The 144179-nt window shown below is 43.5% G+C and overlaps 2 protein-coding genes and 1 non-coding gene across 25 annotated transcripts; 1 reads left to right on the top strand and 2 right to left on the bottom strand.

Annotated features, from left to right (window-relative positions):
• The first annotated feature begins 36116 nt into the window (after positions 1–36116).
• AHCY (adenosylhomocysteinase) lies at positions 36117–51797 on the top strand. Its single transcript, XM_004014506.4, has 10 exons — positions 36117–36244; positions 41594–41784; positions 42904–42979; positions 44653–44802; positions 45550–45662; positions 46085–46292; positions 46383–46470; positions 46577–46694; positions 47724–47918; positions 50925–51797. The coding sequence occupies exons 1-10, from the start codon at positions 36217–36219 to the stop codon at positions 51054–51056; spliced, it is 1299 nt and encodes a 432-aa protein (XP_004014555.1). The 5' UTR covers positions 36117–36216; the 3' UTR covers positions 51057–51797.
• Positions 51798–66540: 14743 nt separating this feature from the next.
• On the bottom strand, positions 66541–143262 carry ASIP (agouti signaling protein). Of its 23 annotated transcripts, none has more exons than XM_042229584.1 (9): positions 143186–143262; positions 139192–139269; positions 131934–131987; positions 128181–128270; positions 127170–127306; positions 72222–72309; positions 71755–71923; positions 70380–70444; positions 66541–66898 (listed from the first exon to the last, which is right to left on the bottom strand). In XM_042229584.1, the coding sequence occupies exons 7-9, from the start codon at positions 71912–71914 to the stop codon at positions 66722–66724; spliced, it is 402 nt and encodes a 133-aa protein (XP_042085518.1). In that variant the 5' UTR covers positions 71915–71923; positions 72222–72309; positions 127170–127306; positions 128181–128270; positions 131934–131987; positions 139192–139269; positions 143186–143262; the 3' UTR covers positions 66541–66721. The 23 variants fall into 23 exon arrangements, with proteins under 23 accessions (XP_042085518.1, XP_060252808.1, XP_042085512.1 ...); XM_060396825.1 differs by lacking the exons at positions 127170–127306; positions 128181–128270; positions 131934–131987 and adding exons at positions 112879–113102; positions 113727–113859; positions 120711–120764; XM_042229578.2 differs by lacking the exons at positions 127170–127306; positions 128181–128270 and adding an exon at positions 139516–139559 and having other exon boundaries at positions 143107–143262.
• LOC114117712 (small nucleolar RNA SNORA73 family) lies at positions 79331–79530 on the bottom strand. Its single transcript, XR_003591367.1, has one exon. It is a non-coding gene; the product is annotated as a small nucleolar RNA SNORA73 family (small nucleolar RNA).
• Positions 143263–144179: the final 917 nt, after the last annotated feature.

The raw sequence follows: 144179 nt of genomic DNA, 5'->3' as shown, positions 1-144179 counted from the left end.
TCTCTAGAGTATCTCCTGCCTCCTGAGTCATCCCTTTCTTTTATTTTTCTTCATGGAAGTCACCCCCACTTGATAATATACTTGTGCATATGTGTTTACACATACGTATACATGTGTTTACATGTATAATGTCCTCCCAGTAGTACATAGACCCTCTTGAACAAGGGCTTTCTTCACTGCTCTATCCCCAGCCTCTAGCACATGTGCCTGGCCCACAGAAGGTACGCAATAAATATCTGTTGTGGGACTTGCCCAGTGGTCCAGTGGTTAAGACTCTGCCTCCTACCCTTGTGACGGGTGCAGGTTCAATCCACAGTTAGGGAACTAAGATCCTACATGCCACTGGGGTGTGGCGAAAAAAAGAAAAAAGTTCCTGTGCTTTCAAAGCAGAGGGCTGGGTCTGCATCCCATGGTCGGGAAACTAGATCCCACATGCCACAACTAAAGAATTCTCATGCTACAGTCGAAAGATCCTGCATGTTGCAACTAAGACCCGGTGTGGCCAATAAGTAAATAAACAAACAAACAAATGTCTGTTGACTGAATGAACAAATTATCTACTAGCAGCAATGGGGATAAGGAAGAGGCAGGCCCAGATAGGTAACTGTCTGCCAAGTGGCTTCCCTGGTGGCTCAGACAGTAAAGCATCTGCCTACAATGTGGGAGAGCCGGGTTCAATCCCTGGGTTGGGAAGATCCCCTGGAGAAGGAAATGGCAATCCACTCCAGTACTATTGCCTGGAAAATCCCATGGACCAAGAAGCCTGGTAGGCTACAGTCCACGGGCCGCAAAGAGTCGGACATGACTGAGCAACTTCACTTTCACTTTCACTGCCAAGCTGAAGAGCCAATTGTGTGCAGGAAGCAGCCTTAACAGCATCTCTGGCTCCCAGCCCGACTGTGGTTAGGAACCTCAGAAAAGCCTTTCTCCACCCGCCTCTACCCAGCTCTACTCATCTTTCCAGCTGGTATAGTCCCCAGGGGTTCATTTCATTCAAACATACCTGGAAAGTTCTAAAAGCTTTCCTTAGTTCTACATTTTCTCATTTTTTGCAAGTATCAATAATGGACAGACACTTTCTGCAATGCACTCTCATGCACACATATCCACATGATCTAACACATATACTTGGCCATATCTCACAGGGACCTATCTTACACACCTTCTTGACTCAACGAACCCACCCCCAGGACTAATTACACACACCTGCAGATACACACACAGACATTTGGCCTCGGTTGTTCTCACTCCCCTGTCCCACGCATTCCTGCAGTCATGGTCCTGTACAGGCAGACCTCCACCCAGGTTCTACCTATAAACGTACTTAACCGACACACACACTCACTCATTCAGTGCCTATGGGCTTTGCACACGAACCCACTTCCATAAACATCTTTTTCTTGTTATTAATTTATTTTTAACACCCAAAACATTTTGTATGGGGTATGGACTGCAAAGAGATCAAACCAGTCAATCCTAAAGGAAATCAATCCTGAATACTTATTGAAAGGACTGTTGCTGAAGCTGAAGCTCCAATACTTTGGCCACCTGATGTGAAGAGCCAGCTCACTGGAAAAGCACCCTGATCCTGGGAAAGACTGAGGGCAGGAGAAGGGGGAGACAGATGATAAAATGGTTGGATGGCATCACTGACTCAATGGACATGAGTCTGAGCAAACTCCAGGAGATGGTAAAGAACAGGGAAGCCTGGCATGCTGCAGTCCATGGGGTCGAAAAGATTTGGACACAGCTGAACAATAAATAGCTGTTTAACAATGCCACCCACCTTTGAACACACTTTCAGACTTCTTCAGTTCAGTTCAGTTGCTCAGTCGTGTCTGACTCTTTGCGACCCCATGAATCGCAGCACGCCAGGCCTCCCTGTCTATCACCAACTCCCGGAGTCCACCCAAACCCATGTCCATTGAGTCGGTGATGCCATCCAGCCATCTCATTCTCTGTTGTCCTCTTCTCCTCCTGCCCCCAATCCCTCCCAGCATCAGAGCCTTTTCCAATGAGTCAACTCTTTGCATGAGGTGGCCAAAGTACTGGAGTTTCAGCTTTAGCATCTTTCCTTCCAAAGAAATCCCAGAGTTGATCTCCTTCAGAATGGACTGGTTGGATCTCCTTGCAGTCCAAGGAGAGTCTTCTCCAACACCACAGTTCAAAAGCATCGATTCTTCGGCGCTCAGACTTCTTCACAGTCCAACTCTCACATCCACACATGACCACAGGAAAAACCATAGCCTTGACTAGACAGACCTGTGCTGGCAAAGTAATATCTCTGCTTTTGAATATACTATCTAGGTTAGTCATAACTTTCCTTCCAAGGAGTAAGCATCTTTTAATTTCATGGCTGCAATCACCATCTGCAGTGATTTTGGAGCCCAGAAAAATAAAGTCTGACACTGTTTCTACTGTTTCCCCATCTATTTCCCATAAAGTGATGGGACCGGATGCCATGATCTTCATTTTCAGAATGTTGAGCTTTAAGCCAACTTTTTCACTCTCGTCTTTCACTTTCATCAAGAGGCTTTTTAGTTCCTCTCTACTTTCCGCTATAAGGGTGGTGTCATCTGCATATCTGAGGTTATTGATATTTCTTCTGGCAGTCTTGATTCCAGCTTGTGCTTTTTCCAGCCCAGCATTTCTCATGATGTACTCTGCATATAAGTTAAAAAAGCAGGGTGACAATATACAGCCTTGATGTACTCCTTTTCCTATTTGGAACCAGTCTGTTGTTACATGTCCAGTTCTAACTGTTGCTTCCTGACCCGCATATAAGTTTCTCAAGAGGCAGGTCAGGTGGTCTGGTATTCCCATCTCTTTCATAATTTTCCACAGTTTATTGTGATCCACACAGTCAAAGGCTTTGGCATAGTCAATAAAGCAGAAATAGATGTTTTTCTGGAACTCTCTTGCTTTTTTGATGATCCAGCGAATGTTGGCAATTTGATCTCTGGTTCCTCTGCCTTTTCTAAAACCTTCTTCACATATATGCAAACAATGGCCTAGGGGTATAAACTAGCTTGGTCAGAGTTTAGACAGAGGAGTTGTCCCAGAAATAGTGATATTCAGTGAGCACTGGCCACATGCCAGGTGCCCTGCTCTTTGGGTGCTTACCTCATTCAATTCTCCCAACAGTCTTGTGAAATAGGTGCTCTTATTAGCTCATTTATAGATCAGAAAACTGAGACTCAAAACCATAAATAATAGTTAAGATTTCTAATCCAGGCATCTGATGATATTTCCCATCCCTCCTGCTGTTTTAGAATCTTGCCATTCTCCAATCAAGAGGGAGAATCTGTGGCCCCTACCCTTGATCCTGGGTGGGTCTTTGTGACTACCTCAACTAACAGTGTGGTGGAAATAATGCCATATGAATTCCAAAGCTAGATCATAAAAGGTGCTACATACAACATCCAAGGCAAGGAAACAACCTAAGGGCCCACTAATGAATGAATGAATTAAAAATATGATATACATATATAAATGTATTATGTATGCTATATATTATACCTGTGTGCATGTATGCTAAGTCAATTCAATCATTCCAACTCTTTGCGACCCCATGGACTGTAGCCTTCCAGGGTCCTCTGTCCATGGGATTCTCCAGGCAAGAATACTGGAGTGGGTTGCCATTTCCTTCTCCAGGAAATCTTCCCAACCCAGGGATCAAACATGTGTCTTCTCCATTGGCAAGCGGGTTCTTTACCACTAGCACCACCTGGGAAGCCCATATATTATATATAAGTATATATGTATATATTCAGCCATAAAAAAGAAGGAAATACTGCCATTAGGGACAACATGGATGAATCTTAAGGGCATTATGCTAAGTGAAATAAGTTCGAGAAAGACAAACACTATATGGTCTCACTTGAATCTAAAAATGTGAATCTAAAATGTGAATCTAAAAATGTCAAATTCATAGAAACAGGGTAGAATGGTGGTTGCCTTTCTGGAAGGCTGGGGTTGGGGAGAATGGGGAGATGTTGGTCAGAGAGTATAAACTTCCTGTTATAAGATGAAAATAAGTTCTGGGGATCTAGTCTTATATACTTGAAAGTTGCTAACAGAATAGATCTTAAATGTTCCCACCACCACCATCACCACAACCTCCCAAACGATCACTAATTATGTGAGGTGAATGATGTATTAACAAACCTTATTGTGGTAATCATTCCCCAAGATGTCCTGTATCAAATCATCACATTTTACACCCTAAACTTAGACAATGTTATATGTCAACTATATCTCAGTAAAGCTGGATAAAAATTTTTTTTTAAGAATGGTGTTTTGGGAGTCCTTCACTGGTCCAGTGGTTAAGCATCCAGTTCTCAATGCAGGGGATTTGGGTTCGATCCCTGGTATGGAAATGAAGATCCCACGTGCCATGGGACAGCTAAGATCATGCACCACAGCTAGAGAGCCCATGTGCTGCAACCAGAGAAGACTGCTGCCACAACGAAGACCCAGCAAAGCCAAAAGGAAAAAGGAAGAAAAGAACAGCTTCAAGGGGTGAGAGAGAAGTTTGGAGGTTGGGATGACATATACACACTAATATATATAAAATTAATAACTAATAAGGACCTGTTGTTCAGCACAGGGAACTCTACTCAATACTCTGTAATGACCGATATGGAAAAAGATCCTAAGAGAGTGGATATATGTTTACGTGTAATAGATTCACATTGCTGTACATCTAAAACTTACACAATATTGTAAATCAACTATAGTCCAATAAAATTAATTTTAAAAATTAAAACTAAAAATTAAAAAAGTGCAATAAAAATAAGAAGTTGTTTTTTTTTTTTTTAAAGTGATACAACTTTTGCCTGACTCTCTCTTGGCATGCTCAATCTTGCAACCCAGCTCCCGGACTATTAGGAAACCCAAGCCACATGTAGAGACGATATGCGAGTTTCCTGCTGGCAGCCCACCCAGATCCCAATTGACAGTCTGCATCAACTGGCAATCATGAGAATGAAGAGGACTTCAAGTGACACCAACCAAACCATGGTCTCTTGCAACCACAGAAGAGACCCTGAAAAAGAACTGCCCAGTAAAGCAATTATCCTCCAATAATATATACATATATATATATTTCTACTTCCCCCACCGAAAAAAAGAGAGAGAAAATGAACTACCTAGCTGAGCCAAATCAAATCCCTAATCTAAAAAATAATGTGAAAAATGATTGTTGTTATTTTATGCCACTGAACATGGTTGGTTTGTTACACAGCAATAGACAGCTAGATGCCAGGGCAGAAAATTACCCACAATTAGCCTCAGACCACCATGGATGAGATGCTAAGCTCTTTGTCCTCCTTCCGGATGCTCGTCTTCCACCCCCAAGATCAAGGATATCAGAGTACAGCCCTCATCATCTGATCCTCACATCACAAGACCACTGGCTCATCAGTCTCTTTATCTGGATGTGAGCCCTTCAGTTCCAGGCTTGCTCTCATCCACTGCAGTCTCTGTGATGGTTTAGGCAAGTGCAATCCCTTGAGTTTCCTCTTCTGTAATATGTGTAGGATCTCAGCTCTACTGACCTGACAGGGAGATTGTGAGGACCCATCCCAGAAGCTTGAGTTTAAGGGATTATTATTAATGCTTGAATTTTTAGGATCCAGGTTGGCAGCCAGAAGATAGGTAAACTGTAACTAATACATGAATTCAGCAAGTTGTGTAATGTGGGGACACCTGGCATAGGGACAAACCACTCAGTGGATGCTCTGCAGATAAGAATGACGTCCCATGTTCATTAGGATGATCCTGGACCATTGAGAAAACTTCAAGTCAGAGATCAGACTGGCAGGACAATTGAAGTGGGCCAGGGGTGGAGATATATATATTGGCCTGGAGGGCTTATACGCCATCTAAAGAGAACAACAAACATATAGCTCCTCTAGAACTGCTAATGTATAATGACGTAGTCTCAGTTGCCAGATCTGATAATTTTTATATATTTACTTATTTTAAAAATATCTATTTACCTGTGCTGGGTACAGCACAAAGAATCCTCAGTTGTGGCACTCAATCTCTTCACTTCACCGTGTAAGATCTAGTTCCCTGCCCAGGGTTCAAACCCAGGCTGCCTGCTTTGGGAGCTCAGAGTCTTAGCCATTGGATAACTAGGGAAGTCCCAGATCTGATCATTTTTAAAAGAGAAGGTAGAAACATAGACTGACAGGTGTGTTAGTCGCTCAGTTGCGTCCAGCTCTTTGCAACCCCATGGACTGTAGTCTGCCAGGCTCCTCTGTCTATGGAATTCTCCAGCAAGAATACTGGAGTGGGTAGCCTTTCCCTTCTCCAGGGGATCTTCCCGACCCAGGGATCGAACCCATCTCTTCCGAATTACAGGTAGATTCTTTATTGTCTGAGCCACCAGGGATGCCATGTGAATTCCCTCAATTGAAAAAAAAAAAAAAAAGTCAGTAAGTAACTAATTCAAAACATTAGAAAACAACAGTTTAGGAGGCAAACATCCTGAAGACTACCACATTCTAATCTCTGATCACATTTTTGTATCATCCATTCCAGTCCACAAACTTTAACCAGGTAGCTGCCCTAGGCCAGATCTGGAGCTGGACTCTGGGATGCACAGATGCCCAATATTGGGTGGCTGCCTTGGAGGAGTTTACAGCCTCCTGAGCTTTCCATTGTTTGTGGGAAATTGGGAAGTACATATAATACATTTTGGACTTCCCTTGTGGCTCAGTGGTAAAGAATCCGCCTCCCAAGCAGATTTGACCCCTGGATTGGAAAGATCCCCTGGAGTAGGAAATGGCAACCCACTCCAGTATTTCTTGCCTAGGAAATTTCATGGACAAAGGAGCATAGCTGGCCACAGTGCATGGGGTTGCAAAAGAGCTGGACATGGCTTAGCAACTAAACACACACACACAACACATTTTACAAAGCTGTGGGCCCAAAGCAAAACTGTGCAGTCCCTAAGGGGACACTGGAAGTTCTTCCTGTACAGTGGTTAGGACTTCGCCTTTTCAATGCTGAGGGTGTAGGTTCAGTCCCTGATTGGGGCACTGGAATCGCCGCAAGCTGTGTGGTATGGCCAAAAAAACCCCATACAGCTGACAATGATTTTTATCTCATAGGGCTGTTGAGGCGGTCAAACAAGGTTATCTGCAATGAGGGTTTGAAACAGTTCATGATGTAATCTGCTATCCCCCCCGCCCCAAGGCTAATGAGTTATCTTCTCAGTCCACTCTGGATGCTCTGCTCAGACCTGCCTTGGCGTGGATGATGTGTGTGGAAGTGGCTGGTGAGTCTTACTGCCCAACAGGAAGGAAGTTCCTTGAAGGCAGAGGCCAGGTCTGAGTCATCTGTGTTTCCCAGTAGCCTGCCCTTGAGACTATGGAATGAATGCAAGGGAAGAGGAAGGGAGGAACTTCATAAACAGCTCACAGATCACTGCCTCAACCCACAGGTCAAGGGCTCATCCTTGTTTAACACCCAACAGAGTGTAGGCAAGTGTCCGGACATGTGAGTGAGTATGTGAGAGTGTGAATGTGTATGAGTGAATGTGCGTATGTGTATTTGTACGTGATAGTGGGGAAGGAATTCAGGTGAGAATGGACGTGTGTGAGGGTTTGTACTGTGTTCATGCATAAACACACACGTGTTCACTAAGATGGCACTTCCAGGGGGTCAGGGTCTTCCCTTGTTCCTTCTCTTGTCCTAGCACTCTCAAAGGGTGGTGGGGTATAGGAGTGAGCACGCTGGGATAGCAGAGCAGCTCACGGCTTATCAGCAGAGGTTCTTGATCAGACATCATTGGTCTTCCTAACTCTGGGGAGATCAACCACCATAAGCCTCAGTTAAAAAAATGGGTATCACTGCAGCACCTATGTATAGGGTGGAGCATAGGAAATGTTGACTAATATCATTATGCAGGGTGTCACTATCAACATCCAGAGCAGATGCTTCCATGGTTAGTTGAAGGCACTCAAAACAAATCAAAAGGCTGCTCACTAACCATGTCCATCAAACTGTGAGTCTTAGTTCCTTTTGTGAGAGGAACTAAGGGCATAAAGTCCATTTTGCCTGTCTCCCAGGGTGACTGGAAGGTGTACGTGAGATCACAGGACTGCGGCAGGCTAAGCCAAAGCTAGAAGCAGGGTGCCCTCTCCTGGCACTATGGGGTAAAGGTTGGCTCCGGCCGGAGAGAAGCGGACCGCAGAGTGGGGATGCTGTCAAGACTCCCAGCCAAATGAGCACAGGGGAGGACAGCAGGCTGGGGGCCGCCTCCTCCCGCTTTGCCGCCCTCTGCCTGCCTCAGATCTCCCTTCAGGACTTCCTCCCTGACCTTAGACCAGACTGAGCCTGGCTGCTCTCAGAAGCATCCTGCATTCAGTTGGAGTCAGTATTCCTTTATGGGAGGCCTTAGGCAATGTCTATCTCTCCTCGAGGGAAAGGATCAGTCTGAGAAAGAAAAAGGAGTGGCAGCATCCCAAACTGTTGAATTCCTGGGATCCCCGGACTATGCTCCCAACGAATGTTAGAATAAAAGCATTGTAGAAGCCAGGCTGGAGTGGGAATTGACCCAAGAGGACACCCCGCCCCCTTGGTGAAGGCTTCACCCTCTATCAGGGACATGAAAGACCCGGATTCGGGGAGCTCCTGTCCCCCACCCCAAGGACAGCCAGGTCTATGGGCTGAAGAGACACCACAAGGTGGGCCCCTAGGCAGACATCTGGGAGCATTAATTCTTTTCACAAATACTGGGTGCCTTCTGTGCGACAGGCCTGGAGCGGGGCTTTGGGAATATAGCAGTGGGCAAAGCCATACATGTTCGTGTCGCTTCTGCAGGTGGTGAGACAATCAGACACACAATCAGACAATTTCAAGTTCATTATGTATAGTCGTACCTTCTTCTCATCCCAATTTTATAGATGGGAAGATTGAGACTCGGGGCACTCTGCTAGTGAGGAACATTCTCTTGTATTCTTTGAATCTGGAGGGCTCTTCCAAGGGGAGAAGTGAGTTGGTGGCTGGGCACAGCTGGTTCCCGGGACTCTCATTGGCTCCCTCACCATCCAGAACAGTCTGGGATGAGAAGGACTGAGGAGCAGGGTGGCAGAGGGGCTGTTTCAATCTCTCTAAGAAATCCCCCCATTTCTGTACTCTGCTGCCCAGCAGTGACATCCAGACCCCAGGAACATTTACAAACCTGAGAGGGCCTGGAGTTGGGGGCATGGAAGGAGCTGGGGAGCAGGGGAAACACCACAGGGGCCAAGCAGTGGTGAGGTCTTATTCTATCTCATCCTCATCAGTGGGGGTCCTCAGCATTCAGAATCCAACCCCCTGCCCCCATCTCACAGCTTCCCAATTAGTCCAGAGTCTGAGCAAGGCAGGCTAGAGGACCCTTTGGCCAATGGGCAGGCTTCCTTCCATTTCCGCCCCTCTCCACCCTCCAAACTGGGGACCTAATTGTCTGCAAAGCAAACACCCAAAGGACAGGTTCAAAGTTCGGGCAAAGAGGCCACAGGGCCAGCCCCGTCTTTACCTACTCTTTCTGGTACCCCTCGACCTCCTCAGAACCCAAGGACGGTGCCTGACCTGGGAGAAGGGGATCTGACAGTTACCTGTCCACTGCGGCTTTCAGCAGAATGGGTGGGGACAAGCCCCCTCACCCCACCAACCACTGGCAGCAGTTGTTTGTGTAACCAACCAGATAGCTTTCTATCTCTCTCTACATTCATATAAAGGCAAAAACCTATTTGTGTGTCCTTTTTTTTTCCCATTTACACAATAACACACTAGACACACTGGTCTGCTTTTCTTCACTTAACATTTCATCTTGACAATCGGTCGTTCCATATTATATAGGGAAACATCTTTTGTAAAAAGTGTTGCCAAAGTACTCCACCACATGGACTGGACTGTACCATTCTTTATTTCACAAGTATCCTACTGAAGGATGTTTAGAGTATTTCCAGTCTTTTTTTTTTTTTCCCAGTCTTTTGCTCTTAACATCATTTCGCCAACAAGTGCTTACCTCTTTGGGAAAATTTTCTGGAAGTGAAACTATTTGGTCAAAGAGTATGTGAATTTGTAATCTTGTTAGCTATTATCAGACTGTTGCCCATGAAAGCTGGACCAATGTACAACACAAAAAGCAATGTATAAGGTAGGCTGCTTCCCCATAGCCTCACCAAGAGACAACTAATAATTATCACACTTTTAAATTTTTATCAGTCTGATAAGTGAACTTAGAAAATGAATCACCCCCCGCCCCCCCCGCCCCCCCCCCAAACCAGCAGGGGAACCTGGATTCCAATCCCTTTGGCCCTAATAAGGAATCTTTTTCCCTCCCTGATTTTGTTTGTTTGTTTGTTTTTCATTACATAATAATAGAAGGGTCAGTCCACCAAGAAGACAAAGCAATCCTAAATGCATATGCAGGAAATAGAAGAGTTGCAAAATATGTGAAGCAAAATTGATAGAACAGAAAAGAGAAATAGACAAATCTAAAATTATAGTTGGAGACTTCAACACACTTCTCAACAACAGAGTAACTAGACAGATAAACAGAAGGATAGAGAAGACCTAAATAGCATCATCAGCCAAAGTAGCTAAATGATACATTAGAATAATCCACCCAACAACATCAGAACACACATTTATTTCAGGTGCCCGAAGAACATATACTGTGACTGACCACATCCAGGGTCATGGGTCTTAAGACAAGTCTTCACAAATTTAAAAGAACTGAAATCATACAGAGTGCGTCCTCTGAACACAATGGAATCAAACTTAGAAATCAAGTACAGAAGAATAGCAGGAAAATAATCAAACACTTGAAAACTAAACAACACATTTCTTAAACATAGGTTTCCCCTACAGTCTGAAAGTAGAGCCTTCCTATGAAACCTTTTCTAAGCCAGAATCGTGTAAAGCAAAAAAGCAATTACCTTAGGACACATTTTGCTAGTTCAGTTCAGTTCAGTTGCTCCGTCATGTCTGACTCCCTGCGACCTTTTGCTAGCAGATGCACAAAATAAGTACAGATAAAGCACAGATGCGCATAGACACAGGCCAAAGCTGTGGTGGCTTGATGCTGAGATGGTAAGTATAGTTCCTGGGGAAGGAGCTTGGCAGTGTCATCTTCACTGCTTCGTGTGCGTGCTGCATCTGTAATAGTTCTCTGCAAAACAAAGGCTGAATGCTATCTTTGCTGTTTTCCTTTTGTTTGTAAAAGTGAAAATACTTTTTGGGATTTCTTTAATTAGCAAAAATAGGTACCAGTAGGTCTTTCATAAAAGTGAAGCGGTGGTGGTGGTTTAGTCACTAAATCATATCCGACTCTTGCGACCCTGTGGACTGTAGCCTGCCAGACTCCTCTGTTGATGGGATTCTCCAGGCAAGAATACTGGAGTGTGTTGCCATTTCCTTCTCCAGGGGATCTTCCCAATCCAGGGTTCAAACCCAGGTCTCCTGCATTGCAGGCAGAGCTTCCCTCATAGCTCAGTTGGTAAAGTGAAGTAGCATATAGTAAATTTTCAAAAAACGGAGGATATCTGTAGTCCCTAGGTCAAAGAGGAAGTCACAAGGGAAATTTAAAAAATACATTGAGTTGAATGAAAATAAAAGTATAACATATTAACATTTGCATGGAAGCACTGCCAAGAAGGAAATTTACAACACTAGATGCATACATTAGAAAAGTCTCAAATCAATAATCTAAGCTCCCATCTCAAGAACATAGAAAAAGTAGAGCAAAATAAACCTAAAACAAGCAGAAGGAAGGAAATAATAAAGATAAGAGCAGAGACTTCCTAGTGGTCCAGTGGCTAAGAATTTGCACTCCCAATGCAGGGGTCCCAGGTTGATCCTTGGTCGGGTAAATAGATCCCACACACTCTGACTAAGAGTTCAAAAGCTACCACTAAAGATTCCACATGGTGCAACTAAGAGATCCTGCCTGCTACAATAAAGATTGAAGATCCTTCGTGCCACAGCTAAGACCCCACACAGTTGAATAAATAAACATTAAAAGTAATCACAAATGGAGAAACATACTGTGTTCATGGATTGGAAGAATCAATATCCTTTGACACCTATTGACACCAGTTTAATATAATTCCTACCAAAATCCCTGCAAGATGTTTTTGGTAGATACAGACAAGATCATTCTAAATTTAAATTGAAAGGCAAAGGAACTGTGTGTGTGTCAGTCACTCAGCTGTGTCTGCCTCTTTGAGACTCCATGGACTGTAGCCTACCAGGCCCCTCTGTCCATGGGATTCTCCAGGCAAGAATACTGGAGTGGGTTGCCATGCCCTTCTCCAGGGGATCTTCCCGACTCAGGGATCGAACCTGGGTCTCCTTCATTGCAAGCAGATTCTTTACCATCTGAGGCACCAGGAAAGACAAAGGAACTAGAATAGCTAAAACAATTTTGAAAAAGAAGAACAACATGGGAAAAATCAGTTTACCAGCTTTCCAGACATTATATGGCCATAATAATCAAGACTGGAGGGACAGACATATAGATCAATGGAATCGAATAGAGAACTCAGAAATAGATGGAAATAAATGTGCCCAGCTGATTTTTCATGAAAGTGCAAAAACAACTCAGTGGAGGAAAGATAGCCAACAAATGGTGCTGGAACAATTGAACATTCATGGGCAAAACAAGCAAATGAACAAACAAAAGACAGCAATGACCAAAATCCCTCAAACTAAACCCCATGCCTTACACCAAAATTAACCCCAACCGAATCACGGACTAAAACGTAAAATTATAAAACTTGTAGAAAACATCACAGGAAAAAAATCTGGGGTCCAGAGCTAGACAAAGGATTCTTAGACTTAAGAACAAAAGCATGGATCCTCTCCGAGGTTTCTTGGACACCCACCCTACTCCTCAGAGACGATGGTGGGCCAGAACAGTGCCAGTGCCGCCAGTGTGTGGAGGGGTCCTTTCCGATGGTATATGTGGGATCCCTCCCACCCAGTGTGACTCCAGCTTCAAGAATAGGCTGCAAGAATGAAGAGACAAAATTTGCCAAAGAGAGAGCTGGACTTTCCAAGTTACTTGACCGCAAAGACTCTGAAACTGTTCAGAAATTCTTTCTTGAAGAAATACAGCTTGGTTAAGAGTTCCTAGCTCAAGGTGAATAGGAGGAGGGTTTGGACCATCTGACAAATCCATTGCTGTGGGTGGACAGCCACAGCAGTTACTGCAAGTGCTGCAGCAAACTTCCATCATGTGTTCCAGGCGCTGCTAACAATTAATCAGAGAATTGTAAGTGCTCAGAGTATAGCTGAAGATGATGTGGAATAAGAAACAAATGTCAACATAATAATCTCAATTTAAAAATATTTGAAAAATCTTAACTCAGAAAACAATCAGTTTGGGGGAAGTAAGGGCGAATACGCTTGTTATGGACTATCTTCTACACTGAAATCTAACAAAGTTAATTTTTACTTTGTTCAGATCCATTTGTCTGTTTTATATATTTTTCCCAGTGAAAAGTGTATTTCGATAGAGAACTTTTCATTTTGTAAATACACTATGAATTACCAGGGGAAAAAAAAGCATAATCCATAAAATGAAAAATTAATAATTGGATTGTATCAAAATTGAAAGCTTTTGTTTTGCAAAGTTCCTGTTAAGAGAATAAAAGGGGAACTTCCCCAGTGGTGCAGTGGCTAAGAGTCCACCTTCGAATGCATGGAATGCAAGGTTCGATTCCTGGTCAGGGAATTAAGATCCTACGTGTCTCCAGGCAGCTGAGCCCCAGGGCCTCTGCCAGAGAGCCAGCATGTTCTGGAGCACATGCACCACAACTAGAGGGAAGCCCATGAGCTGAAACTAAGACCCGATGCAGCCATGAAAAATTTTTTTAAAAAGAATAAAAGGGAATTCCTTGGCAGTCAGTGGTTAGGACTTGGTGATTTCACTGCCATGGGCCTGGGTTCAATCCCTGGTTAGGAAATTAAGATCCTGAAATCTGTCTGTGAAACACAAAAATAAATAAAAGTGGAGGGGGAGAGAGAGAATAAAAAGACAAGCTACAAAATAGAAGAAAATATTTGCAAACTATACATACAGCAAGGGGCTAATATCTAGAATACATTTAAAAACTTGGAAAATTCAATGATAAACAAACTCCAAACAATCTAGTTAGAAGATGGGCAAAAGACATGAAAGATATTTCACCACAGAGGATATAAAAATGGCAAATATACATATGAAAAAATATTCGACATCATTAGCCAACGTTTGTTGCTGTTTAGACTCTTAAGCTGTGTCCGACTCTTTGCGTCACTATGGACAGTAGCCCGCCAGGCTCCTCTGTCCATAGGACTCTCCAGGCAAGAATACTGCTGTGGGTTGCCCTTTCCTTCTCCAGGGGATCTTCCCAACCCAGGGATAGATCATCTGTCTCCTGCATTGCAGGTGGATTCTTCATTGCTGAGCCAGCAGGGAACCAGTCATCAGTCAGTAGGGGAATGCAAATTAAAACCACATGAAGTATTACTATACATCTATCAGAATGGATGGCTAAAACAAAAAATAGGGACACCATCAAATGGTGGCAAGGATGTGGGGAAACTGAACCACTCCTTCATTGGTAGTGGGCAAATAAAGTGGTACAGCCTCTCTGGAAAACAGTTTGGCAATTTATTCTCATCAAATTAAAAGTTATCATGCTGCTGCTGCTGCTAAGTCGCTTCAGTCATGTTCGAATCTGTGCAACCCCATAGATGGCAGCCCACCATGCTCCCCCGTCCCTGGGATTCTCCAGGCAAGAACACTGGAGTGGGTTGCCATTTCCCTCTCCAATGCATGAAAGTGAAAAGTGAAAGTGAAGTCGCTTGGTCGTGTCCAATTCTTCGCGACCTGAGGGACTGGAGCCTACCAGGCTCCTCTGTCCATGGGATTTTCCAGGCAAAAGTACTGGAGTGGGGTGCCATTGCCTTCTCTGAAATACAACCTAATAATTGCACTTATGAGCATTTATGCCTAAAAAATGAAAACTTCTGTTTTCATGAAAACCTATACACAAATATTCACAACAGCTTTATTTGTAATAGTTAAAAACTGGAAATAACCCAGATGTCTTTCAGTAGGTGACTGATTAAACAAAGTTGTGCTTCCATATCAAGGAATACTGCTCAGGGGTAAAAAGCAATGAATTATGGACAGACGCAATAACTCGGGTGAATCTCCAGAGAACCATGCTGAGTGGGAAAGCCAATTCCAACAGGCTACATAGTATGATTCCATTTATATAACATTCTTTAAATGAAAAAATTATAGACGTGGATCTATAGACATGGATTAGTGGTTGCCAGGGGCTCAGAAGCAGGTAGGAATAAGATAGAGTGGGTGTGGCATGAAGGATTCTCATGGTGATGGAAATATTCTATATCTTGACTGTATCACTGTCAATATCCTGGTTGTGATTTCATACATTGTTTTGCAAAATGTTACCACTGTGGGAAACCAAGCAAACGGACTGTGGAATTTTTTTGTACTACTTCTTAAAGTAGTATTTACCTCAAAATGAGAAGTTTAATTTAAAAATGATATTGCTGCTTGTTGGAGAGAATATGGCAAAGTTTTTTAACCAATAAATTAGAATACATTTGGAATATATAATTATACTCAATTTTGGAGAGTATAGGGAACAGGAACCAAATTTTTGGAAGGTAATTAATTTGGCAAACTGTATCAAGACTTTGACAAATATTGGTATTTCTTAAACAAGTAATTCTATTTCTGTAAATTTATCTGAAGCCATAGTGTATCAGAGGAGGACATATTAATAGGTTATTTATTTAAATTTATTTTATATATTTGGCTATGTCAGGCGTTAGTCATGCGGGACCTTTTTCTTCATGGCACACAGACTCTAGTTATGGCTCATGAGCCCAGCAGTTGTGGCTCACAGGCTTAACTGCTCCCTGGCATGTAGAATCTTAGTTCCCTGACCAGGCATGGCACTTGCACTCCCTGCATTGGAAGGCAAATTTCCATCCGCTGGACCAACAGGGAAGTCCCAATGTGTTGTTTATAATAGTGAAACTGAAGCAAGAGGGGTTGGGTTATATCAATTGTGATACTTCCATAAATTGGAATACTCTGTAGCAAGAGAAACTGTATAAGATAAGAAGTAAGAGCAGATTCTGGAGTTCAACTGCTGCTGCTGCTGCTGCTGCTAAGTCACTTCAGTTGTGTCCGACTCTGTGTGACCCCATAGACAGCAGCCCACTAGGCTCCTCTGTCCCTGGGATTCTCCAGGCAAGAATACTGGAGTGGTTGCCATTTCCTTCTCCAATGCATGTATGCATACTAAGTCGCTTCAGTCGTGTCTGACTCTGTGTGACCCTATGGACAGCAGCCCACCAGTCTTCTCTGTCCACAGGATTCTCTAGGCAGGACTACTGGAGTGGGTTGCCATTTCCTTCTCAAGAGTTCAACTACTTGGGTTCAAATTCTAGCTCCATTACTTATTAGCTGTGTAACTATGGCCTAGTTATGTAATTTCCTGGTGCCAGTTTCCTCATTTACAGAAAACCCACTTAATATTGTTATGAGGATTAAATGAGTTACGGTTTACAAAGGACTTTGAATACAACCTGGTACACGCTGAGAGCTTTATGCTGCCAACTCATGTGATATTAAGTGGAAAAAAAGAAGTATAAGAAAGTCTCTATACAGTCGATCTCAAATATCTAAAACATGTGTACTTAATTATGGGCTTTTTGGGTGGCTCACCAGTAAAGAATCCACCTACAGTGCATGAGCCACAGGAGACATGGGTTTGATTCCTGGGTCAAGAAGATCCCCTGAAGGAGGGCATGGCAACCCACTCCAGTATTCTTGCCTGGAGCATCCCATGGACAGAGGAGCCTGGCATGGGGTTACCCAGAGTTGGACACAACTGAAGCAACTTAGCATGCATGCTACACCTAAGTGAGGCGACCAGAAGGAAATTTAACCAAAATGGGAATAGTAATGATCTCTGAATTATAGCTTTTAAAAATTTTTTTCTGTTTTCTACATTTCAAAAAGCGCATGTTTAATAGAAAAAGTTATTTAAAAGTTATTAAATTTTCAATGTGAGAAAGTGGACTAAACAGTGCTTTGTAATGATAGCACTGTACTTATGTGGGTTAAGTATTTTTTGATTAACACTAACTCTCTAAATTGATTTATTATTATGAGTTTTATGATTATTATGATTCCCATTTGCAGTCAAGAAAACTGAGGTTCAGAGAGGTGATATGCCTCCACAAGGTTCACAGCAGGAGTGTTAAAGATCAGGTAAGAGGCATGAGAGACAAAGGAGCAGGTGGCAGTCAACTCTATCAGAGAGATGTGATAGTCAGGGGGTGTGGAAATTACCTCTGAAGAAACACACATAAAGTCACATATTGTATAAAGTATCTCACATTGTAATGCACAGAATCAAATGTGCTGTCATAAACTTCCAGTTGGAGGTTCCCACTAGGTTTATTCTGGAGTGGGAAACTTTTGTTCCAATGATAAAGAAATGTACATGTAAATTATTTATCATTTTCACTTACTAAATTAGCAAAAAAGAAAACAAAGAATATAAAAAATGATAACCATGCAGTGACAAACTCAGAAACTGCAGATAACTTTTAGAAAACAACATGGCAATAAAATCAGGAGAATCTTTAAAAATGCTTCTCTCCTTTGGTCCAGTTTTTCCAAATGCTAGAATTTTTTTCCCAAGGAAATTATCCAAAAACATGGGAAGTTCTGCATGAACGAACAACTTGTTGTATTTCTAATAGTGAAAAATGGAAAAGGCCTACTACTCCATGAGAGTGCTGTGATTTATCCACTCTATGTGCGCTTTTCTTTTATTTTTTAAAAATTTTGACTGTGTTGGGTCTTTGCTGAGGTGCGAGGGCTCAGCAGTTGCGGTGTGCAGGCTTCTTTAGTTGCAGAAGGCATATGGGATCTCAGTTCCCGAATGAGGGATCAAACCTGCATCCGCTGCATTGGAAGGCAGATTCTTAACCACTGGACCATCAGGAAAGTCCCATCTATGTGCACTTTAAAAAAATTTTCCTCAAACATACTCTCTTTTCTTGCATGGGTGTATGCCTATGTCAAAATTCATCTAGATAATACTTCAGTTCTGTGCATATCACTGTATACACAATACCCCTCAACTAAAAATGAAAAAAAGGTCACATATTATATGATTGCATCTATATGACATGTCCAGAACAGGTAAACTTATTGAAATCAAAACATATTGGTTAGTGGTTGCTAGGGTTTGGTGGCAGGGAAGAATAGGAACTTTGACTGCTAGAGGGTAGATAAAGGGTTTCTTTATGTGGTGATGAAATGTTCTGGAATTAGATCATGGTGATGGTTGCACAATGTTGGTGGCTATACCAAAATGACTGTTGTACATTTTAAAATGATGAATTTTATGACATGTGAATTAAATCTCAATAAACTGAGGAGGAAAATTATCCTCATATAGCAACATAAAATTATATATTAGGTATGTGCTTAGTCGCTCAGTCATGTCTGACTCTGCGACACCCAACGGACTGCAGCCCACCAGGCTCCTCATGGGAATTCTCCAGGCAAGAATACGGAGTGGGTTGCCATCTACGGGAATTCTCCAGGCAAGAATACTGGAGTGGTTTGCCATTTCCTTCTCCAGGGGATTGTCCCAACCCAGGGATCCAACCCACGCCTCCTGTATTGCAGGTGGATGCTAATGGGTAAATAATTCCCCCCTATTCCCCTCAAATGAATGGTATAATACAGTATATTTCTGCATGAACATCATGGTCTCAAAGTCCCATGGACACACAATTCCAGTGGAGCATGATGTGTGGATTTCAGCAAGACTCAAAGAGACTATGAACCAGTACAAACCAGAACTTGATTTGAACACAGAAAAACCTTAACAACCAAGGGACCCTACCACACCTTTCTCGTGTTACCTACTCTGTATTAGCCAAACATACTGACAACGTAGAAGGAAAGATGGGGAAATCCATACTTCCTTTTCCTTTCAGTCCTTCCTTACTTACCAGTAAGCTGAGGGCAGAGTGTTGATAAAATATGCACATATCAAAAAGTAAAATGAAGTGGCATTTTTTCTTTAGTAGCATTGTACGGCTTGTAGGATTCTAGTTCCCCCACCAGCGTTGAACACAGCCAGTGTCAGCGAAAGCGTCAAGTCCTAACAGCCGGTGTCAGCGAAAGTGCCAAGTCCTAACCTTTGGATTACCAGGGAAGTCCCCAGTGAAGTGGTTTTTGTGCAGTGTTTCCTCTTTCTGGTTAGAACAAAACACATATGCATATTCGGTGGCACTTCATGGGCTCTGAAGAGCTCCAGTACGATAGCCCTTTATGTCTCAGTGCAGAAAGAACTCAGTGAGAGGCAAAGTGATTAGAATAGGAGCTTGTGAGGTTTATAGGTGGGTGGGTGAAAGAGTGGGCTACAGTTTTATAATCAAAGGAAAAGTGGGGATGGGGAGAAGATCTTCTTTGTCTTTCTTGAGTAGTAGATGTCATGCTTCCATCTTCAGCTTCTCCTCCAGGTTGGGTAGGAGAGTTTTATTGTCCCTACATGGTCCAGCTAGATCCATAAACTGTTTTTCATGTGTGCAGACAGAGTGTCCTAACTGAGCTCACTGAGCAGGAGGTGGGGCTTGGGCCACCATTGTCTTATTTTGGGAGATGATTCTGTTGCATGGTTTTCTTGCTAAACAAACTTGCTTTACTGAGTAATCACTAACTTATGAGGGTCTCCCATAAATTTTCTACTTACACTCCCTTAGTGGTATTAACTCTTTAATCACCTACTTTGTCCCTTTACTCTGTCCTTATCACATATACAAGCTATGTAACACAAACTATGATTCTACATATGAACTAAATGCTCTTTTATTTGCCTTTAAAACTGGCATTGTACAATATAAAGAATGGTAAAATTCAAAAATATTTCTTTCACTTAGGGTGACATTAATTAACAAGTGAAAACAGTCAAGACAGAGACTGTGGAAGAGAAGGGAAGCTCTGTATCTATATTTTAGTATCTTTGCTGGGCTTCCCTGGTAGCTCAGCTCGTAAAGAATCCACCTGCAACGCAGGAGACCTGGGTTCGATCCCTGGGTTTGGAAGATTCCCTGGAGAAGGGCATGGCAACCCGCTTCAGTATTCTTGCCTGGAGAAGCCCCATGGACAGAAGAGCCTGGCAGGCTATAGTCCATGGGGTCTCAAAGAGTCCCCATGGGGGACATGACTGAGCGACTAAGCACAGCACAGTACATCTTTGATGGCACTATCCCCTTCCCCCAGTGCTTAAAACAGTTTTTTATTTGACTGCTCCACAAGCCTTGGGGTATCTTAGCTCCTCAACCAGGTCCTCAGCAGCGAGACCACGGAGTCCTAGCCACTAGACCACAGTTTCCCCTCCCCGACAGAGTGCTTTTCGAACAAGGGCCTTGCATTTTCATTTTGCACTGGGCATCAAAAATTATGCAGACAGCTATGGGTAACAGAAACACACTTCATTCTGAAGGAGGAAACAGACAGAGCTGGACTCCATCTTAGGCCAGGCTGTGAACGTTAGGCTTACATGCATGGTCACCCTCCCAATGGACTCTGAACTTTGTGCCCGGTGTCTATAGAGGTAGCATACCAATGGAAAACCAGGCCCCCCGATAAAAGAGCCTCAGGACTTGTACTTGGACTCTCCATTGCCTAAAAGAATATGTTAATTATCTCTGTAATAGAACAAAGTGGTAAATTCCATTATGTTTATCGGGGTATGACCACAGTCCTATTGATAAATGTCCACAGTTCATCTAGTCTTGTGACACATGAATCATGGGTTAACTTTGATCGTATCTCTCTTTTACCTAGTTTCAAGGAATTTGGGGAGGTGGGTTTGAGTAAGTACACTTAGGGTATATAAGGTTTTCACAAAAACTGGTCGGGGTCCTTGGCTAAGAGGAGACTATGGAATAAACTGTACTCCACTATCTGCATTGTCCTTCTGAGAGAGTCTGTTTCCCGGAACGCATGGCTACAACATTTGGTGCGCTGGCCGGGAAACTCCTCACTTTGAGGAGACAAGTCCTATTTGGGACTATACTCCGAGGCCTTGTGGCTTGAATCTTCTAGATGGGGGAAGGCGCCTTGCCCTTCTGGAAGGTTTCTGCTTCTCAATGCCCAGATCTATCACGTTAGCAGATAGTGGACAGCAGCAGGGGAACTGAGCACTCAGGTAAGGAGGAATCCACCCGGCAGGGTAGAAGAGGGGGCCTGATCACCCCCCTGGGAGGGACTAGAAGGGGCATGGACCCACAGGAGCCTGGAACAGGCAGGCGGTGATTGCTTGGTACACAGGTCGACGAGTGTGCTAGGGTTTAGGAAGGAAATTTGTGAAGGTCATTTAGGAGGTGTGTCCACACCGTCTCAGGGAAAATTATTACCAAGCAATCGCTAGGGGATTTTAGGATAGGAAACTGGTCCTTGTTTGCTCATACTCTGCCCTCCCCCAGGAGGTGTCTCATCTGCTGTGAAATCCTTGACCCCCTTGGAACTGTTGGGCTAGAAGGAGGGGGATACATAAGTGAGTACGAATTGGCTTTTCCGAAGATGGCCTGGGACATAGGATATTTAACCCATCTGTGTTTTCATCTGCACCTGATCAAGCCCACCAAGGCAGAATGGACTTTAAGGGAGAAACATTCTTGGCCCACGTGGTGTTCTGGTTTGGCTGTGCTAACTGGCAGTTGAAGACACGCCGATCCCCCTTCTCCCTCTGGGATCTGGCAGGTAAGGCTCTTCTCACCCCAATTAGGAAGGAGATAGAATGGCAATTTAAGTGTCATTGAGTGGAAATATCAGAAGTACATAGAGTACAGAGAACTTCGAAGACAGAATGAAAAGGAAGAGTAGAAGAAGGTCCGAGAAGGTAAGCAAGATGGGGGAAGTGAATCTAAGGCAACTGTATTGGAGTGCATGATCAAAAATTTAAAGAAGGGATCAGGAGGAGACTATGGGGTGAAGATGAAGCCTAACCGCCTCCACATACTCTGTGAGGTTGAATTGCCCCCAATGGGAGTAGGATGGCCACCAGAGAGCACCATGAACTTAAAACTAGTGGAAGCAGTCTATACAGTAGTCACAGAAGAGCCAGGACCCCTGGATCAATATCCATATATTGACTTATGGCTAGGGTTAGCTCAAGACCCTCCTACTTGGACAAGGTTCTGTATTCAGAAGGGGAAGGGAAAAATACTAATGGCACAAAAACTGACTGATGATAAAAAAGGAAATTCTACAGGATTTGGATGGGGATGACCTGACCCCTCCCCCATACTGGATAATGACACGCCTGCCTCCCAGTGCTCCACCAGGACCGGAGGCCACCTTAATGCCCAGTCCAGGGCCAGGTGAAGTTCCTGCAGCACCCACTGCTCTTCCGCCAGCTCTCCCGGAGTTCATAGAGCCACTGTTTTTGGCAGGCTCCAATCCCAGTGACAGAAGCCTCTGGCCAACACTTCCAGGATCCGGCTCTAGCTGAACCACCCAAGCTATATATCCACCTCTCCCGGTGAGTACTGACAAGAAGGGGAGGGAGACATTGGAATTAAGCAGAGACTGCACTCTGCCACAGAGCTGGAGGGAATGAAAGAGAACAGACAAGAGATTTGCAATGCTAGCCGCTGCTCTAAGAAAGTCTATCTCGGGCCCTCCGCAAAACCTCATCTGCCCCAGGGACAGCACAGTCCTTCAACCGGTCCCAACGGAGGCCACGGCCCCATTACGGCCAAATCAGTGTGCCTGGTGCCAAGCTTTTGGCCACTGGAAGAATGAATGCCCTAAGGCAAGGAAGGAAGAGGAAGCTCCCGCAGTTGTGGGGCTTGCTGGCTTGGAAATTAAATAGGGCTGCTGGGGCTCAGAGATATCAGGTCTCCGAGAACCCACGGTAACTTTAAAAGTGGGGGACCAAAACATTGACTTCATGGTGGATACAGGAGCAGAACTGTCGGTAGTAACAAAACCTGTGGCAGCACTGTCCAAAAAGACTACCGCTGTAACTGGGGTATCAGGAGAAGAGATGATTAAACCATTTTGCCAGCCCAGAAAATGTCATATGGGGGGGGCACCAAGTGATTCATGAATTCCTCTACATTCCTGAATGCCCATTACCCCTGCTGGAAAGAGACTTGCTCTCCAAACTAGGAGCACAAGTGACTTTCTCCCCTGAGGAGAGGCCCACCTTCCAGATGGACACTATGACTTATTTGCTCTCTCTCTCTCTCAATACCACCCCAAGATGAGTGGAAGTTGCATGAGCCTCCAAAGGAACAACCAGGTAGGCCAGAAGAGCATGAGAGAGAGCTAACTCAATTATTCCCTGAGGTGTGGGTGGAACACAAACCCATCTCCCTCTCAGGCTGGCTAAACATCAAGCCCCAGTGATAATAGAACTAAAACCAGGCACCATCCTGGTTAGAAAGTGCCAGTACCCGCTACCGATAGAGGCCTGGGCAGGCATACTGCCCCACATCAACAGATTGAAACAAGCGGGCATTCTAGTAGAGTGCCAGTCGCCTTGGAATACGCCGAACCTCGAATACCAGTCAAAAAGAAACAGGACTATAGGCCTGTACAGGATCTCAGGCTAGTCAACCAGGCTACTGTGACTTTACACCCTACTGTTCCAACCCCCTATACCTTACTTAGCCTCCTCCCGCTGAGGACTAAAGTTTATACTCGCCTAGATCACAGCCCCAGAGAAGGCAATGGCACCCCACTCCAGTACTCTTGCCTGGAGAATCCCATGGATGGAGGAGCCTGGTAGGCTGCAGTCCATGGGGTCACTGAGGGTCGGACACAACTGAGGGATTTCACTTTCACTTTTCACTTCCATGCATTGGAGAAGGAAATGGCAACCCACTCCAATGTTCTTGCCTGGAGAATCCCAGGGATGGGGGAGCCTGGTGGGCTGCCATCTATGGGGTCACACAGAGTAGGACACGACTGAAGTGACTTAGCAGCAGCAGCAGCAGATCACAGCCCATCTTTGCCTTTGAATGGGAAGATCCAGTTGGGGGCACCAAACAACAGCTTATCTGGACTCCCCTACAAGAGTTTAAGAACTCCCCAGCCATCTTTGGGGAAGCCTTGGCTTCTGACCTGAACTCATTCCATCCGGAAGAGTATGGATGTTGGCTCCTACTATATGGGGATGACCTGCTGCTGGCCGCCGAGACCAAGGAAAAATGCTGGAAAGGGACAAAAGCCCTGCTCTAGCTGCTGATGGAAGCAGGTTACCGGGTGTCGAAGAAGGCACAGACCTGCAAGGAGGAGGAAAGGTATCTGGGGTTTAAAGAAGGACACAAGGTTCCAGATCCTAGTTGGGTCCTGTATACTGATGGCACTAGCCTGATAAAACAAGGACGACGGCTGTCAGGTTAGCCAAAGCGGAAGAGGCCATCAAGACTGAAAAGGGATGGTGGGAATTGCCAAGTGGCAAATTATCGGTACCAGAGGAGCTGGCACACAATCTGGTAAGCCAAACACACCAAGCGACCCACCTAGGCCATGCTGCCTGCTCACAGGTTAATGCTGCCTCTCGGGTATTCGACAAAAACCTCTGGGTATTTAGCTGAAAGGCATGCTGCGCTTTGAACACCTGGGAGTGGACTTCACTGAAATGAAACCTTACCAATACTACCGTTACCTGCTGGTCATGGTATGTACATTCTCAGGATGGGTAGAAGCTTTTCCTACCTGGACTGAAAGAGCATAAGTAGCCCAGTGCCTGCTTAGGGAAATAGTTCCCAGATTTGGACTTCCTACCAGCATTGGTTCAGACAATGACCCGGCTTTTGTAGCTGATTTAGTACAACAAGTAAGCAAAACTTTAAACATCAAATGGAAATTGCACACTGCATATAGGCCCAAAGTCCTGAGATGGTGGAATGAACCAACCGGACATTAAAGAGACTCTCCAAGTGGATCATAGAAACTGACTGCTCCTGGGAGGACTTGCTTCTGACAGCTCTGCTTAGACTCAGGATGACCCCACAGTCCCAAGGCTATTCTCCATACGAAATTGTGAACGGGAGGCCCCTCCCATAATAAAACAGGTGTCAACAAATTTGCCTCAGGTAAGGGGGGATAGGATTTCACAGCAGATGAAACTGGGTATGGTAATAAATCGGGTAACTAAGTTTGCACAAGAAAGGGTGCCGTTCTCCCCTTGGGGAACAGATTCATGAGTTTACGCTTGGTGACCAAGTATGGGTCAAAGATTGGAAACATGATTTGCTAGCCCCTTGGTGAAACGGCCCTTATGTTATTCTAACTACCCTTACTGCAGTTAAAGTTGCAGGTATTGTCCTTTGGATCCATCATACGAGGGTGAACAGAACACACCACGCAAACCCAAAATACGCTGAATGGACTGCATAGAGGGACCCCGCTGACCCTCGAGAGACTAAGACCGTCCTTAAGAAGAAGAAAAAGAAGATCCTGGACGAGCCCCTTCAGGATGAAGCGGCACAATCAACTCCTGCTGCTTGGCCTCATCGACGTGATTTTGAATTTAACTTCCGTTTCAAATCAGGATAATGTTTTCATCTCATGGGCACATTCCTACACAGACTTCCACAGCACTTCCAGCTGCCGGGTATGTGGGGCTATGCCTCTGTCAGTGATGGATGGACTTCCTTGGTGCGTGTCACCGCTCTGCCAAGGAGATTTAAACCACTCTGCTCTTTGCTGGACAAAAAGAGACTTTCCTCTCTCCTGTCAATCATAACCTCTCCTTGCTCTCTTGGTCTAAGACCTACAGTCAATAGACTCGGGTCATGGGGTTACATTTGATATAAATGCCAGTGTAACAAAAGCCTAACCTACAACAAGCCCCAGTAAACCTACTTTATTTACATGCTAGGTGGACAAGATCTGTGTTTCAATGGTATGAGTATATTGCTGCCTTATTTGTACCCTCTATAGGAATAGCAGATATCATGATTAAAGCAGAGGCCTTGACTAATTGCCCAAAACAGCCCTCCTAGATAGAACAAAAGCCATCCAAGCCTTAAATGAAGAGCAAATCCAAATGAGAAAAGCAGTAATTCATAATAGAATGGCTTTGGACATACTCACAGCTGCTCAAGGAGGGACCTGTGCTATAATTAAGGTTGAATGTTGTGTATACATTCCTGACTTATCTGGCAACGAATCAACTGCTTTAGATGACATGAAAAACCAGGTAAAAGCAATGTCAAATGAAAACATTCCTTTCTGGACTTCGGTCCCATCTTGGGTGAAGGGCGATTGGTGGAAAACTATACCACTGTTATAATTGCCTTGATAGTTCTGCTTTGTGGACCCTGAATTTTACAATGTATTACAAACTTTGTTACCCGAAGATTGATGTCATTCTCCCAAATTGGCGGTCGGAGAGCCAGGGTGCAATATATCCCTATGAATGATGCTCATAATATGAGTTAAGAGCATCAAGAGGGAGGAATGAAGAAGGCATTCATAGGGCCTGGACTCCATCTTAGGCCTGTTCATGCTGATCATTTTTTGGCCACCTTTCCAATGGACTCTGAACTCTTGTGTTTAGTGCCTATGAAAACAACAACAGAAGGATAAGACCCCCTCCAGACAGGGGAACCTTGAAGATGGTATCTAGGTTACTCATCGCCTAAGAGAAAACATACACTAATCACCCCTTCCTCCAGACAGGCTATACATTTTTCTGTATCTATTGGAGTGTAACCTCGGGTTTATTGATTATTGGCTAATTGTTTGAGCACGTGAGCATAAAGCACGTGAATGATGGGGTTATTGGGATTGTATTTTCCTTGGTTTATGTAAGTCTCAAGAAATTTGGGGTGGTGGGTTCAGACACGTACACATGGGGTATAAAAGATTTTCACAAATGCTGGTCGGGGTCCTTGGCTAAGAGGAGACGGCCTTGGGTCTGCTGGTGTAATAAACTGCACTCCACTATCTGCACTGTCCTTCTGAGTGAGTTTGTTTCCCGGAACGCGTGGCTACAACCCTCTGACTCGGGATCAAACCTGTGGCTCCTGCAGTGAAAGCATAGAGTCCTAACCACTGGACTGCCAGGGAATTCTTGAGGATGATTTCCATGGGAGCTCAAGGGACCAAAGTAAGGCTGACAACACTGTTATAATGGGAAACACAGTGTCTCAGGCTGGAAAGGACTTCAGAAGCCACTTCAGAAGCCTTGAATCACAGAAAGAGAATAATAAAGAAAGCTACACTTTGGCACACCTGATTTACAGGAAGAGCAATTGTTTGTCATGCAAAGGGTCAGGAAGAACTTTCTAAGCACAAGGAATAGCATGTGCAAAAGTCTTTGGGCAGGACAAACAAATCCTTACCTGAAACTGCTCATTTCTTTGTTATTTTCCACCTCTTGCCCACTAGAATGCAAATGCTGTGAGGGCAGGGGCTGGGTCTGTCTTTATCATATAGCTGCATTCTCAGAAGCTAACTAACTGGATCAATACTTACTGAATGACTAAATGAAGGACCTCAACTTCTGGTTTTATTTTATTTTTAAAAAACATTTATTTATTTTATATAGCAGCCAGGTCTTAGTTGCAGCACGTGGGATCTCGCTCTTCCACCAGGGATCGAACCTGGGTCTCCTGCACTGGGAGCATGGAGTACCAGCCACTGAACCACCAGGGAAGCCTCAACTTCTGGTTTTATTAACATTTATATTATTATTTTTTAAGATTAACCAGGGCTGGGACTTCCCTGGTGGTCCAGTGGTTAAGACTGTGCTTCGAATGCAGGCAGCACAGATTCTATGCCTGCGTGGGGAACTAAGATCCCACATACCTGAGCCTGAGCACTCTGGAGCCTGTGCACCACAACTAGAGAGGAGCCCATATGCTGCGACAAAGGATTTTGCATGACACAGTTAAGATTCATGCCACAACTAAGGACTCAGTTCCATCCCTGGTCGAGGAACCAGATCCCGCGAGCTGCAGCTAAGACCTGGCTGCTATATAAGATAAATACATATTTTTTTAAATAAAATAAAACCAGAAGTTGAGGTCCTTCATTTAGTCACTCACTAAGTATTGATCAAGTTAGCTAGCTTCTGAGAATGCAGCTATATAATAAAGGCAGATCCAGTCCCTGCCCTCATCCAACACAGTCAAATAAATATATATAAAAAAGCCTGTCCTAGAAATCCAGCCTGTGCTGGATCTTGGGGCTAAAAGAGAAAGAGGTCTGCCCTTCCCCTCAAAGATGGCATGAAACAATGTGGAAATGACAGAAGTAGAGATGAATGAGGGGGTTTGTGGGAGCACAGAAGAGGCGTCTATCCTGGCCTGGGGAGGGCTTTAGAGGCCAAGTGGGATTTGACAGGAAGTTTGGAATCCGGGAGCATCCAGAGACAGAGGGGAGACTATTGGGGCAGAAAAGAACATAGTGGGTATGGGAGAACCATCTGTAAGTTTTGAGTGGCTGTAGTGTGAACTGTGATGCTGTTGGGGCCAAAGAAACAAGGTGAGGTGCACAAGCAGGGGTCACACAAGGGAGGGCCTTGAAGGCCAGGCAGAGGTGCTTGGACCTTCTCCTGAGGCCAGCAGTCTCCAGAAGTTTTGTTCAAATGAACTTAATATACTACATGAGCAAATGTGTCCTTAACTGACATCTCCCAAAGCAGGTCAGACACTCAGGATGGATTTTTGTCATTAATTGACACCATTTCCCTCACCTGGTCTGTTTATCTGACCTTTGTCAAATGAGGTAGCAAAGATTTCCTGAGGAAAGGGGGTTCGCATGTTGCGGGGTGGGCAGTGGGGCTCTTAGCCCCAGTTTCAGCATTCTGCAGTATAGTCTGGGGTGTAGTGTGTGTTTCTGTCAGGCTGCGCTGTGTTTTGTAGCTCAGTTGTGTCAGACTCTTTGTGACCTCATGGACTGTAGCCCCCCAGGCCTCCTACGTCCATGGGGATTCTCCAGGCAAGAATACTGGAGTGGGTTGCCAGGGGACCTTCCCAACCCAGGGATCAAACCTAGGTCTCTTGGATTACAGGCAGATTCTTTACTATCGAGCCACCAGGGAAACCCCCTCTGTCAGGCTGCTGCTGCTGCTGCTGCTGCTGCTAAATCTCTCAGTCGTGTCCGACTCTCAGCGACCCCATGGATTCAGCCTACCAGGCTCCTACGCCCATGGGATTTTCCAGGCAAGAGTACTGGAGTGGGATGCCATTGCCTTCTCCGTCTGTCAGGCTAAGCAAACATAAATATCATGTACCTACTATAGGTTTCCTATATTAACCTAATAGGAAAAGGAGTACGTCAAGGCTGTATATTGTCACCCTGCTTATTTAACTTCTATGCAGAGTACATCATGAGAAATGCTGGACTGGAAGAAACACAAGCTGGAATCAAGATTGCCGGGAGAATTATCAATAACCTCAGATATGCAGATGACACCACCCTTATGGCAGAAAGTGAAGAGGAGCTAAAAGCCTCTTGATGAAAGTGAAAGACGAGAGTGAAAAAGTTGGCTTAAAGCTCAACATTCAGAAAATGAAGATCATGGCATCTGGTCCCATCACTTCATGGCAAATAGATGGGGAAACAGTAGAAACAGTGTCAGACTTTATTTTTGGGGGCTCCAAAATCACTGCAGATGGTGACTGCAGCCATGAAAATAAAAGACGCTTACTCCTTGGAAGAAAAGTTATGACCAACCTAGATAGTATATTCAAAAGCAGAGACATTACTTTGCCGACTAAGGTCTGTCTAGTCAAGGCTATGGTTTTTCCTGTGGTCATGTATGGATGTGAGAGTTGGACTGTGAAGAAGGCTGAGCGCCGAAGAATTGATACTTTTGAACTGTGGTGTTGGAGAAGACTCTTGAGAGTCCCTTGGACTGCAAGGAGATCCAACCAGTCCATTCTGAAGGAGATCAACCCTGGGATTTCTTTGGAAGGAATGATGCTAAAGCTGAAGCTCCAGTACTTTGGCTACCTCATGCAAAGAGTTGACTCATTGGAAAAGACTCTGATGCTGGGAGTGATTGAGGGCAGGAGGAGAAGGGGACAACAGAGGATGAGATGGCTGGATGGCATCAAGGACTCGATGGACGTGAGTCTGAGTGAACTCCGGGAGTTGGTGATGGACAGGGAGGCCTGGCGTGCTGCGATTCATGGGGTCACAAAGAGTTGGACACGACTGAGCGACTGAACTGAACTGAAATGGACAACTGGTTTCCAAATAGTGCGAGACTTCAAAATATTCCTGCAAAGAAATGACAGTTTCAGATAATATTGAAGTTACAACAGTGAACAAACAGAAAAGGCTGAAGCTGACAGCCCCTCTCGTGAACCCCTGTCCTGGTCAGTCATGTTGTAAAAAATGTAATAGAATATGAGGAAAAAAATATTGATCAAAAAGACACTTTAGAGGACATCCCTGGTGGTGCAGTGGATAAGAATCTGCCTGCCAATGCAGGAGACAGGGGTTCCATCTGTGGTCCAGGAAGATTCCACATGCCGCAGAGCAACTAAGCCCGTGTGCCACAACTACTGAGCCCACGCTCTAGAGCCTTTGCTCTGCGACAAGAGAAGCCACTATGATGACCACAACGAAGAGTAGTCCCCACTCGCTGCAACTAGAGAAAGCCCATGCAGCAACGAAGATCCAGCACAACCAAAAGTTAATTCATTCATTAAAGATACTTTAGAGACCACTCCTTTAGGCAACTGGAAGCCAATTAATAGTTCTAAGCAGAAGGAAGATACGGACATATTTATAGTTTCAAGAGATCACTCTGGGAAATTCCCTAGTGGTCCAGGGTTTAGGACTTGGTGCTTCCACTGCTGTGGACCTGGGTTTGATCCCTGGTCAGGGAAATAAGATCCACAAGCCATGTGGTATGGCCAAATATATATATAAAATATATATAATTTTATATATATTATATAAATATACAAGATAAAGACAGATAAAATTTTATACATAAAATTATATATATGTATATATATAAAATCACTCTGGCTATAGGGTAGAAGATGAATGGGACACAGCTAGGCTGGATGCTTAAGAACCAGTGATGAGGTTGGTGCACTGGTCCAGGTGGGAGGTGATGAGGGTTGGAATCAGGTTGTTGGTCATGAGATAGAGAGGGAGAAACAAATTTTACAGCCCTGTATGTGTATATGTGTATATATATGTATATATATATTTATATATTTTCCCCTCTTTTGGCTGCACGACATGGCTTATGGGATTTTAGTTCCCCAAGCAGGGATTAAACCTGAGCCTCGGCAGTGGCAGTGTGGAGTCTTTATCACTGGACTGCCAGGACATTCCCTGTAGCTTTACTGGTGATGACAAAATGGGCATTACTGGGTGGAAAGTGAAAGTGTTAGTTGCTTAGTCATGTCCAACTCTTTGTGACCTCATGGATTTCCTCATGGAGCCTGCCAGGCTCCTCTGTCCATGGGATTTCCCAGGCAAGAATACTGGAGTGGGTAGCCATTCCCTTCTCCAGAGGCTCTTCCTGACCCAGAGACTGAACCTGGGTCTCCTGTATTGCAGGTGGATTCTTTACCATTGGAGCCACGAGGGAAGTCCAAATAATTTATGGATTAACACAACTGCAGTAAAAATTCAAAAAAGTATTTTTTCCCTAAGACTTGACAAAGTAACTCTAAAATTATATAGATGTGCAAACATCCAAGACAGTGCAAGATATTCTTTCCTTTTTTGGTTGTGCTTCGCAGCTTGTGAGACCTCAGTTCCCTAACGATAGACTGAACTCAGGCCATGGCAGTGAAACCCCAAAATCCTAATCACTAAGTCACCAGGGAACTTCCACAAGATACTCTACAAAAACTGCCATTAACACTACAGAAAAGACTGACAAATTTGAATACATTAAAACTAACATTCAGTTCAGTTCAGTTCAGTCGCTCAGTCGTATCCGACTCTTTGCGATCCCATGAATCGCAGCACACCAGGCCTCCCTGTCCATCACCAACTCCTGGAGTTCACTCAGACTCACGTCCATCAAGTCCATGATGCCATCCAGCCATCTCATCCTCTGTTGTCCCCTTCTCCTCCTGCCCCCCAACCCCCCCCAGCATCAGAGTCTTTTCCAATGAGTCAACTCTTTGCATGAGGTGGCCAAAGTATTGGAGTTTCAGCTTTACCATCAGTCCTTACAAAGAACATCCCGGACTGATCTCCTTTAGAATGGACTGGTTGGATCTTCTTGCAGTCCAAGGGACTCTCAAGAGTCTTCTCCAACACCACAGTTCAAAAGCATCAATTCTTCAGCTCTCAGCCTTCTTCACAATCCAACTCTCACATCCATACATGACCACTGGAAAAACCATAGCCTTGACTAGATGGACCTTTGTTGGCAGAGTAATGTCTCTGCTTTTGAATATGCTATCTAGGTTGGTCATAACTTTTCTTCCAAGGAGTAAGCGTTTTTTATTTTCATGGCTGCAGTCACCATCTACAGTGATTTTGGAGGCCCCCAAAATAAAGACTGACACTGTTTCCCCATTTATTTCCCAAGCCAGGGTTCAGCAATATGTGAACTGTGAACTTCCAGATGTTCAAGCTGGTTTTAGAAAAGGCAGAGGAACCAGAGATCAAATTGCCAACATCCGCTAGATCATGGAAAAAGCAAGAGAGTTCTAGAAAAACATCTATTTCTTCTTTATTGACTATGCCAAAGTCTTTGACTGTGTGGATCACAATAACTGTGGAGAATTCTTCAAGAGATGGGAATACAGACCACCTGACCTGCCTCTATATGCAGGTCAGGAAGCAACAGTTAGAACTGGACATGGAGCAACAGACTGGTTCCAAATAGGAAAAGGAGTACATCAAGGCTGTATATTGTCACCCTGCTTATTTAATTTATATGCAGAGTATATCACGAGAATCACTGGACTGGAAGAAGTACAAGCTGGAATCAAGATTGCCGGGAGAAATATCAATAACCTCAGATATGCAGATGACACCACCCTTATGGCAGAAAGTGAAGAGGAACTAAAAAGCCTGTTGATAAAAGTGAAAGAGGAGAGTGAAAAAGCTGGCTTAAAGCTCAACATTCAGAAACTAATGTTAGGTAGTTAGAATAGGGAAAAGGAGTCCAAAATGGTGGTGGCTAAAAGACAAGGAAGAGAAAAGCCCGTGAAAATAGAACAGAGGAAGGTCAAAGGAAGGTCTGAGGATCAGAGTGAGAACTTCAGGTAGAACAGCACTCCTGACTAAGCCCAATTTGCATAGGGCAGGCCCAGGGGGGGAAAAAAAACATATAAAAAGAGGAGCCAAAGGGCTCCCCCCCCACCCATCCCCCCCACCCCACCGCGCTTGCTGGGGCGCTCTTCTCTATGCATCTTTGGATCGACGTGCCCTCACGCCTCGAAGATGGATTTTCCTGCTATCTTCTAAATAAAATAGAGCTGTTACACTGAGCTGTAACACTGATTTGTCTAAGAGCTATAACACACTCCGTTCAAGACCTGAGAGCTATAACACACTCTGTCCAAGATCTGAGAGCCGTGACACGCCGAGAGGGCTTTAATATCGATCACTCCAAATCTTTGTTGTGACGAGACAAAAACGGAGGAGCATACACTCCTGACACTAAGAATTTCTGGAACTTCCCTGACAGTCCAGTGGTTAAGACTCTGCACTTCCACCGCAGGTGTGTGATCCCTGGCCGGGGAACTAAGATGCCACATTCCGAGAAGCACGGCAAAACAAACTCAAAACTCTTAAGATTTTCTAGTTATCAAAAAAACAACAGAGAGAGGGTGAGAACACAAACCACAAATCTGGAGAAGATATCTGCAGCACATATAATTAGCAAAGGACTAATACCCAGAATATGTAAAGAATTTCTATTAGTTGAAAAGAAAAACAAACCACCTAGTTTTAAACAGGCAAAGACATGAACGGAACTTTTACAAAGAAAGACTCTCAGATGGGTTATAACATATGAATAGATGCTCAACCTCATTAGTCATGGTAGTCAAAGAAATGCAAATTAAAACCACAATGAGATATCACTTCATACCTGCCAAATAGGCAAAATAAAAAATAGTAGGCTGATAAGGGTATAAAACAACAGCATTTATCCACTGCTGGTGGGAGTATAGACTGATGCAACCACTTTGGGAAACAGTTTAACATTACTTTGTTAAGTTGAACCTGAGCATATTTGTTTAAGAAATTTGACTCCCAAATTATATCTATATTTATATACACACACAAGAATATTAAAGCAGTATTCTTTGCAATAGCAAAAAAACTGAAACAACCCAATATCCATCAACAATAGAATGAATAAATAAGTGGATTAAACAGAAATGAAAATAAGTGAACCAGAGCTATAATATCTACATGAATGACCCTCAAAAGCAATGTTGAAAGAGAAAGTAAGTTGCAAAAGAATACACACATTGTATGATTTCATTTATACAAAGACCAAACAGTCAAAACTAAATAATGTGTTGTTTAGGATAGTCATATAAGTTGTAAAATCCATTTTAAAAAAGCAAGAGAATAATAAAGACATTAATCACTGCGGTGGTGACTCCAGGGATGGGGAGAAAGGGCATTGATAATGGAGAAGGGTAACAGGCCACTTTTGGGGTAAGGCAGTGTTTCATTCCATGTACACTTGGATTACCTGGACACAGGTGGTCACAACAAGTTAAGTGTGGGTGAGATGGGGCTGGAAGATGGAGCCAAATAAGAGAAAAAAGGAACATTAATACTTGGAGAAAAGGAGAGGAAGTTGCTTAGACCAGAGAAGGCACCCTGCGGAAAGTGAGTGTGGAGTCAGGAAAGTGAAAGCCAAGGGCACATTGTGTGCAGCAAGGAGGTGGGTTGGGATGCAGGCTGAGGCACGTTGGTCTGGCTTCCCTACTGACCTGGCTGGAGCAGTTTCAGCAGAGACCTGGGGGTGGAGACCAGGCAACTGAGGACTGAGTGGGAGGTGAGAAAGCACAGACTCAGAATGGGTCAATTCTGAAAAAAGTATGAGAGCAGCTGGGTGGAGGTTGGGGAAGGGGGTTCCTATAAAGATGATAAAGGGTCTTCACATGGCCATTAAATCCACAAGGAGAGTTTCACAGCCCTCAATTTGATAAAAATTTTTGTCAGTCTGACAAGTGGTGACAGGGATGTGACCAGCCCTGTCAGACACTGTGGTGAGGGGATAAATTACTTTGGAAAACAGTTTGGCAAGACCCAGTTTGGAAAGTTAAAAACATGCCTTTAACTCAGAAACTTCATCCCTAAGTACATTTATGACTCAGACACCTACTCAGGTGCACTAAAAGACAATGTTTATTTTTCCATTTATGCAATAATGGCAAAATGATACACAAACTGAATGTCAGCAAATAGGAGAACAGATAAATTAATCATGGGATGTAGACAATAAAATACTATACAACAGCAAAAATGAATACATTCCAAGTCTATGCATTACTCTTACAAATATAATATCAACAGGAAAAAGCAAATTGCTGAAGGGTAAGACAGTACGTTACCATTTACATGAAGGTTTTAAACACAGGAACAATTCTAAGAAGCATTTAATGATTTCTACATATGTAGTAAAAGTATAAACACATATACAAATTTAACTAAACTCAGGATAGTGGCAGGAGGGTGGAAGGCCTACGATGTGCTAGAAATTTGACATGTTGCAGCTTTACTTATAATCTGTATGGTAGGTATCATTCTGCCCAGCTTACAGAAGAAACTGAGGTTCAGGAAAGAGAGCTGGTTGGAATTTCAAGTTTCATCCGGTTTTGAGATGGGTTTCACTGGTTGAACGAAGGAAAGAATGGAGTTTGTTCTTAGGCCTCTCTCTGAGATCCTTTTGCTACCCAGTGCGGGAGGTGGAAGGACCGCTTGGAATAAAAACTGCTCTCAGTAGGGACCGAAGTCCATTCCGGTCCCGCCCCTGTGCGTTAGACCCCGCCCCGACGGCTCAGCTCGCTCGAGACTCATGAATATGCAAGACAGGGGGAGATATTTAAAGGCGTGGGCGCCAGGCGCAGGTCCCTACCCGGCGCCGCCCAGCCCGCGCCTCTTCCCATTCCTAGGCCCGGCCCCTTTCGCCTGCGTGCATCAGTCCGTGCGGAAACGCTGCCAGCATGTCGGACAAGCTGCCTTACAAAGTCGGTGAGTTACAGGACGTGCAGCCAGCCGCATCTGCTCCGCACCTGCTGGGGACCTGTTAGGGCTGCGGCCGCGGGGCCGACCTGGGGCGCTCAGAGGACCCTCTTGAATCACTGGCACGGCGCGGTCTTGGCCCCGCGTGGTCGCCTGGGGGTTGGAGTTCTCCCGCCGCAGCTAGCGTGTCTTGGCGTGAGGCCGCGAACTACAAGTTCCGGCGTGCCCCGCGAGGCAGGGTGCAGCGGCGCGGGCTGCGGAGCGGCGGCGTGGGCTGTGGAGCGGTGGCGTGTTCCGCGCAGAGTCGCCTGGGGTAGGGGCCAGCGCGCACCTGGCCACGGCCTGGGACCAATGGCACCTGCCGGGACCAATGCTAGGGAGCCTGGATCCTGCCTCCTGGGCCTGGACCGGCTCCTTGACCAACTGGATGGCCCCGGGCAAGTGCCCACGCCTCGTTGAGCCTCCTACGGGGAAGGCGAGGGTACTGGCGCCCGAAGGGCGCGTCGGGGAGAGGCCTGGAGACTGAGCCCGAGGCCGGGCAATTCCACTCACCGGGGACCTTCGGCTTGTTATTCAACCTCGGGTCACTCACTTGCCCAGCAAGAACAGTCCTACGTAGAATCTCGAACTTTTGGGGTGGTTAGAAAAATCCTTCCTGCTGTCCTATGTATTGAAGCTGATACACTGATCCTTAACGTTTACTGGGCGTTTACTGTGGCATGGGCACCACTTCCTACCTTTCTTATAGATTAATTCATTTTATTCTAATGACTTTTTAGGGTAGGGACTGTTACTTTCTCATTTTATGGATTTACTGAGACACAGGGAAAAAAGGTAACTTGCCCACACTCTTACAACTGGGAGGTGCTGGAGTAGATGCACCCAGGCCGCTCATCTTTTCACCACTGTGTATAAGTGAACACATTTGGAGTAATCCTAATGACCTTTAAGCAGAAACCGGTTCAGGCTGGCTAGCAATTTTGAAAGTAAATCCAGCACACCATTCAACCTGGAGAAAAGCATCAACATTTATAGAGCACTTCCTATGTATCTGGGGATTTGCATTCGTTTACAGAATGATCTTTAGGGGTGGACTTTATCCCATTATACAGAGGAAGAAACTGAAGCCCTAAAAGGAAATAACTTCCAAAAACTCTCTGGAAAATAGTAACTTACCAAGAGTAGTTTATCATGTAGCAGGCCAGAGTAGGTTATTGTCCCTGTTGTGTGGATGAAACTGAAGCTCAGATTAAGCAAGGTCCAGTGGCTGAGCTGGAAAAGAGGCTTGTTATTACTATGGAGAGATGTGTGGGTTAAGGGTTGAGGGCTTTGCGTTGTGTGGGAGGAGATAAGGCTACATTTGGAAGTAGAGGAACTTGGCTAAGTAAGGTTGAAAGGAAACCTCCATCAGGGAGGGCTGTGCCAGGCATTGCCCATATGGCATCTTTAATCCTTGGGCTCAAGGAAGGTTAGGATTATTCCCACTTCACAGATGAAGAAACAGACTTAGGGTTTTGCTACTTTTCTTGGCTTGTCCTAGGACAGGTGTTTAGTCCTCAGCTCTCTGGGCACCAAAAACCCCAGAGCTTAGAGTGCCAGACCCTCCTGTGCTCCTGGAGTTGAGGGACCCATGAAAACACCAGGGCTGGCACAGCTGTATCCTGAGGGCAGGGAAAGAGTTCTTTTCGCTAGAGGGACAGGGAGTGGCAGAGGGAGTGGAGCTTAGGATAGGACAGGAACCATTGTCCACTACTGGGCCCCTCCCAGGAGCCTCTGGCTCTACCAGCCCTGCCTGGCCACCAGTCCCACCCCTACTCTTGACTGGCTGTCAAACCTGGGGCAAACACTTCTCTGAGCCTTTCCTCATTGGTAAATATTGAGAGTTGGGCTAGGTTCAGATTTTTTTTTTTTGGTGACCCGTCTACTGCCCGCCCCTTTCGTGGACCTTCTCTCATTCAGTCTTAACAAGGATGATCAGTAAACATGGCCGACCCCTACTCTGTGCCCAACCCAGCTGAGCACTAGAGATACAATCTGTTTTGTAAGTGAGGAGACCTGCCCACTTCTCTGACTCCACAACCACCACCCCAGTCCTGGGCTCCCTCCTCACAGGTCTCCATGAGCCTCTTGCATCGTAGATCTTTGCAGCAACCAAAGAAGCCTTCTCAAAAGACAAGTCTGGTCATGGGACTCCCCTTAAAACTCTACAGGAATAAAAGGCTGACTCACCATCTTACTCCCTCCACTAGTCACCCTGGCCTGCTCTCAGTTCCTCCAGCAGCGGTATACCAAGTTATTCATTCTTTCCAAAGCACCTACTGTGTGCCAGGTACTGTATCAGGTGCTGGGGAGGAGCCTTCCAGGCTGAGAGAGCTGCTTGGGTTAAAGCCCTGAGGCGGGAATATGAAGACAGTAAGGAGGTTTGCATGGTTGAGCAACTAGTGAGGGGGAGAAAAGGGTGGAGAGGTGGGCAAGAAGGGTGAGCAGACACCTGGGTACGGCACTGTGGCCATGTGAAGAGTTGGTTAGGGGAAACCATTGGAGGCTGGGATGCTTTTTCACTTTAGCAGAAGAATGGAGGTGATACATTTTAAAATTTAGATTTGTTTCTCTGACTTTTGTGGGGTATTGTTTGGTTTTTTAAAGATCTAACTCTTATTAGGTGATTCTTGAATCAGGCAGCATCCCAACTAGCCACTTGAAGAGCTCGCCTGTGGGGTGTTTTACTTTCATTTTAGGTTCAAAGGATTCATTAACAAAAAAATCCACTTGTTATACACAAACAGTTAGACAGTTGTTAAAAGCAAAGAAATAGAAACAATAGAGAGGGGTAATACCATCATCATGAAATGGGGCTGACAACCTACATCCAAACTTGAACGGTGCTGGGACATCCCGAGTACCAGCAATCTGGACTCTCAGTTGGGAAAAGGGTCCTGGGCAGTGGTTCACCCCACGGGTGAGACTTCAGATTGCAGTTTTGGGGGCTCCTGCTGGTAATCCCAGGCTGCAAGCTTCATATCGTCAGTTTGCATGCAAAAATGCAGCTCTTGTTTTCCCTTAACTTTTACAATGCTCCTTGTTACCTCTTGTGAAACAAGGGCCCCGGGGTGGGAGTCGGGGTTTGGCCAGGCCTCCAGGGGCTCAGGAAATTCCAAGACCCACTCCCTCTCTTAACCTAAGGTGTGGCTTGACTTGCTGGTAACCAAAGCAGACACATAGTCCACGCAGGGTCAGAAGTCAGTCAGAGGGCTGCTCTCCTGCTTCTGAAGCCTGAACAAGACGACCTCCATCTTCATTTCCCTAACATGGGGAGAATAGCAGGGAGACCAGTGAGGCGGCTGCTTCAGTGATCCAAGGTGGTGAGATGCTGTTGGATTGCTCATATTTGGGATGTTGAGACAACAGTGCTGATGAGTTGGAAGAGGGTGAAAGGGGAAAAGAGGAATCAAGAAATCATAAGTTTTCGGCTAGAGCAGCTGGTTGAATGGTGGTTTCACTTCCTAAAATGAGGAGGCTGGGGGTGTAACAAGTTTGGGGGTGAGAAAAAGGAGTCGTGAGGGCTCAAACTTGATACATTATCTAGATGGACAACCAAGATGCTGAGTAGGCAGTTGAATTGAGTTGAACCTGAGTCTCAGGTTCAGGGGAGAAGTTTGGGCTGGAGATGAACAGGTGGGAGACACTGCTGTAGAAAAGGTATTTCAAGCCATAAAGTGGGATGAGCTCATCTGGTAGGAAAGACGAGGGAGATGATGGAGCCATGAGGGCCTCCAAACTTTGAGAGTCTGTTACAGGAAGAGGAACCAGGAAGGTGGAAGGGAAACCACAGAAAGACAGGCCAAGCAAAAAAAGGGATTCAGAAGAAGAGCGCTGTTGGTACTGCAGGGAGAAACATAAACATAGATAATTGACCAATGGCTATGGGGCCTTACGGAGACCTTAGGGAGAGCAGTTTCAGTGGAGTAGTGAAGTCATCAAAGAGGTAAGAGGATATGGGATACTGAGTAATTTCATGGAGCATATAGGATTCCCTGGTGGCTCAGCAGTAAAGAATCCACCTGCCAATGCAGGAGATGTGGGTTCGACCCCTGGGATGGGAAGATCCTGGAGAAGGCAATGGCAACCTACTCTAGTATTCTTGCCTGGGAAATCCCATGGACAGAGGAGCCTAGTGGGCTACAGTCCATGGGGTCACAAGAGTTGGACACGACTTAGTGACTGAACCACCACCACCATGCCATTTTATATAAGGCAATTGAGCATCTGAGAATTTTGGTATCCATAGAGGTTCCCAGAACCAGTCCCCTGTAGGTATCAAGGGATAACTAAGCATCCATTGAAGCCCGAAGATATAGACTAGTGTCAAAATCCAATGATCATGCTAACAAAACCCCCAAATTGAGCAGTTAACCTGCCAGTTACAGGCAAGGTAGGTTTGGGTAGATCTCTGTGGAAGAATGTGCTCCCTGCAGGCAGGTTGTTTGTTGCTTGCTTGTGAAAGAGGGGAGACCTGGCCTGTGCATGCCCAGTTTTTCCCTTCTAAGTTTACTAATTAAACAGGTCACTCCACCTCCCATGGGGCAGACAGAGACCAAGAGCTGTTAGTTACACAGATGAGTTCCCTCCAGGTGGGAAGAAATGACAGGGGTGGAGAAACATTTCTCTGTCTTTGAGGAGATCAAAGAATGGTGCTGAGTCCAAGGTGTTAGCTTGTATCACTTAGGAGTGTTGAAGTCACCAAGAGTGGTGATTAGGAAGATGGAGAACCAGGAGCTAAAATCTTTAGGGAATGAGGAGGTTGGTAGGTGGCAAGCAGAAAGGGTAGTAAGAGGCATGTATAAGCTGACAGCTATTTATCTTTCAAGGGAGCACTTACCTGTGTTGTAATCATGTTCCTCTGTGTGTTTGTCTTAGTCACTCCGTTGTGTCTGACTCTTTGCCACGCCATGGACTGTAACCAGCCAGGCTCCTCTATCCATGGGATTCTCCAGGCAAGAATACTGGAGTGGATTGCCATTCCCTTCTCCAGGAGATCTTCCCAACCCAGGGATTGACCTGGGTCTCCTGCATTGCAGGCAGATTATTTACCATCTGAGTCACCAGAGAGGCCCTTATGTTCCTGTGGGATTCTTTAATTAAATGTGTTCTCCCACAAGGCTATAAGTAGGCTGCGGTTAGGCGGGGACCATGTCTTTCTTTTTTGACTGCCCTGGATCCAGGAAATCCTTGTGGAATCAGTGAGACTGCAGCCAGCCTAGTGTTTCGAGTCCACAGGGGATGAGTGTGGAGTGGAGGGTGCTTCATGGTTCATGGGATGAGGTAGCTCATAAATTTCCGTCCATCTTGCCCCTGCAGCTGACATCAGCCTGGCCGCTTGGGGACGCAAGGCCCTGGACCTGGCAGAGAATGAGATGCCGGGCCTGATGCACATGCGAGAAATGTACTCGGCCTCCAAGCCTCTGAAGGGCGCCCGCATTGCCGGCTGCCTGCACATGACCGTGGAGACCGCCGTCCTCATTGAGACCCTCGTTGCCCTGGGTGCTGAGGTGAGGCCTGAAGCAGTTCTTGCGGAGCCTGGAACTCGATAGTCTTGTGTCCCCTCAGGCCCAGGAGGGGCTCCAGCTCCAGCCTTGTCACGGGCGCCCCTCACTGCCATTTGTGGTGACTGTTCTGCTGATTTGCTCTCACTGGGAAGATAGCGTCTGGTTACCCTCACATTCTCCTGACTGGGGAAGCTCTAGCAGGAAAGACTCAAGCCCAGAGCCCTATTGAATCATCTAAGGGTCTGGCTCCCATAGGCCCTCATGAGGTCACGTGCCTGCCCTTGGCCAATCATGGCTGCTGGAAAGATGGTGCTCTCTGATTGGTTCAGCCTGGGTCATGTGTACCAATGATTGCAGTTCTTCCAAGTTCTCTGAAGATGTTTTACAGTGGGCGGGGTTGGTGGTGGTGCAGGGCAGCCAGAACCAACTAGTGAGTCCAACAGGGCTCAGTCCTTGGCCTACTTCTTTCTTCTCTACACTCCCTCTCTTCAGTGGTCTGATTTTATGGTTTTAAATATTGTTTATGTGGTTATGTCATAACATAAACGATATATGATATGGTACATCGTATCCAGCAACTGATGTACCATCTCCACTTGGAGATCTGATTGACATTGCAACCTCAACATGTCTAAAGAAACTCATGATTTCCTACACTTCTTGGTGTCTTCCCCATGTAAGTAATTACAGGCTTCAGCCTTAGAGATTCTCTCTGTTCAAAAACCTGGGGTCATCCCCAACTCCTCTTTTTCTCTCTTACTTCAACAAACTAATCCTCCCAACAAATCTTGTCAGCTCAGCCTTCAGAATAATATTTATCCCCTCCACTGCTACAGTTGCATATCTTGTCTTAACGCTAACAACAGCTTCTTCACTTGTCTCCTTGCTTCCTTGTGGAGCCCTTCCCCCTCCACAGGGCAGAGCCTTGTTTTCACATAAGTTAGGCCTTGTCACTGCTCTGGCTCCCATCTACTCACCAGGGTCCCCAGCCTGTGGTTGCAGAACCAGTTGGATGTAGATCCCAGGCCTCTCATCACTATATTCAGGGCCTTTTCTTACCCATCTAGTGACCCTGGTCTTCCGACCTGGCTGTGACCAGCCCTGTCTTGCTGGCTCTTTCAGGTGCGGTGGTCCAGCTGCAATATCTTCTCCACCCAGGACCATGCAGCAGCTGCCATTGCCAAGGCTGGCATTCCAGGTGAGTCCTTCTTGGAGGATACAGGAATTCAGGAAGGGGCTCTGATTTTCTCTGTTTGCTTCACTTCACTTTTACTGCTGCAGACCTCCCTACAGCATGGGAGAGGAGTCATGGCCACAGAATCCTAGCCTAGAGACCCATTGGAAAGAGTCGTTTTGTCCAGCCGTCATCTCAGATCCTATTGAAAGCACTTACTTGCCCTAGTCAAGTCAGTGATTGGGAATCACATGGTGTTGAAGAGGGGGAAGTTCCTTAAAAGGAGGATGTGGATCTGTTTCCGAAAGAATCAGGGAGGGCTACTGGGCAGAAAGAGTCCCAGAGACCCACTGCATAGTAGCTGGTAGTCTAGGGTACTGGGGAAGGACCACAGCCAAAGAGGAAGGACTCTCACAGGCTGCTGGAGAAACAGAAACAAGTCTGCTCGGGCTTGGGGAGGGGTGGTTCGGTCTGACGATGATAAAATAGGACATTCATTCACAGTTCCTTCTAACCAGCTGTGGGTGGAAGGTAAAGAATTGGGAAAGACCTGTCCAGTGACTCACCAAGGGTTGGCATGTCCCCAACTCCTCAGCCTAGTTTGGACTCCATGGCGCCTTTCTGGAAAGACCTTGTTTTCAAGACCATTATCTGCCCCAGTTTGAGGGAGGGGAAGCTGGCCTTGCTTGGCAGGTGTCCTTTGCTCACAGGAGGTTCCTGGGAGCCCCGCACCTGTGTCGCAGTTGTACCAAATGATGGGAGGAGCCTGGGCTGGCAGTCAGGAGCACTGGACTCTGTTGCTTGCTCAGCAGTGCCGTGCTGGGGCTTCTCTGGTGGCCCATTGGTTAAGACTTGGAGCTTCTAGTGCAAGGGGCATGGATTTGATTCCTGGCTGGGGAACTAGGATCCCACATGCTGTGCGGCCAAAAACAGCAATAGCGGAGTGTCATGATGAGTGACCTGGGCACATCTCAGCCCCTCTCTGGGCACATCTCAGCCGCTTCTCTGGGCATTCGTAGGTGATGATGATGGTAATGCCAGCCTCACAGGGTTTCTGTGAGGACAAATGAGATGGGGGCAAAAAGCAGTTAGAGTAATGCCTAACACAGAAAGTGCTCCATACACGGTAGCTGCTGTTAATAGATTTTGGCCAGACGTTGCCTAGGATAACGTACTACAGAGACTGTGGGCCCATCAGGTCCTTTCAGTGCAGAATGAACCCTGGATCTTGTCTCTTGAGTCCACCTAATGTGGCTCCCTCCTCCCATCACACCTCCCTCCCAGCAGTAGGCACTGTGGGAAAGATCCCCGGTCACTGTGAGCTGGGGGCCCAGACAGACGAGGGTAGGAAAAGAAAGAAAAGAGTAAGAAAGGAAAGAATTCTTTCCAGATACTTATATATAGGGGGTCTGTGTTTGGCTTTTGTCTCACTTAATCTATACTACTATCCACAATGAAAGTGAGACTCAGAGGTGAAGTGCTTTGCCAAAAGTCGCACAGCTGGTCAGTGCAGAACCAGGATTCACACTGATACCTCTGGCTCCAAGTTGTGTCCTTAGCACTGCTGAGCCCTCAGAGAGGCTGGAGGTGGCTGGGGATTGAAATTAGGAAGGAGATAGTCTTGAGTCTACCTAGGTGGGTCCCTGGAGCAGGTGCCATAGTGGAGGGCCAGCCCTGACATGCCGCTCACTCTCCAGTGTACGCCTGGAAGGGCGAAACGGACGAGGAGTACCTGTGGTGCATTGAACAGACGCTGTACTTCAAGGACGGGCCCCTCAACATGATTCTGGACGACGGTGGTGACCTCACCAACCTCATCCACACCAAGTACCCGCAGCTCCTGTCAGGTGAGTAGGGCAGGTCGGTGGGCTGGGTGCTAGTGGTCTAAATGGGGTCTTGTTTGTCCACATGAGAGCGGCAGGCCTGGCAGGACTCCTGGTGCCTCAAACAGCTGATTTTGTGGAAGATGGGATATCCGCAGGCTCCTGTAAGCATGCTGGGGCCTGTCTCCTGGGCTAGGGAAGGCTGGCTGAGATGATGGCCCGAGGGCAAGCACAAGGCCAGGGCTGAGAACAGCTGGGAAGCTTTGTTAAAAGCAGGGTGGGGAGGGAAGTAGGGAATGTTATAGTGAGTGCAGCACGGCAGCTTCCTTCACTGGAGCCTTAGTGAAGATCAGATGTGTAAAGACTATAATAAACTCAGCAAGAGAGTTGGGCTTGATGCTGAGGGCAAAGGGAAGTAATTGGGTGTATTGAAAAGACGTCTCTGAAAATATACGTGTTAAGTGTGGCTGCTGTGTAGAGGACGTGCTGTGGCAGGGATGCGGGCAGTGGGGATGGACAGTCTGTGAGTTGTTGGGAGGTAGAATCATGAGGCCTAGTGAAGGTGGCGACTCCTCCCTCGTGTTGGCCCAGGTGATTAGGTGGACTGTGGTATAGGTTCCAGAGATGGGAACCCCGAAAGAGGAGCATCTTTAGAAGGCAAAGGTGAGGCATTCAGGTGAGTTCAGCTGTGGGCTCTCTCAGGCTCTTGGAGTCCCATCCCAGAGGCCACTGCTTCCTGGCCTGAAATCTGTCCCCTCCCCTCTCGTTCAGGCATCCGAGGCATCTCTGAAGAGACCACAACGGGGGTCCACAACCTGTACAAGATGATGGCCAATGGGATCCTGAAGGTGCCAGCCATCAATGTCAACGACTCTGTCACCAAGGTGGGCCTGGGGAGCAGCTCAGGAGCAGGCCCTGAGGAAGGCCCCCGGGGAGGCTGCTGATGAGGAATTTAACCCTCACTTGCTGGGGAAAGGGGTTGTAGGCAGAGTGATGAGTGCATTAAAGAGACAAAGGATTACGCAGTGATCCTTAGAGCTGGGCATCGGGAGGTTTAAAGTGAAGCAGATGCTTTGGGCGGTCTCTCATAGTTGATCCTCAGGAAGCCTTCTGGACTGGCTGAGAAAGACTGGGGAGAAAGTCGCGGGGCCGAGCAGGGGCAAAGGGCACATGAACACACTAGCTGGTGGGGAGAAGTCCCAGGAGGTGATCAGCACAAGGCCCAGCAGGCTGAGATATTGAGAGTGGGTCTGAGGCTCCGGGGCTTTGCCCGCCCCCATCTCCGCCTTGCCCCCTCTCCTCACAGAGCAAGTTTGACAACCTCTATGGCTGCCGGGAGTCCCTCATAGATGGCATCAAGCGGGCCACAGACGTCATGATTGCGGGCAAGGTGGCGGTGGTTGCAGGCTATGGCGACGTGGGCAAGGGCTGTGCCCAGGCCTTGAGGGGATTCGGGGCCCGTGTCATCATCACGGAGATTGACCCCATCAACGCACTTCAGGCTGCCATGGAGGGTATGATAGAGCGGGGGTTGGCCGTCAGCTGCTGGGGCCAGAGGAGGGGCGTGGCCACCCGGCTGACCCGCGGGGGCTGTGTCTACACAGGCTATGAGGTGACCACCATGGATGAGGCCTGTCAGGAGGGCAACATCTTTGTCACCACCACGGGCTGTATCGACATCATCGTTGGCGAGTAGGTGCCGGTGTGGTGGTGGGGGTCCTAGGGAGTGAAGGAGGGGGCAGGCGTGGGGCTGCCCTTGGTCGCTGACCCTCTCTCACGGGCTGAGGCTCCCCCACAGGCACTTTGAACGGATGAAAGATGATGCCATCGTGTGTAACATCGGGCACTTTGACGTGGAGATCGATGTCAAGTGGCTGAACGAGAACGCTGTGGAGAAGGTGAACATCAAGCCCCAGGTGAGGAGCCCCAGCCCTGCCAGCAGGCTCAGCAGATGGAGCGCCGAGGAGGGCAGGCCCATGGGCTGGCCGCCGAGGAGGACAGATGACGAGGCTCTGGCGACCTGGGCAGTGGGATGGGAGGAAGAGGTTTCAGGCTGCTAAATTGGAATCTTGGAGGGAGGCCACGGGTCCTCCTGTTTTAAAGCTCCCTGGAGGATTCTGATGTGCAGCCGAGGCTGAGTACCACCACATCTGTCTTGCTGATTGATTTTATTTTTGGCTATTATGTACACAGGCTTCTTGTTGTGGCGGCTTCTCTTGTGGACCATGGCCTCTCGAGTGCAGGCTCAGTAGTTGTGGCATGCAGGCTTAGCTGCTCTGAGGCATGTGGGATCTTCCTGGACCAGGGATCAAACCCGTGTCCCCTGCATTGGCAGGCAGATTCTTACCTACTGGACCACCAGGGAAATTCCACATTTAGCTTTTTACTAAGTATGGTGATTGAGAGCCTGGGATCTGTCCTCAGACTGTCCAGGCTCAAATTACAGCCACTTTGTAATATCTGGCTCTGGGCAAGGAACTTAACCCTTTAAACTGCAGTTTCTGTATCTGTGAAATGGGGATAATACCAGTACTTAATTTAAAGGATTGTTAGTAGAATTAAATGTAATTTTTTATATATTGTATACACACACACATACACAGTTACGTGTGTGTTCTTAGCCCAGGGCCTGTGCCAGTAATAATATTAACAATACCATTAGCTAATATGTAGTACTTAAACTAAGTGCCTTGCACATGTGAGCTCTTTAAATTCTCACAGTAGATGTATGAGGTCTGTAGTTCAGAGTTGTTTAATAAATACTGGCTTTTATTATTAACTGTGTGTCCCAGTCCCTATGCCGGAGGTTGTATTAGGGCAGTCTAGGCCCTTTGTGGGCACTGCTGGAGGCAGGGAGGCCTGCTGGGCAGGACGATGGGATGAGGATGGGGTGGACACTGGGAGCAGCGCCTGCCAGTCCTTACCACTGCTCTGCCCGCTTGCAGGTGGACCGCTACTTGTTGAAGAACGGGCGCCGCATCATCCTGCTGGCCGAGGGCCGTCTGGTCAACCTGGGCTGTGCCATGGGCCACCCTAGCTTTGTGATGAGCAACTCCTTCACCAACCAGGTGCTGGCGCAGATCGAGCTCTGGACCCACCCGGACAAGTACCCCGTCGGGGTCCACTTCTTGCCCAAGAAGGTGTGTTCCTACCTGCACCCCTGGCCAAGGGTCACGTGACCTGGGCTCCCCAAGCTGGGCTTGCCTCCACTCTTGAGGATCTTAACAGGGTTCCCCTCAGGGCAGAAGTCATTCTCTCCATTTAACAGAGGAGGAAAGTGAGGCTCAACGCACGGAATAACTCTTGAGTAGCCAGGCTAGGTGGTGAGAAGAGCATGGGCTTTGGAGAGAGACACATCCAGGTTTGAATCTCAGCTTGTGTAACCAGGTTACTTAACTTCTGAGCCTCCATTTCCTTCTCTGTAACGTGAAGTACCTCTGTAAGGATTATGAGTACTTCCTTGAGTCACAGGTCACAAACACACATGGCCACTAAGTTTGAATGGGCTGGAGGGGACCTGAGCAAGGAACATGCGCCCAGTGGAGGGGGCTGGCTGCCTGTTATCAACCTGGGCCCTTTGGGTCAGGGCTCCTGACATTTCAGAGGAAGCCAGATACCAATATTTTTGTGTGAAATATTCAATTTTAAATATAACCAGGTGGGTTAACTGGGACTTGTTTGTAAGCCAAATGCAGCCTAGAGGCTGCACGATTGTGGCCTTGGAAGAGGGTGATGCTGCTAACACACTGAGCATGGCCCGTGACATTCTGCGAGCATGTGGTCAGGGTAACCATGACGATGAGGTCATCTGACATCAAATGCAGTGCTCATCCTAATACCCCACGCGCTGCCCTCCCTCAGGGGTCAGAATGCTGTGTCTTAGTGCTGACTCTTTAGCATCATGGGCAAACTTGGTTTTGCTACTTAGCCTGATTGGACCTCAGTGTCCCTCTCAGCTAAGTGGTGAGAGTAGTTCTTGCTTCCAACCTTTGACTACTGGTGAGGCTGTGATAGAGTCTTCATATCTCCCCTCCCACCCTTTGAGAAGCTGGTTCTGCCAACTAAGGAGAAGTAGGAAGAGGCCAGGGTGTCTGTCCCCTGAGCCAGCCAACTCCTCTCCCTCAGGTACTGTCTTGTCTGACCAGATGTTTCACCTGTGAGGGCCTCAAGGGGCTGTCCTGTCCTGTGCAGCCTGCCAGGTCCCCATGCTTGTTGTAGGGTTTAAAAAGCCTCATTTGAACCCTCATCTGATCTCAATTGGAGGAAACAGGGCTGTAGTGAGAAAAGGGGCAGGCCTCTGAGATGAGACCAGGGTTGGAAGTGAAAAGGTAAAGAGCTCACCTCCTACCCCGGCACCTGACCCCATCCTCTTCTCCTTTCTCCATCACTGTCATGGCATGGGTTGGGGACATGCTTCACACTCACGTGCAGTGTGTGGGGCAAGGGATTATATATCTTGGTTAACCATAATGACAGCATGAGCAGCCCCCTCATTTATTAAGGTGCCTGCACCATGCCCTCTTGAATATCACTGATGTTTGTAAGAACTGTGAGAGATCCAGCCTACAGATGAGGGAACTTAAGGTTCAGAGAGTGACTTGCCCCCACAACTGTAAAGTACTGGACCAAGAATAGATCAGCCCTGTCTGTCTGGGCTGTTAACCATTACGACACGCTGCCCTCCGGGTGTAGGGTGCCCTCCAGTGTGGGGTGCAGGCCAGGCCAAGCGAAGGGAGGATTCATTGTATCCTCGGGTCATTGGAGACCTTCATTCTGCCTCCAGAACTGCCATGGCCTTAGGGCTAGACTCTGCTCCTGCCTTTGCCTGCCTCTCCCCAGTTTCTTCATTTGTTGAATAGAAAAATAAACCCTGGCCTCCTTCGTAGGGATGTTTGCCTCTAATGAAACAGTGAATGTGAAACCACTTGGGAACATAAAGCTCTCTGGGCTGTGAAGTGAAAGTTGCTCAGTCGTGTCCGACTCTTTGCAACACCATGGACCCTATAGTCCACGGAATTCTCCAGGCCAGAATACTGGAGGGTAGCCATTCCCTTCTCCAGGGAAACTTCCCAACCCAGGGATCGATCCTGGGTCTCCCACATTGCAGGCGGATTCTTTACTAGCTGAGCTACCAGGGAAGCCACCATGCATCTGGGTTGTGGTTAAAGGCGATTGTGCCATTATGGGATGGTGGTGGGATGGGACTTGAGTCAAGAAGTCACCCAGGCAGGGCTGCAGTCATCTGAAGGCTTGACTGGAGCTGGAAGAGTCACTTCACATCCTCGTGGGTGGGAGGTTCCTTGCCACGTAAGTGTCTTCTCCATAGAGCTGCTTAAGTTTCCTCTTGAGATGGCAGCTGGCTTCCCCCAAATCCAGGGGGAGAGCAAAGGAGGAAGCTGAAGTACCTTTTAGCTCCCAGTTTTCAAGTCACGCATCATCATTTCTGCTTCATTCTGTTTATTAGAAATGAGCCACTTGAGGGGTGAGGACGTAGGCTCCACCTCTTGAAGGAGGAAGGTGTTTTATTAATTTATAGACATTTTAAAGGATATATTTGGAAGACGGCTGTGGTCACCACTGCTCAGGAAGTACATTAAAACAACCACAACCAGTGTAATCCAAAAAGGAATGCTATTGGTTCTGTAATGGCAGAGCGTCAGATTCAGACACTGGATCCGGGGATTCATGGGCATCAGAGCTCTGTCTTTCTCTGTTTCTTGGCTCTTCTGTTCTCCCTGCATTCACTTCACTTGTCAAATAAACTTGCTGTTGGTGAGCTGAGACCGATGGCCTCCCTGTTTAGGAATCCTGAGAGTCCCTGTCATGAAAGTATGTCCTGTTCATTGATAAATTGCAGGAAGCATTTTGGTTAGCTGCTTAGGTTGATGGAGGGTGAAGGAGGAGATGTAACTGATGGTCCCACCAGGGCTGCCTGGAGGGGAAGATGTAATTTGATTCCCCCTTGAAGAAAAGCTGAGCAGCCCAAACCCACACACATCCACTGTGAGGACAGGATGAAATAATACGCTTGACACTCAGCAGATGTCACAATAGAACCGTTCCCGCCTCTTTGGGCAGTGAGAAGATGGAGGTTAGGGGTCCCAGAGCATGGCACTGATTCCAGCTTTTCCTGTGTTTCTCCCCAGCTGGATGAAGCAGTGGCTGAAGCCCACCTGGGCAAGCTGAATGTGAAGCTGACCAAGCTGACTGAGAAGCAGGCCCAGTACCTGGGCATGCCCCGTGAAGGTCCATTCAAGCCTGATCACTACCGCTACTGAGAACCGGGCCTGCCCTTTGCCTTCCAGCTGCTGTCCTTGCCTGGGTCCCACCTCTCCTCCCCAAGAGCAAATGGCACCACCTTTGAGATTGGTCTGATAATGTCCCCCATCAACTCCCTGGGGCTCGCCACTCAGTCTTGGGCCTCTGCTGCATCCCCCAAGCTGTTCCAAGTGTGGCAGGGGAAGTTGAGAAGTCCCCCCTCTAGCCCGGGCCATAATGGAGGTGCATGGGGGTTACCCACAGGGAACCATGAGCTCAGGGGTTCAGCAACTGCTCACTCAGTCCTTCCTTAGGCTGGAAGTTGGCAGTGGTGGTCAGAAAGCCCATGCACTTTACCATCCAGGCCTTCACTTGGCCTGTGGACTTTAGACTTATGTTCTTGGTTTACAGGTTCATTGGTTCCTCAGCCCATGACAGATGAGAAGGAGCTACGTCAAAGGGTGTGGAGGAACTGTGGGAGTTTGAATGCTCCAGAGAGCCTGGCTTAGTGCTTAGCATTCTCTTAAACCTCAGAACAATGAGGTTGGTACTTTTAGTCCCTATTTTACAGGGGTTAGAATATATTGTTCAGCAAGAAAAGACAAGAGGAAAGACAGCCAGCGGTTAAGAGGGGCCAGAGAAACGTAAAAGCACATTGATGGTTCCCATCAGAGCTCTGGGTCAAAAAGAGGTTAATTTGGTTTATAATATTAAGAGAGAGCAAGAAGGTGGGTTAATAAAAATTTGGGTGCCTAAAAGAATTTTGAGCCTTTATTTTGTAGAAAATCCATTGCCAACAGTGTGTGGTGTAAGCCATGGAGTGTGATGTGCTGTAAGAGTCTGCTGTGTTGCAGTGTGGGGTAATAAGAGCTGCAGGCAAACCCTTGGGCTTGAGAGAATGGGTAAAATGAGAGAACTCTTACCTCTTAGGGTGTGTCTTTTGCAAACAGCCTGCTTTTTTTACCCAATCTAAGTCTCATGGCTCAAGAGGTTAAAGCGCCTGCCTCCAATGTGGGAGACCCAGGTTCAATCCCTGGGTCGGGAAGATCCCCTGGAGAAGGAAATGGTAACCCACTCCAGTATTCTTGCCTGGAAAATCCCATGGACAGAGAAGCCTGGTAGGCTGCAGTCCATGGGGTCGCAAAGAGTTGGACACGACTGAGCGACTTCACTTCACTTCTTCACTTAAGACTCATGTAATAGGTGAGTTTTGCCTATTTATATTTATTGTAATCTCAGTATTTATTTCTTCTACCTTATTTTTTTCTGTTCCAATTTATATTTTCTTTTTCTCCTCGTTTCCGCTTAGGATTGATCCAGTACTCCGTCGGGGACTGTTGTTTATTGAGCACCTGCCATTAGGTGTTTTGTAGTTTATTTTCACTATCCTCACAAAGAGCTTAGTAATATTATTCTAATTTTATAGATGAGAATGAAGACTTACAGGAGTTAAGTGTCTTTCCTAAAGTCCACAATTACAAGTGGCCTCCTCAGGACTCAAATCATAGGAAGGGGAGTGGGAAATTGGTCTGTCCTGTTCGCCTAAATGGTCATTTCAGTCAGTCAGTTCAGTCGCTCAGTCGTGTCCAGCTCTTTGCGACCCCATGAATCACAGCATGCCAAGCCTCCCTGTCCACCACCAACTCCCGGAGTTCACTCAGACTCACGTCCATCAAGTGATGCCATCCAGCCATCTCATCCTCGGTCGTCCCCTTCTCCTCCTGCCCCCAATCCCTCCCAGCATCAGAGTCTTCCAGTGACTCAACTCTTCGCATGAGGTGGCCAAAGTACTAGTTTCAGCTTTAGCATCATTCCTTCCAAAGAAATCCCAGGGTTGATCTCCTTCAGAATGGACTGGTTGGATCTCCTTGCAGTCCAAGGGACTCTCAAGAGTCTTCTCCAACACCACGTTCAAAAGCATCAATTCTTCGGCGCTCAGCCTTCTTCACAGTCCAACTCTCACATCCATACATGACCACTGGAAAAACCATAGCCTTGATTAGACGGACCTTAATCGGCAAAGTCATGTCTCTGCTTTTGAATATGCTATCTAGATTGGTCATAACTTTTCTTCCAAGGAGCAAGCGTCTTTTAATTTCATAGCTGCAATCACCATCTGCAATGATTTTGGAGCCCAAAAAAATATAGAGTCTGACACTGTTTCCATTGTTTCCCCATCTATTTCCCATGAAGTGATGGGACCGGATGCCATGATCTTTGTTTTCTGAATGTTGAGCTTTAAGCCAACTTTTTCACTCTCCTCTTTGACTTTCATCAAGAGGCTTTTTAGTTCCTCTTCACTTTCTGCCATAAGGGTTAGGGCCCAGAAGTCAGAGAGAAACAAGAACCCACCTGGGAAGGGTAACTAGAGCCAGGGGTCATCGACTGCATGGAAGGCTTTTGGGATATTTGAGACCTAACCCCCGCATGTGGGAATCTCCAGCTAGAAGGAGAAGGTGGGCATGCAAACAACTTTGCCATCTTTTGGGCACTTGCCTTCTACCCAGCTTTAGAGTTCAGTGCCTGGCAGCACTGAAGGGCAGGAGAGAAAAGATGATGCTTGAAATGGATTTTGAAAGAACTGAAGATTTGTTACAGGAATTGAAAGCAAGAGCATTTTGGGCAGCAGGACAACTTAAGAACGAGTTAAGGGGCAGTGGGTGTGGCTGCAAAATAGGGGCAGCTAGGAGATAGAGGGCTAGACAGGTGGCCTGGGAGACAGGGAAAACCTTGAACACTAGGATGAAACTCTGGTTTTAATCATTGAGCTGCACAGATCCCTGAAAGTGACCCCACTTGACTGAACATTCATACTTGTGACTTGTTTTTTTTCACTCTCAGCCTCTGGCTATGAAGTGGTATTAATTAGTAGAGAAATTCAAGAGGCCAAATGGCCTGACCCACGATCACACAGTAAGTAATCCTGGACTCCACGTTGGGGTGGTCTGAGTCCTGGGCCAGGCACTTGGGTGAGACAAATGGGGAGTGTTTAAGTGAAGGTTGCTCCACCCAAGGCATGACATTTTGACAGAAGGTAGTGGTTGGGGTTGGAGCTGTCTTCCTTCAGAAGTTGAGAGTTGAATACACAGGAGAACATGAGGAGATGGAGATTGAGGCCAATCCTGCCTCACAAATCAGCTTTCCCAACCATATGTACATAGCATTATGCTTGGCATGCCCTTGGCTGTATCTGGCATTGTAATTCCACCTCTTCTACTATTTGAGTGCAAATGCATCTGAGTGATAGAAAGAAAGCCTGCTGCTGCTGCTAAGTTGCTTCAGTCGTGTCCGACTCTGCGACCCCAGAGACAGCAGCCCACCAGGCATCCCTGGGATTCTCCAGGCAAGAACACTGGAGTGGGTTGCCATTTCCTTCTCCAGTGCATGAAAGTGAAAAGTGAAAGTGAAGTCATTCAGTCGTGTCCAATTCTTAGCAACCCCATGGACTGCAGCCCACCAGGCTCCTCCGTCCATAGGCTTTTCCAGGCAAGAGTACTGGAGTGGAGTGCCATTGACTTTGAGAAAGAAAGCCTAGTTTGCCCTAGTTTTTTAAAAGTATATGGTGTCAAGCAAAACCCTTGAGTCATACTCAGTGGCCTGTGGTTTGACAGACCATGCTGAAAACTAGAGGACCAATAGACCCTGCTCATGCTTACTTGAGTTTAGCTGCTCATCGAGGTGTCCTGCCCAGTTCTCACTTTTTTTTTTTTTTAAACTCCATATGTGTAGTTGACATTGCATTGTTGTTCAGTTGATAAGTTGTGTCTGACTCTGCGACCCCATGGACTGCAGCACACCAAGCTTCCCTGTCCTTCACTATCTCCAGGAGTTTGCTCAAATTCATTTGAGTCCATTCATTCATGTCCATTGAGTCAGCGATACTATCTAAGCATCTCATCTACTGCCCTCCCTCTTCTGCCTTCAGTCTTTGCTAGCATCAGGGTCTTTTCCAGTGAGTTGGCTCTTCCCATCAGGTGACCAAAGTATTGGAGCTTCAGCTTCAGCATCAGTCCTTCCAATGAATATTCAGGGTCAGTTTCCTTTAGAATTGACTGGTTTGATCTCTCCTTGCAGTCCAAGGGACTCTTAAGAGTCTTCCAGCACCACAATTCAAAAGCATCAATTCTTTGCACTCAGATTTTTTTATGGTCCAACTCTGACATCCATACATGATTAGTGGAAAAATCATAGCTTTGACTATACAGACCTTTGTTGGCAAAGTGCTTTCTCTGCTTTTTAATATGCTGTCTAGGTTTGTGATAGCTTTCCTTCCAAGGAGCAAGCGTCTTAATTTCATGACTGCAGTCACTGTCCAGTGATTTTGGAGCCCAAGAAAATAAAGTCTGTCACTGTTTCCACGTTTTTTCCTTCTATTTGCCATGAAGTGATGGGGCCGGATGCCATGGTCTTAGTTTTTTCAAACTTAGTTTTAAAAAACATTTTAAGTTTTTTTAAACGTTGCATTAGCTATGACTATTAGCATAGCTATGACTCTGCTGTAAATAATTTTAAAATTTTGGTACTTCAGCTATTAGCAACAAATGACACAGGAACCACCTCTCAAGTGATCATGACATCAATGGTCAAAACTGACCTAGAACCACTACTGCCCTCTGCCATTTCTTTTATACCTAGTTATGTACCAGCCATTGCTCTAGGTAAGCACTTATTTATTCCTCATGATAACCTTGTAGAGACTTGAATTCCCGTTTTACAGTTCAGGAAACAGGCTTTGAGAGGGTGAGCTGGCTTTTGTACTCAGTAGGACCAGAATCCAAGCTCTTAGTAGAAAAGAAAGGGCACCCCACTCCAGTCCTCTTGCCTGGAGGATCCCATGGATGGAGGAGCCTGGTAGGCTGCAGTCCATGGAGTCGCACAGAGTCGGACACGACTGAGCAACTTTCACTTTTCACTTTCTTGCATTGGAGAAGGAAATGGCAACCCACTCCAGTGTTCTTGCCTGGAGAATCCCAGGGACGGGGGAGCCTGGTGGGCTGCCATCTCTGGGGTCGCACAGAGTCGGACACGACTGAAGCGACACAGCAGCAGCAGCTGTTCATCTGACCTAGAGAGGTTCAGCACCTTAAATCTTCCACAGAGCTCCTGTCTGTGTGCAGACTGTTAGAGACCAAACGACGGGCTCTAGGACCTGAGTCATGTTTACCAGAAAGAGACAGGATATGCGCTTATCCTGCCTGGCCAATCATGTAACGCCAGCTACTCCTATAACTGAGACAAACAACTGCCTTTATATAAGCCGCCATACTCCTTTGTTCCGGGTTCTTGTCGGATTCCCTTGTGTGGGACGAGACTTGGGCCCTAGTGCGCTAGAGATAAACTCCCTTCTTGCCCTTGCATTACCGTGGTGGACTTTCTCTCTCAGTCAGTTTGGAGATACGGGCTCGGAGCATAACACAGACATGCTCCCTTCCCTAGAGCCTGTCTGAACCCAGGCTGGAGATATATTGATACCTTTCAAGATGTTCCCTCCTGTGGGATCCCATGCAGTTCCCCACATCTGGTCTCTTAGGGGTTCTGGTTTCTGTTATCCTGGCCTTTTCCTTTCCTCTTTGGAGGTGTCCCTGCCAGTTCTCAGAAACCACTTAAAAAAAAAAAAAAGAAAACCCTCTCCTTTCACATCTGGTCTCAACCCTACCTCTGATCTCAGGTCTGCTAATCTGTCACCTGTGTGAAACTGACCAGATACTCACAATGAAAGTTGATGGGTGTCTTACTGCCCCCCGCCCCCATCTCCACTCCTGAGGCTTCTTGGGGAGATGAGGAATTGGTCAAGGGTCCTATTGGAGAAGGAAATGGCACCCCACTCCAGTACTCTTGCCTGGAGAATCACAGGGATGGGGGAGCCTAGTGGGCTGCCATCTATGGGGTCGCACAGAGTCAGACACGACTGAAGCGACTTAGCAGCAGCAGCAAGGGTCCTATAGTATCTGGTCTGACCCCTGCCCTGCCACAGGAAAGTGTGAAGGGAGATTAAGACCTAGGGGAGTTTGTGCAAATTTTGAAGGGAGGAGACCTGGGTCTGCTGTTACCTTATCATGTGACTCTGGGCAGGAACAGAAATAACTATCTCAGATGGTTGTTTTGAAGGTCAAGGATAACATGTATATACAGAGTTTCTTTTTTTTGGCCAGGGCCAGGCAGCATGTGGGATCTTGGTGCCCTGACCAGGAATCAAGTACCTCTTCATGGGGAGTGTGGAGTTTTAAACACTGGACCATCAAGAAGTCCCCTAAAGAGTTTTCTGTCAAGTTTTCAGGGCTGTGTCAGGTACCAGTGAGTGAGGAAGGAGCTGTTTTGAAAGCAGGAAATTTAGACTGTTTGGAGAATTAGATACTTTAGGAAAATCATAGGATCTTAAAACAGCAGGACTTTAGGGGATCTACGGAGCCCAATCCAGCATCTGTAAATGGAGAAATGCAGGCCCCGAGGGCCTAAGTGACATCCAGCCTTCGCCTGCAGGCCTCGGTGTCCTGTTTGCCTCTCTGCCAGAGCTCTTTCCTGCATACCAAGCCCCTTACCCACATCCATGTGGCAGGTTGTGGTGGGAGGGCCTTGCTAGGCTAGAAGGGCAGGGATCCCTTTTCAAGTCCTGCTGGGGACAAGTAACGAGCTTGGAGGGCTTGAGGTAGCACAGACTAAACAACCGGAGGGGTTGTGCAGGTTGGCTTGTGCCAGGTGTAGGGAGAGCAAGTTAGCCAAGATGGCGGTGGTCAGGCACTCTTGGCCCAGGGCCTTTGCTCTCCACGTCTTGTAAAGACATAGTTACATAACAGCTGAGCCCACTTACAGCACTGCTCATGCATGTTATGATGTACCTGCTTGGCCATGAGCCACTTTTGTTCTGCAAACTTACATACAAGCTCCACCTGAACAGCCCTTGTGGCGACATTACAGCTGCGTTATGGCTTTGTCTACCACGAGAGGAGAGAATACAATGTGTCTGCTGCTATGGCTGCTGTGTCAGTAAGGAGAGAATAAACGTGTCTGTAGTTCTTAGGACTCCTTAAGTTTTCTCCAGCTTCCCTGCTTGTGCCTTGCGTACCTTGGGTTCAGCCAATAGTGAGATACAGCAAGACAACTGGTGTAGTTGGCAGGATCAGCAATACACTAGGAGAACTCTGAGGTAGCAGGCAAGGGCCAGCTCCACTTTGGGGCCCCGAGGTTTCAGGAAACCTCAGGAATCCAGATTCTAATCCCCGACACCTGCTCAGGACTACCCCAGAAGACAAAGCTAGGAGATCTGCTTGAAGTGATGGAGGCAGCCAGGTGTACTAATATAATTAGGTCTCGTCAGTCAGCTTCAGTTAAGTACCTCATCAATACACTCTCCAAATGGGCTCGGGGATAGGCACATAGCTCAAGTTGGTCCAGACTCAACCGCAGGATTTCAGGATTTTTACTGGAAATCTGGTGTGGTGCAATCCAGAAAATTGTCCAACAGTGAGTGACCCAAGGAGGTTACCCTGGGCTGCTTGGAGCCAGATTCCTTGTGGTCTGCAGGCTTCCTCCCTGGTTGGAGGAGTTACACCCTCTCAGGTGGTCCCAAAAGTCCCCAGGTGCTGGGCAGTGGGCTTTTCCTGACAACTACCGTAAATAGTTGGTACTTGAATGATTGCCCCCACCCACAGTTCTCATACTTACCCTACTACAAGGGAGGAAAACAGAGAAGTAGGTGGGAACATACCCCCACAGTGCGTCCAATGGAATGTTCTGCTTCAGCAAGTCTGTCTCTGGGGAACATGCTGGCTCTTCTACTAACTGCTGGCTTGTATGGATCCTCACTAATCCAGTAGTTTAGCGCCTCAGAACCACCTGGAGGGCTGAATAAAACACAGATTGCTGGCCCCACCTTGAGCTTCTGATTCAAGGAGATGGGGACCTATAATTTGCATTGCTAACAAGTTCCCCGGTGATGCCTATCGGCTAGTCCACAGTACCAGGCATTGTAGGATTTTCAGCCCCTCCCACCCAGTGCCTGTTGCAGAGCGGAGGCTACTGTAAAAGAGACCCACGTGTCCTGAAAATGGAGCGGAGGCGCTGTCTTCAGGAGCGCTGCCAGGCTTGGCAGGAATGCGAATCTGGAGTTGCTACTTTGCCCCTGTGAGGGGAAGCCTGCCTGAGGGTGACACCAGCACAGAATTGAGACACAGTGACACTTTCCAGAGGACATGAGTCTAGCCATGCTTGACACCGACCTGATGCACCCTCTGGACGTTTCAGTGCTGTGACAACAACAGTTTCCTTTTTTGCCTTTAGCCCATTTGAATAGGGGTGCTATCTAGCAATTCCAAGAGTCTTGCTGAGGTGGAGAAGACAGAGATGCACCAGGGGAGAAAATGGAAAAACACGTGGGGCTGAAGCTCCTGCGAGGGGCTGTCTCTAGGCAGACAGAATCTCCTGCCTGGCTTTCAACGGCCTGGTGGTTAAGGTCGTAAGCCTTGGAATGAGGTGGGCTGAGATGTTAGGTCTAGGCAGAGTACCTAGCCTCTTGGAGCCCCAGTCACCTTATTTTTTTACAATTACTTACCTCAAGGAGCAAATTAGGGACCTTGGCGATCATCCTGGCATGAAGTAGCTGCTCAGTCGATAGACTTATTAGGATGATATTATGATAGTATGACGTGTGTGTACTCAGTCATGTCCAGCTTTTTGCAACTCCATGGACTGTAACCCATCAGGCTCCTCTGCCCATGGGATTCCCCAGGCAAGAATACTGCAGTCGGTTGCCATTTCCTTCTCCACTCCATCTTCCTGATGTTATGCCCAGAGTCCAAGTCCCCAAAACTGAGAGAATAAGACGTCCACAGCAATGCAAAAGCATAAAGGGGTTTATTGCTAGCTCGAGTTAGGGCCCAGGTCTCATCCAGCACAGTGGAATCGGACAAGAGCCCCAAGCTCTGAATCACATCTACTTTTATACAGACAGTTCTTTGTTTCCGTAACAGCATAGCTGATTGGTTAAACCGTACTTGCGCGCGGAACTTTTAAACCTCGCATCCCTATCTGGATTGGCTCGGGTCTGGCGCGGGCTGGGGGCTACAGGGATTTTTCTGACTGGTCGAGCTACACTGCCTGTGGGAGTTCCCAGTGCCTCAGCGTTCCTAGAGACTAAACCTCAGGCCTAGCCTGCCGCTTAGAGCCTGTCCTGGCTCCACTTTGGTCCTAACACCTGACTCAGGATCTTATGTCTCTTACATAACACTCTGGTGGGAAGGACTACCTGGGAAGCCCCTATAATAGTTACAGATCACAATAGGAGGCCTCAGGCTATTAGTGGCAACCCTGGGTCCCTGGCAAAGGGCAGGAAGCCACCTCAGAGGCCTCCTGGAGAGGGGGAGTATCTCAGAACCCTCCAGAGGCTTTGTGTGCATCTCAGGGCCAGTGCAGGGGCTCCAGGATTCTGGTTTGGGTGAAATTGCTGAGGACTACTTGAGAAGTTCCACTACAGTTGGGCCTTCCTGGGGTGGGGGCAGGGGAGCTCCGTTAGACAAGGATCAATTAATTTCAAGATCATGTCAGACTGGGAAATCAAGACTGCTTTGGGATTTTAAAGGGAGTAACCCTTGGCTGATCACTGAAGGGTCGCCTTCCCCTTATTCTGTTCCCTCCAGGCCCTTCTCTACTTTTCTTTTGCAACATCTGGCAAGTCATACTTTATGCAGAATTCTAGATGTTGATAGACATTGGGATAAATAATGAGAGAAAAAAAGAAACCAAAAGAACTAGACTTTTTCCCAGTCATAGTGCTCTACATTTTGACTTGGGGAGGAATCAATTCTGGCTCAGACAGTAAAGAATCTGCCTGCCAATGCAGGAGATGTGGATTTGATCCCTGCATCAGGAAGATCCCTTGGAGAAGGAAAAGGCAACCCACTCCAGTATTGCCTGCAAAATTCCATGGACAGAGGAGCCTGGCGGGCTACAGTCCATGGGGTTTCATAACTTAGTGACTAAACCACCACCACCACCACCACAGCTGACTCAGTGGCTTGTAAATGTGATCTCATCAAATTAGGTAATTTAAAGAAGGTTATTGTTTTAATCATCACCATGATCATTAAATTTTCTTTAGTAGTTGTGTTTTTACTATTGCTGTGGTAGTCTGTGCAGCTGTTAGGCCCAGGAATTCTAAAGAGGAACTCTAAAGAAAAGAAAAAGGAGCTCTGAAAGATGTGAAAACCTTCAGGAGCCAAGGGAATGAAGCTGTTTGCTGGGCTCCCCAGATAACAAGAAGGCACAGTCATCATCGTTGTCATCACCATTTGGTGGTGCCACCTCCCAGACTCTACAACTCCCATAGCCAACTGGGAGAGCTGACAATAGCTACTATCTCTCTGCAAGCCATCAGTATAAAACTCCTTTCTGGAGTGAACAGAAACATAAATTTGATGATTTTACTGAGAAAATAAATGACATTCCTGCTCTATCCCTAGCCCCCCAACACACACCTGCTATGCCTATGTGCATATAGATATACTTTGTGCATGGAAGAAAAAAGAGAAGAACAAGTGTATTCTAGACTAATCTGAAATTCACTACAGATGGTTTGGCTAATTCAGTTAAAATCAAATTCTTTTCTTTACGTATCCTGTCGCCTTCACACATGGGAATTGGTTTTTAGAGTTAAATTCCTGTATAAAGTTCCTATTGTATGATGGGGTAATTTCCTGACAGTGGGTGATGATGCTGAATCTCTGGTTCTTCAAACAGGGGGAGGAACTTAGAGTAAGGATGAAAAGATTGCCAATTAGGTTGGCCTGTGGTCCACAATCCCAGAAGAGATTGAGGTCCTGAGAATTGGCTACCCCTCAGGGTAGTGGTTTTGAAGTATATTGCTTCTGTAGAACCATAAACATCAATTTCTACTTTAAAAACTTTGAAGCCATTTAAAACACCTCATGCGAAGAGTTGACTCATTGGAAAAGACCCTGAGGCTGGGAGGGATTGGGGGCAGGAGGAGAAGGGGACGACAGAGGATGAGATGGCTGGATGGCATCACCAACTCAATGGACATGGGTTTGGGTGAACTCCGGGAGTTGGTGATGGACAGGGAGGCCTGGTATGCTGCAATTTGTGGGGTCGCAAAGAGTAGGACATGACTGAGTGACTGAACTGAACTGAACTGAAAAGATATAGTAAAAATACACGTTTAAACATGCTAGGCACCAAATTTAACATGTTAGGGACCACCTGGATTAGAGTTTGAAGTTAACCTTTTGCTGTTTCTGTTTAACATAAGACTGTTTAGAGGTCACAAGGTGAGCTGTTCAAACCTTTCTGCAACAACTTCTCTGTGTGAATTAGACCTTTTTTGGGCTTACGCAACCAAAACAGAAGATGGAAGTAAACCGGTTGCAAAAGCTGATATTAGGAGGGCAACTGTTAGTCTCTAATGTCTGATTTCAAGTTTTTATAATATTAATTTATAACTTCTAATGTCTCACATAATGGGCTCCCCCTTAAGAATTCAACTGAGGAAATGGTACGCTCCTAAACAAGACAAAACATGAAAACAGTTGCTTTAGACTTTGTTGCAGCATTTCTGGCGCTGAAAGTGTCCTCAGAATAAATCCAGAGTCCAGCTCTCACAGAGGCCAGTTGTGGATTTTCCCCTTCAGTAATTTTTTTTTTTTAATGTATATGTAAGTTTATTTTATTTTATTTTTTTAGTTTTTTTATTTTTTAAATTTTAAAATCTTTGATTCTTACATGCGTTTCCAAACATGAACCCCCCTCCCACCTCCCTCCCCACAACATCTCTCTGGGTCATCCCCATGCACCAGCCCCAAGCATGCTGTATCCTGTGTCAGACATAGACTGGCACAGTAATTTTTTTTAACTGGAGAATTACCCCTCCCGTGTTCAGGACAGATCTTGTGCAACTGTCTATCAAGATGGGCCACCCTTCCCTGGGTACTGCTTCAGGTCAATCAGAGCCCCACTCATGGGAATTTGAATTTTGAGTGGTTCCATGCAAGAACTGAAGTGGTTGGAGGTGACATCCCATAGCTTTGCCCTGAAAACACTGTCCATTTGTTTCCTTGACCTGGCTCCTTTTACATCCTCAGGGCACTATCCTTTCTAAGGCTTGTTGTTTGGCTTTTCCTTTGATTCTTTGAAGAATCCAGACCTCTCCAGTAGAGTATCGCCCCACTTTGTTTCTTAGGCTAGCCAGAATCAGTTCTGTTGTTTGCAACCAAAACATTCTGACTGACTGACTCCAAATTTTGCAAAGGGAAAATGGTAGTAGCATCAAGAGGTCAGTGACTTGTTCAAGCCCACGTTGTTAGAACTTTGGGCACAAGTGTAAGGCCATGCTCTCCAGGAAGAAATGATCCTAAATCAATATTTACAACAGGAGAACAAACACATCTAGGACAGAACTCACCTTTGTACTGTGCATATGAGAGAGACAGGAAGAGAAATGTGAATAATGGCTGGGAAATAGGGGGCATGTATCCCAGATCTTCACAACTTTCAATTCTGGTCACTCAGGCAGGGTTTTGCAGAGACCCAGAACCATTCTCTCTGGACCCTAAGGCTTGAGAAGGAGTTTCTGAAAAGGTGGAAGAATCTTAGGATCTCAACTGAGGGGGAACTTGGGCAGATAAATACCTAACCAGGGATCTGAGCCAACAGAAGCAAAACTGAGGGTCTGTGGGAACAGACCACATATGCTAACAATAGTAGTGGCAGTGTTAGTCGCTCAGTCGTGTCCGACTCTTTGTGACCCCATGGACTGTGGCTTGTCAGGCTCCTCTGTCCATGGGATTCTCCAGGCAGGAATACTGGAGTGGGTTGTCATTCCCTTCTCCAATGCTAACAACAGTTCTGACTTTTAACAAGGGATGATGGTCATTGTTCACTAAACCGTAAGCTCTGTAAGAAGAGGACTGGACTTGTTCACCACAATATTCACAACACCTGGCACAAGGCCTTGTGCCTGGTAGGTGCTCAATACACATTTGCTGAAGGGCTGAATGGGTTGGGCTTCCATGTGGTTGTCTGGACCCAGCAGCCTAGTGATTTTGTCACTAATGGACTGGGTCTTTGGCTTTGCATTTCTGGCCTCACCCGGGGGGAGAATGGTGCCTGGCTGGTGAGAAATGTCTGGAAAACACAGGAGCACTGGCTGCAACGTGTTCCCAATATTCTAATTACTGATGACATTTACTCAGCAGCAGTTGTGGTACAGGGAACAAAAAGTTCTGTGGGCTTGCAGCCTAAATGACAGAACACAAAAGAGCAACTGGGAGCTTCTCTCTCTCTTGCTTTGTTAATGTATAAGAAGCAATGCTATTTCAGATTTACAATAAGAACAGCAAGAGTGACGATCTCCCATTTTATAGAGAGAAATGCAGACTTTTCCCAATGTGCAGAATCATGTCCCCAGCCTAGCCTGGAGGACCCATCATTTTCCTGCGTGTGTGTTCTCTGCCCGGATAGTTCCAGCTCTGTCCGGTCTTGGGTCTGATGTTTGCATCCTTCATTCCATGCTGGTTGTGTCACTGCAGGCGCAATGTGGGTCTTCAGTGGAGAAAGTTCCTTGGAAAGGAGTTTTGAGACATTTGAAAGACGGAAGATTGTAAGTAGACAAGCGGGTCGGGGTAGGGGGTGGCCCCACCTGTGCTGGCCCTTGAGCCCCACTGTCCTCACCTCCAAGGACAGAGAAAAATGGTGGTTATCAGGGCTAAGGAAACGGCTTCCCATTGTTTAGTCACATAACCTCTCTCTAGACTCTCTTGCGTACAACAGGCCTTGTTATTATTTTTTTTTAAATTATCTTCTTGTACCACTACTGTTTGCAGTTTCTTCTTTCTTGTTTATGGTAATTCCTTTGGGAAGAGCTCTAGTTCTGGGGGACACTGGCAGGTGAAACCTCAGCTTGTCTATCTTTTCTACTGGCAGGGATGCCCTCGGCCAAGCAGGGCAAGTAGGTGCTATCACTGAGAGCCCTTGCCTTTCAAAGTGCTGGGAGTTTTCATGTGACTGCCCCCACCCTGGCTGGTCCTTTTCACAGACCCTGTTTACACCTTTAGTGCTTCTCTCCCCAAAACAGCACCTCCCAGGGTCCTTTCAAAGATAAGATGCTTCATCTCAGTTTTCCATAGACTCAGAATCTCTAAGGATGGGGCTGTGGTGACAGTTTGGGACACTTGAGGAGACAGGCCCCTGATAACCCAGGACAAAAATTGCTGCCTAGTTACCATGCCAGGCTCACTGCCCCCTTCCTAGTTGACAGAGCTAGGGTAAGGAGTGAGGAAAAGTCCAGGTTTTCAGAATTAAAAATGGCTGGAACCACTGGTTGGAGTTCTTTTAGCCTGGGAGTGGGAGAAACATATTTTCTCTTTCTTGGGAACTTGAATTATGAATGGTCCCAAGCAAGAACTGAAGTGTCTGGAGGTAACTTGCCCTGAAAACACTGTCCATTGGTTTCTTTGACCTGGCTCCTTTCATGTCCTTCAGGGTCCTATCCTTTCTGAGGCTTGTCACATGGCTTATCCTTTGATTCTCTGAGGCCCCCAGAAATCTCTAGTAGACTGCCTTCTATCTCCCCCACTCCTTTGTTTCTGAGGCTAACCTTTTTGGTGGAGCCTCCTAAGGCTGTAGGATCCTCAGGCCAGAGCCTTCTGGCGGCTGGACCCACAGCAATGTCCAGTCACAATCAGCCACCCCAGCTTGTATTCACAGACCCAGACCCCTTAGGGCAGACAGCGCAGTGAGACTGGGTATGGAGTTGTAGTCATTTTGTTTTTGTGGAGGTGAGGGAAGATCCTTAGAAGGGGCGTAGGGTGAAAGACTGAATGTGTGCTCAGTTGTGTCCGACTCTTTGTGACCCCCATGGACTGTCGCCTGCCAGGCCCCTTTATATACCAGACAAGAATACTGGAGCGGGTTGCCATTTCCTACTCCTACTCCAGGGAATCATCTTCCTTACCAGGGATCATCAAATCGACGTCTCTTGTGCCTCCTGCATTGGCAGGGGAGCTCTTCACCACAGCGCCGCCTGGGAGGCCCAGCAGTTCCTTAACGGTTGCTTTCTCCCTCCGTGATTTTGGAGGCAGCTTCGGGTGTCCTGGGTCAGACGGTAAAGCGTCTGTCTGCGATGCAGGAGAACCGGGTTCGATTCCTGGGTTGGGAAGATCCCCTGGAGAAGGAAATGGCAGCCCACTCCAGTATTCTTGCCTGGAAAATCCCATGGATGGCGGAGCCTGGTAGGCTACTGTCCATGGGGTCACAAAGAGTCGGACACGACTGAGCGACTTCACTTCGGGTGTCCCTAGGGTTAAAGGTAGGGGGCAGCACTGTCTCTGGCGGCCAGATCCAGAAAAGCGCTTACCAGGAGTGCAGCCTCAGGGCTAAGCAACCGCGTTTCCCCAGGCCCGGGAGACAGCAGTTGCGCAGCTCGAGGAACTTGTGTGGTGCAGGGGACTAGGCGAAGGGAAAAGAATGGTTCGGGTTTCTTAAAGAAACAACCACACATTTTCGAGAAGACTACATGTATTTGGATTTTAGCCCAACCCTAGCTGAGACTTCCTGAAGCCCCGCCCCAACGTCAATAGCCGCGCCCACTCCGTTCTCGGAAGCCCCTCCGACCAGAGCTCTCCCGCGGCAGAAAGGCCCCAGGGTCCCGGGAGCCCCGCCCCGCCACCCTGAGGCGCGCTCAGCAGGTGGGGTTGAGCACGCGGCAGGAGCAGGCGCTGCGGAAGAAGCGGCACTGGCAGAAGGCGCACGGGTCGCAGCAGGCGGGCGCTGGTGGCTTGCAGCTGTCGCGGGTGGCCACGCAGGGGGTAGGCGGCGGGGGCCGGGTCCGTGCCACGTTCTTCATCGGAGCCTTTCTCTGTGGGGAAACGCCGAGGCTGCCCGAGCCATCCACGTCCGCCCCACTCGTCCTCACCCCCGCCTGGGAACTCCTCGGACTAGATGTCCCCACCTGCTGTCCACCGCCCGCTCGACTCATGTCCACAGAGCACCCTAGCTGGTCCTCGCCTGCTCCGCCATCAACACTTAACTGGCTCGGGCCTGGCCTCTTCTCTCCCTACGGGATCCCACTCAGCTGCACGGTTTTTAACTTCCGTCTCTGTTGTCTTCCCCTTCCAGTGTATCCGCAATCCCTGTTGGTTCTGCCTTCACGGTAGGTTCGGAGTCTAGCCACTTCTTCACTACCGCTGAAACCCTGGGCTTGGCCGCTGTCTGCTGCCCTTGCCCCTTACTGTCCAGTCTCCAGCGCACAAGGGACTAAGCATATCCTCCTTCCCCTTACTGGGATCCCTGACGCCCTCTGTGGTTTGGCCCGCCTACCACTCTACTGGTCTTAAACACATTGCTTCACCCGCCCGCCCTCTGAGCACCGAACACAGCAAATGAGTTCTTGTTGCAGGCGCTTTGTTTTGGGGCTTCCTTTCCTGGGGACATTCTTTGCTATGCACTCCAGTGCAGGCAGCCACCCACCATCTGTGGCTGCTGAGTACTTGAAATGTGTCTAGTGCAACTGAAGAACCGAGTTTTCAATTTTTATTTAATTTTAATTAAAATTTAAAGATGAAGTAAAATGTTTCCCATTAAAGACAACTACGTCAAGGCTGTATATTGTCACCCTGATTATTTAACTTATATGCAGAGTACATCATTGCAGATGACACCACCCTTACGGCAGAAAGTGAAGAACTAAAAAGCCTCTTGATGAAAGTGAAAGAGGAGAGTGAAAAAGTTGGCTTAAAGCTCAACATTCAGAAAACGAAGATCATGGCATCTGGTCCCATCACTTCATGGCAAATAGATGGGGAAACAGTGTCAGACTTTATTTGGGGGGGCTCCAAAATCACTGCAGATGGTGATTGCAGCCATGAAATTAAAAGACGCTTACTCCTTGGAAGGAAAGTTATGACCAATCTAGATAGCATATCCAAAAGCAGAGACATTACTTTGCCAAGAAAGGTCCGTCTAGTCAAGCCTATGGTTTTTCCTGTGGTCATGTATGGGTGTGAGAGTTGGACTGTGAAGAAAGCTGAGTGCTGAAGAATTGATGCTTTTGAACTGTGGTGTTGGAGAAGACTCTTGAGAGTCCCTGGGACTGCAAGGAGATCCAACCAGTCCATCCTAAAGGAGATCAGTCCTGGGTGTTCTTTGGAAGGACTGATGCTAAAGCTGAAAAACTCCAGTACTTTGGCCACCTCACGCGAAGAGTTGACTCATTGGAAAAGACTCTGATGCTGGGAGGGATTGGGGGCAGGAGGAGAAGGGGACGACAGAGGATGAGATGGCTGGATGGCATCACCGACTTGATGGACATGAGTTTGGGTGAACTCCGGGAGTTGGTGATGGACAAGGAGGCCTGGAGTGCTGCACTTCATGGAGTTGCAAAGAGTCGGACACAACTGAGCAACTGAACTGAACATTGTTTTGTTAGGACTATATTTCACTAGTGTTAAAAACTGGGCATTGGAATTGCGAGTGTAAAAGTAAAAGACTTAGCGCAAAAAAAGTAAAATATTAATAACTTTTTATGTTGGTTACATATTAAAATGATAATATTTGGGATCTACTGGGTTAAATAAAATATTAATATTAATTGCACCTGTTGTTTTTCTCTTAAAAATCTGGCTACTGGAATTTTAATTTATATGTGTCTCACGTTGCATTTCCATTGAACACTGCGGCTCAAGATTACAGAGTTTCTCAGTCTTTTAAGTGCTGCCTCCTCCTAGAGAACTTCCCCTGACCACTTTTCCCTTTCTTCTGTCTCACTGCCATGCTTTCATTCCTTCACAGTGTTTATCATTATCTGAACAGCACTGGTTAACGTGCTGTTCTGTTTCTCCCAGAAGAGTGTAAACTCCACGAGAGCAGTTATATATCTCTCTTGTTCACTACTATATTCCCAGAATCTAGCATGTAAATAGATTTTACAGTTCTGTCAGTCATCTGACCTGCTTGTTCACTTTACGAAGGCTCAACGAGAACAGGGAACTTTATTGTGATCACAGTGCCAGGTCATGCCTTCCAATGCTTGTACAATATTCCTGGCTCTGTTTGCAATGATCTGATCAAATGAGACACACTAAAATAGGAACACTGTGCATTTCAACAGTGCCTTAATCTAGTATTTCTCGAACCTGTATCATGGTGGTATAATTTTAGGCAGTACATGAATATTAAATGACACTGAATCGCACAGTGAGAGAGGATTCTTTTTTCAGTCTCTTTCAAATGGAAAGGCTCAGTTTGATGTCAATATATCCTTAGTGTTTCCCTAACACTTTCTAATCCTTCTTTGTTAATGCAGAGAGCAAGTCTCAGATTTAGAACTTGTGGCAAGCAACACCAACCAGCTAGAATTTGCTAACAAGGTTTTATTTTCGTTTTACTTATTTTCTTGGTTACTTCCTATATATGTCAAGTGATACTGGTTTTCTATCATGATTATATAGTTGGTTTTTTTTAATTTATTTTTGGTTTTGGCTGTTCAGAGCCCTTGTTGCTTCGAGGGCTTTTCTCTAGTTGTGGTTAGTGGGGGCTACTCTCTAGTCGCAGTGTTTGGGCCTCTCACTGCAGTGGCTTCTCTTGTTGCCTTGCATGGGCTCTAGGGTGCACAGGCTTCAGTAGTTAGTTGCAGCTCCCCGGCTCTAGAGCATAGGTTCAATAGTTGAGGCGCACAGGCCTAGTTGCTCTGAGGCATGTGGTGGTCTCTCCGACCCAAGGATCCAACCCATGTCTTCTGCATTGGCAGGAGGATTCTTTACCACACAGCCACCGGGGAAGTCCTGTTACATAGTATTTTTGTTTTTAAGTTTTAAACAAATATTAAATAAGTGGAACTCAGATGTGGTAAAAGTTGTAGAAATGGTTCTGAAATGACTGAGCTTTGGGAAACATCGCATTCATCCAAAAGAATGAATGACAGTGAAATTTCAGGCAGGGTTCGAGCTAGTTTAGAAAGTTTGAGCTAGTTATTTTAGGCAGGGTTCAAGCTAGTTTAGTTTGCTGCTGCTGCTAAGTCGCTTCAGTCATGTCCGACTCTGTGCAACCCCATAGACGGTAGCCCACCAGGCTCCTCCGTCCCTGGGATTCTCCAGGCAAGAACACTGGAGTGGGTTGCCATTTCCTTCTCCAGTTTAGTTTAGGTAAGCAATTTTACTCAGCATCCTGGACCTCAGCCCTTGGCGGTCTGCTTCAGGGCTCGAGGTCAGGAAGGTTTTGGTAGCTTTCTGTTTCTCTGGGCATGCAACCCTGAAAACCTTTCATTTAGTTTCTGGCCAGAGCTTGGATGTCCTCCCCTTTAAGTCCAGCCCCATCCCGACAATGTGAACTCCCAGGCCTACCTTGGAAGCTCTTTTCTTCTTTTCCGCTTCATTTCTGCTGATCTTTTTGGATTTCTTGTTCAGTGCTTCAAAGAGAGACAGAAGGAACAAAGCCATTTCTGAGGGTCCTTAACTGCAGTGAAGAGGGAGGAGCAGAGAGCGCTCTAGGAAGCCCCAGGGTGGGGGAGAGGATGAAGGTTTGGTTGGATAGATCATATCTTGGGACTTAGGCCAGCAGCTTCTGCAGCCTGGCCGCAGACCTGGAGCCAGAGACTGACAGCAAAGAGTCCTCTGAAGGAAAGTGAAAGGGAAAATCCAAGAAGGCCCTGGAAAATGGACTCAGTGTCTCTACAAGGATGGTCTTGTGTTTCCGGTATTCCTATTTCCTATTTCTCAGAGCTTTGGAGCCAGGCAGACCTGATTTGAATCCTGACTCTGCCACATAACAGCTTTGTGGTCTTGAACAACCTACTTAATCTCCTTTTGACTCAGTTTTCTCATATGCAAGTAGGTACTGTTATACTTACCTTGAAGAGTTGTGAGGATAAATGAGGTATGTTTATATAGTGGAAAATCTGACACAGATCAATGTTAATGTGCTCCAGGCCTTCCCATATTTCTAGAATATCCTCTTTTTGAAGTGAGAGGCAAGTCAGTAAGGAATATTAGTTCTGAGCTTAGATTCTGGAGTTAAACAGAACCTAACCCAGAACCTGGGTGTGTATTCAGTTCAGTCAGTTCAGTTCAGTCGCTCAGTCATGTCTTACTCTTTGCGACCCATGGACCATCTCTGCCAATCACAAACTGTATGTTAGTTACTTAACTTTTCTAACTTTTAATTTACTTAGCTGTGAAATAAAATAGGAATAAAAATAGTATTCACTTCAGAGTACCTATCAGAAAATAAGCATATATGTTATAATTATTGTCAGATGAATTTGAACCGGAAATTCTCCAATGCTAGGCTCTAATACCCTGATATTTTCCTCTGAGCAGTCATTTTCAATTCTCAACCCTGGCATGAAAGAACTAGTTTGTCCCAGACTTGGTTATATTCTGCAGCATTTTCTAAAAATTTTACCATTGATAGGAGTTATGTGATTTAGTAAGTTTCAGAAACACGAAGTTAAACCAAATTCACCAAGTGTCTTGACTTTATGGTTTCTCAGAGCCTCTATCATGCTAAGCTGCATACTAGATTGGTGAGAGGCAGAGCTTTCTTAACCAAACAAGTTAAGGGACACTTGATTCCTCCAGAATTGTTCTGAGGAATGAGCACAAAGGAGCTCTGACTGATAGCAATGGATCCTGATATCGGCTTGGAGAGTGTTTGACCCCTGCAGCCCCTTCTCATGGGCCAGAGCCCAGAGGCTGGGCCCCAGGCCAGGCTACTTACCCACGATAGAGACAGAAGGGAAATCCAACAGGTTCATGGAAGAATTGTTCTTCAGGTTCCTTTCATCTCTGGGCTTTTCCTCAGGTGCCAGGTGGCTGTAGGCACTGAGGAAGCACAGGCAGACCAGCAAGGTAGCCAGGAAGAGGCGGCTGACATCCATCCCAGGAGGCTTGAGAGCGACAGAGAAGGCAGTCAGGTAGGCCAGGGGTCTGGCAAATGCATGTGCCCTCCTGCTTTCTTTTGTTTCCTTGGGCTGGTGCTCTGACCCCCATCCCACAGCCCAGTGTCCCAGTGGAGCTGGAGGACCAGCAAGGCTTAGGACATGGAAGGAGAACTCATGAAGGAAAAAGAGAGGAAGGGAGAGATGGGAGAGGAAGAAAGACAAGGAAGGGAGGGAGATTGCAAAGAGAAAAAGAATGCATTGCAATTGTCTCTGCCTTCCAGAGGGTGGGGTGCTGTTTTCTTACATTTTATGTCGGTAGCTCCAGGAGATCCAAGGCCTAAGCAGAATTGTTGATAGGTCCCCAGTAATGCTTCACAGTGGCAGAGGTCTTACTAAAGTATTGAGAATAAAGCTCATGAGTTAAGACTCAAGAGAAGGTGCATGGATAAATGGCTCCTTTGGACAAATGTGTATGTCATTGCATATGCTATATTCTGACATCCAGAGGAAATGAATGCAGGTATGTTTTGTGTCAGAAGGATAGGATGGACCTGTTCACATAGGCTAGCTAGATTTATTGATTTATTGCTAGCTGGGTTTTGATGAAGAAGACAGATCCCAGAGTGGATTTCTTCCCACAAATGTCTGTCTGTCTCAATCGGGGCTCACAGTTTCAGCATCATCTTATCGTCTCCGAATGTGGGATCCCCACTCCTCACCCACCCTGTGCATGTTCTTGCTGTCATATCTGGACTTATTAGTTAGGTGGCGCTAGAGGTGAAGAATCTGCCTGCCAATGTAGGAGATGTAGGAGACTTGGGTTGGGAAGATCCCCTGAAGGAGGGCATGGCAACCCACCCCAGTATTCTTGCCTGGAGAATCCCATGGAAAGAGGAGCCTGGAGGGCTCCAGTCCATAGGGTTTCAAATAGTTAGACACAACTGAAGTGACTTAGCATGCACTCGAGCCAATATATTCCCTTTATTTTCTTAAGATTTTTTTGTGTGTGAACCATTTTTAAAGCCTTTATTTGTAAAAATATTGCTTCTGTTTTATGTTTTGGTTTTGGGCTGGGAGCATGTAAGATCTTAGCTCAAACTCACACCCCTTGCATTGGAAGGGGGACTCTCAACCACTGGACCACCAGGGAAGTCCCCCCCTTTATTGTCTTAAACTAGTATGAGTGGAGTTTTCTGTTACTCTCAACTCAGGACATTCTAAAGGATATTTTCCCTTGCAAATAGTCCTGTTGTTACATTTTCAGGTGTAACGTTAGACTCTAAGGCAAAAATCGCAGAGTACAGTTTCTCCAGCTGGCAAATGATGGAATTTTTTTTTTTACTTTCACACTGGAATAAGTAATTGGCTTGCCTCTAGGGATCATATTGTATGAAAAAAATCTTTTTCTTTGAACACCAGGATCACCATCAGCATAGAGAAATGTTCATACTATGAGAGGTGTACAGGAACTGAGACCAGCTGAGGGAAAAGCATATCCGCAGCTCCCAATTCTGGAGTGGCTGTCTCCTTATCACACAGCAGGGGCTCTCTGGAGAGGAGATTGATCAGAATCGCCTGCATATTTATTTATTTTTAAAATGCATTTATTTTGGCTGTGCTGGGTTTTCGTTGCCGCACACAGGCTTTCTCTAATTTCGTGAGCAGGGGCTATTCTTCCATGTGGTGTGCAGGCTTCTCGTTGCAATGGCTTCTCTTGTTGCAGAACACATGCTCTAGGCATGTGGGCTCAGTGGTGGCGGTGCACGGGCTTAGTGACTCCATGGCATGTAGAATCTTCCTGGACCAGGGATCAAACCCATGTCCCCTGCATTGGCAGGTGGATTCTTCTCCACTGTGCCAGAAGGGAAGTCCTCACCTCGCCTCACCTGCATATTTAAATTGATTCTCTCCCCTCTCTCACCCACTCACTAAGTACATGTGGTTGACATTGCATAAGTTAACTGCGAGCATGATCTGGCTTCACTGTGCCTCCTATCTTTGCCCAATCACCACCCTCCACAGTCAAGAATGTTGGTTTTAATTTTTGACTCTTTCTTCCCTGATCTTTACATCTGATCTCTTACCAAATTTTACTTTATGCTCTCTTTAAATAATCTCATATTTTCCACTTCCTCTTCACTCCAGCCCATCCCTTCTTCTCAGTGGAACCAGTTACACTACTCCTCCATCAGGAGGCCTTTGCTCTGGCTTCAACAACATTATCCACTCTGAGCTCCCTCAATCACATTTTATCCTTCCTTCAGGGCCCAGCTCAATGCCAGTGTTGGCACATTTCTCTCTCAGTGTTAGGTAAGCCCCAATAGTTCTCTCCTTTTTCTGAACTCTTCCAGGTCTTAAACTTAATACCATATCGCTTAGTACTTCACTGTTCTTTTAAGTGTTCGTGTGGCTCATCTCATCAGTTAGACTTGGTTCTTTGTTTCAAGAACCTCACAGTTGCCTTCCAGCTGCCATAGCTCTGCTGTCATACCCACCTATTCCAGTTTGCCTCTCTGCCTGTTGTATTTTTTTTTCTGCCTGTTTTAGATGCCACTTGAATTCTAAATTCTTGGCCAACCAAAAGGTTCTTCTAGCCCAGTTCAGTCTAACTAGAGCCGTCAGCGTTGCCTGGGATGGCTAATTGGTTAGGACTGAGGAAAACTATATTTGAACGATTTCCTCCATTCCTTCCCTCTCAACTCCTGGGCCGTCTCTTCCTCGTAGGACTCCCTTCTCTCTGATGCTGCTGCTGGGCTCTTAACTTGGAAAGCAGTTTCCTTCTCTCTTGTTCCCCACATCCAATCAATCAGTCATTTGAGTTCTAGTGATCTTCATTCCTCCCATTTCTCACAACCATTTCTCCCTCCCTTTCCATTCCTTCTGTCCCTAGTGGTCTAGTTCCTCCCACTTGGTCTTCCATAAGAGCCTCCTCATTGGCCTTGACTCTAGAACATATAACCAGATTAAGCTTCCCTATTAAATAAAGTCCCATTTCCATTCATTCATTCATTCATACATACATATTCATTCATCTCGTTGATAGGGACAGATAAAGGGACAAAAGGCTTCCCTGGTAGCTCAGCTGATAAAGAATCTGCCTACAATGCAGGAGACCCCAGTTTGATTCCTGGGTTGGGAATATCCACTAGAGAAGGGATAGTCCACCCACTCCAGTATTCTTGGGGTCCCCTGGTGGCTCAGCTGGTAAAGAATCCACCTGCAATGCAGGAGACCTGGGTTTGATCCCTGGATTGGGAAGATCTCCTGGAAAAGGGAATGTCTACCTACTCCGGTATTCTGACTTGGAGAATCCCAAGCACTGTATATATAGTCCATGGGGTCACAAAGAGTCAGACACGACTGAGCAACTTTCACAAAGGGACAAAACAGGTCATTAAATAGTTAATCCCACTAGGGGATTGTAAGTAGAAAAAATATGGGAGACCCTTGTATTACTCAGATTAAAAAAATCAATTACTCAGATTAAAAAAATCAGGTTTGCTTAACCACAAAACCAAGCAGTCTTGCTTAGCAACAAAACCATACAACAGAAGTATGAGACATGCCCACAAACAGTGAAACAATGGTGGCATGAGACATCTTGTCCAGTGAGCTCATAAGTTAATGATTCCCTAGGACATACTCTCTGCATACATAAGAAAAAATAATTTGTGGACCTAGCTTGACCATGTAGAACAAGAAAATTCTCTTATTCAACCTAGAGGAGGAGCTGATGATGGAAGGATGACGTCTATTCAAGAAAAAGACATTTCTTCTCCCCCTCTCTACTTTTACTTTGATTATAAAACTGCAACCCACTAAATTCTTGGGGTATGGCACCCTGTCACTCCCTGGCTTGTAAGCCTCACAAACTTCCTATTCAAATAAATGATTTCTTAATCTATCACTTTTCCTCTTCCTGAATTCTTTCTGCACTGAAACATAAAGGACTGTGGTACCAGAGCTCTTCAGAACCCCCCCCCCCCACCGCCAATGACCCCAAATGCTTTCATAGTGACAATTATTAGTTAAGTACCTACTATAAACCAGTGCTATGCTAGATTTTTGGGTTACAATAGTGATCAAGATACAAAATGATGCCTGTCCTTACAGAGCTTAGATTCTATCAGGGATGGCTGACAAGTTAAATAAGTTATTCTAATAAAGCTTTTGCCACAGGAAACCTCAGCTAGTGCATAGACTTGGGGAAGTTCTCAGAGCCAGCTGCATTGAAGCTGAGAACAGAGGGCTGATTTGGATTTATCCATGCTGGAGAAGAGAGTGAAGGTGGTGAGGGCAGTGTTGCAGACACTGAGAGTCGTGTACAAGCATGAAAATCTAAAAGGCAAGAGAGGATGGTGCATTTAAGGAACTAGAAAAGATCAGTAAATAAATAAATATAAATATAACAGAAGGTGGAGGCAGGGGCCAGATCATGACAGGACTTTTAAACCATGGTGAAGAATTTGGACAGTATCTTCAAGACAATGGAAAATGAATGAAGAGTTTTGAATAGGAGGAGAGACTTAATCAGATTTGCATTGTAGAAAGATTCCTTGGACTGGGGTGTAAAGATGGAGGGGACAAGACTGAGAGAAGGAAAACCAATTAAGAGGTGGCTGCTGGATTCCAGGCAATTTCATTCCTCTAGAGGGGTCACCCTGATTACCAAATGAAATAACATACTACATAGCCTCAGAAAAGGACCAGAGCCCTCCCCAAGCTACCTTCCACATTCCTTCCCAGTTTTATCTTTTCTAATAGGAAGTATATACCTTAGCCAAGCTTAGCTACCTCCTGGTCCCAATACAAAGCTCCCCCTTTACCATTTCTTATGCCTGACCACTTCTGACCTAAGCATGGTACTTAGCTTGTTACACAAGCATTTATTTACTTATCACTGAAGCTGAATCTGTGGCCTCTAGTGACTGCAGTATTCATTTGGTCTTTCCATATTTTGTGTAGCATTTGTGTGGTCTTCAAGCTAAGAATGGTTTTGACACTTGTAAAGTGTTCTATTAAAAAAGAAAAAACAACAGGGAATTCCGTGATAGTCCAGTGGTTAGGACTCTGTGATTTCACTGCTGAAGGCCAGGGTTAAGTCCCTGGTTGGGGAACTAAGATCCTGCAAGTTTTGAGGAGTGGCCAAACAACAACTAGAGACCCTGTGTGGTCCATAAAGCATAGAACATTTAGTATCTAGCCTTTCACAGAAAAAGTTTGCTAACCCTATCTAGAATGTGAGACTCACAAGGGGCTGTTAAGCAAGCATGAAAAATCTCGCATGACGCAAAGATCCCATGTGCTGCAACTAAGACCTGACACAGACAAATAAACAAATAAATATTTGAAAAATAATACTGAGAATTTCTGCACTGAAGTGAAAGGAGAGTTGGGAAATGTGAGTTAGAAAAGAAGTGACTGGAGTTTGGGGGAGATTAACTGAGACCCAATGTGCATCACTTCCTCTGAACACCTGATAATGCAGGAATTATCACCAGCACAGCAACCAGCAGTTCTAATATACTAGCCACTGCAAACAGGCAGGAAGGACTAGTCACCAGGTACCATCTCTAGACTAATTTAGGTTACAGTGAATTCCAAGGCTCAATTTTTTAAAGTTTCCTTTGTTGTATAAGCAACTCTTAAGGAATAAACAGAAAATACAGTTTCTTTTATAGCTATGGAATCTATAAAACTAGACTGAGCCTGGGAAGGGTGAAGCCTCAGTGAAATTAATCTTATTTGTGTATTGGGAGAGGGTAAGAACCAATATTTCTTAAGCCAATCCTGTAAGAGACTGTATATTCTAAATATAATATACATCCACAATACCTAGATGTATTATGATCCTTGGGGTCAGATTTTCTTTTTTTTTTTTTAATTCAGGATTTTGTGGATTTTAGAAAACAGTATCTTCTGTATACCATATTAAACCACATATATGGGGTCTAGAAGCACCCATTACAAACATATTGATGCTTCTGAAGCAGAAAGGTGTGGATATACAAAGAATAAACAAAGATTGAGAATTGATTTGCATCAGTTCAGGACAGATTTTGTTGCCAAATGAGTCAGCAAAGGGAAAAAAAAAAACAGTTTTCAGAGTTGGGGGACTTTGCCATTTCAGGTAATGGGTTGGGAACCTATACAAAGCCTTGGTGCTATTACTCCTCAGCAGGGACACACACTTCATCTGCTAATACAGGATCATAATGCTGACAGCAGCAGCTGCTGCTGCTAAGTCGTTTCAGTCGTGTCCGACCCTGTGCGACCCCAGAGATGGCAGCCCACCAGGCTCCGCCATCCCTGGGATTCTCCAGGCAAGAACACTGGAGTGGGTTGCCATTTCCTTCTCCAGCAGTGACCTGTGTAATTGCTTTTTAAGAGTAATCTGTCCTCCCACTCCGTAGTAGTGAAGAATGTTCTCTGATCGGTGGTATCACTGATGGCAATTCTTCCTCTTAAACTCATCATCTGCTTTAAGTTACTGCTTAGGACTTAAGATGAGTGTGTCTTCAGTATGTGGATATAAAGAATCCAGAAAGGGAGTGAGGTTTCACGGATATACCTGCCATTTAAGAGACTGTGTGCACCCTCAGCTCACCTGGGCCTCTGCTGTCTCATCTGTGAAATGAGAGGAGAGAACTATACAACCCGGTACACATTACAAGGCACAGAGTACGACTTGAATACAGATTTGTTTAATGGATGAAAGCATGGAAAGACCTATTTTAACATTCTATAATCCATAATTTCTGATTCCCGCTTCCTGAACTTTGGGGAGGTGAAGTAGTCGCACAAAGAAGGATTTTGTAAAGAAGGATTTTGTGTACCCTTAAGAGCTGAGGCATTTATAAATGTATTAGTGTGACTGAATCTGATTAAAGTCTGAAAAAGAGGGCATGAAAAGTCATGGCTAAATGTGAGTGGTTTATACACCTCAGGAGTGTTGATCTGTGTTTGCGCATGTGTGTGTGCACGCACTTGAGTACTAATGTGTAAGGGTTGATTGAGGGGCTACGGGAGACAGCAGTGTCCAGAGCACCTCTGTAAGGTAGAGAGATGGTGTAGCAGTATTCAGTGGGCACTGAGTGTATGCCACAGACATCCCCTTAGCTATGATACTGGGGATAAGCTGACACCTTCATCCTTTAGGTCAAGGCCTTGGTCCCCAAAGGAAAGGAAAGAATTGTAATGTCCCAGTGATGGGGGATGGCTAACCACCTATTGGGACAGAGGTACAGTGAAAGATGAGAAATGAAGAAGAGGTGAAGGCAGCAGAATCTTCTTGAAGACTGCAAACAATATTAGCTGCTGACCTAGCTAGGTGTTTATCAGCTGAAGTCCTGACAGCCTGCTCTGGGCTGTGCTGGTGGCACCTGGGAGGGGAGCCAGGATTTTTTTTTTTTTAGATGCTTCCTGCATGGTTTGTCTTCTCAGTCATTGTCCATAGGACTCTGAGAAGCTATAGGAATATGCAGGTGCAGATGCAATGGCCAGCTTCACCTCCAACATTGTGGAAAGGGATTGCACATCACGGGACAGAGCCCTGCACTCCCATACACCACTTAGAGTCTGGGGAGAGTGACCTCCTGGGGTATCCACACTGGATGTATTTGAATTTTTTACAAGCATGTTATCACTTTGTAATAGAAACACTTTGATGCTTTCACACTGCGGTGTTGGAGAAGGCTGTTGAGAGTCCTGTGGACAGCAAGGAGATCAAACCAGTTAATCCTAAATGAAATCAATCCTGAATATTCATTGGAAGGACTGATGCTGAAGCTTCAATAATTTGGCCACCTGATGCAAAGAACTGATTCACTGGAAAAGACCCTGATGTTGGGAAAGACTGAAGGCAAAAGGAGAAGGGGGTGACAGAGGATGAGATGGTTGGATGGCATCATCAACTCAATGGACATGAATTTGAGCAAACTTTGGGAGATGGTGAAGGACAGGAAGCTTGCAGTGCTGCAGCCCATGGTTGCAAAGAATTGAACACAATTGAATGACTGAACAACAACAACAAGAAGAAACAATAAAGGAGGATAGAAATAAAATATTAGAAGCTGTTTGACACACCACCAAAGGATTTTAATAAGCTGGACAGAGAATTATATTTGTTGTGTGATAGTGAGCCTGGGGAATTTTCAAGACCCTCCTCCCCTTTTGTACCTTAAATTCAGCATGCAATTTGCTCTCAGTACCTACTGCTGCTGTCAGTAAAATGTGGGGCTTTCTCATGGCATATCTTCCTATTACCTGGGGCTCTTGCTCTGCCCTGGAACGCTCTCAAAGCCTGTTACTCTTCTGGCTCATAGCCACAGTTTCTGATGTGCCAAAAGCTGGGAGAAGCAACACTTAATTTTTGTTGTGGTTTAGTTTCTCAGCCAAACTAGCTGTACCAAATACTGAGGGTCTGGACCAGAGGAGTAATATCTCTTGTTCATAGTTACCTAGATTCCTCACACCAGATGTTCAGCAGCTGCAGAAGGATCCCGCTGCCTTACACATGTCATCCACCTGGGTGGTTGGTGATATGCCTGGCTGGGCTGAGCATGGGAGGTCCCAATGGGGCTACTGACCCATTCCTTAATGTTCACCCAGGCTTATTAATGATGAAAATTTCTGGGGTAGCAGGAGAGTGACAATATGCTTTACCTACTTAGTTAACAAGAAGAACAGCCAATCAAGCAACAAATACTTTTTGAATGCCATGGGACTTGACGTGAATCCCTGTCACCTCTCTCCAGGGAAGTTTAGTGTCTCCTCCCTAGACACACTGTATTGTAATAATTTGTTTATTTTTCTGTCTCTTCTAGGCTGAAGACTCATTAAGGGCAGAGCCTTTGCCTTACTCATCTCCATGCCCATTGCCTCCCTACTACCCCTGGCCCTAATGCCTAAGCTCAGCACAAAATAAGCCCTCAATAAATGTTTCTCTCAGTTGAGTCAATTTACTATATGGTCAATATAAATGAATATGGGAATTCCCTGTCAGTTCAGTGGTTAAGACTCAGTGCTTTCACTGCCATAGGCCTGGGTTCGATCCCTGGTAAAGGGAACTAGGATCCTGAAAGCTTGCATGGTGAAGCCAAAAAAGATGAATAAAGGGTCCCTAGAAAAACAAGTCCCTGACTTTAGATGGCAAACAAACAAATAACTAACAAAAAAAGGAGGAGAGAAGTGCTAGAGTTGAGGTACAAGTGAAATAAATGCCTCAGGTAGGCAGAAAAAAGAGTGTGGTTAAACTGCTCAGGGTCTTGGGTGATTTCATGGATTATTGTTGGCCTCTGCTTTCCTCAGCCTCCTTCCAATTTGGGGCTGTAGCTCCTGGAGTGCTCAGACATTCTGTGCTGTTCTTGCCAGTTCTTCCCTCTTTCTCATGGTTCTATTTCGCAAACAGCCTCTGCTGTCCTTTCCCTTTGGCAGTCTCCTTGAATTTCCTGCCCTAGAGGGAGGCTTCCTTTTATAGCCATCAGGCCACTGGTAGCCAAATGTGCACTGCCAAAGCCAATTACTGAGATTTCCATCTTATTTTAATCAATTATTTGGCTAGAGCTTTAAAAAAAAATCCTTATTAGAGTACAGTTGCTTTACAATGTTGTGTTATTTAGGTTGGTGCAAAGTAACTACAGTTTTGCATTGTTGAACTGTGCTGTTTTAATATTGGAATACATTCTTAAATAAATGTGATTATGTTACATATCACTTTAATGTACATTTCTTGCTTTGTTTTGGCTAATGACTTATTACTTGCTGTTTATTTTTATTTTAGACTAGGGAAATGATGTCTAGATAGAAAGTAAGTTCAAGCAATGTTCTTATTCGAGTTCAAAATGGTGCATGAAGCAGCAGAGCCAACTTGCAACATCAACAGTGCTTCTGGCACAGGAACGGTTGGCGAACGTACAGTGCAGTGGTGGTTCAGGAAGTTTTGCAAAGGAGACAAGAGCCTTGAAGATGAGGAGTGCAGTGGCTGGCCATCAGAAGTTGACAACGACAAGTGAGAGCCATCATTGAAGCTGATCCTCTTACTACAGGAGAAGTTGCCAAAGAACTCAACATCAACTGTTCTACGGTCATTCAGAATTTGAAGCAAATTGGAAATGTGAAAAAGTGCGATAAGTGGGTGCCTCATGAACTGACTGAAAATTTTAAAAATCATCATTTTGAAGTGTCATCTTCTCTTATTTTATGCAACAATAATGAACCATTTATTGATTGGGTTGTGACGTGTGACAAAAAATGGATTTGACATGACAACTGGCAATGACCAGTTCAGTGGTTGGACTGAGGAGAAGCTCCAAAGCGCTTCCCAAAGCCAAGCTTGCACCAAAAAAAGGTCATGCCCACTGTTTGGAGATCTGCTGCCTGTCCGATCCACTACAGCTTTCTGAATCCCAGCAAAGTCATTACATCTGAGAAACATACTCAGCAAATCGATGAGACGTATGGAAAACTGCAATGCCTGCAGCCAGCATGGTACAGAAAGGGCCCACTTCTCCACCACAACGCCCCACCACACATTGCACAACCAATGCTTCAAAAGTTGAATGAATTTTGGCTTCTTCCAGGTTTAGGCCTAGTAGTGGGATTGCAGGGTCATATGGTGGTTTTATCCCTAGCTTTTTTAAGGAAACTCAATCCAGGTCTCTGTAACAACCTAGAGGGGTGGGATGGGGAGGAAGGTGGGAGGGAGGTTCAAAAAGGAGGGAACATATGTATACCTATGGCTGATTCATGTTAACATTTGGTAGAAACCAACACAATTCTGTAAAGCAATTATCCTTCAATTAAAAAAAAATATTTTAAAAATAAAAAACAAACAAACATTGAATACATTGGGTTACAAGTTTTGCTTCATCAGCCATATTCACCTGACCTCTTGCCAACTGACTATCACTTCCTCAAGTATCTGGACAACTTTTTGCAGGGAAAAGGCTTCTACAACCAGCAGGAAGCAGAAAATGCTTTCTAAGAGTTTGTCGAACCCCAAAAGTTAGATTTTTTATGGTACAAGAATAAACTTTCTCATTGACAAAACTGTTACTTGTAATCATCCTGATTTTGATTAATAAAGATGTGTTTGAGCCTAGTTATAATGATTTAAAATTCATGGTTCAAAACTGAAATTGCTTTCTCACCAACATAAATGGTTTCTACTGTACAGCAAATGGAAGCAGCCCTCCATATACATATATCCCCTTTTTTTTTGATTTCCTTCCTACTCAGGTCATCACAGAGCACTCAGTAGGGTTCTCTGTTATACAGTAGGTTCTCATTAGTTATCTATTTTATACATAGTCAAAATATATATCATATATATCAATCATATATACATCATATATATCAATCAATCATATACATATCATATATATCAATCATATATATATCATATATATCAATCCCAATCTCCCAATTCATCCTACTCCCCCTTCCTCCCCTTGTTGTACATGTGTTTGTTCTCCATGTCTGTGCCTCTATTTCTGTTTTGCAAATAAGATCATCTATACCATTTTTCTAGATTCCACATATATGCATTAATATGTGATGTTTGGTTTTCTCCTTTTGACTTACTTCACCCTGTATGACAGTCTCTAGGTTTATCCATGTCTCTACAAATGACCCAATTTTGTTCCTTTTTAAGGGCTGAGTAGTATTCCATTGTATATATGTCCTGCATCTACTTTATCCATTCCTCTGCTGATGGACATTTAGGTTGCTTACAGCTTTTCTTAAGAAGCCAAATCACGTAGTGAGATGATCATTAGGTCCTGCACATCCAAACTAGGTTGGTGGCCTGGGGTTGTGGGAAGTAGTCAGTGATCTGAGTCAGGAGTACAGGTGCCAAGTTTCTGATCCTCTTCCAAGGGATAGTTCTAGGTGTTTCATTACAATCTCCTAACAAAATGGGGAGACCATTTTCTTTCTCATTTCTATCTCATGAGGTGTAAGTTACCAGCATGCTGCCTAATTTGTGGAGTTCTGTGCAAAATGCAAATGTGGAACCACTTGCTAAAAAGTTAAGAATTTCAAGGAACACCTTAAACTAAGCAAGCATGAGGCCCTAAGCAACTGCTCACATGAATACTCATGAAACCATTTCTGGTTATAAGAATGAGAAAGCTGATACTAATAGTGTGACATGGTGGCTATAAAGAAGTTTCTGAGAAAAAAATAAAGTTTGTGGATTAGGGGAAACATTAAATTACACTCAATAGTTTCAGCAATAGGTTATACAAGGATAAGATTGCTTCTAGACATTCCCTGCAGCTGACTGTGCTCCAGGCATGAGACATCTTAATGGAGCAGAGGCCAAAATGGACCTAGGTTCTAGGCTCGGCCCTGCCAGGAATTCACTGTGGGACTTCTAGAAAGTTACTTTCTCTCTATGGGCACTTTTTCTTCACCTGTACAAAAAAGGATTTGAATTAGATGGTCAAGGTCTCTTCTAACTCTAACTGTAAGCATCTATGGAGGAGGCCCCTTTTGTCTTGTCACTTTAGCAAACCTATACTGTAACTAACCTTAAGCCAGGCACCACCACCACCATGCTCTACTCATCTCCTGCCCAAGCACACTTTTCACATCTTTTGATCACATAATATCTTGCCTAATATGTTGGTTCTTTCTGTAGATCAAAACACTAGAAATGAAGAATAAGTAATTAACAGATGACCAGATCTCTTCCCTAGTCTTCCCTTCAGTAATCTCACAAACAAATTATATGAACAAGATATTATCTAAAGAAAGATTACAAGTAGTCAACAAGCCTGCACACAAGGAATATGGCAATAAGTGTGGTCCCCTATCTCAATGATTAACAGATTACGTCCCCTTTTCCCTTAAAAAACTTCCATGGCCTAGCAGAATCTTCAGAGTTGGTTTTTGGGGACATGAGTCCACTTTCTCCCTAGAAAGCTGGCTTTCTGATTAAAAGCAACATTTTCTATTTCTACCAACACTTGCCTCTCAAATAATTTTTGAGCAACAAGCAACCAGACCTGAGTTCAGTAACATAACCTGCTGTGATTCCATATGAGCAGCATCCCCTTCAGAGAGGCTGCAATACACTCTGTTGAATATTCCTTTTGATGGTAAGAATTTGCCCTCTGAAAATAAATCTGATTTCAGAAAGCAGACAATGATTTATAGCCAAGTCTAGTAAGGATAGTAATATAGGGTCTAAATCAGGAGAATTTATAATTAAAAAATAATTTTCATTTTAAGCTGACACATTGGAAGGACTGATGCTGAAGCAGAAACTCCAATACTTTGGCCACCTGATGCGAAGAACTGACTCATTGGAAAAGACCCTGATGCTAGGAAAGGTTGAAGGCAGGAGAAGGGGACGACAGAGGATGAGATGGTTCGATGGCATCACTGATTTAATGGACATGAGTTCGAGGCCTGGAGTGCAGCAGTCCATGGGGTTGCAAAGAGTCAGACACAACTGAGCAACTGAACTGAAGTTGACACAACCAGAATTAAGATAGCATGTTAAGTGTTTTTACTCAAAATTGTAATTCTGAGAGGCCATAAATTCATTCTACTGCTGCAAGTTGCTTAAAATATCTTTAGAATTCTAGACATTCTAAAGGCAATTTAAAAGTTACACAAGAAAAAGCACCATATAATTTAATAATCATAACTTTTATCTTGGAATGGAAACCTGTTTCAAATAAGGACCAGATATACACCCGAAAAGTAATCAAGATCCTTAAAGAAGTTTCCTTTTAAATTGGTCTTCTATTTTGAAAAACATATTTAGAAGAGTGTATAAAATATTAAACTCACTAGGTTTTAGAATTAATGAGAAGAGGGAAATTCCCTGGTGGTCCAGTGGCTAGGACTCTGTGCTATCACTGATGAATGCAGGGGTTCAATCCCTGGTTGGGGAACTAAAATCCCACAAGCTGTGTGGCATGGTGAAAAAAGAAAAAAAAAAAAAGAATTAATGAGAAGAAAATTAAACAGGTGGGGCTTTCCAGGTGGCACTAGTGCTAAAGAACCCACCTGCCAATGCAGGAGACTCAGCAGACTTGGGTTTGATCCCTGGGTTGGGAAGATCCCCTGGAAGAAGACGTGGCAACCCACTCCAGTATTCTTGCCTGGAGAATCCCATGGACAGACAAACCTGGCAGACTGCAGTCCATAGGGTTGAAAAGAGTCAGACTCGACTGAAGTGACTTAGCATGCAGCACACGCAAAATAGTCAGAAAAGGAAAGTACAGAAGAGAAAGTGAAGTAGGGAGGAAAAGTTGAAGAAATATAAAAATTATGGGGATTGGAACAAGAGGGTAAGTGAAACTCTAACTTTTTCTGTAATTTTTTTTGGAAGGATGGAGTCCTAAACACTAGACCTCCAGGGAGTTCCCTCTGTAATTTGTTTTAAATAAAAAAGACTTGAAGCAAATATAGTAATAAATATGGATGACTCTGGGTGGAGGTTACATGAAATTCTCCATGTTTAAAAATATTCTCACAATACTGAAAAAAAAAGGAAGAGATAAATTGTACTGTGGTCTGGTCTCTCTCTGTATATGGTAGATCACAGCCCTTTGAGACACTGATTAGATTCAGAGCTCTTAGGTCTTAGACTTTCTAAAGAGTGGGGCAATTATTTATAGCCAAGCCGAGATGTTGATTTTGTTTCTCTCTGAATGGGCTGTTTCTCTTTAAAAAGAATAAACCATGGCTCATCCAACTCACAAGACCAGGGTTGTGACTTAGTGTTGCCTATCCCTAAGAGGACTCCAACTTGCCCAGGTTGGGAGAGAAGGAAAAGTTAGCACCATCAGCATCAGTGAGAATCAGTCATTGTTAGATATGGGTTTATGCTTGACCTCCAGCTTTTCTCTCTACAACCTTGGGTGAAAAATAGGGAGCAAGTTATGGGCAGAGTTGTGGACTTGTACCTTCTAATGTGAAAACAAGGGCTTCATTCCCCTTGTTTATTTTATGCTATTTCTTTCATTTTTGGCTACACCACATGGCTTGAGGGATTTTTAGTTTCCCGACCAGGGATTGAACCCAAGCCCTCGGGAGTGACAGCACAGATTCCTAACCACTGAATTGCCAGGGAATTCTCCCATTCACCTGTTTAGAATGTCATGGCCATTCATCATCTCCTCTGCAAATCCTATACTTCCCTTCGGAAGCCTGTTTAAGTCTTGCCTCCTCCAGGCCCGTTGCACTGGCCTCTTTCTGGGTTCTTGCCTTCAGCCAAGTAAGATGGCGCCCTCTACTTGGGGACTGCCTGGACTGCCCTCTCTTAAGATTTCTATGGAAAGCCAGTCCCACCCTATGTTGCTCTGAATCCCTCTACCTGCTGATCCAGGCCTCAGGGTCCACAATCAATGGTGTCTCCAGTTAATGTTTTCCTTCAAACAACCTCTGTCAGCTAGTCTGAATTCCGTGTGAAAACAGAGAGGGATAATTCACAAAACAGAATTTAAGCCACATTCTTCCTCAAAATATCTTCCCTTAACTAGTCAGGTTCCATAGCATGTCTTATGGGCTATAAGGATCAAGTGCAAATGCTCTCGGTCATGGTTAAGTTGGTAGCAATTAGTACTACTGGGTTAGTTTTCTACTTTCCTATCCAAGGGCAGACCTCTGAAGAAAGGAAAGAAGAAGCAAAGAAAGAAGGGTTCGAGAGAGTTTTGGGGCACTGTTAGGAGGGTAGATTCTGCTGAGGGTGAGCGTGAGACCCTAAAAGAGAAAAAAGAAAGTTATGAAAAGCACCTGGAGAGCCTTGGTCACAAATTTTGGCTCACTTCTCAAGATTGCTTCTTGTGAGTGAGTTTGAAGAAAGGTACTTTAGGGACTGAGCCCCACCTTCTGAGGGATCCTTTAAATCAGCCTCATCTAGACATGTGGGCAAAATATTAGAAAGACAAGGCCAACTGAGCAAGAGGAATTCACTAACTTCTGAAGTTGTTTGCTCTTGTTCTCTGTCTTTGGTTAACCGAGTTACTAAAGCTAGAGTAGCTTTAATTAGCAATTCAGCAGATTCTGAACCTCTGGGACTATTGCCTGGACAACTGTAATTAACATCCTGTCTTCATTCTTGTCCTGTTTCATCCATTTCCAAAATAATATAGAGATTTTTTTTTGAGGGGTAGGGAGAGGGGAATTAAAATCACATATCATCTCCTGCTTAAAGACTTTAATAGTTTCCCACTGCTCTTTAAATAAAACCACAAATTCTTATAAGGCCCTGTTGTTACTCACTCTGCCCTCATCTGATAGACTCTCCCACTCAATTACTAGGTTTTAGACATATTGTACTTCTTCTACTTTGGCCCTAATGTTCATTCCCTGGTCTTGAAATTGATTCTTTTAGTTCTTCACCTGGCTGGATCATTGGCAATCTTTGGATCTCTGTATAAATATTGTTTGTACAAATGGTGGCCCTCCTTTGACCACTCTATCTAAAAAGCGTCCTTCCTTGGTATTTATCTGTCTCATCATCCTATTTCTTTCATAGCACTTACCCACAATGTAACAATTAATAATTGTTAATAATAAATATTTATTTTGTATGGGCTTTCCTTTTCTTGTAGAATTTAAACTTCCTGAGGGCAGGGACCTTGCTATCATATTCGTTTTGTTGCTCCCACTACCCAGCAGTACTTGGCACAAAGCAAGCCACTCAATAAATATTTGGTAAATGAATGAAGAGAAAAGAAAACCAGCAACAGAAAATCCTCAGATTTGTTGGTCCCTTTGGGCCAACAAGACTGGAGAGATGTCAGATTTCATATTATAGCAGATTTCAGTCAGATGGTGGTTTCATATTTTTTCCCTTGGCCTTTGTTCTGTCGTACTGGGGCTTAGACAACTCTTAAACTGCAGCAGCATCCCTTATCTGAGTGCTAAGATATATTCAGGACTATGGCTTTTCTTAGGGCTCCCCTGGTGGCGCAGACAGTAAAGAATCTGCCTGCAATGCAGGAAACCTGGATTCAACCCCTGGGTTGGGAAGACCCCCTGGAGAAGGGAATGGCTACCCACTCCAGTATTCTTGCCTGGAGAATCCCATAGACAGAGGAGCCTGGCAGGCTACAGAATATAGGGTCACAAAGAGTCAGACGTGACTGAGAGACTAACGCTAACACACTATGGCTTTTCTTAGTATCTTTGATCTTGCATTTAATCAAGAAAGGTGAAAGAGGGATTTCCTGGCTGTCCGGTGGTAAAGAATCCACCTGCCAAAGCAGGGGACACTGGTTCAATCCCTGGTCTGGCATGATCCCACGTGCCGCGGAACAACTAAACCTGTGTGCCACAACAAAAGAAGCCGCTACAATAAGAAGCTGTGCACCACAACCAGAGAAAGCCCGTGCACAGCAACCAAGAGCCAGCACTGCCAAAAGTAAAATAAATAAAAAATGTAAAAAGAAAGGTAAAAGAAATAATCTAATTTGTGGATAAAAATGACTAAGTGAAAAGTGAAGTCACTCAGTCATGTCCCTGTCTCTTTGTGACCCCATGGACTATAGCCTACCAGGCTCTTCAGTCCATGGAATTTTCCAGGCAAGAGTACTAACGGGACCTGAAATGAGGTTATAAGAACCACAGAGCTTTAGCACTGGAGGAGATCTTAGGAATCATCTTGTCCAAGAAACTTAAACCTGGCTGTGCATTAGGGTTGTCAGGAGAACATTTTGCTCCTTTGCTAACAGTACTTTGTTAAGATATTATTATTTCTATACAATAAAATGCACCAATTTTATGTATCAAGGTTGATGAATTCTAACTTTATATACTTGTGTAACCACCACTCAAATCAAGGCATAGAATATTTCTTCCATTCCTAAAAGTTCCACTGTGCCTCTTTCCAGGCAATATCCATTTTCACCCATCAGGGGTAATGTCTATTCTGACTCCTACCACCATAGATTGATTTTGCTGGTTTTTATACTCACATAAATGGAATCACAGGGGGTCCTAGGTGGCTCAGTGGTAAAGAATATACCTGCCAAGCAGAAGATGGAGGTTTGATCCCTGGGTTGGGAAAATCACCTGGAAAAGGAAATGGCAACCCACACTGATATTCTTGCCTAGAGAATTCCACAGACTGAGGAGCCTGGTAGGCTACAGTCCACAGGGTCACAAAAGAGTAGGACATGATTGAATGACTGAGCACGCAAATGGAATCATACTGAATGATGATTCAGCTTTTGTATCTGACTTCTTTTGCTCAATATAATGTCTTTGAGGCTTCATTCATTTTTTTATATGTTTAAGTAGTTTGTTCTTTTTTTCAATAGCTGATTAGTATTCCACTGTAAATATACCACATTTGTTCATCCATTTTCTCGTGGAATTTTACAAAATGTAAATGCCAAAGCCTGTCCTCGGCCCACTGAATCTAAACTTCCAGGGATGGAGTTTGGGAGACATACTTTCAATAAGTTTCCAGGCAATTGTGATGTACAGCCATGTGTGAAAATACTGATTCTGTCCATTCACTCTGGTTCTACAGATAAGGAAACTGACAGCAGGAAAGAGATTTCCCAAACAGACACTTGAATCAGTTGAGTCAAGCTTAGAACATTTTCTACTGTGCTACTCTTTTCCTTGGAAGATAAGTCAAGTTGCTAATTATTGACAAGGGCAGAGACATGAGTCATAAGACCTTCCATTTATCAAGTACCTGTTATACATTAGGCTCTGCTCTAGGTACATGAGTCCAACATGAGTTTGAGTGAACTCTGGGAGTTGGTGATGGACAGGGAGGCCTGGCGTGCTGCAATTCACGGGGTTGCAAAGAGTTGGACACGACTGAGCAACTGAACTGAACTGAACTGATATTATATTATTATTAGAGAATATTCTAATAATATTCTGGTCTGGGTTTTATGTGGACAGCCTGCTTCAGGACTCTTCTTCTGAGACCAGGAACCATGTGGTAGGCTCAGGCTCTGCCCAAGAGGCTCTGCATTAGAATTTTAAGAAGGCTTCATGCTGTGCTCCTCCTCAAGAAGCAAAAGGACATAAAGCATCCTGGCAGCTGCATGTCAATGTGAAGTCTGTCTGCTGTTCTACTGAAACAGGATTCAAGAGTCCCAGTTCCCAGATACACATTCCCACAGTGTATAAGGAATGCAATGCTGGTAGGAGCTGCTAAAATGATTAATCTCCTGACATCATTCCCTTTGGCTTGATTCAGTTCTTATCACTCAACAAAGATCACTGTGGGGAGTTTACTGATTATGGTTTTACTCTCCAGAAACTACTTCTCTCTTTTCTCTGGCCCAGGAATCATACTGTCTTCTAGTGTTCTGAAGTCCTTTCGCTTGGGTATTCTTTACTTGTTGAGTGTGGCCTGAAGTTGGGTGGATGGTCTTCTACAGCTCTCAACAACTTTTCAGCAGAAGGAAGGGAAGAGGCTTTGATGTCAGAGAAATTTTCTGCAGAAAAGGATCAAGGCAGACCAAAGGGAATACAGCCGAGCAAATCTTAAGAACATGTGTGAATTAGAGAAACTTTGTGTTTAGACAAAGTAGAAAAGGTTTTGAGACAGACACCTGTGAAATTGTGTTTTAGAATGGGTCAAGATCTCTCACTCTCACAAAAGCCCCTAAAATAGCCAAAGAAAATCCAAAGTGACTCCAATGTTTCATCTCTTAAGCCTCCTGGAGCCTCTCCAATGAAAATGGCAGAACAAGGGTCCAGTGTTGCTGAAACAGAACAAATGCATCCACAATTGAAAATATTAATCCAAGCTTTCCTCAAAGGGGCATTAAAATGTGCTGAAATGGGCATCCACCCTGAAAAACCAAACACTTGGAAAGGAAAAGGGAGACTGCCAACAAATGGAAGTTTGGTTGTCTGGTTTTGCTCTAATAAACATGAAATGAACCCATTTTCACATGAAGACTGATCTGAAATCCCAAATTCTACTCTCTGAAAGACATTAGAAATCTGATACTACTGGTGACTTCCTGAAGACATTAAAGAAGCACTAAAATGTGATTCTGGCATCAGGGCTGAGATTTTAAAGTATGTCTTTCTAAGTAATTTTTTTCTTTTGCTGCTAGATAGTGGAAAAAGCAGGGTATAGAGTAATAAGAAGCTACTAGCCCACAAAAGGTAGACTGCTTTCTTTGTGCTAAACTACTCTGATCCACAAAAGTGAAAAAAATAAATCTGTTTAGCTTTCCTGAAAATGAAGAAATGAAGGATGATCCACAAAATTCTTTAAACTTTCAAAAGTAACCGTAGCTTTATCACCCACCCTTCTCCCTGAAAGCATATTTAAATTGATAATGCTTCCCCTCAAAAAGTGGAGGCCAAAGGAATCTGGTTCTCACCTTGTAACAGAGCAGGCTGGGGCTAGCTCAACCCTCATTTCAAGGACAAGAACAAGAAAACAACCCTACTGCAAAAATTATTTTAAACTTCACTCCATCTCACAGGCAGGAAGAGTCTCACTGATCCACAATGCAAAGAAAAAAATGTTTCATCATCAGAAAAGCAGCAGAAAATGGAACAGCAGAGCAGGTTTGCTTTTTTTTTTTTTACAAAAGTACAAAAAGTAAAGAGCAGTGCTTATGGCTAGAGGGGCTCTCTAGCCATTCAAAACTTAAACACAGAGGAGGAGATAGGATCTCTGTAGGCAGCAGAAGAAAAGAAAAATTTTTTTCCTACTTACAGTGTCTTTTTATCTCTAAGGGAAGCCAGAGCTGAGCGTCTTCCCTGTCCTTATGCAGCAGAGGCAAGATGTGTTGCTGTGAGATTTTTAAAAGACCCCGGGAACTCCCAGTAGCTGGCTTCCTCATTGCATTTCTGCCTTCAGCCAAGTGAAGACTGCCTTCATACTCATTCTGATGGCCGCAAGCCTTGTGGTCTGGTCTCCCTACGTTTCTCTCCAGCATTAGAATTGGTGTTGACACTGAGGGTGTAAAGGGTTGGAAAGGAAGTGGCTGCACTGAGGATACCCATGGGCAGGATTTAATGAGACTTTAATTCAGAATCAATCCCAGGAGAGAGAATGGAACTTTGCCCTAATGAGTTAACCTGGAAAAACACATCCTGCCAAAGAAGGGTTTAATTTAGCTTCTTTCAGAAATTCTGGGTGGGCTAAGGAGCACTCGGTGGAGAAGTTAAACTCTAGGTAGGCATATTGCTGAGGCCTAGCCTGCTTTATTCGGAGAAGGCAATGGCACCCCACTTCAGTACACTTGCCTGGAAAATCCCATGGTCGGAGGAGCCTGGTTGGCTGCAGTCCATGGGGTCTCGAAGAGTTGGACACAACTGAGCGACTTCACTTTCACTTTTCACTTTCATGCATTGGAGAAGGAAATGGAAACCCACTCCAGTGTTCTTGCCTGGAGAATCCCAGGGATGGGGGAGCCTGGTAGGCTGCCGTCTATGGGGTCGCACAGAGTCTGATACAACTGAAGCAACTTAACAGCAGCAGCAGCCTGCTTTATTAGTAAAATCTCTTTGGGAACTTTCAATGTTGGTCTCATAATTTTAAAAATTTCTACATAAATTTCAACAGTTGAAGGGTTGCCCTTCTGCTGACATGATAAGTGATTAGTCTGTGGTTTTCCTCTTCTTGCTCACTTGAGCTTTATTTGAACAAACTGGAATTTACAAGGTCACAACTTATGACCCCTGGGTGATGTGAAGTTTTGAAGTTCTGCAGAGAAGAGCAGCTTAATATAAGGCCATGCAGCAAGTATTATCTGTTTTGCTGGTGATGGTGGTGAAAGAATGTGATAGGCAGTGATGATCCCTAGTCCTTAATTGATTTATCCTTATTTGTAGGGACCAACTTCTTTTTCGTGGTTTATGGATACAGGGACAATTGGAAAGAGAAGTGAATACAGTCAGAAGATGTGGATTCTGTTCAGGTTTTGTTACTTTCTTTCTGCAATCTTGGGTAAGTCATAGAAACTGTCTGAACCCGCTATCTCATCTGCTCCCCACCCTGGGCCAAAAAGATCAAATGAAACCATGTAGACACCTTGAAAACTGTGGGGCACTCCACAAATGCGATGGTTTTCTAAATTTTCATTCATTGTATGACCCACCAAGTAAGCTCTTCAGATAAATCAAGAGTTCAAATACGAAATTGGGAGGAGACAACATCTTGAGTCTGCTGGCTACTAGATGATGGGACTTGAGGGCTATGGAAGATAGAGCTAAGGGAAAAAATAAGAAGAAGGAGTTAAAAGGAGAAAAGGCATAAAGGCTTGACTCTGGTGCTGATTGGGCCTTATGACTCTAAAGTAAAAGTGAAAGTAGGTCAATCATGTTCAACTCTTTGCAACCCCATGGACTATCAGTTCAGTTCAATCGCTCAGTTGTGTCCAACTCTTTGCAACCCCATGAACTGCAGCACGCCAGGCCTCCCTGTCCATCACCAATTCCCGGAGTTCACCCAAACTCATGTCCATCAAGTCGGTGATGCCATCCAGCCATCTCATCCTCTGTTGTCCCCTTCTCCTCCTGCCCCAATCCCTCCCAGCATCAGTCTATTCCAATGAGTCAACTCTTCTCATGAGGTGTCCAAAGTACTGGTGCTTCAGCTTTAGCATCATTCCTTCCAAAGAAATCCCAGGGCTGATCTCCTTTAGAATGGACTGTTTGGATCTCCTTGCAGTCCAAGGGACCCTCAAGAGTCTTCTCCAACACCACAGTTCAAACACATAAATTCTTCAGCTCTCAGCCTTCTTCACAGTCCAACTCTCACATCCATACATGACCATAGGAAAAACCATAGCCTTGACTAGCCATGAAATTCTCCAAGCCAGAATACTGGAGTGGATAGCTGTTCCCTTCTCCAGGGGATCTTCCGAACCCAGGTCTCTCATATTGCAGGCGGATTCTTCACCAGCTGAGCCACAAGGGAAGCCCTATGACTCTAAAATATAATCCTATTTGAATATGGAGCAATGGAATATAAGTGAGCAATCAAAAATTATTTCTTTAAAAGAAATTAACCAACAGGACAAATACAAGTTGTCCAGCAGGAAGAAAAAAAAAATGAAACTTTGGGGGTAAATCAGGAGGTAAAACAGAATGTAGGATGTAGGAAAGAATGGCAGGATATAGGAAAGGGTGGTGGTGAGAGTGAAAAGTGCTCTGAAGTCTAGGGACTTGTTTTCTGCCACTGACTTGCAGTAGGCCCTTGAACAGATTACTATCTGGTTGGTTTCCTAATCTATACAGACTGTTCTCAAATCCTAAATGGGAGAATGAGACTCAGTGATCTATTAAAAAAAATTCCACCTTGGGACTTACTGTATGGGCCAGTGGTTAAGAATCCGCCTTCCAGTGCAGGGAATACAGGTTAGATCCCTGGTCAGGGAACTAAGATCCCACAGCAGGGCAATGAAGCCTGCGTGCCTCAACTGGAGAGCCTGCATGCTCTAGAGTCCATGCTCCACAACAACAACAACAACATTAGCACAGCAACAAGAAGCCCGTGTGCCACAGACAGAGAAGCCCCAGTGTGCTACAGCTAGAGAAAGCCCATGGGCCACAACAAAGACCTCAGTTCAGTTCAGTTCAGTTGCTCAGTTGTGTCTGACTCTTTGTGACCCCATGAATTGCAGCACGCCAGACCTCCCTGTCCATCACCAACTCCCAGAGTTCACTCAAACTCATGTCCATCGAGTTGGTGATGCCATCCAGCCATCTCATCCTCTGTCATCCCCTTCTTCTGCCCCCAATCCCTCCCAGCATCAGAGTCTTTTCCAATGAGTCAACTCTTCGCATGAGGTGGCCAAAGTACTGGAGTTTCAGCTTTAGCATCATTCCTTCCAAAGAACACCCAGGACTGATCTCCTTTAGAATGGACTGGTTGGTCTAGTGAAGCCAAAAAAAAAAAATTGTTACTTTTATGTGACTTTGGACAAGTCACATAAACTGTTAAATTCACCCACAAGCATGCTCAGGTGCTAAGTTGTAGCCAATTCTTTGTGACCCCATGGACTGTAGACAGCCAGGTTCCTCTGTCCATGGGATTTCCCAGTCAAGAATACTGGAGTGGGTTGCCATGCCCTCCTCCAGGGAATATTCCCAATGTAGGGATCAAACAAGGATTCTTTACCACTGAGCCACCTGGGAAACCCATATTCAACCATGTGTTAACCCCCATTTGCTTCAGAGTTTTAAACAAAGAAATAGAATGTTATAATATGGCTCCCCATTAATTTCTCCTTCTTCTCCCAGAGGTAAACACAATCCAGCCTGAGTTGGTGAGTACCAGTCTCATGAATATTTTTATACTCCTAGATACACGATTTTGTAAAAAAGACAACAACAACAACAACAAAACCCACAGAAATGTTTTGAGGGTTTTAAACATTTACATAAATGGTTTCTACTATATGTATCCTACATCTTGATTTTCAGCAATATCATACTACTGAGAAGTAGTATAGCCTGATGGTCAAACACTAAGATTCCAGGGCAGATAGCCTGGGCTCCTATCATCTTTCTACCATGCTATCTCTGTGATCTTGGGTAGGTTGCTTAACCTCTCTGAACCTCAGTTTCCCATATGAAAAATAGGGATAGTAACTGTACAAACCTCATAGGCCTTCTGTGAGAATTAAATAAGTTAAAATATGTAAAGCTCTTACTATATACACAGTGCATATAGTAAGCACTATGTGTTCACTATTATTACTTGAGATTTATCTATGTAGATAATTAAATCTTTAGAAGTATAGATAATTACTATGTGTGTAATGCACTGTGTATATAGTAAGTGAAAAACTTATTAGTACATATACTAATAAATATTTAAGACCATTTGGAAATACTATGATTCTTGATTCTGACTACAAGCTATCAACATTCTTTTCAAGAGGAAACATTCTATTTTCTCTCTGTATGATTCCAACTCTTCAAAAGCAGTGGGGTATGTTGAAAGATGGGCACAATAAATGGCAGAAATGGTATGGACCTAACAGAAGCAGAAGATATTAAGAAGAGGTGGCAAGAATACACAGAAGAACTGTACGAAAGAGATCTTCATGACCCAGATAACTATAATGGTGTGATCACTCACCTAGAGCCAGACATCCTGGAATGTGAAGTCAAGTGGGCCTTAGAAAGCATCACTACGAACAAAGCTAGTTGGAGGTGATGGAATTCCAGTTGACCTATTTCAAATCCTAAAAGATGATGCTATGAAAGTGCTGCACTCAATGTGCCAGCAACTTTGGCAAACTCAGCAGTGGCTATAGGACTGGAAAAGGTCAGTTTTCATTCCAATCTCAAAGAAAGACAATGCCAAAGAATGTTCAAACTACTGCGCAATTGACTCATCTCACACACTAGTAAAGTAATGCTCAAAATTCTCCAAGCCAGGCTTCAGCAATACATGGACTGTGAACTTCCAGATGTCCAAGCTGGTTTTAGAAAAGGCAGAGGAACCAGAGATCAAATTGCCAACATCTGCTGGATCATTGAAAAAGCAAGGGAGTTCCAGAAAAACATCTATTTCTGCTTTATTGACTATACCAAAGCCTTTGACTGCCTGGATCATAATAAACTGAAAAACTCTTAAAGAGATGGGAATACAGACCACCTGACCTGCCTCTTGAGAAATCTGTATGCAGGTCAGGAAGCAACAGTTAGAACTGGACATGGAACAACAGACTGGTTCCAAATAGGAAAAGGAATACGTCAAGGGTGTATATTGTCACCCTGCTTATTTAACTTATATGCAGAGTACATCATGAGAAACGCTGGGCTGGAGGAAGCACAAGCTGGAATCAAGATTGCAAGGAAAAATATCAATAACCTCAAATATGCAGATAACACCAACCTTATGGCAGAAAGTGAAGAGGAACCAAACAGCCTCTTGATGACAGTGAAAGAGGAGAGTGAAAAAGTTGGCTTAAAGCTCAACATTCAGAAAACGAAGATCATGGCATCTGGTCCAGTCACTTCATGGGAAATAGATGGGGAAACAATGGAAACAGTAGCTGACTTTATTTTGGGGGGCTCCAAAATCACTGCAGATGGTGACTGCAGCCATGAAATTAAAAGATGCTTACTCCTTGGAAGGAAAGTTATGACCAACCTAGATAGCATATTCAAAAGCAGAGACATTACTTTGCCAACAAAGGTCCGTCTAGTCAAGGCTATGGTTTTTCCAGCAGTTATGTGTGGATGTGAGTGTTGGACTATAAAGAAGGCTGAGCACCAAAGAATTGATGCTTTTGAACTGTGGTGTTGGAGAAGACTCTTGAGAGTCCCTTGGACTGCAAGGAGATCCAAACAATCCATCCTAAAAGACATCAGTCCTGAATATTCATTGGAAAGACTGATGTTAAAGCTGAAACTCCAGTCCTTTGGCCATCTGATGCGAAGAGCTGACTCATTTGAAAAGACCCTGATGCTGGGAAAGATTGAGGGCACGAGAAGACAGGGATGACTGAGGATGAGATGGTGGGATGGCATCACTGACTCAATGGACATGAGTTTGAATAAACTCTGGGAGTTGGTGATGGACAGGGAGGCCTAGTGTGCTGCAGTCCACGGGGTCGCAAAGAGTTGGACATGACTGAGCAACTGAACTGAACTGAACTGATGTTGAAAGAAAAGAGCATATGCCAGAAAACCTGGGTTTGATATCGAGCTCTGTGATTTATTAGCTAGCTGTGTAATTTTGAACCTAAACCTCTGAATCCCTCATCTGAAAGGTCATTATCTCACAGTGTTGTTGTGAGAAATTCATTCATTTGACAAACACTTATTCAGTTCAGTTCAGTTCAGTTCAGTCTCTCAGTTGTGTTCGACTCTTTGCGACCCTGTGAATCACAGCACGCCAGGCCTCCCTGTCCCTCACCATCTCCCAGAGTTCACTCAGACTCACGTCCATTGAGTCAGTGATGCCATCCAGCCATCTCATCCTAGGTCATCCCCTTCTCCTCCTGCCCCCAATCCCTCCCAGCATCAGAGTCTTTTCCAATGAGACAACTCTTCGCATGAGGTGGCCAAAGTATTGGAGTTTCAGCTTTAGCATCAGTCCTTCCAAAGAACACCCAGGCCTAATCTCCTTTAGTATGGACTGGTTGGATCTTCTTGCAGTCCAAGGGACTCTCAAGAGTCTTCTCCAACACCACAGTTCAAAAGCATCAATTCTTCAGCACTCAGCCTTCTTCACAGTCAACTCTCACATCCATACATGACCACTGGAAAAACCATAGCCTTGACTAGACGGACCTTAGTAGGCAAAGTAATGTCTCTGCTTTTGAATATGCTATCTAGGTTGGTGATAACTTTTCTTCCAAGGAGTAAGCGTCTTTTAATTTCATGGCTGCCGTCACCATCTGCAGTGATTTTGGAGCCCCCCAAAATAAAGTCTGACACTGTTTCCACTGTTTCCCATCTATTTCCCATGAAGTGATGGGACCAGATGCCATGATCTTTGTTTTCTGAATGTTGAGCTTTAAGCCAACTTTTTCACTCTCCTCTTTCACACTTATTAAGTACCCATAAAGAGGACTTCCATGGTGGCTCAGGGTAGAGTCCGCCTGCCAATGCAGCAGACATGGGTTCAATTCTCAGGACAGGAAGATCCTCCAGAAGAGGAAATGGCAACCCACTCCAGTATTCTAGCCTGGGAAAACACATGGACAGAGGAGCCTGGCAGGTTACAGTTCATGGGGTCACAAGAGTCGGAAACAACTTAGTGACTAACCAACAACAACCCATAAACAGCTCCAAACGAAGTGCCAGGTACATAATAGCTGCTTAATGTTAACTTCCTGTTTCTCAAAGTTGGCTCAGTTCAGTTCAGTCACTCAGTTGTGTCCAACTCTTTGCGACCCCATGAATTGCAGCACACCAGGCCTCCCTGTCCATCACCAACTCCCAGAGTTTACCCAAACTCAAGTCCATCGAGTCAGTGATGCCATCCAGCCATCTCATCCTCTGTCATCCCCTTTCTCCTTCTGCCCCCAATCTCTCCCAGCATCAGGGTCTTTTCCAATGAGTCAACTCTTCGCATGAGGTGGCCAAAGTATTGGAGTTTCTGCTTCAGCATCAGTCCTTCCAATGAACACCCAGGACTGATCTCCTTTAGGATGGACTGGTTGGATCTTCTTGCAGTCCAAGGGACTCTCAGGAATCTTCTCCAACACCACAGTTCAAAACATCAATTCTTCAGCGTTCAGCCTTCTTCACAGTCCAACTCTCACATCCATACATGACCAATGGAAAACCATAGCCTTGACTAGACGGACCTTTGTTGGCAAAGTAATGTCTCTGCTTTTTAATATTTTTAAATTTAAAAATTTATTATTTTTAAAAGTTGGCTAGGTCTGATGAATAGCTTCTAATGAATTCCAAGTACAGATAATTAAGATCTCTTTCCAAGAATATTGACATTTTTGTTAGTTTTGCAGACCCACAGCGTTTTCCCACATTGGGTAAAGTTGAGTAACTGACCTCTCAAGAGCCCTTTGGCTGCTTTTCATAAAAGGGTTATAATAGAGTGAGCAGGGCTATAATATGGGCTTCTCTGGTAGCTCAGTTGGTAAAGAATTCACTTGCAATGTGGGAGGCCTGGATTCGATCCCTTGGTTGGGAAGATCCCCTGGAGAAGGGAACGGCTACCCACTCCAGTATTCTGGCCTGAAGAATACAGTCCATGGGATTGCAAAGAGTCAGACATGAGTGAGTGACTTGAGTGAGTGACTTTCACTTCACTTCACTTCCGTGCTATAATATAGGTACTTTGAAGTGTGGGATTTGGGAAGTTTTCCAAGGTCAAGGGGCATGTCAGGGGTTGTGATGATCTGATGAGAAGATGCTTGTGAACTATGTCTAAAAACTCTGTAATACTGACCTAGTACATGCTATTTCCAGGAAAGAGTCTGAATAGGCCATTGGGCTCAGGTTTCAATTTCCTGTGTGGGGTGAGCTGGGCAGGGGGGTCATGTGGTGATGGCACACTTTCTGCATCACATCTGGAACTTATTAGAATAGTTTTTCTGAGTGCAGAACTGCCTCTCAGGGCTGTACGCATCTCTGCTGATTGGAAGAAAGTGACTTTGAGGGACCTCCCTGGCAGTCCAGTGGTTAAGACTTCATCTTCCAATGCAGGATGTACGGGTTCAATCCCTGGTCAGGGAGCTAAGTTCCCACAAGCCTCTTGACCAAAAACCCCAAACATAAAACAGAAGCAGTGCTGTAACAAATTCAATAAAGACTTTAAAAATGGTCTACATAAACAAAAAGAAAAAGAAAGTGGTTTTGAGAGGTGGGGCCTGAACCACACTTTCAGAGACAAGAGCCTAACTCCCTCTGGTGTTATTTGAAAAAAATTAAACGTGCTAGTTGCTCAGTCACGTCTGGCTCTTTTCAACCCCATGGACTGATGAACCCAGAAATTAACCCACCTTAGCCCTCCTTAGAATTCCTTAGAATTCCTGTCCATGGAATTCTCCAGGCAAGAGTACTGGAGTGGGTAGCCATTCCTTTCTCCAGGGGATCTTCCTGACCCAGGGACTGAACCCAGGTCTCCCTCATTATAGGCAAATTCTTTACTGTCTGAGCCACCAGGGTGCTATCTAAGAGGCTTCAAATCCTTCTATCCAAAAATATCTTCCTTAATGAAATCTCACTTCTTCTGCACTCAGCACCACTCTTTAAGAGTCTTCCAGAGACTGGAAATTATTGCCTTGAATGTCAGCTGAATAATGCCCCTGGCTTGCTTTCATGTTTTACCACATCAGTTGTTGCTCAGTTGCTCAGTCACTCAGTCATGTCCGACTCTTTTGAGACCCCATGGACTGCAGCATGCCAAGCTTCCCTGTCCATTACCAACTTCTGGAGCTTACTCAAACTCATGTCCAATGAGTTGGTGATGCCATCCAACCATCTCATTCTCTGTCATCCCCTTCTCCTCCTGCCTTCAATCTTTCCTAGCATCAGAGTCTTTTTTTTTTTTAATATAAATTTATTTATTTTTTGGAGGTTAATTACTTTACAATATTGTATTGGTTTTGCCATACATCAACATGAATCCGCCACAGGTGTGTATGTGTTCCCCATCCTGAACCCCCCTCCCTCCTCCCTCATCAGAGTCTTTTAAAATGAGTCAGTTCTTTGCATCAGGTGGCCAAAGTATTGGAGCTGCAGCCTCAGTATCAGTCCCTCCAATGAATATTCAGATTGATTTCTTTTAGAATTGACTGGTTTGATCTCCTTGTAGTCCAAGGGACTCCCAAGAGTCTTCTCCAACACCACAGTTCAAAAGCATTAATTCTTCGGTCCTCAGCCTTTTTTATGGTCCAACTCTCACATTCATACATGACTACTAGAAAAACCATAGTTTTGACTATACGGACCTTTGTTGGCAAAGTAATGTCTCTGCTTTTTAATACACTGTCTAGGTTTAATCTCTAAACAATAAATAGTCTAATTTAGCCTGATTTTGAACTATTTTAAATAAAATAGATTCCCTAGCTTATGTAACTTGCTTCTTTTGTTTTACCTTTTAATGTGTGAAGTTGTGGTTTACTTTTCCTGCTATATGGTGTTCAATTGTGTGACTATCCCACAATTTATTTATCCATATTTTACCGGGATGATCATGTGAGTTGCTCCCAGTATGGACAATTAATAACAGTGGGGTTCTGAATATTTTTTTTCTCTGAGTGTTATTGAGTAAGTCTCCTTGGCACACACAGTGGTTACTCTACATAATCACTTAGAAATGGAACTGATTGGTTCTAAAGATATATGCATGCTCAACTTAATTAGATAATGCCAAACTGTTTTCTACCATGATTTTACCAATTTAACACTCCAGTCAGGAGTGAATATGAACTGTTCTTGCCCCATTATATTACCTTTGGTTATTTTTTTACTTCAAAAAATTTGCCCATTCTGTATAAAACAGTACTTCATTACAATGTGAATTTACATTTTTTTGATTACCAAAGAGATTGAGCATTCCCTTCATGTTCTTATGGGCATTTGAATTTTCTTCTTTATTAAATTCCAGTTCATGTCTTCTCCTCACCGTTCCATTCATTGTTTTTTTCTTATTGACTCATAAGTATCTTGTGTACTAATCCTTTGTCGGTTATATGTATTGCAAATATTTTCTTTCAATTTGTGGCCTGTCCCTTTACTCTATTTATGGTATTTTAGATGAATAAATTCTTAAGTCTAATATAGTAAAACGTATTTTTCTTTCTGTATATTTAAGAAATCTTAATCTTTTCCTTCCCATGGTCATAAAGATATTTTTCTATATTGTCTTCTAAAAGTTTTATAGTTTTATTTTACCTTTTACATTAAAATCGCTTTAACTTTTTATAGTGGATAATTTTAAATATATGCAAAACTAGGACTTCTCTGGTAGCTCGGTGGATAGGAATCTGCCTGCCAATGCAGGGGACACTGGTTCCATCCCTGCTCTGGGAAGATTCCACATGCCTTGGAGCCACTATGACCATGCACCACATCTACTAGCATGCATACTGCAACTACTGAAGCCCCAAAGCCCTAATGCCTGTGCTCTGCAATAAGAGGAGCCACTGCAATGAGACGCCCACGCCACAGCTGGCGAGTAGCCCTCACTCACTGCAACTAGAGAAAGCCCACACAAAAGCAAGGAAGATCCAGCATAAAATAAATAAAATTTAAAACACATGCAAAAAATAGAGAAAATAGTGTATTAAACCTTTTATTCTCTTTGCCTAGCATCAAAAATGTACACACTGGGGACAATCTTGTTTTATCCATACTCCCATCCTCTACATTCACTTGTTCTCGTTCAGTCGCTCAGTCATGTCCAACTCTTTGAGATCCCGTTGACTGCAGCACGCCAGGCTTTCCGGTCCTTCACCATCTCCCAGAGTTTGCTCAAAGTCATGTCTGTCTCAGCCTCTGTTGTTCCCTTCTCCTACTGCCCTCAATCTTTCCCAGTATCAAGGTCTAATATTTATTTATTTTTTATCATTTATAAAAAATGTTACATTGTTTATTTTTATATTTTCTTTTGTCTACTTAATTTTATCAATGGCATTTCCAAAACACCAAATTTTGGCCTTGTTCATCTTCTTCAGTGTATATTTGCTTTCTTTCTCATTAATTTCTGCTTTTCTTCCCTTTGCTTTTTAGAATTTATTCTGCTTTTTTTTCCCTTAACTTCATATGCTGGATGCTTACCTCTTTACTTTAAAGACTTTCTTCCTTTTTTTCCTTTGTGTGTGTCCTCAGTTGCTCAGTCCTCCAACTCTTTGTAACACTTTGGACAGGCTCCTCTGTGCAGGGGATTTTTCAGGCAAGCAAACTGGAGTGGGTTGCCATTTCCTTCTCCATGGAATCTTCCCGAAACATTGCAGGTGGATTCTTTACTGCTGAACCATCAGGCAAGTTCCCTTTTTTCCCTTTAAGGATATGAATTGCCCTCTAAACAGTGGTTGATTGCATCTCACCATTTGGATGCATAGTAGCTTTACTACCATTCAGTTGTAAGTATTTTCTAGTTTCCATTATAACTGCCTGTGAGTTAAGTTTTACATTTTGTAAATATGTGAAGTTTTTTAAATTTTTGTTATTGGTTTCTAAACTAATTGCGTTGTAGTTCCAGAATGTGGTCTGTTTGATACTAACCACTTAAAATAAGTTTAGCCTCACCTTATGGCCTAGCATTTGTTCAGTTTTCATAAATAAATATTCCAAGGGTACTTTGAGAATGTTTTGTGCAGTCGTTAGGTGCAATGCTCTTTTTTCCCCTGTCCTAGAGAGTGTCCCCTTGATCTCCAGCAGCTTAGAGATCATTTAAGACACAACAATGGAAGAGGCTGTTTTTTCTGATGCCAGGGACTCTTTGGCACTTAACTCTAGAAAGAATATTTCCCAAAGATGCACCAAGCACCATTTTGCCAGACATGTTACAGTGTCAACAAAGTCTCCTTCATACCTCGCTTCTGCCTTAGCACGTATTTACACTGTCTCCTTCTCTGTGTTTGCAGATTTCAGACTTTACCTTGCCTCACTCATGATCTGGTTCTTTCATCACTCCTCAGTGGCTTTGGAGGAAGCAGATTTTCACAAAAGCTTTTGTGGTTATTGATTTCCAAGGAAATAATATGTGACAGCTAGCCTTATGTCAGCTAACTAGGAGGCGTGCAATCAAAATTTTTGAATGGAAAAACTAAAAATGTAATACAATGTCAAAACTGAAGTTCATTTACTAAAAATTATAATTAAGGCAGAAGATCTCATTTAAATGCTTAAGAATTAGAATACAAGCTAATATAAATTTAGAACATAATTCACAAATTGCTTAATTATCCTTTTTCCACTGAGAATACAAACTAGCTATCATTCCATCTTTAGTCATAGAATGCACACACATGTGACACACACACACACACAGAAGTGACAGCAGATTAAAATGAATATAGTGAAGGCATATCATATACCAGGGGTTACATTTTAAAGTCAGTTTATATAGCAAAAATTGCACACAGTCAAAATTGCCCTTGAAATCCCATAACAAGATACTGTGTTGTCTTCATATAGTTTACACAGCCAGTTTTTCTCCAATGTCAGAATAGACTGTTGTTACTTCAGCAAATTTGGAAAATTCAGCAATGACCACAGGCCTGGAAAAGGTCAGTTTTTGTTCCAATCCCAAAGAAGGGCAATGCCAAAGAATGCTCAAACTACCAGACAATTGCACATAGATCACACACTAGCAAGTCAATGCTCAAAATCCCTCAAACTAGGCTTTAGCAATACATGAACCAAGAACTTCCAGATGTACAAACTGGGTTTAGAAAAGGCACAGGAGACAGAGATCAAATTGCCAACATCTGTTGGATCATAGAAAAAGCAAGGGAATTCCAGAAAAACTTCTGCTTCATTGACTATGTTAAAGCCTTTGACTGTATGGATCACAACAAACTGTGGAAAATTCTTAAAGAAACTGGAATACCAGATCACCCTACCTGCTTCTTGAGAAACCTCTATGCAGGTCAAGAAGCAGCAGTTAGAACTGGACATGGAACAACAGGTTGGTTCAAAATTGGGAAAGGAGAACTTCAAGGCTATATATTGTCACCCTGCTTATTTAACTTAAAATGCAGAGTACACCATGAGAAATAACGGGCTGGATGAATCACCAACTGGAATCAAGATTGTTGGGAGAAATGTCAATAACCTCAGATATGCAGATGACACCACCCTAATGGCAGAAAGTGACGAAGAACTAAAGAGTCTCCTGATGAGGGTGAAAGAGGAGACTGAAAAAGCTGGCTTAACACTCAACATTCAAAAAACAAAGATCATGACATCCAGTCCCATTACTTTATGGTAAAAAGATGGGAGAACAATGGAAATGGTGACAGACTATTTTCTTGGGCTCCAAAATCACTGCAGATGGTGACTGCAGCCATGAAATTAAAAGATGCTTACTCCTTGGAAGAGAAGTTATGACCAACCTAGACAGCATAGTAAAAAGCAGAGTCATCACTTTGCCTACAAAGGTCCATCTAGTCAGAGCTATGTTTTTCCAGTAGTCATGAACGGATGTGAGTGCTGGACCATAAAGAAGGCTGAGCACCGAAGAATGAATAGCTTTCAAACAGTGGTGCTAGAGAAGACTCTTGAGAGCCCCTTGGAGAGCAAGCAGATAAAACAAGTCATCCTAAAGGAAATAAATCCTGAATATTCCTTGGAAGGTCTGATGCTGAAGCTGAAGCTACAATATTTTGGCCACCTGATGTGAAGAGCTATCTCATTGGAAAAGACCCTCATGCTGGGAAAGAATGAGGGCAGTAAGAGGGGCAACAGAGGATGAGATGGTTGGATGGCATCACTGACTCAATGGACATGAGTTTGAGCAAACTCTGGGAAATGGTGAGGGACAGGAATGCCTGGGGTGCTGTAGTCCATGGGATCTCAAAGAGTTGGATACGACTTAGCGATTGAAACAACTTCAGTTAAACACCAGATTAAAGAGTTGGTTTGCATTTAGGGCTCATGGTTTTTTAATCATCAGACTTAGTTAGGTTAGGTAAGAAGCTCATCAAAAAGAATTGAGAGAGCCTGAGTAAATAGCAGATTCTTCCCTCTCACTTAACACTCATAATAGCAGTATTAAGTGCAACAATGGAGAAATCCCCAGCACTATTTAAGTCCCTCCCTCTCTTCCTTCTTTCCTTTCCTTTTTGCTTGCAGTATGAAGGAGTTCTGTAAGGTTCTCTGGAAAGAGGCATCTTCAGGCACCTTTAATAGTCTTTTTATGATATAAAGTCTTAAAAGAACAGATCTTAACTGAGAAAGTTTCTGACACGAGAGCAGGTAAAGAACTAGCAATTTTTGGACAGGGTTGACTTTCCTGAAGGTAAAATCACATAAAGTAAACATCTAGGTTCTTGATGAGCTTCCATATATTAGTTCACTCAATTTCAATAATTTCACAAAATTAAAATATTTGTTGAGCATCTACTTTATGTCAAGTATCATGGGCACTGGAGAGACAATTCAGATAATTGATCACTGAGATGATCATTCAATCCTTTGGCAACTTTTGCTTAATCCTTTGTACTCGGTCACTCAGTCATGGCAACTCTTTGCAACCCCATTGACTGTAGCCTGCCAGGCTCCTCTGTCCATGGAGTTTTCCAGGTAAGCATACTGGAGTGAGTTGCCATTTCCTACTCCAGCTTAATCCTTTAGTACTCTGTAAACCCCTCCTTTCTTACATTCCTCAAAGTGAAAGGGAAATTAGTTAATGGCAGCCTAAGTGATAATAAATAGCAACCCAAGACTCAGGTTACCATCTTATAATCCTTATTAGCTTTTTTACTTTCTAGAAAGATATGGATATGGCCTAGCCCAGCAGTAATAACAGCTACCAAATAGTGATTTCTTACCATGTACCAGCCATGGTGCTAAGAACTTTATCCTATCTCAGATAACTCTCACAATGACTATGTGTGTCTCAGTCGTTCAGTCGTATCTGACTCTTTTTGAGCCCATGGACTATAGCCCAACAGGTTCCTCTGTCCATGGGATTCTCCAGGCAAGAATACTAGAGTGGGTTGCCATTTCTTTCTCCAGGCAATCTTCCAAACCCAGGGATCAAACCAAGGTCTCCTGCATTGCAGGCAGATTCTTTACCATCTGAGCCACCAGGGAAGCCCACACCATGACTATAAACTAGGAATTATTCTCATTTAACAGTTGAGAAGACAGAGGCACAGAGCAGTTGAATGGTTTGTTTTGAACTATTTCAACATACTGCCTCTCAAATTTCCCTTATACCACACAGAGGGAAACGTAGTTGTTAAAAGCTGTATAGGTGTGTAGCCTAGTGGTGATCCTGTAGGCAAAACAAGTTACAGAAGATAAAACAAGAATATAGATCATTATAGATTCTAGACAATTTTGCTCCTGATTTCAAGGAGCTCATCTCCTATTCTCCTAAGATGAGTCAAGAAAATATTTCAGTGAAGAAATGTGTTCTATGTGATCCTGGAGTCAGACTGCAGGTCAGGGCCAGAGTTCCCAATGCTAAAGTGGTGTTGCTCTTCTCTCCCTCTCAGAGACCCCAGTTCTGTCCCAACTACATATCTTCATTTTTACCCACTGCTCCCATGGCCATTCTATGAACTCCAGAGGCACCACAGAGACCCCAGTCTGATTTTCTCCAGGAAACAATGGGACAGAGTTTGGGGAACTTCCCTTGTTGTCTCTGTAATCTCAGGTTTAGGAGAGTTTGGATTGAAACTGGGAGAAAGAGAAAATTTTCATTTCCAGTTAAGAAGGAAAATCTTTAGGGAAAGGTTTTATGACATCTCAGTCACAACTGGAATGAAAAGCCATCTGTTTGAGGCACAGACCATTTGACAGACTTCTACCACAGACATTTCCTTGTTTTTACAGAACTAACTGGCTCATGAATTGTTGAAAGATTCAGAGTTATATAACCATGAATAATAGGAGCAAATTCTACCACTGGGTTTCATGGGTTACAAACTTTTTGAACTTATTGGAGATGCCAGAAGGCATTGTGGTTTAAAGCTACTCTTTACTGCTTCAATTCCTATAGTAGTTACACAACGAGAGGGTATTCAGTTCAGTTCAGTCACTCAGTCATGTCTGACTCTTTGTGATTCCATGGACTGCAGCACACCAGGTTTCCCTGTCCATCACCAACTCCTGGAGCTTGCTCAAACTCCAAGGAGCTTGGATGGTTGGTGATGCCATCCAACCATCTCATCCTCTGTCATCCCCTTCTCCTCCTGTCCTCAATCTTTCCCAGCATCGTGGTCTTTTTTTAACAAATCAGTTCTTTGCATCAGGTGGCCAAAGTATTGGAGTTTCAGCTTCAGCATCAGTCCTTCCAATGAATATTCAGGACTGATTTCCTTCAGGTTTGACTGGTTTGATTTCCTTGCAAGTCCGAGGGACTCACAAGAGTCTTCTCCAGCACCACAGTACAAAAGCATCAATTCTTCAGTGTTCAGCTTTCTTTATGGCCCAACTGTCACATCCATACATGACTACTGGAAAAACCATAGCTTTGACTAAGTGGACTTTAGTCGGCAAAGTAATGTCTCTGCGTTTTAATATGCTGTCTAGGTTGGTCATAGCTTTTCTTCCAAGAAGCAAGTGTCTTAATTTCATGGCTGTAGTCACCATCTGCAGTGATTCTGGAGCCCAAGAAAATAAAGTCTGACACTGTTTCCACTGTTTCCCCATCTATTTGCCATGAAGTGATGGGACCAGATGCCATGATCTTCGTTTTTTGAATGTTGAGTTTTAAGCCAGCTTTTTTCACTCTGCTCTTTCACCCTCATCAAGAAGCTCTTTAGTTCTTCTTCACTTTCTGTCATCTGCATATCTGAGGTTATTGATATTTCTCCTGAAAATCTTGATTCCAGCTTGTGCTTCATTCAGCCTGGCATTTCGCATAATGTACTCTGCATATAAGTTAAATAGGCAGGGTGATAATATATAGCCTTGACATACTCCTTTCCCAATTTGGAACCAGTCTGTTGTTTCATGTCCGGTTCTAATTGTTGCTTCTTCACCTGCATACAGATTTCTCAGGAGGCAGGTAAGGTGGTCTGGTATTCTCATCTCTTTAAGAATTTTCACAGTTTGTTGTGATCCATACAGTCATAAGCTTTGACATAGTCAGTAAAGCAGAAGGAAATGCTTTTCTGGAACTCTCTTGCTTTTTCGATGATCCAAGGGATGTTGGCAATTTGATCTCTGGTTCCTCTGCCTTCTCTAAATCCAGATGGTATTAGTCTCAAATAATTTTGCCTGGCTGTTGCTTTTTTTGTTACCTACTTAATACATCTTCTGACCCCCTAAACTGGATTGTGTGTGTGTGTGTGTGTGCACGCATTAGTCGCTCAGTTGTGTCCAACTGTTTTCGATCCCACGGACTGTAGCCTACCAGGCTCCTCTGTCCATGGAATCCTCCAGGCAAGAATACTGGAGTGGGTTGCCATTCCCTTCTCCAAGGGATCTTCCTGACCCAGGGATTGAAACTGGGTCTCCTGCATTGCAGGCAGATTCTTTATCATCTGAGCCATCAGAGAAGACCCAAACTGGGTTAGGGCTCACCGGTATATACTCTCACAGCAACCTGTACTTTTCTTTCTTAGAGTGAATAAAATTATAGTTATTTGTGTAATGCATGTAGTGCCTGTATTTCTCTTGTAGAATGTAAGCTCCATGAGGAAAGGCATCTTAATACATTGTTTGCCACAATATCCCCAGGTCCTAGTGCAGGGCCTGACCCCAGAGATGCTCAATTAATGTCCAGTAAGAAGTGAATGGATGAAACTGGAGCCGATTATACAGAGTGAAGTAAGCCAGAAAGAAAAACACCAATACAGTATACTAACACATATATATGGAATTTAGGAAGATGGCAATGACGACCCTGTATGCAAGACAGGGAAAGAGACACAGATGTGTATAACGGACTTTTGGACTCAGAGGGAGAGGGAGAGGGTGGGATGATTTGGGAGAATGACATTCTAACATGTATACTATCATGTGAATTGAATCGCCAGTCTATGTCTGACGCAGGATGCAGCATGCTTGGGGCTGGTGCATGGGGATGACCCAGAGGGATGTTGTGGGGAGGGAGGTGGGAGGGGGGTTCATGTTTGGGAATGCATGTAAGAATTAAAGATTTTAAAATTTAAAAAATAAAAAACTAAAAAAAAAAAAAAAAAAAGAAGTGAATGAATTCATAATTTAAGAATCACAAAATTTAAGAACTGAGAGGGATGTTATGAGTCTGTTTAGTCCAACCCTCTCAGTTTATATAATAGAAAACTGAGTTCCAGAGAAATAAAGAGATTTACCCATTGTTACACACTGTTGTGTGGCATGGTCACAACTAAAACTGGGCCTCTTTAATTACCCTTCCTCTATCTTATTGCATTTATGGTTAGTTAAAAGTTTTCGACTGAAAGCATTGACCAGAAATTATGGATGTAGTGTGTTGAATAGTGTCCTTCTCAAAATTCATGTCCACCTGAAATCTCAGAATATGACCTTATTTTCTTCTCAACTATTTCCTGAAAAACTATTTTTTTCCTTTTGATTCACCAAAAGATCTTATGTAAATATAGCCTTTTCTCTAAGATGTAAGAAGATCCTGTGTTTAATATAGTGCTTTGAGATTTACAAAAATGTTAGGCAATTTGCTTGTTGAACTCAAGATAGTAACAACATGTTAACTAAAAATAAATTGACAGCTTACTCTGTGCCAGGTGGTGCTGAGCACTTTACATGCTTTATCTCATTTAATCTTCACGATTCTAGGTTCTATTATTTTATAATGGGTAAACTAGAGTTTAGCAAGATGAAGAAAATCATTCACAGTTATACAACCATAAAATTGATGGAATAGTTAATCTTACTCCAAAGACTTTTCCCTTAAACAGTATACCACAAGAAGAGAAGCTCCATGCTATCATTTCTATTACCTCAAATGAAATTTGCTTTTATTTTCACTTAGGCATCCACCTGGGCCCCCCTTGTGACCACCATAATACTTATGAGAACCAATGTAAACATGCTTCATGTTGTTTGCTATACAGTGATCAATAATGTACTCTGTTAATGACTCAGGAGTCTTGAGTCTCTTGCCAGCAATGTGCTAATGTTAGTTTGTGTAAGATAAAAGAAAATATCTATATTGGTCTCTGCATGCTCCCCTCCCCAACTTCCTGGTGCAGAGTTCTTAAAACCCTTATAATTTCCTAAGTGATAAGAACACTAGTTGGACCATAAAAAAAGGCTGAGCGCTGAAGAATTGAAGCTTTTCAATTGTGGTGCTGGAGAAGACTGTTGAGAGTCCCTTGGACAGCAAGGAAATCAGATCAGTCAATCCTAAAGGAAATCAATCCTAAATGTTCATTGAAAGGATCGATGCTGAAGCTGAAGCTTCAGTACTTTGGCTACCTGATGCAAAGAGCTGACTCATTGGAAAGGACCCTGATGCTGGGAAAGACTGAAAGCAGAAGGAGAAGAGAGTGGCAGAGGATGAGATGGTTAGATAGCATCACCGATTCAATGGACATGAATGTGAGTAAATTCTGGGAGATAGTGGAGGACTGGGAAGCCTGGTGTGCTGCAGTCCATGAGGTCACAAAGAGTTGGACATGACTTAGCAACTGAACAACAACAAAGAACATTAGTAGCATCTCTTGTTCTAATATATGGTCTCTGACACAGGGTTCCTAAAACCCTTGTAAATTCCGAAGTGATAAGAGTGTTAGAAACATCTTTTATTTTTTTTTTAATGAGGTGACTGGGCATGCTCCTGGTTGGCCCCTGGATGAGGGTTAATCACTAGAAAGATTAAATCATTACTAGATGCTTGAAATGTTCAGTCTCCCCCAATCCCCACTTCTCCAGAGAGGGGAGAGGGGCTGGAAAGGCAGTTAATAATTTATTACACTTACACAAGGAAGCCTCCATAAAAATCCCCATAGCCTGGGTTTGGGGAAGTTTCTGGTGGTGAAGACATCCACATAGCAGGAGGGTGAAGCACCCCAACTCCACAGGGACTGGCGCTCCTGTGCTTGGATCCAGCCTTAGTCTACGTAGCTCTTCATTTGGCTGTTCATCTGTATCCTTTGTCATATCCTTTAATAAACTGGAAAACTTCGTCATATCCTTTAATAAACTGTGAAAAGTAAGTTTTCACAGAGTTCTGTGAGCCACTCTGGCAAATCAAACCCAAGCAGGAAGTTGTTGGAACTGACCAACCTTGTTGGTCGGAAAAACAGGTGAAAATCTGAGCTCTTGACGGTGTCTGAAGTGGTGTACCGGGGTGTACTTTGTGGCATTGACCTCTTCATGTGTGGAAAATGCTGCTCTTTTTGGGCAGATAGTGTCACAGTTGAGTTGACTTGTAGAACAATAAGTTGGTGTTGCAGAAAATTGCTTGGTGTGGGAAAGAGCCCCACATAAATGTTGTCCATAGTGTGGTGAATGCGGCAGAAGTGTGAGATGAGAGTAAAGAAGGCACATAGGAGAGAAAGGCAAGAGGAAAGAACTCAGTTTTTCTCTACTCAGGAAGACTAGAGGTTTTTCTTACATAGCTGGTAAGTAGGATAAAAATCACATCTCAGCCTTGAGAATTCTGACGATGGGATCCTGACAGAGATATGACTCTTTGGAAGACAAAGGATCTGGACCCCATGGGCAAAGACTGGGGTTATAAGGACACTGTTTGGGATCTGGTAGTGAATACTCTTATACAAGTGGTGGGTAAGAGATGGGGGGAAATGGTCTCCCAGTGCCCTACCTGTTAATGTAGTTGAGTAGTTTGAGGAAGGACTGAAGCAAACCATCAAAAAATGGTGCCTGAATAGTGGTTGCTCATTCTCCTCAGGATGGGAGAAGGAAGGGATGACAATGGACAGCAAGCCCCAGGGCCCCTGTAAAAGGACAGTGTGGCAACAGCTAATGAGTCAGGAGTCCCCAAAGCTGAATTAAACATCAGCAATGAGGACGTGAGTTTTGGGGGAAGGAGGATGAGATGGCTGGATGGTATCACTGACTCAATGGATGTGAGTCTGAGTGAACTCCGGGAGTTGGTGATGGACAGGGAGGCCTGGAGTGCTGTGATTCATGGGGTCGCAAAGAGTCGGACACAACTGAGCAACTGAACTGACTGAACCTCTCTAGGTCTGTTTCCTGTCAGAGAAACGGGGATAACACCATCTCTACCTCACAAGGTTGTTGAAAGACTGAATGATTATGTATGTGGGGGGAAAATGCTATGAATGTTTATTATTCATACTGTCAGAATTTAACTAAATATGTTTTTAAAATAAAATGTTCTTAGGCTTTTGGGGACTTGATAAAATATCAGGAATATTTTGAGTGGGTCAAGGATTAAAGTAAAATTTACTTAAGCACTCACTATCTGCCAGGTCCTATGTAAGAAATACATAAATACAATAAGGCAAACAAAGTAACCTGAAACTGTAAACATGTCTACAGTATTCATACAAAATTAGGTTTCCATTCCCTGGTGGTCCAGGGGGTAGGACCACTTGCAAAGCAGGGGCATGAGTTCGATCTCTGGTCAGGGAACCAGAATCCCATATGCTGAGGAGACAGGGAGGGAGGGACAGACAGATGTAGGGAAGAATGAAAAACAACATGTTCAAAGCTAAAATTCTGGCAGCCTTAACTCAAATGACTAGCTCATTCCCTTGGCTTGGTCTGTATATTTTTTCCTTCACTTTCTATGTCTACTTAAATTGCACCATTTCGGATGTTTTATACAATTTACTAAAAGGGCCATTTTATTTTAAATACAGAAGGCATACATCATAAATAAAGCCATTAGTAGTCACCCAGAATATAAAGGCACTGAGGTGTACCATAAAAGTCAACACAGCATTGCACAGGATATTCTTCTGATTCAAACTGCTTGTTACAGAAAGAGTCCTCAAAGACATCAGTACCACATATGTATAGTTTTTATTGTCTCCTCAATACCAAAAAGACTGTTTGCCTCAGAATTATGACATCAAGATAAGGAAATTAGGAGGCAGTGAGAAAAGTCCAACATTTGGATGCTGACTTTATGCATGATAAAGTATTATTCTAGTTGCTGATCTACAGCGACAGTTTATTGCTGGAAAAATACCCTTTTAAATAGTATAGATTATTCTAAATTAACATTATAAAGTTGCAAAGAAAATAAATTCAAAATCGTAATAAAATGTATTTTAAAAACACAATTTCATGTAAAGAAGACTAATGAAAGTACAGACTACAAACATTTTTAGAAACAGTGATTCTCTCCAGATAATTACAGAGAATCATTGTGATAGAACTGTGAGATGCTTTGCAAAAACATGCTGATAATTTTAATAATGTATGTTCTAATTCACATTAGTTTCATATAATCAAAATTATTTATTTTAAATCTCTAAGAATAAAAAAACACACCACTTGGATAACAGTAAAGACAAATCAAAGAAACCTTAGTATTAATTGGCAACCAGTTAAATAATCACAAATTCATACCACAGAAAACTATGCAACAATTAGAACAACTTACTAGTAACTGAAATGGAAAGAGTTCAAGAATATTTAAGTTATAGAATATATATAATGTAATATTTTTGCAAATAAAAACAAAATGCATATCCCTATAGGTAAATATAAATAAAGGCAGAAAAAGTATCCATTCCAAACTGTTAATAGTGGCTGCCCTCCTGTGTACTAAAGAAGGAAGTCATGGGGAACTTGTGGTTTTATATGTATTATTTGAGTTTAAAAAGAAAATATATACCATACTTGTACAATTTGAAAAATACCTCAAGACTAAGTAGATAGAGAATCTACACTTCAAAGCCCATCTTCTCCCCTGAGCGCCAGACTCCTAGGTCTAACCTTTACAACTGTCTGCATTACTAAAATGACTAAGGTGAAACTCTGCCTGGCTCAACAGCAGCACCATTCACCCAGTTGCTCAAGCCAAAGCTATGAGCATTAAATCTTTCCCTCATCTAGTTGTAAAGATTCTATCTGCAAAATATACCCTACTATATACCCTAAAATATATGCTTACTTTCTTTTAACTACATTAGCCCAAGCCACAACCAGCCCTTCCCTGTCAACAAACTATTACAAGTCACTAAATAAGGCTCCCTGCCTCTGCACTGGAGAAGGAAATGGCAACCCACTCCAGTATTCCTGCCTGGAGAATCCCAGGGACAGAGGAGCCTAGTGGGCTGCCATCTATGGAGTCGCACAGAGTCGGACACAACTGAAGCGACGCAGCAGCAGCAGCCTCTGCATTTGCTCCTTCTCCCTCTCAGCCATTTCCCATCAAAGTTAGTGTATTCTTCTGAACATCAGAATTATATCTTGCTCTACTCTGCTTAAATATCCAATAATTGCCTAACTCACCTAAAACAGAATCCAAATTCCTCTCTGGCTTACAGACGCTCCGCTTCATTCCACACATGACCTACTTTCTTGAGTTCTCCTCTCCTTAACATTCTCCTCCTTAGCCACTGTAAATCTGGATTCTATTTCTCAAACACACTAAAGTCATTCTGGACTTATAGGCTTACACTAACTGTTCCCTCTGCTGAAAATGTTTTTCCCACTTATCTTTAAATAGCTAGCATCTTGCATTCAGCCCTCAAGGTAGTACTCAGGTCTTCCCTGACTACCCAGTATAATGCAGCCATACTATTACTTTCTACCACATCACTGAAATTTTTCTGACTTTTTAAATTAATTTTATTAATTTCTACAAAGGTAGGCAACCTTGTCTGCCTTGCTAATCAGTACCTGAAATACTCTACAGTTTTAATTAACTAATGTCCACAATTTATATTAAGGGTCACTCTTTATGAAACTTATACAGTCCTAAGGATGTTGACAAATGCATAACTGCCACGTATTCAATAGTATAGTGTCACAGAGAATAATCTCCCAACTCTAAAAATCCCGTGCTTCCCTTATTCATTCTTCTTCCCTCAATAAGAACTTCTGGCAACCACTTATCTTTTTACTGTCTCTACAGTTTTGCTTCTCCCAGAATATTAGATAGTGGAATCACACAATTTAAGAACCTCAGCCTGGCTTCTTGGTACTACGATTAAAGTTTCCTCTGTATCTTTTCAGAACTTGACAGTTTTTTTTTTTTAATTTGCTGAATAAACATTTCACATGTGTTCATTCCAAGGATGTTAGATGCTTCCAGCTTCTGGCAGTTATGAATAAAACTGCTATAAATACTATCATGCAGGTTCTTTGTGTATGTAAGTCTTCTACTCAACTGGGTAAAGAGGACTACAATTACAGGATGATAGGGGTAAACCTATGTTTTAGCTCTGTAAGCATCTGCCAAATCATCTTCCAAAGTGGCTGTACCACTCTGCATTCCAATTAGAACTGAAGGAAAATTTCTACTGCTCCATATCCTCACAAGTATTTGATATTGTCAGAATTTAGTATTTCTGGAATTTAGCCAATCTAATAGGTGTACAATGATGTTTCACTAGTGGCTTAGTTTGTAATTCCCATGTGACATGATGTTGAGCATCTTTTTGTTTGTTTGACTATTTACCATCTATGTACACTGTTTCACGAGCTATCTGTTCAGATATTTTACTCATTATTTGTTTTCTTACTGTTGCATTTTAAGAGTTACTTGTGTATTTTAAATATAAGTCCTTTATATGTTTTACAAACATTTTCTCATAGCCTATGGCTTCTCTTTTCATTTTCTTAACAGCGTAAAGGTGCTGGTCGCTAATTCTACAAGTCTCAAGTTGAGTGCAGTGGATGGGTTCCCCACACCAACAACCAATTCTCCAATGCCAACTGGGTGTCCTACAGTTTAATAAAAGACAGGAAACAAATATGACATAGTTTTATATATTTAAAAAAATTTTCACCAAAAAATCTATTAGAAGTAAAATATACTAAAATTTCAGGGTACCAAAAAAAATCAATATATAAAAGTCTATTCTATACACTAACAACAAATCATCAGAAAGCAATTAAGAAAAACAATCCTATGTACAACCGTAACAAACAGAATATCTAGGAATAAATTTAACCAGCTAGGTGAAAGATCATCTTTCACTGAAAACTAAAGACATTATTAAAAGAAACTGAACACAACACAAAGAAATGTAAAGATATTTGGGCTCATAGATTAGAAGAATTTAACATTTTTAAATGTCCGTATCACCTAAAGCACCTAAAGCAATCTACAGAGTCAATGCAAACCCTATCAAAATCCCAATGACATTTTTCACAGAAACAGAAGAACAAAAAAATCCTGAAATTTGTATGGAACCACAAAGGGCCCCAAATAGCCAAAGCAATCCTGAGGGGGGGTAGGGGGAAACAAAGCTGAAGTATCATTCACTCTGATTTCAAATTATATTACAAAGTCACGGTAATCAAAACAGCACAGTACTATCAGAGTGACACACAAATCAATGGAACAGAATTGAGAGTTCAGAAATAAACACACACATATATGGACAATTAATACACAAGAGAAAAGAACACACAATGGCGAATAGATAGTCTCTTCAATAAATGATGTTGGAAAAACTGGTCATGCAAAAGAATGAAACTAGACCACCAGCTTTACACCATACAAAAGGTCAACTCAAAACAGATTAAGGACTTGAATGTAATACCTGAAATCATAAAACTCTTAGCTGTCAACATCACTAAATATTAGGGAAATGCAAATCAAAATCACAAATGAGATAACGCCTCACACCATTAGAATAAGTATTATCAAAAAGGCAAGAAATAACAAGTGTTAGAGAGGATGTTGAGAAAAGGGAATCCTTGTATAGTTTGTGGGAGAGAAAATTACTGTAGCCACTACTGAAAACAGTATGGAGAGTTCTCAAAAATTAAGAATATGATTCAGCTATTCCACTTCAAGGTATTTATCCAAAAAATTTGAAAACATCTATTTTGAAAAGATAGATGCATACTGATGTTCAATCTAGCACTACATACAAGACGCAAGATATGTAAACAAACTAAGCTGCCATCCATGAATGACTGGATTAAAAAAAGATGTAGTATATATTTAAAACAAGGGACTATTACTCAGCTTAAAAAAAAGAAAAAAAATTTTTTTTTTAAAGAGAGGAAATTTTGCCATTTGCAACAATATGGATAGACCTGGAGGGTATTATGCTAGTGAAATAAGACAGAAAAAGGCAAATACTGTATGATTTCTTTCATATGTGTATGGGGGGTGGGGGGTTGAGTAGACAAACCAAACAAAAATAAGTACACAGAGAGAACAGAATAGTGGCTAGCACAAACTAAGTGTGGGAAGGGCAAAATGGATAAAGGAAGTCAAGCGCATGGTGATGAATGGAAACTAAATTCTTGCTAGTTAGCATGTTGTAGTGTATACAGAAGTCAAAATATAATTTTGTACTCTTGAATCTTAAACATCATAAACCGATTTTATATCAATCAATCAGTGAAAAGGTTGTCTGTCAAACTACTAATCTAACAGAATAGACTTCAGAGACCATACAAGACAAAGAAAACAGGACTATACAAAATTAGTCTGAAACAATCAATCAAATGACAACCACAGTAGGCAGCAAGAAGAAACCATGAGATGGGAGAAGAATCTGGTATTTCCAGAGCTACCACATTATAACATTCAAAATGTTTCATTTTCATACCAGCAAACTGAATTCAACAGCACATTGAAAGGAGTAATACATCATGACCAAGAAGGATTGATTAATCCCTGGGATGCAAGATGGGGTCAACATACGAAATAAATAAATCAGTGTGACCAACAAGGACCTACTCTATAGCAAAGGAAACTCTACTCAGTATTTTGTGATAACCCATATAAGAATCTAAAAAGAATGAAAATATATAGAACTGAATCATCTGCTGTATACCTGAAACTAACATAACACTGTAAATCATCTATGCTCCAATAAAATTAAAATATTTTTTAAAAATAAAGAAAATCAATATGTTACACCAAATTACAATGAAGGATAAAAACCATATGAACATCACAATTAATGCAGAAGAGCATTTGACAAAATTCAATACTGTTTCATAAAAAACTGTCAGGTTAGGAACAGAAGGAAATTACCTCAACAAAATATGAAAAAGCCCACAGCTAACATTACACTCAACAGTGAAAATCTGAAATTTTTTCTTCTAATACTAGGACAAGACAGGATGCTCACTCTCACCATTTCTAGTCAACACAGTACTGGAAGTCCTAGCCAAAGCAATTAAGGCATTTAAAAAGACAGAAAAATTGGAAGGAAAGAAGGAAAATTATCTGTCCCCAGATGACATGATTTTATATATAAAAAAAGAAAAAACTATAACAGTTCCAAACAGGAGATTCCCTGGTGGTCCATGCTTCCAATGCACAGGGCACAGGTTCAATCCCTGGTTGGGGAACTAAGATCCCACATGCTGCATGGTCCAGCCAATAATAACCAAAAAAAAGAGAGAGAGATTAAAAGTGTTGGCAAGGATATGGATCGCTTGTACACAGTTGGTGAATCTCTTATATTGAATAGAGAGGCAAAAATCATCAACAAAATACAAACAAATTGAATTAAGTAATATTCCATGACCAAGTGGAATTTATACCAAAAATACAAGCTTGGATAATATCCAGAAATCAATTAATGTAATATATATTACATAGACATATTAGAACAGAGTACAAAAACAACATCATCATCTCAACACACAAAAGGCATTTGACACAACTCACCCTTTCATGGTAAAAACACTGAAGAAACCAGAAGTAAAAGAGAACTTCCTCGACCTGGAAAAGGGCATCTAATTTAAAAAAAAATCAAAACTATAGCTTCAATTCAGTTCAGTTGTTCAGTCGTGTCCAACTTTGTGACCCCATGGACTGCAGCATACCAGGCTTCCCTGTCCATCACCATCTCCCAGAGCTTACTCATGTCCATCAAGTCAGTGATGCCATCCAACCATCTCATCCTCTGTTGTCCCCTTCTCCTCCTGCTGTCCATCTTTCCCAGCATCAGGAGTTTTTTCCAATGAGTCGGTTCTTCGCATCAGGTGGCCAATGTATTGGAGTTTCAGCTTTAGCATCAGTCCTTCCAATGGACAGGACTGATTTCCTTTAGGATGGACTGGTTTGACCTCCTTGCAGTCCAAGGGACTCTCAAGAGTCGTCTCCAACACTACAGTTCAAAAGCATCAATTCTTCAGCACTCAGCTTTCTTTATAGTCCAACTCTCATATCCATACGTGACTACTGGAAAAACCATAGGTTTGACTAGATGGACCTTTGTTGGCAAAGTAATGTCTCTGCTTACATCCTGCTGCTGCTGCTGAGTAGCTTCAGTCGTGTCCGACTCTGTGCGACCCCATAGACGGCAACCCACCAGGCTCCCCAGTCCCTGGGATTCCTATCCTACTTAATGGTAAAAGACTGAATGCTCTCCCCCTAAAATCAAGAACAAGAAAGAATGCCAGCCCTCATCGTTTTTATTCAAATGTTCTAGCCAGTGTAACTTGGCAAGAAAATCAAACAAAAGGCATATGGACTGCAGAGAAAGAAGTAAAACTACCCTTATTTGAACATGATCTGATCTTGTGTTCAGAAAAATAGAATAACTTAAAAATTATTAAACAAGAGGGAACCAAGGCCCAGGTTCAAAAAAATTTCCAAATACACTATGGGTAGATTGTGAATGACTATGTGGTCAGTGACCTAGTTAACAAAGAACAATATATAATATTAAGTAAGCACTATCCTATGCATTTCGGTTATTAGATGGAAGAAAGCTTTCAATCTGCTGTTCTTCAAAGTTTTTCTGTAAAGGGCCAAAAAGCAAACATTTTAGACTTGGGGACCATATGATGTCTGTAACAATTGTTCAACTGCCATCGTACTGTGACAGTGTGACAGAGAACACATAAAATGAATGGGGCTATCCCAATAAAACTTTATTTATAAAGAAAAAAAAAAGCAGCAGGCCAGATTCCTCCCATGGGTCATAGTTTGCTAACACATGCTCTTGAGCATTAAAGTGAAAAATCTGTAACATCCTACATACATCACACTCATGGCATAAAACTGGGAAGTATGGAAGAGGCAAAAAACTTTCTTAAGACATTAGAATAAAACAGTTGGACATGGGTGGACTATCTTACAATTAAACTTAACTTTACATCTTCATTACACCCATTACTACTCCCTTCATTTGCTTCTTCCTGTAGTATCATACTCACTTCAGTGTTTCTCCGTGCCTTACCCCAACCTGTCCACACAGTGTTATCAAAAGATTTCTAAGCTGAACTTTCTACACAACTCTGATCATCTGCCATGATCCTGCTTTGCCTATTATCTTATTCCACATGCCATTCTCCCATACATACCCTATGCTCCAGTCACACAAAATTATTCATCATTCTCCAAAATGCCATCTGTTTAATACTTCTGTGACTTACTTATCTTGTTCTGTTAAAACTTTGCCCCACTATTTCCCTAAATTTCTGGTCATCTGGTCTTCTCTTAACCTTCAATATTCTGCTCAAGCATCTCATCTGGTAGCCTTCCTTAAACTAGAAAGCAGAAACAATTCTTCTAGTCTACTCTACAGCATACATTAAAAGATACTATAACATGGTAATTAAGTGCCAGGAGCCAGCACACAAGATCCCACCCATGACAAGGTCATGAGGAGAGACCTGACAGGCAAGGCAGATCAGGACTCGAGGGACTCCCTGGACCTGCTTGAGCATCTACCCCATACCAAAATCTGTCTGTCTACTGTTTACTATATTATGCCTTTCACCAACTCTTCTGGCATTAACAGGGGCTATCTCCGACCACCTTTCTCTGGAGAAAATCAACTTAGGGCTCTAGTCGATAAGTCTCCTGGGCATGAAAGGAATATGTCAATTCAAACCCCTCTGTTAGCATTCTAACTTTCGTGGCAGGTTTATTCATACTCTTACACTAACGCACATGATTGTTCACAACTTCCCAACCATGAAAGGCAGGGGAACTTAAACATTCTAAAGTCCTAAGAGGTAAAGAGCCCTTCGAGGAGTAAAAATTATTAGAATAGTGCTGGTGAAGGATTTTACTGTTGAAACGATGCTTGCTGCCAAGTTTCTATATCCCTTACCCATTGTGTGCCTGGAAGTATATTAGTTAATATAGTTGGTATGCAGGGAAAATAAGTAGTAGCCTTGGTGTTAGCAACATTAGACCTTTGAGTTAATAAATTTTTTCTTTGTTATAACCCACTGCACCTTTGCCCCATAGGAATGTAACTTTATTTAGTACTTTCTGAGAGTGGCACCAGACTTTAGAAAAAACACTTTTAGAGAAAAATAAGTTTTCTGGTTGACAAACCTTTATCAGAAAAAAGGGTCATAAAATGTTAACAGGTCCCCAGGCCAGAAGATGATGTAAATCACATAAGACTTTTGTATATGAAAAGGTATGCAGAAAGAAAGCCTGGTTTCAATACAGGTCAGAACTGCTGACCCTGCATGACTCTGCATCTTCCATTCCCCTCTATGTACAACCCAAGGTATAAAAGCTCTTTTTAAAAAATAAAGTTACAGACCTGCTCCACTTAAGCTTGGTCTCTCCATCTCTCTCCCCGTCTCTCTCTTCAACTCCATCCATCCTGAGGGAACCCCTGGATCCTGCTGGGGCTGGACCCCGGCAATTAAGCGTGCAGGCTTTGGAGTCAAATAGATCTAGACCCACATCTCTCCACATCCACATGTATTGCTTACTGTGTGAACTTAAGCAAATCACTGAATTACTTTCTTCATCCACAAAACAGGAATAACTTAATTGTAGTTTTGCTTTTAAGATTGATATAATACCTGTAAAGTGCTGCTATTGTTTAGTCACTAAGTTATGTCCATATAAAATCTGTGCAACAATGTTTACAGTAGCTCTATTCACAGTTACAAAATATGTGAAACAAGGTGATCTCCCTCCACGTGCGTGTGCATGCTCAGTCACTTCAGTAGTGTCTGACTTTATGACCCCATGGACTGTAGCCTGCCAGGCTCCTCTGTCCATTGGATTTTCCTGGCAAGAACACTATAGTGGGTTACCATATCCTGCTCCAAGGGATCTTCTGGACCCAGGGATCAAATCCACATCTCTTGCATTGGAGGCAGATGCTTTACCCCCAAACCACCAGGGAAACCAATCTCCTTCCACAGGTAAATCAATAAACTGTAGTACATTTACACACTGGAATACTACTCAGCAATAATGTTTTTAACAAAACGCAACAGGATTTCCCTAGGGGCACAATGAATCAGAGTCCACCTGCCAAGCAGGGGACATGGGTTCAATTCCTGGTACGCGAAGATTCCACATGCTTCAGAGCAACTAATTCTGGTAACTGCAACTACTGAGCCCGCATGCTGCAACTATTGAAGCCTGCACACCTAGAGCCTATGCTCCCCAACAAGAGAAGCCACCACAATGAGAAGCTCACACACAATGAAGAGTAGCTCCATTTACCACAACTAGAGAACGCCCATTCTAGCAACAAATACCAGTGTAGCCAAAAGTAAATAATTTTTTTAAAAATACAACTCAGAGGAATCTCAAAGGCATCATACTGAGTGAAACCCCTTCTCAAAAAGTTTAATATGTACTATTCTATTTATGTGACAGTCTCCAAAAGACAAAACAAAGAAATGGAGAACAAACTTGTTGCTGCCAGAGGTTAAGAACTGAGGGTGAGCTTGACTAAAAATACAGCACAAGGGAGGTTTTTGGTGTGATGAAATTGTTCTGTATCCTGATTGTGGTATTAGTTACAAGAATCAATAAATGTGTTAAAACTCATACAACTGTACACCCAAAAATATTCACTGGAAGGACTGATGTTGAAGCTGAAAGTCAATACTTTGGCCACCTGATATGAAGAACTGACTCACTGGAAAAGACCCTGATGCTGGGAAAGATTGAAGGCGGGAGGAGAAGGGGACGACAGAGGATGAGATGGTTGGATGGCATCACTGACTCAATGGACATGAGTTTGAGTAAACTCTAGGAGTTGGTGATGGACAGGGAGGCCTGGCGTGCTGCAGTCCATGGGATTGCAGAGTCAGACACGACTGAGTGACCGAACTGAACACCCAAAAAAAGCCAATCACTGTATGATAATTTTTTAAACACTTAAAACATTAATTAAAAATTTTAAAGACTACCACTGGGTTGAACAGTGTCTCCCCTTAAATTTATGTCCACGTGGAAACGAGAATTTGACTTTACTTGATCTTAAAGGATCTTCACAAATATAATCAAATATAAATCACAAATATAATGGATCAAGCTAAAGATGAAGACACAAACTGGAGATATATATATACACAAGACAAGGAATGCGAGAAATCAGAGGCATAGAACAGATTATTCCTGAGAAGTTCCAACTTTAGTTATACCTTATTTTGGCCTTTTAGACTCCTGGAACATGGGGGGAAAATGAAGCTGTGCTGTTTAAAACTGCCCAGTTTGTGGCAATTTATTACAGCAATCCTAAGAAACTAACATAGCCTATGATTTCTATTTATGTGACATTCTGGAAAAGGCAAAAACATTGGGAGAGAAAAATGAGTGCTTCCTAAGGAATGGGGCTGGGGGACCAAAAAATGCTCTTAGTTTTTACAACAACAACAACAAAAGAAAACATCTGACATTAGATTTATGTATCTTAGGGAGATCTCTCCAGGACTCATGTCCCTTTCAAGGATCTCTCTTCTACCTCTGTCTCTCATTGCTAGATTAATCTATCTGTTTTAATGTCTCTTTCGTTTTATAATCTTCTTTCACCTCCTCCAAAGATTATTTCTAAAGCCAATTTCAACTTTGCCTCCATTTACAGCTTTAAAATTCACAGAAATGGAAATAGGTGACTATGAATTTCCTATGGAAAACTGTGACGTTTCACATGATTTTTTAAAACACTTTCACAATCGAATACACTGTAGAGCCTGTATCTTCACCTAGTAAACCACTGTGATTTGAGTCAATGAAGATAGCAATTTGAATCTAAAATCTAGTACAATATTAAAATAATCCATTATTTATTAGTCTTGTCAGGTACAAAGAAACTTAAAACAGGGCCAATTCTTAATACTTTATCATTTATTTTGAGTAATGTTTACTATCACATTAGAAAAATGTGACTGAATGTCTAATGTAAAAGGTGCTAAAATATTGCCAGCAATAAAAACTAACCTTAACATCTTCATGAAAGGCAGTGGGGAAAAAAATGTGGAAAGACACACAGTTCACAAGATTATTTCAGTAACATCTTATCCCATAAGTAACAAACAGAGAAACTACATTTCTAGCCTTATTTTAAATATGTGTCCTATTTATACATAAATCATTAAATAACCAGGGCATTATGAAATTTGCTTGGGTTCCTTTTCAGAAATAACACATCCAACATAATCAGTTATTTTTATAGGCCATGTCTAATTTATCCTACAAAACTTGATAATTATAGGCCTGTAATTTCTTAAAAGAAGCCACCAAAAAGACATTTCAGAAAACACACAAAACCAGTAAGGAGAAAAACTGCTTGCTGAAGCATTAAGTACAGACAGAGTTCAAAGAGCTAAAATACACAGTGGTATTCAGAGAACTAAAACCAAATGAAGCTAAACTCTCAGCCTTACTAAAATACAAAAGCATACGTGGTAATTAAATATTGAGTAGTCTCCCATGGATAGGGCCACTCAGCCATGCTCCCAAACCCCTACTCAAGTGAAAGGGCTACATATCAAAAGACCTGTTTTGAAAAATCTGTCCTCATTCACTAGCCACTACAATGCAGAATGGACTCCAGCCTCAACCCAGTTGGAAGTGGAAATATGGGGGTTTGAAGTAGTTCTGGTGTATGCAACCAGTAGCCACATTACCCAGCTGAGCTGAAAACTAATTCCTATTCACTGGGGTCACAGCAGCAAAGACTGTAAGAGCAATGTTTAGATCTCATTCTCCACTAATGACAGCAAAGGAGCTAACTTTGGCTCATGGGTTGACAAAGATACTGACAGAGGGATTAACAGTTCTTTGGGTTGGGGTAGAAAGCAAATGCTAATTCCCATAACTTAATTTCTCAACAAAAGGAGAGAAACTAACTCAGATCCATTCACAATGGGGAAAAACTGCTTTCCTATTTACTGGAAAAATTACCTTAATAGGGAAGCAGGATGTAGACCATCCCCTATCCCCCACAACAGTGACACTTTGGCTCTGAACATCATGTAATGATCTCAGATAATCCAGAGTTCTTCCCCATCTTCCAGCCAAACAGGAATCCAGTGTGAATTCTAAAGCATAGGTGTAAAAAAGACAATTATCTTACTCAGAGAAACATGAAGTGAAGTCGCTCAGTTGTATCTGACTCTTTGCGACCCCATGGACTGTATGTGGCCCACCAGGCTCCTCCATCCATGGAATTTTCTAGGCAAGAGTACTGGAGTGGGTTGCCATTTCCTTCTCCAGGGTATCTTCCCGACCCAGGGATCAAACCCAGGTGTCCCGCATTGCGATCAGACGCTTTACCGTCTGAGCCACCAGGGAATCCCAAAGAGAAACATAAGAAGGTACAATTTTCAAGGTTCAACAGTATAAAAGAGTTGAAGGAAACTGGCACCAGAACTGTAAGTTTTAATATTCATTTGCTGGTTTGAACTTTGCACCTAGTATTACAGAAGGCAATTTTTCTCCCAGTTCTCCCAAACAGCTTTCGGATAAACATCTTAGTATTAACTATTATTATAAGCTGTGTCCTGGCTTTGATTATTTACTGCTAGAGTTTAAAGGATTTAACATGCCACAATAAATATAACTACTGTTGTACTACTCTAAATATTGCTCTCTTCTGCCAAAAGTCTTGTGCGAAACTATACAACTCGATTAAATATAAAGCTCAATTTCCTGGTGTCCAAGAACTCTTGTTTCTGACTATCTCTTAAAACCCATAAATTTTCCTCAAAATAAAGACTCTGGACAGCCACCATTCCATCCTTCCAACAAGCCTTTCTCAGATCATTTTTACACATTGTTTAAGAATTATCAGTCTTCCCTGGTAGTCCAGTGATTAAGAATCCACCTGCCAATACAAGGGACACAGATTTAATCCCTGTTCCAGAAAGACTCCACATGCCACTGAGCAACTACTGAAGCCCATGTGCCCAGAACCTGTGCTTCACAGCAAGACAAGCCACAGCAATGGGGAGTCTGCACACTGCAGCCGGGGAGTAGCTCCTGCTCACGGCAACTGGAGGAAGCCTGAGAGCAGAAACAAAGACACAGGGAAGCCAAAATAAACATTTCTTTAGAAAGAGAATTATTGAGGAAACCAGATGTCAATAATGAGCTAACAAGTAATGTCTATGTATACTACATAAACAAATTGATGCATTTATATTAAAAGAACTAAAAAGCATAGTTTTAAATATTGTATTAAAAATCCAGCGAAAAAAATCAGAATCATTTATTTCCAAGAGTTCTAAACACTGGGGGCAGAGTGAGTGAGTGAGTGAAGTTGCTCAGTTGTGCCCAACTCTTTGCGACCCCGCGGACTACAGCCTATCAGGCTCCTCCGACCATGGGATTCTCCAGGCAAGAATATTGGAGTGGGTTGCCATTTGGGACAAATAACCATTTATCCATTAGGAAACAAATAGGATTATGAAAGCAGAGTCAATTTTACACTCCAGTTTGGGCCTGCAAATTTTCACCTTAGTATTCTATTCCAAGACTACCTCCTCTCAAAAAAATCTATAAACAATAAGTTCTGGAGACTGTGTGGAAAAAACGGAACTCTTTGCACTGTTGGTGGGAATGTAAACCGATACAGCTGCTATGAAGAACAGTATGGAGGTTCCTTAAACTAAAAATAGAGCTACCATATGACTCAGCAATCCCACTACTGGGTATATACCCTGAGAATACCATAATTCAAAAGACACAAGTGCCCCAATGTTCACTGCAGCACTATTTACAACAGCCAGAACATGGAAGCAATCTAAATCTCCATCGACAGACAGATGGATAAAGAAGATGTGGTACACAAATGTAGGGGATAGTAGCCATTAAAGAAGAACAAAACTGTGTCATTTGCAGTAATGTGGATCAACCTAGAGTCTGTCATACGGAGTGAAGTCAGAAAGAGAAAAATAAATATTGTACATTAACGTATACATGTGGAATCTAGGAAAATGGTACCCATGAACTTATATGCAGGGCAGGAATAGAGACCAGACGTGCGGTCATGGGGGAAGGGGAGGGTGAGACGAACGGAGCGAGCGGCACGGACAGTACACACGAGCATGCAGACAGCCAGTGGGGAGCTGTACAGCACAGGGAGCACCATTTCACGCTCTGCGATGACCGCAGGGGTGAGACGGGGGGATGCGAAGGAGGCTCAGGAGGGAGGGGATGTATGTGTATATATAGCTAATTCACTTTGTTGTATAGCAGAAACTAACACAATATTGCAAAGCAATTATACTCCAATTAAAAAAAATTTACAAAGACTACCTCCTCTACTTTGAGTCCCAAAGGAACTGAATAAAACACCATTTCAAAGAAAGCAAAATACCGCACACATCTTATTTGTTCTTACAGATAAATGCTTGGGAATCCAGCAAAGTTAAATGGAGTGCCCAATCAGGCAAAGATTTCTTAGCTGTGACACCAAAAGTACCGTCCACAAAATATAAAAATCGAGAAATTTAGCCTTTTTAAAATTAGGAACTTCTACTCTTCAACTTCTACTCTTCATTGGAAAAGACCTTGATGCTGGGAGGGATTGGGGGCAGGAGGAGAAGAGGACGATAGAGGATGAGATGGCTGGATGGCATCACTGACTCGATGGACGTGAGTCTGAGTGAACTCCAGGAGTTGGTGATGGACAGGGAGGCCTGGCGTGCTGCGATTCATGGGGTCGCAAAGAGTCAGACATGACTGAGCGACTGAACTGAACTGAACTCTTCAAAAGACACCATTAAGAAAATGAAAAAAGAAGCAAAAGGCTGGGAGAATATATCTAACTAAAATATAACACTTATCTGATAAAGGGCTTATACCCAGAATTCACAGAGAACTTTTAGAACTCAATAATAAACAAACAACCCAATCAAAATGAATGGTCCAAGGTCAGAACAGAAGATGCAGCCAAAAACTGAGATCTCTAGTCTTGCTCAATGTTAATTTCATGATTTAAAACCACAGTTCCATAACTGCTGCTGCTGCTGCTGCTGCTAAGTCGCTTCAGTCCTGTCCGACTCTATGTGACCCCAGAGACGGCAGCCCACCAGGCTCCTCCGTCCCTGGGATTCTCCAGGCAAGAACACTGGAGTGGGTTGCCATTTCCTTCTCCAATGCATGAAAGTGAAAAGTGAAAGTGAAGTCGCTCAGTTGTGTCCAACTCTTTGGGACCCCATAGACTGCAGCCTACCAGGCTCCTCCATCCATGGGATTTTCCAGGCAAGAGTACTGGAGTGGGGTGCCATTGCCTTCTCCGGTTCCATAACTGAGCCTCCCCCCAAAAAAGAAAAGAACAACAGGGAAACAAATGAAACAAAAAAATCTATGTCACTGCATACCTGAACTTACTCAATTTGGTCCATTTCAAAAGTATTTATATATGGAGTCTAGGACCACTCTCAAATCCCTCTTGAACAACAACAGAAAAACCCCTAATAAATAGCACAAAAAAGAAATTCAAAATCATCACACAAAAATCAAGTAATCACTGAAATGATTAAAACAGACTTCTTCCTTTTCAGAATTACAAAAGGTAAAATATTTGTCTGGATACCTCAGAATGATTCATATTTTCTTAGGCAAGCAGTAGCAACAGCAAGTCCTATAAGAGTGAAGTTTCTTTTAAAAAGATATTAAAACATTTTCCTTCTCCAAAATAAAATCTGGATGACACAGGGACTTCTTTGCCTAAAGCTTAATCCTTTATAAATGTTTACCCCACCCAAGTAAATAGTTAAAAGAGAATATAGAATTACAAAACCAAAGAAAATGTAATGAAAATCCTGCCCCAACCAACCTTTACCTTTCCAGAAAGCACTACTTTTAACATTTTATCAAACATTCATTTACTGAGAGACTATGTATTAGAGAATGGTTCTAACTGCTTTGTCAATAACAGGAAAGGAGGTGGAATAGCACAAGACCCTAGCACAAGAAATAGCCTACAAGATAATTAAGACACTAAAAAAATCAAACAACCCAGTTTAAAAAAGGGCAACGAAACTGAATAGACACTTCTCCAAAGAAGATATACAAATAGCATAGGAAAAGAAAAGTACCACTAATTACTAGAGAAATGCAAATCAAAACCTCAACAAGATACCACTTCTCTCATCATTAGAATGACTATTCTTTAAAAAAAAAAAAAAGAAGTGAAATGAAATGTTGTCATGGGTGTAGAAAATTGGAACCCTTGAGAACTGCTGGTGAGAATGTACAAAGGCATAGCGGCTGGGGAAACACTATGGTGGATACTAAAAAAATTAACATGGCGTTACTAACAATAAGGTCCTACTATATAGCACAGGGAACTATACTCAATATCCTGGGATAAACCATGTTGTTGTTGTTGAGTTGTTAAGTCGTGTCTGACTCTCTGTGACCCTGTGGACTGTAGCCTGACAGGCTCCTCTGTCTGTGGGATTTCCCAGGCAAGAAAACTGGAGAGGAATGCCACTTCCTTCTCCAGGGTATCATCCTGAACCAGGGATCAAACCTGAGTCTCTTGCATGGCAGCCAGATTCTTTACCACTGAGCCTCCTGGGAAGCACTGGGATAAACCATAATGGAAAAGAACATAAAAAGAATGTGCACGTGCATAACTGAGTCATTTTGCTGTACAGCAGAAATTAACATTTGTAAATCAATTATATTTCAATAAAAAAATAAATAAAAACCCACCATGGAATTACTACTTGATCCACCAGTTCCACTTCTGAGAATACACCTAAAGAACTGAAAAAAGGGACTTGAACAGATACCTATACAGCCACATTCATAGCATCATTATTCACAATAGCCAAAAGGTAATCCAAAAGGCCACTGACAGATGAACAGATAAACAAAACGTGATTATACACATAAAATGGGATGTTACTCAGCTTTTTAGAAAGGAATGAAATTCTGAAACATGCTACATGAACTTTGAAGACACTGCTAAGTTAAAAAGCCAGACACAAAGGACAAATATTGTATGATTCCACTGATATGAAGTAGCAAGAATAGTCAAATTCTATAGAGACAAAAATTAATGCAGTGATACCAGGGAGGGGAATGGCATTATTGTTTAATAACACATACAGAGTTTCAGTTTGGAATGATAAATTCTGGAGATGCATAGTGGTAATAGGCATGCAGCATGGGAATATATTTAATATCACTGAATTAAACACTTAAAAATGGTTGAAGTTGTAAATTTTATGCATATTTTACCAACATGCTATGCATATTTTACAATGACAAAAAATAATCAGGACATATAAGTCTATCATTTTCTTTGCCCCTTATTAATGAAAGTATCAATTTAAACAGTAAAATCAACAGAACAGACTGAACATCTATGCTATATCTCCAACTCTCCCAAAACTCCAACAAGAAAAAGGAAAAAAGTTTAAATCCTGAAGGGCAAAGAGAAAGGGAGAGCAGATGACTGCACATCAATGTCAGCAACATTCTGGACAATAAAAAGCAATAGTAGCCAGGTTCTATACATTTCAATACATACATTAACAGTTTTTAATTAAGACCTACAGTAATTATCTTTCCTTCCAGAAATTCAAGGGTAAAAGATAATCTAGGATTTCCCTTTTACTAGCTTTCCACAGAAGCAAATGCAGCTAATCCCTCTTTGATATTCCTTTCCTTCCACAGCAGACCCATAATTAAATGAACCACCTAAAAATCTCTTTAAATTTTCAAAACAAATGAACTTCAGAATCTAGGTTAGACCATGCTTCAAAAATTCAAAAAACAAATTCTCTTTGCATTAAATTAGACTTGGATTTAGCTCAATTTGATCCTTTTACTGCATTTCTATGATGGCTGCAACTCTGTCTACTTTTCACAGGCTCAGTTCAGTGTTCTTATTCATTGATGAGGGAAAAGTTGCTGTCTCTCAAATATTCTGAATATTCAGGCTCTAACACACCTTAAAGATCAACATTCAGAAAACTTAAGATCATGGCATCTGGTCCCATCACTTCATGGGAAGTAGATGGGGAAACAGTGGAAACAGTATCAGACTTTATTTTTTGGGGCTCCAAAATCACTGCAGATGGTGACTGCAGCCATGAAATTAAAAAACGCTTACTCCTTGGAAGGAAAGTTATGACCAACCTAGATAGCATATTCAAAAGCAGAGACATTATTTTGCCAACAAAGGTCCGTCTAGTCAAGGCCATGGTTTTTCCAGTGGTCATGTATGGATTTGAGAGTTAGAGTTGGACCGTGAAGAAAGCTGAACGCCGAAGAATTGACGCTTTTGAACTATGGTGTTGGAGAAGACTCTTAAGAGTCCCTTGGACTGCAAGGGGATCCAACCAGTCCATTCTAAAGGAGATCAGTCCTGGTGTTCATTGGAAGGACTGATGCTAAAGCTAAAACTCCAATAGTTTGGCCACCTCATGTGAAGAGTTGACTCACTGGAAAGACTGATGCTGGGAGGGATTGGTGGCAGGAGAAGGGGATGACAGAGGAGGAGATGGCTGGATGGCATCACCGACTCAACGGACATGAGTCTGAGTAAACTCCAGGAGTTGGTGATGGACAGGGAGGCCTAGCGTGCTTCGATTCATGGGTCGCAAAGAGTCGGACACGACTGAGCAAATGAACTGAACTGAACACACTATTAGATTTACTTATTAAGAAGACTACTTACAATGACTACATTTTGCATTTTAGTCAAGAATAAGAAGTTAACTTTCCTGTATATGTCAAGAAAAGTTTCATGAGAAAAGTATAAACAGAACCAAAGGCCTACTGAAAATCAAATTCTGAAAATCATTTTCTCAGGCTATACAAAATAAACACATTTCACGTTTCTACATTTATCAGTTTTAAACATTCTGAATCATAAATTAATTACTGTGTCCAGTTTCTGCAACAAAATTCTACATCTTTTCCATGAGAAAACCTTTTGTCACTGTATCCAAACCTTGGTAAATAAAAAAAATTCCATGTTCAAAGTCTACAGAAGAGGTTAATCAAGATGACCAAAAATGCTAAACTAGAAATGTAATAAGCAGTTGAACTACTTTGATTTTACCTTTTCTATTCTTTTAAAGCTGGGTAATTATGAGACTATATACATGATCCACCATTAAAGGGGGTGCCACGGCTGACAGTAACGAAGATCCTTATGAAAACGGAGGGTAGCCTCTTCAGTATTATCCTCACATATCCTAATTATTACAAAAGAACAAATATGGGAAGAGCTTTCAAAATCTGCCTCTTGACTGCAGTGTCCCACTGTCACAGGGTGACCCAGATACAAGCTTTTGTCCCTCACTTTCCATTCTCACTACAACCTCCCTAGCCTGGTCTCCCTGCCTCTGGACCCTATCAACTCTAATAAATACTGTGCTGCTAAGTCGCTTCAGTCGTGTGCGACTCTGTGCGACCCCATAGACGGCAGCCCACCAGGCTCCCCCGTCCCCAGGATTCTCCAGGAAAGAACACTGGAGTGGGTTGCCATTTCCTTCTCCAGTGCATGAAAGGGAGAAGTGAAAGGGAAGTCGCTAAGTCGTGTCCAACTGAACGACCCCATGGACTGCAGCCTACCAGGCTCCTCCATCCATGGGATTTTCAAGGCAAGAGTACTGGAGTGGGGTGCCAATAAATACTGTAGACTTCAATATTAACAAAATAAATTTCATAAAATACCACTTCATCCTACCAGTCAATAGGACTTAAGTTTATCCTAAAAATAAGAAGACTGCTGAAGGGCAGCAGAGTACACTACCCCAAAATATGCCACTTTGGCATAAGAATTATTCTGAACTAAAGAAAATCAAAACTCAGCTGCAAAAGCTCTTTACCTCTCTCCCTCCCACAACTGCCTACATTTACACTGGAAAGGAGGCCTGTACTAAGAAGAGAATTATTACCAGAAAGTATCTTTTTACCTAAGAAACTTAACTGCAGGGACTTCACTGGTGGTCCAGTGGTTAACGCTCCACACTCCCAATGCAGGGGGCCTGGGTTTGATCCCTGGTCAGGAAACTAGATCCCATAAGCTGCAACTAAGAGTTCCCATGCTACAACTAAAAGATTCTCAATGCAGCAACTAAGACTCAGCACAGCCAAATAAATGATTTTAGAAAGAAAGAAAGAAAAGAAACTTAACTAAGTAAGTAACAGGGCAACCTTTATTTTCCAAACATCTCTCCTCTTCCCTTTGTATCACCAGCCCCTACCCCTTTTCCTTATAAGGCTCAGGATATTTATATAAGCCCCTATTATGGCTGCCTTTTGGGTCTCAGTTTTATGAGGCTCCCACACTGTATTTAGGAAATTTGTTTTCTCTTGTTACTCTATCTTACAGCAATTATTAGACCAGTCAAAGAATCTGAAAGGGAAGACGAGAAAATTATTTTGCCCCTACACTGATCTCTTAATTTTTCTAAACTTTCTGTTCTTACTGGGACCACACAAACCCTCTTCAGATTAATTTAAATTCACTGCACTTTCTTTCACCACCTTAAGTTCATTCCTGCAATTTTCCCATTCTGAATCCCAGTTTTAAATAACTTCCCTCCTCCTCTTTGCCTTAATCTTTCTGTTTACGCCTCATTCAGCCCTAGACAGCAGTAAGGTATCGCTTGAACTTTAAAAATCTCTATGTGAGTAAGGACTCTCTTCCCAGAGAGCAGTGAACATGGGTTATGCAGCAAAAAGTCAAGTCCCAGATCAGAGGTTACAGAACAGCAACCCACAAGACAAAGTCTGCCCACAGTGGTGAATCTGTCTGGCTCACAGCATTTTTATGAATTCATTATGTTGCCAACATTTAAAAATAAAAATTTCTCACAAAATCTTAAATTCCAGCTTCTCTTCACAAAAAGATGTTCAGGTCACACTTCATCTATATGCCTCCTGCCCTACCTCCTGCCAGATGGATAAATCTCACCTCAATTTTTTAAAAAAGTAAACCAAAGCTGCCGAACAGCTGCCCCCCTGGAGTAACATGAATTCCGTAAATCACTTAAGTCCCAACCTGCTCTACCATTACTATTTAAATCTAGCCCTTGTAGGCATCTGACTTTACAGTGCTCCCCTTATACAAATTTACTGAATGAATAAATTAAGATGACAATTTTAAGACAGACAAGGTTGGTTAATGATAGTTTTAGAACAGACAAGGTTGGTGATGATGATAATGTGATAATGGTAACAACACTGGCAATTAACATTTCCTGCTTTATTGTGAACCAACTATTGTTCAAGCAAAAATATATTATCTCATTTAATCCACACAAAAACCCTATGGATATACACTATTATTATTCTCGATTTATAAATGAAAAAACTAAGGCACAGAGAAGTGAAACAACTCAGCCAAGGTCACACTGCCAGTACTTAAGGTACAGTAAGAATTCAAAATCAGATAGTCTAACTCCAGGGAACACTGTTAATCCCTACAATATGATTCCTTAAGACTACCATCCTTTCTTCTGTGACCAACTGAATTAACTGCCTGGAACGAAGACTCAAGAGACTAAATTTTAGAGCCTATTCTTTCTTTGCACAAATGACTAAGAAGCAAACCAAAGTTCACCTAAATGCAGATGGCATTTTTGAATTTTTTTCCTCACCTTAAAAGAAAACTATATCTGTAACTGAAATATTAGGGAATCCAATCAAACTATATATTTGTTATCAGACTACTCCCGGAGTAAGGTAAGCTCAATAATGAGATGAATCCTTAGTTCAAAACTACAAAGTGATGATACAGCATAAAACTCTTCTCTTTCTTGGGGTAGAAGGATATATCTACGAGTAAACAGTGTGCAGACATGAAAAGAATTAAGTTTCTTGAGGGCAGGAACTGCTTTTTCCATGAGTTCCTGCAATTAGCACATATTCAGTTATAATAAAGGAACCAAGAAATCCAAACATCTTAAATTGAAATGCAATGAAATCCTTATTATAGCATTTATCATCTTGCTTTTTACAGTAATTACTAGTGAATAGTTTTATTTTCCTCACAAAAACACAAAATCCTTGAGGTAGAGTATCCCTTGGAAACTAGCATAACAGGGCTCAATAAACGCTTGCTTAATATTACAAGCTCAACATTTCTTCCTGCAGGTCTCTCAACCAATGTTTAAAGCAGAAAGAGAATTCCTTGGTGGTCTAGTGGTTAGGACTCCGAGCGTCCACTGCATGGGGAATGAAGATCCTACAACCTGCATGGCCCAGCTAAAAATAAAAAATAAAGTAGAATTTAAAATGGCTTCTCATTTACAAAGCAATGGATGCTCTGAAATCCTATTATAAGATATTTTGAGACCAGTCCCACATTGTATCAACAAAGCCCTGAAAAATTGGTGAGCTGGCATAAGCAGCACAAAGAATAACCAAAGAGCTGGAAGGAGAAAGCATCATGTTCATACCTTCAGTAGAAAGTAATGCAGTCCAGAGATTTAAGCAAATTGCTCAAGATCACAGAAATTAAGTAACAAGCAATATCAAGGCCAGAACACATATTTCCTGAATGCTGGCCCAGTTTTCTTTCCACAAAGAACTACTCTGTGAGCTCAGGATGAAATGGATACTTTTAGAAATATTTTAAAGATATTTGGTATGGAGGATGATCTTCCCAGTACATAACTTTTTGTGAGGTATTATACCACCAGTAAAGATATGAAATTTGCCTTGTTCCAATCATTGCAGATAACGCCATCTTTTCCCTGTTGTTCTATATACTTTTTTCATTTTCATTTCATACTTTCCTTTCATTATCCTCTGAGAATTCTTCCTCTCACTGCCTCTGATTTATCTACTTTTCCTCTTATCCACTTCCTTTCTTTAGTATCTCACAAACCACCCTACCATCTCCTTTTCTCTTTGTAATTATTTTTTTTAAACCCACAGATTAATCACACATTTGATTATAGACTAACATGGGATACCATAATAAGCAAGCCACAGCCTTGGTCTCTTGGCATTTATGAGGCAATTTGTTAACAAAAATATAAACTAAACACAAAGAGTCACACAATTTTAATTTTACTATGATTTTACAATGGGGACAAGAAGCTTAAGTACGGACGGGACACTCATATGAAGAGATGTGGTAATAACAACAGTTGCAAGGTTAGGGTTAAGCAAATGAAAGGGATCCTCTTTCCTATACAGCTTTCTCACCAATTCATGTGCTCTACTTCCTTTACTCCTTATTCTCTCACTGCTTGACTTTTCCTGTGCTCTACTTTTCTCTTAACCAGCAGACTTCCTTTTCTTCCTCCTGGTCTTTTTTTTCCCTCTCCTGATCTTTTCAGATGAATCTGTCCTGTCCTGTTTTCCTTTTCAATATTATTGCCAACCCCTCCCACCTTATAAATCTGGATAATGGCTTCAGATGGGAATTCACTTTTTCTAAAGATTTAATATGTATTATTTTATTTGATCCTCACAACAATGCCAGGGAGGCAGGCAGAAATCAACATAACTACTTTACATATAAACTAAGTCTTGCCAAGATTAAATACTTTGCCAAAAATCAAGTTTGTCAGCAGCAAAATCAAATCAGAACCCAGACCTTTTCTTTCCAAGTCCTCTATTCTGTTTCCATTGAACTATATTGTTTTCTTTTTAATTCCTACATATTTTAACCAATATATGTGCACATGTATGGACAAGTATAGAGATAAATGTTTCTAAAATAGCACAAATGAGAAAAGTATATGACTGTATAGGGAAGCTATTTAGAAAAACAAAAGTCAAAGGACCCAAATTAAGAATACAATGTAGCTCACAGGCTAATCCTTGTAGAGGCAGCTATGGGTTTCAGATCCAAATGGAAACTATGTCTTCAACCAAGTGATGTAGGCAGCATCAACACTGGTCTCTCCCCATACTCCCACAGCTGTTAACAGGACCAGTGCTCACCCTCAGCATCATTTCTGACCCCCACTCTTTCACAAGCATGCCACCATACCTGAAGTTTTCACTGTTTGAAGTCACTTCTTTGGATTAAGGCGCTGTCTCCAGAAGGCCACGGTTAAATGCATGTTACCTGAGAAAGGAAGGAGGGTCCATTAACACATTACTCCTGTGTTTAAACACATCAGATCAGCAATGACCTTTGGAATAGGACAGCACAATGTCCTTTAAAAAGTTTCACAGAATAGATAATTTTTGATGGAGCAGGCAGGATAATAAGGTTAAATTGGGAAGAAAATGATTCACGCAATACGGTAACTCCCCACCTGCGTATAGCTACATGGCAAAATGAGGATGGCCATACAAATACATACTCTACCTTTTGAGATCACAGTAAGGACTATCCCTGCAACTTGGAAGCTCCTAGGGATAAGAAAAGAAAAAAGTACTCCAAGGATCTGAGTATAGCCAATTCTGTAAAGAAGCAAAGAGCTGAGTTGGCATCAGTCCTCCAAGGACAGTACACTGCTAGACTGAAAGAGGACAAAAAAAGGAACAGATTCTGGTTAACTACTTCTAGTTGTGAGGCTAGTTTCCAGCCCAACATTTTTAGCAGAGGGCTGACCTCTTAGTGAGAGAATGCTGCAATTCAGTTCTTCAACCCCACTTGCTAATTTATATTGACTCAAAGCCAGTATCATTTACAGCCACAAAAGTCAACATGCCTTTACTGAGTGCATATTATAAGCCCAAAATTTGGCTAGGTGATATAAATATGGGGTTGGGGGGGAGGGGGGCCTTTAATACACTTTTGCCTTAACCCATACTATAGAGTAACTCCTCACCTGCGTATAGCTACATGGCAAAATGAGGAGGGCCATATAAATACATACTCTACCTTTTGAGGTCACAGTAAGGACTATCCCCGCAACTTGGAAGAAACCAATCCCCTAAACCCAAAACAGAGAAGGGTGAGGAACAAGAAAAGGCGGCAGAGGGTGGCTATTTTTCTGTGAGTATAAACACAAATTTCCTAAGCCAGAATGAATACAACTCACTTCTAGGCCAAAGTTCCTTGTTAAACTCTGAACAGTCAAGAGGCACGGGCTAGAAATACTTTTTCTTTTGGTCTAATACCAAAAGTTCTTTAGTAGTACACATTCATCTTGGTACACTGGAGAACAGACTAAGAGTTACAAAACTTGGTTCTACTTTTAGCTCTGATTCTTTATTTAAAAAAAAAAACAAAACAGAAAAGGTTGGACTAGTCCAAGAATAGCATATACCTGGCACATATATTGATACCAACCACTAGATAACTAGTGTCCACAGGAGTCATCACTAATCAATCATAACTCACTTTCCCAGAGAACCCTTATGATTAAAATCCTTCTCAACACAGGGCTTCTGGCAGCTACTTCAAGTGAAAGTTGGCCCATAAATCAAAATGTATCTGCTACTGTGGACTAGATAATCTCTACAATCTCTTCCAACTCTTTAATATGTATTATTTATTTATTTGGCTATGCTGGGTCTCAGATGTGGTATGTAGAATCTTTAGTTGCAGTATGTGGAATCCAGTTCTCAGAACTGGGATCGAACACACAACCCTTGCATTAGGAGCATAGAGTCTTGGCCACTGGACCACCAGGGGAGTCCCCCAACTCTAAAATTCTAAAACCAAGTTTCTGAGGGTGGGAGAAAAAACACTTCCCAAAAAGCTCATAAACCAATAGCATTGATAGCCATAAATTTCAGTCTAATCTCTAAATTCTACAAATTGTACCTGATCAAGGATGCTAACAATAAATTCTGATACCATTAACATATATAACTGTGCAATACTATTCTGATTTGCTAATGGGTTCTTTTGACAGAAAAGGAACCTTTTACCCAGAATGGCCCTAAAGAAATCCTCATACAAAAATAGGACAATATTGCACTAGTAAAGAACTAAATTTAATCCCTTGATCATGCCCACGGCCTCTCAATGAGGACAAGCCTTTCACTTCTCACCTAAACCACTGCAACAGCCATTCTTCCGTCCTTTCACTCATGCCACAAAGCAATCTTCCCAAAGCAAACATGTACTCAATATCATTTTCCTGTTAAAAAATCTGTATCTAAAAATAAATAAATAAATAAATAATAAAAAATCTGTATCTATTGCTAACAACAGAAAACAAGTTTTTTTCTTGCCTCACATCCATAATGCTCTCCTTCCCCATCCCACTCCCTGCTCCCTTTTATCTTCCACAATCCTGTGTTTACTAACAGTACTGAGGTGTTTCCTCTGCCCTGTCCTTCCCTTTCTCCATTACAATAACACTTCAGCTAAGACCCAACTTCAGCTTGAAGCAGATTCTTCCTCCTCAAATCAGACACAACTGATTACCTCCTCTTCCATCTCAAAGCTTTTGGTTTATTCAAAGTATTGTCTCAAAGGTTTCCAAAACCATCAAAATTGCCTGAGGCAAGTTTTAATCCTCAAGGCCGACCCAAACCTATTAAATCAATCTCGGAAATAAGGCTCTGAAATTTCTACTTTTAAAAAAGCTGCCTGATTATTTTAATGACCAAATTTGGGGGCTACTGGTTTGTCTCTTCCAGTTGGTGTAAAGACGTTTCTTTAAGGAATGGAAAAATGATTTACTCTAGAATACACTGAGGAATTATCCTGCACTTGTTTATTTCATATCCTTGTTGACTTGACTCATATGCTGAAGATGAAGGAATTCCTTTCGGACTCACACCCAAAAAACTTATATCCACTGTTGAAAACAGCAGGTGAATTTCCACCTTCATTTCTAAATCTTAAAAATGAAGTAACTGTAACCTGAGTAAACCTATGAATACATGATTAAGACTCTCACCAGACCTGCTCTGAGAACTTTATTTCGGCAGAGAAACAACTCTCTAGCCCATTTTGAGGGTGGAAATACACTGCCTCTAGTACTTCCCTACGATCTAATTATATTAGGAATACATGCAAGACTCAAACTAAGTACAGTGATAGATGGATGGCTCAAGTGCCTCGTTAATTTTCAGAGAAAAATTCCCTGAAATGTCTCTTCCTTCCCCACCCCTCACTCCCAAAAACTACACTGAAGCTGAATAACAGCGGAAAATCTAACAAGATACAAACATTAGCAAGAAAACAAGGTGAGTTGTTACTGGGGAATCGTGGATTTCGGGTAGTTTGCAAATCCACCAGGTTACATCGCTAACTTGAGGCCCAGCGTCTACCTGGGGCGCAGAGATCCTGTGTTTCGCTCTACGTCGCGGCCCGGAGCAAAGTCTAAGAACTTGAGTTCCCCACTTAGTCCCCACCAAGTCCTGTCCTCATCACGACTACTTTTTCCTTCTCTCCGCTAAAGAAAAGGGCACTTTCAGGAGGAAGGGCAGTGACAGCTCCACGTCTGCAAAACTCGGCGCCGGCGGGGCCGCTGCAGCAGCAGCGGGCGCCGACGACGACGCCGGGGCCGGGACCACCACGCTGGGGGACAATAGACGGAGGGAATGGAAGAGAGAAGAGGCAGCCGCTGTACTTGGCCCCTCTCGCTGGTGCGAGCTCCAAAAAGTCTCGGGAAGGGCAGCGGGTGGCAGGTGGGCCCGGCCGCCGCCCCTCGCAGGGCCACGTCGCCCGCCCCGGCCGCTGCCGCGGGGCCCCTCGCGTAGGCCGGGCCGCAGGAGCAGAGCCCCCGGGCGGGGCTGACGGGCTCTGGGCTGGACCCCGGGGGCGCCCGCTGGGGCCCAGTTCTCTCAGAACTTGGCGCCCGCGAGGAGAGGGGCTCCGACCGTCTGAGCCCAACAGGGGCCGCTCAGGGCTTCCAGATGACCCATCCCCGCCACCCCTCCGCCCGGCCCCTGCCACTAGCCCGAGCTCCCCGCGCCCACCACGGGCACCGGCTCTGAGGGAAGAGGAAGCAGCCGCGGCTCGGGTCCCGGCTGACGCGCCGCACTCCTCTACCTCTCGCCCTCCTCCGACGTATTCATCCAGGACCCTCCCTCTCCCCAAAATTGCCTCCAGTCCGCCCGCGGGTTTTTACCGGGACACGGGGCGGCGGCTACTCTTCAGTCCCTCGACTAAGATGGCAGCCGGTCCCGATTCCGGACCACAGCTACTAGAACGAGTTGGCGGCCAACGCGCAGGCGCCTCCAGCTCCGGAGCTATCAGGACTACAAGCCCTAGAAGTCCTTGCGCACTAACCAGCTGCGGGCAGGAAGACCTAGCGGAGGCTGGTGAGCGCAGCTAAATCCGAGCTTGTATTTAGCTAGGTGGGAGGGACTCTTGGATTACTCCCGGTCAGTACAGTTGCTCAGTCGTGTCCGACTCCTTGCGACCTCAGGAATTGCAGCACGCCAGGCCTCGCTGTCCATCACCAACCCCCGGAGTTCACTCAAACTCATGTCCATCGAGTCGGTGATGTCATCCAGTCATCTCCTCCTCTGTCGTCCCCTTCTCCTCCTGTCCTCAATCCCTCCCAGCATCAGTCTTTTTTTCTTAATTTTTTTAAATTTAAATTTATTTACTTTAATTGGAGGCTAATTACTTTACAATATTGTATTGGTTCTGCCACACATCAACATGAATCCGCCACGGGCGTACACGTGTTCCCCATCCTGAACCCCCTCCCCCTCCCCCCTCCCTCCCCTTCGCATGAGGTGGCCAAAGTATTGGAGTTTCAGCTTCAGCATCAGTCCTTCCAATGAACACCCAGGACTGATCTCCTTTAGAATGGACTGGTTGGATCCTCTTGCAGTCCAAGGGACTCTCAAGAGTCTTCTCCAACACCACAGTTCAAAAGCATCACTTCTTCGGTGCTCAGCTTTCTTCACAGTCCAACTCTCACATCCATACATGACCACTGGAAAAACCATAGCCTTGACTAGACCGACCTTTGTTGGCGAAGTAATGTCTCTGCTTTTGAATATGCTATCTAGATTGGTCACAACTTTCCTTCCAAGGAGAAAGCGTCTTTTAATTTCATGGCTGCAATCACCATCTGCAGTGATTTTGGAGCCCCCCAAAATAAAGTCTGA

The sequence above is a fragment of the Ovis aries genome, chromosome 13 (genome assembly GCF_016772045.2).
Source record: "Ovis aries strain OAR_USU_Benz2616 breed Rambouillet chromosome 13, ARS-UI_Ramb_v3.0, whole genome shotgun sequence".
Classification (NCBI taxonomy): Eukaryota; Metazoa; Chordata; class Mammalia; order Artiodactyla; family Bovidae; genus Ovis; species Ovis aries.
The sequence above is the reverse complement of the archived record's forward strand: the minus strand, read 5'-3'. Positions and strand labels throughout refer to the sequence as shown.

Excerpts from the sequence above, each read along its gene's own strand:
- AHCY (XM_004014506.4), top strand. The coding sequence starts at position 36,217 with ATGTCGGACAAGCTGCCTTACAAAGTCG. Across the intron at positions 45,663-46,084 it reads TCAACGACTCTGTCACCAAG|AGCAAGTTTGACAACCTCTA; the intron begins GTGGGCCTGGGG and ends CTCTCCTCACAG. Across the intron at positions 46,695-47,723 it reads AGGTGAACATCAAGCCCCAG|GTGGACCGCTACTTGTTGAA; the intron begins GTGAGGAGCCCC and ends GCCCGCTTGCAG.
- ASIP (XM_042229571.1), bottom strand. Across the intron at positions 70,445-71,754 it reads CCCTTCTGTCTCTATCGTGG|CACTGAACAAGAAATCCAAA; the intron begins GTAAGTAGCCTG and ends CTCTCTTTGAAG. Across the intron at positions 66,899-70,379 it reads AGAAGAAAAGAGCTTCCAAG|AGAAAGGCTCCGATGAAGAA; the intron begins GTAGGCCTGGGA and ends GTTTCCCCACAG.